Here is a 144,179-nt window from a genome sequence, read left to right as displayed (position 1 = left end):
ACAGAGACAATTTCAACCGAGAAGATGGATTCTATCTTAGCAATCATTGGAAAGATTTGATAAACCATTTCAGGTCTTAATTGATTGTTCACGCTTACAGTGGCTTTCAGACAGCATACATTATTAAAAAAAAAAAATTTCGTCTCCCCCCCTCCTCTTTTCAGAATATATATGGACTAGTCCTGGGTAAACTGCGAAATCGCTGCGCGTGGCGCTAACGTTTTTTTTTATAAATAAATAAATGCGCCGTTTAAAAATAAATTTATGCGAACCAACACACCTGAAGACGATCGTTTGAGTTATGGTCGAAACCTCGTGAGAATTTTTTATTGTTTTATATATATTTTATTATTTTGTTGTTTCTCTTCAACGTGACTTTACCGAAAAAACTAAGAATATCTCCAAAATCCTGAATAAACACAAGATCCAGGTCCGATTCAACACAGTACATAAAATGCGTGATCTGGTTCCATCTGTAAAAGATGCTGTTCCAGACATACAGTACCCGGGCGTTTACAAACTAAAGTGCCTCTGTGGTAGTAGCTACATTGGAGAAACCAAACGACATATCTCGGACCGCATCCGCGAACATAAAGCAGACTTGAAACACGTTAGAACGAACTCCTCTGCCGTGGCAGATCATTGTTACAATTCAGTGGGCTCACATGACATTGACTTCTCCAAGACGGAGGTTCTTTGCAAACCAACCGGCTACCATGAGAGATTCGTTGATGAGACCATTCACATATACAAGCACAGAGAAAATTTCAACCGAGAAGATGGATTCTGGCTTAGTAGCCATTGGAAAGATGTTTTAAACCATTTCCGTTCTTAATTAATTGTATTTTACGATGACCTGCATACCGCAGCTCTTTCGCTGGCATTGACTCTTAATACCTCTCACACCACGGTTAATGGTATGCTTTACAACATGGAGTATAACAGCGCCTCGCAGGTGTCTCTCTCCCCCTCCTCTGTTCCGACCATGGATGAACTCGTCCGTCTGAACGTGGCCCGTAGCTATCCGTGTTGCTAAAGTTGAGGGTAATAATCCACCCATTTTTTTTCCGCCATATAGCATTGTGATATTTAACGACTTATTGTTGGTAGCTTAGCTGATTGGAGAATATATAGAGTTTATTGATAAAATTGAGGTAATTTATATTTTAGTTTTTTATTGGTTCACTATGTAGTATTCATTATATATTGTAGTGTATACCCAGTTACTGTGAATAGCTCAGATGTGTAGGCCTTGACTTTCAACATAGCCATTTCTGTGACCAGTCACAAGCTAGTCACTCAGTTATTTCAATGCTAAATTCGCCTAGTTATTTAAATGCTAAATTATCCTGTTTGATTTGTACTAGGTGCCTCTGTGAATGTGTATGCTCTGACTTTAACATAGCTATTTCTGCGACCAGTTACAAGCTAATCAGTCAGCTATTTCAATGCTAAATTCTATGCTAATTCCTTTGTCAAGGGATGACTCTGCGGATGTGTATGCTTTAACTTAGCTATGTCAATGCTCAATTCTATGCTAATTCCTTTGTCAAGGGGTGCCTCTGCGGATGTGTATGCTTTAACTTTAACATAGCCATTTCTGTGACCAGTCACAAGCTAATCACTCAGCCATTTCAATACTAAATTCTCTGCTAATTTCTTTGTCAAGGCACTTTGTTTCTTCTCACACAGCTTAAGGGTCGCGATCTGAGCGTGGCTTTGTTCGCTCCAGCGCTGTCCTCCAGACAGTCTCGTCCCTTCACCTGATGAAGGCCGCTTGTGTTGTGGCCGAAACGTCGTGACAATTTTATTGTGTTATTTTATTTTATCAATTTATTATTTTATTCTCATTCTACGTGACTTTACCGAAAGAACCAAAGAAGATCTGCAAAGAGTGTAAAAAAGCCTAGAAAGGCAGAAGTAAACTACCTCCCCCCCTCACCTGGCAGGAGAGGATGAAGAGAGTCAAGAACAAGAGAGGATTCAGTTGCTTACTGAAGTAAAGAAAAGGGACAACCAAGTGATAAAATAAATGTCCAAAACATTTGCACACAGAAGAAATTAAATCGTCAATCGAACGCCCAGCATAGATGACATCAAAGCCAGATGGCCAGCTCTATTTGAAGCATCTCACGTGAGTTACAAGTGCATGCTAATTAGAAAAATATTTCTAGTTCATATTTAAGACTTCATAGCTGATTTCCTTATTTGTTTTCAGATCCAGGATGAGTTTCAGAGAAGCACAATAGTACACCTTGAATAAAAAAGGTATGAAATAATTGCATACCTTTTTTGTGCTGTCTCAGGTACCAGTCTAATGAAACACTTCCTGTCATTAATGAGACAGGAAGAATCAGCTGCGACTCCAGGAAGTCATTGGTCCCAGCCAAGCTATAGTGCATAGCACAAACTCCAATAACACCACAACATTTTACAGCTTGCTTTTTGTATGGATTAAACAAACATAGACGTAACATGTTAATCAGTGAGCCTTATATGTGCTGGTAATCAAATCATCTTTCCTTTGGAGCAGACTAGCTATTTTTTTCCGTTTACAGTTTCATTATAAGCTGTGTTGCTAATTTTAGCTTCATATTCATAGTTTATTTTTGTCATTTCAAGCTCCAAGCAATCTTAGCATCAACATGACCAGATATGTTGTCATTCGGTGTTTGATGGTGTACCTTGGGGAATCTACAGATCAACTCTTAAAAGAGTATGTTGTAAGTGGAAGTGCATGTTAATATCCCACTCTTCTTTCTCCCATGTCTTGGGAAGGTCAAATCACAAAATGAAGTAGTAACTATTTCTCCCAGGAAATGTAATTATTGGGAAGCTAGAGTTTTATAGTTTTGTGAAGTCATGTAAGTATCATGGTCCTCTGTAAGTATGTGAAGTTTTTTTTTTCATTCGCGAATTTAAATACAACGGCAAAAATACGTATTACTAAATGCTCACCATCTCAATCTGATTTCACCAACGGGTAGGGGCTGTGGGGTGTTCTACGATCCCACAGAGCCCCGGCCCTCGGCTGAGAAGCGTATATAAGGCGGACCTCTGGAGAGGTTCGTGGCAGTTGAAGACCGAAGCCTGAAGACCTGCTAGAGTAGGACCTTGGACCCCTAACCCCGCTGTCTTTGTAAGGGCCAGGTCTGAGAAGCCAGTGGCTGGACCTGTACCTTGGCTGGGTCAGGTCAGACAGCCTCCCGTAGGATATCATAGCCGGAGGACCTGGAGCGCAGCCGGGGTAGGCACGCTACGTCGGCGGCGTATGATAGGCAGTGTGGAAGAAATACGTGAGATAGGCTGTACGAGTAGTTAGTGTACAGTAGTTAGTGGGGTGTGTGTAATAAATACGTGGCCTCTACAAGTGTCTCCGGAACTCACTACACAAGTACATTATCTCAGATTTTTCAAAAACACTGATGTGAATGGGGTGCAATATGTGCAATAGCTATGATAGCCCCAGTTTTTCATGTCCAAAGGGTTGGAAGCCATTTGGGAGATGTTACATTTTGACCTTCTCCTTTGGCTGTACAGTCTGAACTAAACATTGTTCTGCTATTTCAGGGTGCTGATGAAGACTGCGTCGCAGGTCCTAGCTGTACAAAAGATGAAGATCTACAACATCAAGACTAATACTACAGAAGGTACCGAAGACAGTGTAGTGGTAGAGGGCATGAAAGTTCTGATTGCTCTGGGTAACTTTCCAAGGGCTTCCTTCATGCTCGTTGGGTTGGCTTATGCATTGAATCTTGCCTATCCCAAGGAGCTCAGGTACACATTGGATGTCTTCCAGAAACTCCTCCTCGAGCTGGATTGTTCAAAGCTGTCCCCAAAGTGAACAGTCTCAACAATAAGCTGTTAGCTTAAGAAAAGATACCCTTGCGAAATGAAAGGGAATTGTTAAGTCACTGTTCTAACTGTTCAGGTACTTTTTTATGGGCCTATTCAAGCAAAGGAGCGAGAGGTCAGTGCAGTGGTAGACAGCGCTTAAAAGCTTGTTATGCAGAGGTAGCTTATAGTTTCTAATAACTGAGTCTGACTGTCAAAGTTCTGCGTTATAGGCCTATACATCTGATAGGCTATCAGAGAATGCACCGATTTGTCATTGAAAGCCATCTTTATTTTTGTTGAATGTTTGCTTTTATTTTTTGGCAATGTTTCTTGGGTGTTCTAACATTGTGCTTTCTTCTGATGTGACGCTGACCGAGGCCATTGCAAGTGTTTGTTCGAAAGGAATAGATGTAAGATGCATGGAACATCTGTAGGCCGTGCTAGTTTACTTGTTAGTAAGCCATGCTTGTAATTGTGCATGTTAAAAAAGATAGGTCCACCTGGATTGTGGATTATGGCTACTAGTATAAGTACATAGAATGCAAGTCAATTCACGTGCTGTTTCAATCTCTTTTAGCTGTTTAAAAAACATATTGGCCCTTAGGATTTCAATTTGCGCACAAAAGAAAGAAATATTATGAAAGTATCTTTACAGATTTTTTTAAAACATTGTCGTAATTTAAATGCACTAACAAGACTAAAACCTTGAATCACATCCAAAAAAGTAATCTGTCCCTGTAATGCCCACAAATTATTAATAGACTTCAGGTATTGTATCCCTATTGTACAGATACGTGGTTTCTGTCTTTGTTTTCTTCTAGCCCCTCTTTATTTTGTACTTGTTATATGTTGGATAAACATGTTGAGACAAAATTGCACAAATAATTGATAACCTGCTGTTCCTTTTCCTAGTTATTATCTTTTTCATGGTGCTCGGTTGACTTAACGTAAGTGAATTGTGGCACCATGAAGGCATATTGGGTGGATTAGAAATAGAAATGTTATGGCAACAGACATTCAATATAAGTATTTCATTTAGTAAATCCAAATCATTGATCCAGATATTTAGTAAGCTTCTATCAATTTCACCCAGACAATTAGTACATGTAAATCAATTTCACCCAGATCATTAATAAATATTAATCAGATTCCACCAGATATTTAGTAAATCTGAATTACCATTGCTCAGATATTTAGTAAATATAAGTCACTTTTCCTTGTAAAATCCATTTGTATTTACACTATTTTTCAGGCTAAATAACTCATCATTTGGCATTCTATTACTAAATCCAACACATTTTAACTGTTGCTTTTATTCAAGGGCGCCGTAAAGGGGTGGAAGTTAGGACGATTCTAAGGGCCCAGGCAGATTTAGGGCCCAGAAGAGCAGACCCCCTTTTTCTTTTCTTATTTATTTTCTCTTTTTTATACATACATTTAATGTGCTAGGGCCCCTCATGCACTAAATGTGTATTTTGTCCGTTTTGACCATAGATTTAATATTTAAAAAACAAATAATGTATTTACTGTTTCAGTCACACCCCTCCCCCTCACAATGTTTCATTCCACCTGCGCTGTCCGAGCAACGATCGCTAGTGTAGCGTCTCTTGCTTATTGCACTTGCTATGATGCAGTGCAGACAGTGACACACGCAGGCATGTCACATCAAAAGTCAGGGCATCAAAAACGGAAAGAAAATAATTAAAGAGAAGACAGAGAACGCCGAAGTCGCCAGTATGTCACACAGTATTTCAAAAAGAAAGGTAGCTTGCCCTATTCCTGAATTCCAAAACTTTCAGAGTTACTTATTTTTGTTGCTACATGACCTGCTTTTATCTAGCTAGCTTAGTAAAATAATTACTGAATTATGATTGACATCCAACAATAATAACATCTCTGCTGTCTCCGGGGTTATCATGTCTCGTAGACACAGATTCAGCGGCTGCTGCACACCCACAACCTCCTTCCCCCACGTCCCCCGTCCCCGTCTCAGCCGAACAAGGTGAGCCTGAGCGCGAAACTTCACGAAGATTGAAGCCTCTAAACACGTCTAATCTACTGTGTTCGCCACATGATGATAACTTTACAAAACAAAAAGTAATCTACACACATCAAAATTTACAAAATCAGTTTGCCGTGTGTGTCGTTTGTTCTGTGAATTGACAGTGCTGCTGCTATGATCGATGCTGTCAAACTTGACGTTCTTAATGTGAATAAAATGCCCCAGAAAAAATAATATAAAATTGAAAAAAACATGTGTCTGTAGTAACCATTGGATATAATTAGTTTACAAAATAGATATTTTAATATTTTATATTAAGAAAACTAAATAGGCCAATAAAAATAATATGGTTATTATTACGTGTGTGTGTGTGTTTGACTTATACAGATGCAGAGTCAGCTTTATTGTCTGCACCTCGTTCTCCTACTAATGACCCAGTCCTCTCAGTGTCAGGTAAGGTGAACATGGTCAGCTACCAAGGTAGTAAAACACTAATTAAGTTTTGGATTGTCTAATATTTTCTTGTGTTGTATAGTTATATGTTTCATATAATATTATTCAACAATGCAGTTAAGAAAATATTAATTCTAAGCTGTAACTTGTTGTTGACTGGGGAACAAAAATGATTTTGCTATCCTAACCCCACAGAAACAAGAGAGAGACAGAGTTTTGCCAGGAAAGAGTGTGGAAGTTGAGGAAGTGGTGAGAATAGTGGAATATGAGCACAGAGGGAGCCCTAAGTGTAAAGGAAGATAACAGAAGAGTGGAAGATGAGAGAACAGGGGAAGCCATGAGAGCAGAGGAAGATGAGAGACCAGGGGAAGCCATGAGAGCAGACTCAGAGGAAGATGAAGAAGAGACTTGTGTCAAATGATCCTGGTTTGTGGCCAGCAAAAAATAGCAATGCAGACAGAGAAAAAAATGTGGAAAAAATAGCTTCTTCTAAAGATAAAGAACAAGAAATGCCACATGATTCAAAAGGTAAAGCCTTCCCCGAATACCTCAAGTACACAAAGTCAGGAAATTGCAGGGAAAAGATTAAGAGAGACTGGATCATTTACAGCCAAAGCACAAATGCACTATTTTGTATTCCTTGTGTATTATTTGGTCATGAGCTAAAGAAACCTTGTATTAGCGCACTAAGCAGTCAACATGGTTATAAAATCAAAGACATAACATGGCGTCGAATGTATGATAAATTCCCTAACCACGAAAGCAGCAAAGCAAACAGGGAGTGCTACTTAAAATGGAAAACCTTACAACAGTCTGTAATGGCAGCTGTCCCTGGGGGAATAGACAGCAAGCTGAAGAAGCTCATACAAACAGAAATAGACAAAAATAGAGCTATTCTGAAGAGGATACTAGATGTAACCTTGTTCTTGGCCTCTCGAAATTTACCCTTTAGGGGTAAAACAAAAGACTTGGGGGACATTCATAATGGCAACTTCATGGGCACCCTTGAGCTCCTGTCCCATTATGACCCACTACTCAACGGACATCTACAAAAAGTCAGAGACAAAAAAACAGGAACAAGATTAACACACTATTTAAGCTCAGATATTCAGAACGAATTTATTGAGTCATGTGGAAAACGAGTGTTAAGTAGTATTCTTAAGGAAAGGGAGGAATCAGTCTATTATTCAGTCATTTGCGATGCTACTCCTGATATTTCACATACAGAGCAAAATGTATTACTCTTACGATATGTAGGTTTTGATAAAGAAAACAAGATATGGGAGGTTGTTGAAAGGTTTTTGGAGTTTAAAGATTTTCACAAAAAAACAGGAAGTGTGATTGCAGACATGATTATAAATGTGCTTAACAGTCATGGCATAGATCTGAATGACTGCAGGGGCCAAGGCTATGATAATGGGGCAAACATGTCTGGAAAAATCAAGGGGGTTCAAGCCCAATTATTAAAAAAATAAACTGGCTACTTTTGTCCCTTGTGCGTCTCATACTCTGAACCTTGTTGGTGTGCATGCAGCTCAATCAAGTCCAGAGGTTACCAACTTTTTGGCTTTGTCAATCGCCTTTATGCACTTGTTAGTGCCAGCCCAGAGCGATGGGCCATCTATAAGGCAAAAACGGGTTGCACTTTACATCGTCTGTCAGACACTCGGTGGAGTGCAAGGGTTAAGGCTGTTCAACCTATAGCCAAGCACCTGCCCAGTGTCCTAGAAGCTCTTGATGCCATCCTCTCAACCTGCAGTCTGACACCAGAGGCTCGGTCTGAAGCCAGTGGCCTAAAAAATATTTTGAAACTTATGATACTGTTTTCTGTTGACTGTTTGGGTCAAAGTTCTGCAAGCCATTGACAAAAGGCATATTATTCTCCAGTCAGGGAAATTAACTCTTGAGACAGAAGCAGAAAATATCAGAGCATTGCAGGAGGAGAAGCAACATCTGAGGGATGAATGGGAGAGTTTCTTTTCTGAAGCATCACTTGTTGCCCAACAGATGAGCATTAACCCTCTGTTCAGGTCAGGATTCAGCCGCCAGAGGAAAAGAAAACGGTTTCACGATGAGACAGAGGTAGAGGGAGCAAGGGAGCACAGTGCAGACACCATATTCAAAAACACTGTGTTTCTTCCCATGATGGACCACATAATCAATGACTTAAGTACCAGGTTTGCCACAACAGCTGAGATCTTGGATCAGTTTTCTGTAGTTGTAAAAATTGGTCAGTTACGTGATGATCAAATCCATTCTGTATGCAAGCCATTGATATCAAAATACAATACTGATCTGACTTGTGAATTTGAAGATGAAGTCAGACACCTCAACTTTGTATATAGGGCCACTTTCCCAGGGTGTCTGTCACCAATTTATCTGCTTAACAGCATTTACAAGATGCAGCTGCAGAGTATTTTTGGGCAGGTCTGCATAGTTTTGCGAATATTTTGCACACTGCCTGTGACCGTTGCTGGTGGCGAGAGAGCATTCAATAAGCTGAAACTGATAAAAAATTATCTGAGGTCTGCTATGTTGCAGGATAGACTTTGTCACCTTGCCATACTATCCATTGAAAGCAAACTGGCAAGAAAGCTGAACTTTGATTATTTGATACGTGATTTTGCCAGCAGAAAGACATGCCGCTGGGCCATTATAAAGTGATGTTGAACATAACTTTGTTAGACCTGGATAACAAACAGTTGATGTCTGGTTCAGTACTTGTTTAGTCCTGGACTGGTTTAGGCCTGGCATTACTTCTGGTGTGTCTTCATTTTGAGCCCTTTTGGCCTAGCTAGTTTTATTCCTGGACTGATTTAATTATGGGTTAGTTCTAGCTGATGTTTCCTGATTGAGCAGTTTGACCCAGCTAAAGCTTGTTCATGTAAAGTATGTCAAAATGTGTACATTATGTTCTGTTGTGCTTGCAATTGCAATTGAGATAATAAATGTTCTCCCTTTTATGTAAACAAGTACATATTTCTATATTTGTTTCTTGTTTTTGTAGGCTTTGTACTCATCTTTAGACATTTTAACTATGCAATGTGCTTAGCATATTCTTGAAAGTATACTGGGCATGTTTATTGGGTTAAATTTTATCTGTAAAAAATGTAGGGGGCCCAGAAATTTTGGTTTCCATAGGGCCCAGAATTTCTGGCGGCACCTCTGGCTACGACGACCAAGAAAACAAATACATCCCTCTTATGCTCACAGAGACACCCACAGAGACCCAGAGAGACACCCATACAGATCTACAGAGATACCCATAGACTCACAAAGGCACCAATCGAGACCCACAGCTACATCCCAGTGAGACGCACAGACACAGAGACACCCACAGAGACCCACAACTATATCCCTGTGAGACTCGCACAGACAGTCACACACAGGACCAGCACCAATACCGCTTCGAGGTGCAAGAGAAAATTGGCGAGGGAGGGCAGGGAGTGGTGCTGCGGTGCGTGGAGCACAATATGGGATTCCTGGTGGCTGTCAAGATGCTGGCACTGCCCATCAAGTGGGTTGGGGCAGGGGTGATGGGGTTGGTGGTGGTGGTGGTGTGGGTGGGTGCTGGTGGTATTGTTGGTGGTGGTCGTAACACAGCGGCCACAGTCATAATTAGAAATGAATACAATAATAGATAATACATGGAAGTAAATACAACATGGTTACAAAATAATGAGTATAATAGTAAACAATAATGATAATAACCTCCGTAAAACTCTCTAACTATAAACTGAAACTATCTCACTAAGATAATTACCGCTGTAAAACTACTATGACCCACAGACACACAGATTCATAGACACCCATAGACACCCATAGATACACACAGAGACCCACAGACTTGCTGTGTGCACGCAGCCATACCAAGATGGAGATGCAGAGGATGGAGCTGAAGGTGATCACAGAGCTGCAGGGGGAGGGCAGTGCTGAGCTGCACGGCGTCATCCGCGTCCTGCTCTCGTTCCACTTCCACGGACACAACTGTATCGTGCTGGAGCTGTTGAAGAATGCATCATCACCATTGTTATTATCGTCATCATTATCATCATTATCACCATCGTCATCATTATCGTCATTATCATCGTCATCATCATCATCATTGTCATCATCATCTTCATTATCGTCATCATCGTTATCGCCGTCGTTGCTGCTGCTGCCGCCGCCGGGATAGCCTCTACGACTTGAGCAAGCGAGCGGTGATCTGGCGCATCGACGACGCCGCGTTGAGGTCATACACCTGGGGCATCGTCCGCTTCCTGGCCCACACCAAGTCCCGCGGCATCGTCCACGCGGTCATCCAAGCCGGTGAGAGCGGAGGGCACTCTGGGGGCGCGCACGCTCCCCACGACGCTCTCACGCTCGCTCCTTGTGTAGCGGTGGTGTGTAGTAAACATCGCCCAATGGGGGAGACAAAGGCGGCCGGGCGTGGTACTGGCCACCCACCCCCTCTGTGTGTGCAACAGTGACAGCCTTCATAGGCAGTCCCTGCTACTCGCTACTATTAACAGCACTTGGCCCTACAGCCTGCTAGCGGCTGCACGAGGGGACCTTTGTCGTTGTTCGTGGTCGTGCTGTGGTTCGATCCACTGCTGGCTGACCGCTCTCAGGGCAACCTCTGAGCGTGACCTCCCCTCGCCTCCCTGTGTGCGTCCAGGACAACGTGATGCTCTCTCAGGCCGGCCACATGAGAGTCACCGATTTTGGTTGCAGCTTCTATGTGGACAATCAATATGAGTGGCCTGACGTGTCTGTGTGTGTGTGGGTGCCTGTCTGGCAAAACAACCCCTACCTCCTCACGGTGCCGGACGGGCAACTCTATAGTGGACAGTGCTGTGGGGGGAGGGCTAATTCCGAATGGCTCCTCCCCTCATGGCGTTTGTGACCACAGGGGTTAAACGAGGGCTCTGGACGGGTGCGAGGGGCTGGTAACCCCTCCACCTTCAAAAGATTACCACGAAACTACGACTTAAATATGTAACTAATAAGCTTGTGCTGGAGGCCCCGGGGGGACAGGCGTCTATGACGTCTCCTGGCCAAACCCCAATTGGCGGAGCCAGGAGATTGAATCTCTACCCTCGGGGCTCCTCCAGAAACAACGAAAAGCCACTTCGTTTGGCCATGTCGAATGTTCGAACGCTCACCGCGGAGGAGGGGCTCCTCTGTCAGGAGCTGGACCGGTACCGCCTGAATATCTCTGGCATTCAGGAGGTCCGGTGGACCAGTTCTGGCTCCTGTCACCATGAGGGGTGGACAGTCCTCTACTCGGGGCAGCAGACTGCCAAACAACAGGGTGTGGCTCTTCTTTTGACAGAAGAATGAAGGGGGCGTGGGAGCGTGGCGGTGAGGTGTGGGGAAGCTGTAAGCCCCAGGCTACTTTGGGCTCGCCTTCCCATCAATCGGAGGCGAGGATTGGTGGTCGTGGTTACTTATGCCCCCACCGAAGACGAACATCCGTGGAGGGATACAGGCAAAGCCGATGAGTCAGATGCCTTCTATTACCTCCTGTCACAAGTGCTAGCTAAAGTGGCCCCTCGGGATAGTATAATGTTGTTGGGTGACTTCAATGCCCGAGTTGGTCATGATGCTGGCACCTGGTCTGGACTGATTGGAGGGCATGGGCCAGATCAGCTAAATAACGCTAGGAGGCTGCTAGAATTTTGTGCAGCCAATGGGCTTGCAATTACCTACACGTTGTTCTGGCATTGGCGCATCCACACAACATCATGGATGCATGCCGGGTCCAGGCAAGAACATCTGCTGGACTACATAGTGACGGACCAGTGGATGCCCATGTACTTGACACCAGGACCTACCGTGGAGCTGATCTGCCCTCTGACCATCGACTAGTCATCTGTAAGATGCACCTGCCATTCTTCCACTCCGGTGGTGGGTGTACACTCAGGACCCCATTCCAACCTAAAGTGGCCTGGTCTCAGCTGATGAAAGTTGCAAGTGAGAATTTCATCACCGCGTGCGGCTGGGGTTGGCATCGTCCCCTACTCCTCCTGATGTCGAGGGTAAATCGGCGAGGTTTAGGACTGTGACTCATGCAGCTGCAATGGCTGCTTTGGGTACGCGGTCCAGACCTCCCCAGAGACCCTGGCTGACAAAAGAGGTGTTCAGGATGGTTGAGAAAAAGCGACAGGCCCACTCTCATCGGCTACAGCATTCCACGTCAGAGAATGATGAGGCTTACCGCTTTCGCTCGGAGGTTCGGAGAGCCGTGAGGCGCTGCAAGGATGGGTGGTGGTCGCGGGTTGCTACGGAGATGGAGTCTGCCTCAGTGGCCCGCGATCACAACTCCCTATTTAACTCCATCAAAAAAGTAACCTGCAGCGCCACACCAATTACCATCATTAGGGGAAGAAATGGTGATCCAATCTCCGACCCCCAGGAACAGGTTTGCAGATTTGCTGAGCATTTCTGTGAGGCCCCCCCACGCATCAACGGGGTTTTCACCTGTTTTCTTATGTATGGCCGTGACAACGAACCCCCTGTTGAGGCCCAATTGGGCTTGGTCCCCTCCAAAGATGCTAATAGAATCGAGGAATCGCTCTGGTTCAACCTCGATAGGCTCCGGGAAGCACGGGAGGCTGCATTGACGAACACGACCAAGAGGCAGCTCGCCAATGAATGATTGACGGGCCGACATACCTCCAACCACAAATGGACCGTGGGTCACAAGGCATGGCTCCACTGTGGGCTGCGGCTGCACATGCCTACAACGACAGGCAACCCAGAAGCGGGGGGGGGGGGGGGGGCTGTGGGGTGGTTCTAGAATCCCCCGCAGCCCCTCTCAACGGGTGGGGGCTGTGGGGTGTTCTACAATCCCACAGAGCCCTGCCCCTCGGCTGAGAAGCGTATATAAGGCGGACCTCTGCAGAGGTTCGTGGCAGTTGAAGACCGAAGCCTGAAGACCTGCTAGAGTAGGACCTTGGACCCCTAACCCCGCTGTCCTTGAAAGAGCCGGGGCTCTGTGAGGCCAGTGGTGGACCCTGGGACTCTCTTACCTGATGTCCTTGTAAGGGCCAGGTCTGAGGAGCCAGTGGTTGGACCTGTACCTTGGCTGGGTCAGGTTAGACAGCCTCCCGTAAGGTATCATAGCCGGAGGACCTGGAGCGTAGTCGGGGTAGGCATGCTACGTAGGCGGCATATGATAGGCTGTGTGGAAGAAATACGTGAGATAGGCTGTACGAGTAGTTAGTGTACAGTAGTTAGTGGGGTGTGTGTAATAATTACGTAGAGTCTACAAGTGTCTCCGGAACTCACTACACAAGTACATTATCTCAGATTTTTCAAAAACACTGATGTGAATGGGGTGCAATATGTGCAATAGCTATGAGAGCCCCAGTTTTTCATGTCCAAAGGGGTGGAAGCCATTTGGAGGATGTTACATTTTGACCTTCTCCTTTGGCTGTACAGTCTGAACTAAACATTGTTATTGCTATTTCAGGATGCTGATGAAGACTGTGTCGCAGGACCTTGCTCTACAAAGGATGAAAATCTACAACATCAAGACTAATACTTCAGAAGGTCCCGAAGACATCGGTATCGTGGTAGAGGGCATGAAAGTTCTGACTGCTCTGGGTAACTTTCCAAGGACTTGCTTCATGCTCGTTGGGTTGGCTTATGCATTGAATCTTGCCTATCACAAGGAGCTCAGCTACACATTGGAAGTCTTCCAGAAACTCCTCCTCGAGCTGGATTGTTCAAAGCTGTCCCCAAAAGTGAACAGCCTCAAGAATAAACTACTAGCTTTAGAAAAGCGACCCTTGCAAAATGAAAGGGAATTGTTAAGTCACTGTTCTAACTGTTCAGGTCGCTGTTTTTACGGGCTTATTCAAGCAAATGAGCGAGAGGTCAGTGCAGTAGTAGACAGCGCTTAAAAGCTTGTTATGCAGAGGTAGCTTATAGTTTCTAATAACCGAGTCTGACTGTCAAAGTTTTGCGTTATAGGCCTATACATCTGATAGGCTATCAGAGAATGCACCGATTTGTCATTTAAAGCCATCTTTATTTTTGTTCAATGTTTGCTTTAATTTTTTTGGATGTTTCTTTGGTGTTCTAACATTGTGCTTTCTTCTGATGTGACGCTGACCTAGGCCATTGCAAGTGTTTGTTCGAAAGGAATAGATGTAAGATGCAAGGAACATCTGTAGGCTGTGCTAGTTTACTTGTTAGGAAGCCATGCTTGTAATTGTGCATGTTAAAAAAGATAGGTCCACCTGGATTGGGGATCAATTCACGTGATGTTTTAATCTCTTTTAGCTGTTTTATAAACACATTGGCCCTTAGGATTTCAATTTGCGCACATAAGAAAGAAATATTATAAAAGTATCTTTACAGATTTTTTTTAAAGATTGTCATAATTTAAGTGCACTAACAAGACTAAAACCTTGAATCACATCCAAAAAAGTAATGTGCCTGTAATGCCCACAAATCATTAATAGACTTCAGGTATTGTATCCCTATTGTACAGATACATGATTTGTCTGTTTTTTCATAGCCCCTCTTTATTTTGTACTTATAATATGTTGGATAACATGTTGAGACACAATTGCACAAATTAATGTTAACCTGCTGTTCCTTTTCATAGTTCTTATCTTTTTCATGGTGCTCGGTTGACTTAACGTAAGTGAATTGTGGCACCATGAAGGCATGCTAATGGGTGGATTAGAAATATAAATGTTATGGCAACAGACATTAAGTATTTTATTTAATAAATCCAAATCATTGATCCAGATATTTAGTAAGCTTATATCAATTTCACCCAGACAATTAGTACATGTAAATCAATTTCACCCAGATCATTAATAAATATTAATCAGATTCCACCAAATATTTAGTAAATCTAAATTACCATTGCTCAGATATTTAGTAAATATAAATCACTTTTCCTTGTAAAATCTATTTGTATTTACCATATTTTTCAGGCTATATAACTCATCATTTGGCATGCCATTACTAAATCCAACACATTTTAACTGTTGCTTTTATTACCATGTGTCACTTCGTTGCCACATTTTTTTAAAGTAACAATGGGTCACATTATAGACACCCAGAGAGACCTACAGATTTGCACGGTTGGCTACGTACGGCGCTAAAGAGGTTCAACATACAGGTTGGTGCTGATGAATTCTGACTAACCAATAAGTTGTATTTGTATTCTTGGGTCTTTCAGTAAAGTCACCACGTAGATAGGTTCAAAGAAAGTAGCAAAAAATAACAAAAAACTACGACGTTTCGATCGCAACAAAAGCGGTCGTCAAAGACTTTTAAAACGGCCTGCATCAGCAGCTTTCCCCCTCCTTGTTTCCTCCTGATGACGATTGCTTGTGTTGCGATCGAAACGTCGTAGTTTTTTGTTATTTTTTCTTTACCTATCTACGTGACTTTACCAAAAGCCCCAAGAATATTAATTCCTGCAGTCACGAAAGCTTCAAGTAAAGATTTAAGTTGTGTGTAGAGACAGTCCCCCGGGGCTATGGAAGGGTGAGGAGGTGCCCCAGATCCATAACCCTGATGAGAGACGCAGACTCCAAATATACAGCAGCAGGCGTCAGGGTCGGCATCGCACCTACGACCTCCTGGATACCAGGCGAGGTAGTTAACATCTCATAGACGAGGTGAGGTGATGGGTGAGGAGAGACGAGGTGAGGTGATGGGTGAGGTGGGAGACGAGGTGAGGTGATGGGTGAGGTGATGGGTGAGGTGGGAGACGAGGTGAGGTGATGGGTGAGGAGAGACAAGGCGAGGTGATGCGTGAGGTGGGAGACGAGGCGATGGGTGAGGAGAGAGACGAGGTGAGGTGATGGGTGAGGAGAGACGAGGTGAGGCGATGGGTGAGGTGAGACGAGGTGATGGCTGAGGAGACAGACGAGGTGATGGGTGAGGAGAGACGAGGTGAGGTGATGGGTGAGGAGAGACGAGTTGAGGTGATGGGTGAGGAGAGATGAGGTGAGGTGATGGGTGAGGTGAGACGAGGTGAGGTGATGGGTGAGGAGAGACGAGGTGGGGTGATGGGTGAGGTGGGAGATGAGGTGAGGTGATGGGTCAGGAGAGACGAGGTGAGGTGATGGGTGAGGAGAGACGAGGTGAGGTGATGGGTGATGTGAGACTCGGTGAGGTGATGGGTGAGGAGAGACGAGGTGAGGTGATGGGTGAGGAGAGACGAGGTGGGGTGATGGGTGAGGAGAGACGAGGTGAGGTGCTGCGTTAGGAGAGACGAGTTGAGGTGATGGGTGAGGAGACAGACGAGGTGATGGGTGAGGAGAGACGAGGTGGGGTGATGGGTGAGGATAGACGAGGTGGGGTGATGGGTGAGGAGAGACGAGGTGGGGTGATGGGTGAGGAGAGACGAGGTGAGGTGATGGGTGAGGAGAGACGAGGTGGGGTGATGGGTGAGGTGAGACGAGGTGAGGTGATGGGTGAGGAGAGACGAGGTGGGGTGATGGGTGAGGAGAGATGAGTTGAGGTGATGGGTGAGGAGAGACGAGGTGAGGTGATGGGTGAGGAGAGACGAGGTGAGGTGATGGGTGAGGTGAGACTCGGTGAGGTGATGGGTGAGGAGAGACGAGGTGAGGTGATGGGTGAGGAGAGACGAGGTGAGGTGATGTGTGAGAGAAGAGGTGAGGTGCTGCGTGAGGAGAGACGAGGTGATGGGTGAGGTGGGAGACGAGGTGAGGTGGAGGTTGACGAGGTGGTGAGGAGCAGCGAGACGCGCAGATCCCCCTCACCGATGTCGATCCGCGTTTCCCCCGCGGTGCCCGAGGCGCCATCGCGGGAGGAGGAGGCCGCGAGGACGACTCAGAGACAGCCGCCATTGCTGGGGCGAGACGGGGGTGGGGGGTTTCCCGCGCTTTTGAAGACGCGTGACGTCACCCCTTGCCCCCCCCTCACCCCCTCCCCTCCACTCGTCACGAAGCGACGGTGACATCACCACGCGCGTGCTGTGCCGGGCGAGGTGCAGCAGGTCACGTGACAGACCCAGCAGGTGCCATGGGTTGACTGCTACTGCTGTTGCAGGCTAGGTGCATAAGGAGGAGGTCACGGGACAGACCCAGCAGGTGACATGGGTTGACTGCTGCTGCTGCTGTGCCAGGCTAGGTGCAGGAGGAGGAGGTCACGGGACAGACCCAGCAGGTGCCATGGGTTGACTGCTGCTGTGCCAGGCTAGGTGCACGAGGAGGTCACAGGACAGACCCAGCAGGTGCCATTGGCTGACTGCTGCTGTGCCAGCCTAGGTGCATGAGGAGGAGGTCACGGGACAGGCCCAGCAGGTGTCATGGGTTGACTGCTGCTGTGCCAGGCTAGGTGCATGAGGAGGAGGTCACGGGACAGACACAGCAGGTGCCATGGGTTGACTGCTGCTGCTGTGCCAGGCTAGGTGCCGGTGCCGCTGTTGGTGGCCTCCTTCCCTAGGTCGGCCTCAAATGAGCCACCCGGTGCCGTGATGCATAGCGGTGGACGTCGTCGCTAAGGGGAGAGAGACAAAGGCGGCCGTGGCGCGGTGGTGGTGACGACCACCCTCACCCCCCTCGTGTGCTCACAGTGGCGGCCTTCATAGTAAGCGCTGCTCGCTACTGACAGCACTTTCCCCGACAGTCTGTGCAGGCTGTCCCGTGGGAACCTTTGTCTTTGGGTGGGTGAGTGAATGAGTGGGTGGGTGAGTGAATGAGTGGATGGCTGAATGAGTGAGTGGGTGGGTGAATGAGTAGTTAGGTAAGTGAATGAGTGGGTGGGTGAATGAGTGAGTGGATGAGTGGTTGGGTAAGTGAATGGGTGGGTGGATGAGTTAATGAGTAGATGTGATGGTGAATGAGTAGATGGGTGTGTGAGTGAAAGGGTGGGTGAGTGAATGGGTGGGTGAGTGAATGAGTGGATTGGGTGGGTTAGTGAACAGAAGGATAGTTGTGTGAATGAGTGGATGGGTTGTTGAATAAGTGAGTGGGTGGGTGAGTGAATGAGTGGGTGGGTGAGTTAATGATTAATGGGTGAGTGAACGAGTTGGTGGGTGAGTGGATGAGTGGTGGGTGAGTGAAATAGTAGGTGGGTAAGTTGATGAGTGTATGGGTGAGTGAATGAGTGAGTGGGTGGGTGAGGGAATGAGTGGGTGGGTGAGTTAATGAGTGGGTGAGTGAGTGAATGAGTGCGTGGGCGAGTGAATGAGTGGGTCTGTAAGTTGATGAGTGTATGGGTGAGTGAATGAGTGGGTGTGTACGTTGATGAGTGCATGGGCGAGTGAATGAGTGCGTGGGTGAGTGAATGAGGGGGTGGGTGAGTAAATGAGTGGGTGCGTGAGTGACTGAGTGCGTGGGCGAGTGAATGAGTCTAATTGCGGTTTGGGGAGGCGCCTGAAATCTAGGTGGGGGTTGGTGGATCACCACACACAAGATGAGTGGATCAGTTGGTGAGTGACCACACCCTACCTGGCCATTATATACTCATTCTACCGGGCAATTATGAACCCAACCTTTCATTATCACCAGCACCAATAATAATAATCATCATCATCACCAGCACCAGCACCAATCATCATCACCAGCACCAATAATCATCACCAGCACCAGCACGAACCATTATCATCATAACCAGCACCAATAATCATCATCATGGCCAGCACCAATCATCATCATCATCCCCAGCACCAGGACCAATCATCATCATCACCATGACCAGCACGAACCATCATCATCATGACCAGCACCAATAATCATCATCACCAGCACCAATCATGATCATCTTCACCAGCACCAATCATGATCATCTTCACCAGCACGAATCATCATCATCATCATCAGAACCAGCACCAGCACTCATCATCATGCTCATCATCATCACCAATCATCATCACCAGCACCAATCATCATCACCAGCATCAGCAATAATCATAATTGTCATCACCAATCATCAGTCGTCATCACCAGCACCAATCATCATCATTATCACCAGCACGAATCATCAGCGTTATGACCTGCACCAGCACCAATCATCATCATCATCACCAGCACCAATCATCATCATCACCAGCAGCAATCATCATCATCACCAGCACCAATCATCATTATCATCAACAGCACCAATTATAAATCATCATCACCAACCACCCACCACCACCCACCACCACCCACCACCACCCACCACCACCCACCTCCACCATCCACCACCCACCACCCACCACCACCCACCACCAACCACGAGCCACGACAACCCACTACCAACCACGCACCTCCACCGCCACCCGCCACCCACCACCCACCACCACCAACCACCACCCACGACCACCCACCACCAACCACCCACCACCACCCACCACCCACCACTACCCACCACCATCAACCACCACCTAGCACCACGCACCACCCACCACCACCCACCACCACCCATAACCCACCATCACCCACCACCCACCATCACCCACCACCCATCTCCACCAACCACCCACCACCCACCACCACCAAACCACCTACCACCCACATCCACGAACCACCCACCACCACCCACTACCACCCACCAACCACTACCATCCACCAACCACCACCCACAAACCACCACCACCACCACCACCCTCCAACCACCTCCATCACCCACCAACCACCACCACCACCACCCACTACCATCCACCAACCACCACCCACAAACCACCATAACCACCACTACCCACAAACACCCACCAACTACCACCTACCACCAACCACCACCACCAAACACTACCACCACCACCCACCACCACCCACCACCACCCATCCCCACCCACCAACCACCACCACCACCACCCACCACCACCCATCCCCACCACCACCCACCCCCACCCACCACCCACAACCAATCACCACCAACCACCACCATCCACAACCAACGACCAACTCATCCAACCACAACCACCAGCAACTACAACCACCACCAACCACAACCACCACCTCCCCTCATCATCACATAATCATCATCCATCATCATCCATCATCATCGCCACCCAACATCACCGTCACACATCACCACCCATCATGACCACCATCCTTCATCACAACCACCCATCACCTATCATCACCACCACCACAGACCCATCATCACCACCACCCATCATGATCAATCACCCAATATCACCAACCACCACCATCCACCAACCACCACCACCACCCACCACCACCCACCACCACCCACAACCACCCATCCACCCACACCCACCCACCCACCACCACCCTCCAACCACCACCACCCACCACCACCCCCAAGCAACCACAACCGCCACCCAAGAACCACCAATCACCACTAATCGCCAAATACCACAAATTACCAATCACCGTTAATCACCAATCACAACCAATAACCACCAACTGCCAAACACCAATCACCACCAATCACTGTTAATCACCAATCACCACCAAACAACACCAATCTCCAAACACTAATAACAACCATTCACCACGAATCACCAATCACCAACAATCACCAATCACCACCAATCACCATGAATCACCAATAACCATCAATCACCACCAAACACCATCCATAACCACCAATCTCCAATCACCTTTCACCACCAATCACCAATCACCACCAATCTCCAATCACCCCCAATCTCCAATCACCACCAATCTCCAATCACCACCAATCTCCAATCACCACCAATCACCACCAATCATCATCATCACCCATCATCACCACCCATCATGATCACCACCCTTCATCACTACCACCCTTCATCACTTCCAACTATCAAAACCACCACCAATCAACCATCATTATCACCATGACCAATCATCAGCACCACCCATCATCACTTTTACCTATCATAACCACCACCCATCAACCATGATCATCACCATGACTAATCATCACCACCACCCATTATCACGGACCACCATCATCATCATTGCCACCAACCACCCAACATCACCATCACCCATCATTATCCTCACCACAAATCAGCATCATCACCCATCATAATCCCCACCCATCGTGATCACCACCTTACATCATTAACACCAATTATCAGCATGAACACTCACCATCATCACCAACCATCATTATCACCATCTATCACAATCATCACCACCGATCATCATCAACCACCTATCAACACCACCACCACCGACCATCATCAACACACATCATCACCCATCAACCATCATCATCAACAGCCATCAGCACCCATCATAATCACCACCCATCTATAACCATCATCACCACCCACCATCATCAACCACCAGCACCCATCATCATCACTAATCATCATCACCACCCACGGCCACCACCCGCACTGCACCACGTGGTGCGGCAGCTGTGCGCGTGGGGGCGGAGCCTAAGCGGAAGTGACGTCATTTCTGGTACGTCTTAGCCACGCCTCCACCGCCAGTCGAGAGGAATGCGCACGACGGAGCAGCTGCAGACGACGTTGGAGAGCGAATCCTCAACGAGGTGAGCGTCCCTGTTGACGATGAGTGTTGTTTATTTTTATTTTGACCGCAAACTAAAGCCTCATTATTGTTGATATGTTGGTATTTGTATTTTGTGCAATCAAATTAGGACTGCTAGATAGGTTACTTGGCATGCCCTGATATGTTGCTTTTACTGTCACTGTTTAGACATAAGCGAGTCAGCATTTTAAAATTAATGACTAACTTGTTTAAATCTCAGAGTATGAATAACATGTCTACAATTATTGTTTTCTGATTGCTGGCACAATTGTGCCCTACAATTTATGCATTGAATGTTATTCAACATTGGGAAGGAGTCTACCTTCATGTTCAGACCCCAGCTGCTGCCATAGTTGTCTCTAATCTGTGATGTCACAGCCACATGGGTGGTGTCTCTGACATCACGTGACCCACGACGTCATGCTCGGGTTATAACAAATAATTCAAGTAAGGTCATATGACCCTTATGACCTACAAGGCATAGGGTTTTTTTGTTTATCAAGAATTCGATTAATGCAAATGGGCTGTACATTAACATGTATGTGTGGATGAAATATCATTAAGTTTGGCGATTATGTTTAATGTAATAGGCTGGTGGAATAAACATGTTTGTGTGGATCGATGAGTGAGTGATCAGAAGCACGTATGAGTGGCAAACAAGTGCGGGCGTTGGCTTGAAAGCAACAGGCATGGAAGTGATGGGATTGGTGCAGTGAGTGGCCAAATATGAAATATTTGAGATGAGTGATTCAAATTGTTGCTAAATCTTAGCGTTGTTCCAAACTCCACAGGCCATCCAACTTCACGCAGAATCTACTCTTTCCCAACAACATGGATAGCCAAATCAAGTGGGCTGCGATCGTGGATGACTATGAGGGTAAGTCCCAGATACCTGCATCACGTGGCTTATATACAGAGGAGGCTCCTTTATTAATTACTTTGAGAAGACATGGCTTGGTGGTGATGGGAAGACGTAATGATCGAGTGTTCCAAAAACGATGGGTTTATATCTGAATTTCAGCCATTTTTGTTTAAACTGGGGTCTCAAGCTTATGGAATTAATGGTCTCAGCATGCCCACAAAAACATGACTTGGAAAGTTTTACTGCCATGTGATGAATATTTCTCAATAGCAGCTCATGTTGTGTAGAAAGAGCTAATTACAGGGATCTTAAAATTCGTTCTGTGAAACTCCATGTTCTTCGTTCTCTAATTCATTACTCGTCCTTTGAATTACCTGTCTGCTCTTCGCAGGCCGGGAATCGTCGCGCCAGTCGACCACCTGGGGTGACATTATGGATAAAGTGGACCCTTTCCCAGGCCAAGGTTACAAGCATCGCTCCCCAAAGGTGTGTATGGGGTCTGTGGGGGTCAAATACACAACATTCTCTACAAAACTAGCACACCATCTCTCCACATCACCTTTCTCACCACACCACCACCAATTAAATAGACCATCATAGAGCCTTATCATGAATCTATAACATCACAAGACACCATCTCTCTGGAACATTCCTCTGCTTCACCTCTCTGTATATCAAAACCAGCTCCAGACACCATCAGCCAATCTCTCCACCATCCCACTCATGCATTGGTCATTTATTACCAATGAGGACAGAATGATATAAATCAGTCACATTAATTACGTCTGCTAGTTCAGTTGATTGGAAGTAGCCATTCCAGTTGCCCACTATGGGCACTGCGTGAAATTTGTCGAGATTATGGGCTACCAGATCTTTATAATGTAACATTCTGTGGAAACTATTGCCAGTGATGATTGTTGCTAACAATTGCTATGAAATATTCCCAGTCGATCACAGACTTAAGTGCATGTATGGGGTGTGTGAGGATATTTGAGGATGTAACATGTATTTTGATTATGTGGGGGTTGGCAGCATTAAGGGTTAGGGCTACACGTACAATGTGATAAAAGTATTGATGGATAAGGTGTTATGTTATCAGGATTATTTTATATATTCAATCTTGATTTGAAATTTTCTTGACTGTGTATATTCATGCGAGTGTTAAAAGCGAGTTTGAATGAGTGAACGTGGATGTCTGCATCTGTACAAAGATGTGTGAGTATGCATTTGTGTTGGGTTTATGTGTACGTTTATGTTTGCGTGCATGTGGGCATTAATTTTTGTTTGCATGTGCATGTCTGAATATTAATGTGGTGATCTTTGCTTGAACAGAGGATAATTGGGGAGTTGAAAGACTTCAGCGGGGTGAAGCGTCTCCAGGAGAAGGACCTTCGGACGGTGAAACGCCTCATGGTAGAGGAGCGCCTCTTTGAGGTGCAGCGCCTGGCAAGGGTGAAGTGCCGCACAGAGGAGACGTGCTTCAGAGACGATCTACTCAAGAAGGGACTCGTTAAAGTGAAGTGTTTCACGGATGAGAAGCGACTTCGTGAAATGAAGCTTTTTGATGAGAACTGTCTGGAGGAGGATGAGGAGAAGCACCTCATGGAGGAGAAGTACCTTGAGGAGGAGCAGTGCCCCGTCAGGACTGCTACCATCACCACCACTGCCAGCAACGCTGCCACCACCACCACCGCCACCACTGCCACCCCCGCCACGACCGCCACCACCGCCGCCGGCACCGCCACCGCCACCACCGCGGCAACCACCACCTCTGCCACCACCACCACAACTTACTCCACCGACAACGCCACCACCACCGCTGTCACCTCAGCCACCGCCAGCACCACCACCACTGCTGCCACCGACACCACCGACACCCTTGACGCTACCGCCACCACCTCCACCACCGCCATGGCAACCACCACCAACGCAACCAACACCACCACTACCGCCACCACCGACACCACCGCCACCACCTCTGCCACCTCTGAGGACGAGGAGGTTGCGGAGGATGAGGAGGAGAGAACGGAGAAAACAGAGAAGGGGGAGAAGATGGTGGTGGAGGATGAAGATGAAATGGAGGAGGACGAGACAAAGGAGCAGGAGATGGAGGAGGTGCAGGTGGTGGAGGAGGTGATGCAGGGAAAGAAGAGGAAGCGAGGGGGCCTCGCTCACGTGGCAAGAGCGATCGCCTCATTTCTCCGCCGCATGCTGCTTTGTGGTGGCATGTCCACCACTCAGTAGGGGTGATGGTGGTGGTCGTGGATTGGTGCCAACCATGACCACTATCACCATACTACCCACCCACCCCGTGATACATGCCACACACTTACCACACGGTTCCCCAAAGAGACGTTGCCACTTGGACCACAGCTGTTGAAGTGGAGAACGATTGCTACCAAGACACCACACACACCACACACGGGACTAGCCCAAAAGCATAGCTGGCCCCACCCTGGGCCCCTTCCATGCTGGTTTTTATCCAGGCAGTCCTCATGGGATGACCTTGCCATGGTTTCCAGGACATGGAAGGGGCAGCTGACCCAGGGTGAGAGAGCTGGAGGGGTCTGGATCGGACATTGGACGACACCTGCCACATGGCAAGCCCCAGGGCCACCCTGCAAATAATACGGTTAAATACCATTGTTCTTATTGGTACTATAAACTCTTTGAAATAAACCCATGATGACACAAAATATATTTGAATTGCTTGCAAGTGCTGCCTGAGTTGGTTAAATGTGCCTTGGCTCGGGTGTGCGGTTTTCCAGCTGTGTGTGGAGGTACAAGGACAAATATAGAATGATCGCCGTTTTGAGAGATGGTCCTTCTTTAGAGCACATACAAATGTCGGTGGGAAAAGATATTCAGGTGATTCGCCTCCTTCACAACACTGCCACTCTACTCCACTGCCCCACTGATCCACTGCTCCACTGCCCCACTGTCCCACTGCTCAAATGATCCATTGCCCCTCTGCCCAACTGTCCCTTTGCTCCACTACTCCACTGCCCTACTACCCATTTGGCCCACTGCTCTTCTGCTCCGCTGTCCCACTGCCCATCTGCTCAATTGCCCTACTGCTCCACTACTCCAATGCTCCACTGCCCTTCTACTCCACTGCCCCTCTACCTCCCTGCTCCACTGCCCATCTGTTCCCCTTCTGTAACAGCAGTTGAAACAAACGTTTGAGTTTCTTAACCACCCCTGCCTCTGTCCACCAATCAGTAGAAATGGGTACGCCACAATCGAGCAGCAAGGTGCATGTGGTGTGTTAAAGTGTGGGTACTCCTTCATCTTCTAAAATATCTGCTCAGTGTGGAAGAGTAGAACAAAACATCGTGTAAAGGGGCTCTCTAGAACTCGGTCTTGTAGAAATTATTCCTGCAACCAGAGGTATGATAAAGCAATTGCGAAATTGTGTCAACACTCCACAATTCAAATTGTTTTGGCAGAGTATTCAAAGAATGCTGCTGCTCACGATACAGGTTGCAACTTATGTATTTAACATGGGGGGTGTTTAGAGGCGGCCCAGTGACCGAGAGGTCAGAGCACTGAAGTGGGACCACGGAGTAACTGGGTTTGAATCCAGGCACCCGCCTGTGATCAAAGTGGGTTGTCAAGTCTAGCGAGTTCATGATCTCAGCCTGGTCGTCAATGACTGCGAAACATAAACCATCACATGGCAGTAATGTGGTTCACTACTTAAATTGCGTGAGGAGGCCCTCGTAAAACCATGTTTTTAGAAGGAGGTCTGCATTGTGCACACAGAATCGCCCCTTGGATATGGAGAATCGGAGCGACCGCCCAGGTCCGCGGGCATTGGGGGGGCCCTGCGCTTCAATGTCACGGGGGTGTCAGATGTAATACTTGCGGTGGAATTTGAAGGCGTCGGAGGCCCACATGCTGGGATTTTCCTCTGGCCTAGCACCCCTATGGACGGTCCTGTGTGTACATTGTTCAAAGTCTCGCACAGGCTTTTGCCAAACTCAATTAGGGCAATAATAATAAAACGCATTACAGGACTGTGAAGGACATGGCATGTGAGCCCTGTAGCTCTCCCAAGTGCTTGTGGGTTGAACCGCGTGTTGTTCAGCAGGAATTCAGTGTTCTTGAAGGGAGGTGAGACAGTGAGACCCAGGTTAGTGTGGGTAGAGCGGTGAGTGTGACAGTAAGACAGACCCAAGTGAGTGAGTGTAGGAAGACAAATGAGTGAGACAGTGAAACAGACTCAGGTGAGTGTGTGTGGGTAGAGGTGAGTGTGACATTGAGACAGACCAATGTAAGTGTCTGTGGAATGTGGTGTTAAAGTAAGACAGACCCAGGTGAGTGTGGTAGAGAGGTGAGTGTGACAGTGAGACAGACCCAGATGAGTGAGTGTACGAATAGAGGTGAGTGTGACAGTGAGACAGACCAAGGTGAGCCCGGTTGTCCTTGACAGCACAAAAAAGTAAGAACATTGTTACGACCAACGTTACAGGAGGGAGGATCCTGCTCTTTATTACGTGGATGAGAGGGCACTTGAATGGTACTCAGAAGTAGCTCCGTGATTACAGCTTCAGTGGGCCATTCTCTAACACAAGGCTTGCAATCTTCTGCTCGAGACACGAATGATTCGTTGTTTCCACGGCAGGATGGCAACATCCAACCCAGGTTAAAATTTGGGTAAAATTAGAAAATGCAGGTTTACTAATAAAAGACGTTGCAGTTTGGTTACCAAAGCAGTGGCTTGTCGGCATGTAGCATGGAGGTAGGGTAGATGTGAAGTTTAACGTCATTGAGTAAAAACTCAGAGTGAGCGTACATCCATTGTCGTTATGATCCACGTCTAGCGATACACGCAGAGACACGAGGAGCAGGAGGTACTCTATTTATTATAGCCTTCACAGGGTACAAGGGGTCACTACACTTTCAGTCAAGAGAGCTAACAGACTGCCTGTCTGACACCGCCGAGAAGATGCAGATGGTGACGATGACTCCAGCAGCCCGACGGGATTCCACTCCAAGCAACAGCCCCAAACCTTTGGCCGGGGTCCCCTTTTATCCTCCTAGCGAGGCCTCGCTAGGAGGATAATGCAAATCAAATTATAACATTTTTGACATGTTTTTCTGGATGTTTTTGTTGTTATTCTGCCTCTCACTGTTCAAATAAACCTACCATTAAAATTATAGACTGATCATTTCTTTGTCAGTGGGCAAATGTACAAAATCAGCAGGGGATCAAATGATTTTTTCCCTCACTGTACTTGATATGTACAGGACCGGACAACATCACCTTAACAAATTCATATGCCACAGATTGCACATTAGATCAGAGCACAATTATTTGTGTTGTCATAGTTCTGAATGTCTCAACTGGGACCAAAAAAGTTAAACAAAGTTAATGTAATAAACAGTGCTTGTTAATATTTGTCTGTTGTTTAAAAGAAATAAGTTTCTGTTCCCAAAACTTATTTTCAATAAATTGTACCATAGTTGTACACTTGAATAGTGTGCTGATCTTTAAAGGTGTATTGAATATTTTTTTATATACTGCGACCATTAATCCTGCTGTTATGGAGTGACTCATACAGCCAGCTATGGCTGCAAAGTTTGGTCGTACATGTTATGTATATATCGTTTATTGTTAAATTTGAATCACAGTTCCTATGATCACTGTTACATTGTTTTTTTAGCTTTATTTTGGCGATTTTGAAAACGTTTTGGTTGAGCCATGTTTGTTTTTTGTAGTACAGAGTTAGCCTGATAACTTTAATCTAAATTGTCTTATGATTGTTATTATTCGACTTGCATCCCACCGGGATTTTTGCACACAGTGTTGATATACGGTGCTTTTCTGGAAGACTTTGCTGTCTTTTCCTGGATTTTTCTGTTGCGTGTAGTCGCTTTAAGATGTTCCTTGATCATGTTTTTGTTTGTTGCGGTTGCATCCGAGTCAAGAGCAACATAGCTCACAGGATTATACCAAATAAATGAATCTGAAAAACTTGAATGAATTTCTGCTTGCATGTCTGAATATTCATGTGATTATCTTTGCTTGAACAGAGGATAATTGGGGAGTTGAAGGATCTCAGCGGGGTGAAGCATCTCCAGGAGGAGAAGGACCATGCGACAGAGAAACGCCACATGGTAGAGGAGCACCTCTTTGAGGTGCAGCGCCTTGCCAGGGTGAAGCGCCGCACAGAGGAGAACTGCTTCAGAGACTTTCCTCAAGAAGCGCCTCGTTAAAGTGAAGTGCTTCACGGAAGAGAAGCGTCTGGAGGAGGAGAAGTGTCTCGCCAACGTGAAGAGCGTCGAGGAGGAGAAGCGCTTCATGGAGGAGGAGCGGTGCCTCGCCAGGACTACTACCATCACCACCACCAACGCTGCCACCTCCGCCCCACCACCGCTGGCGCCACCGCCATTACCGCCGCCGCCACCTCCGCTGCCACCATCACCACCATTGCCACCGCCACCACGGCCCTCACCTCCAGCAACTCCGCTGCCACCACCGATGCCACCTCGGAGGTTGAGGAGCATGAAGAGAGAATGGAGAAAACAGAGGAGGGGGAGAAGATGGTGGTGGAGGATTAAGAGGAGGTGGAGGAGGATGAGACAAAGGAGGAGATGGAGGTGGTGATGCAGGGAATGAAGAGGATGCGAGAGGGCCTCGCTCGTGAGGCGAGAGCGGTCACCTCACTCCTCTGCCGCATGCTGCTTTGTGGTGGCATGTCCACCACTCAGTAGGGGTGATGGAGGTCGTGGATCGGTGCCTACCATGACCACTATCACGATACTACCCACCCACCCCGTGATACATGCCACACCCACACCACATGGGTCCCCGGAGAGACCGCGCCACTGGAACCACAGCTGTGGAATGAAGCTGAGCAGCAGATGCCAGGACTACAGTGGAGAACGATTGCTACGAAGACACCGCACACCACACACAAACGGGACTAGCCCAAAAGCATAGCCGGTCCCACCCTGGGCCCCTTTCATGCTGGTTTTCATCCAGGCAGTCCTCATGGGATGACCTTGCCATGGTTTCCAGGACATGGAAGGGGCAGCTGACCCAGGGTGAGAGAGCTGGAGGGGTCTGGTACGGACAATGGACGACACCTGCCACGTGGCAAGCCCCAGGGCCACCCCGTAAAGAAAAAGGTTCAATACCATTGCTGTTAAATTTCGATTTAAAGCTATCGTGGCTGCAAGGATTCATCTTCTTTGGTTCTTTCGGTAAAGTCACGTAGAATGAGAATAAAATAATACATTGATCAAATAAAATAACACAATAAAATTCTCACGACGTTTTGGCCACAACACAAGCGGCCTTCATCAGGTGAAGGGACGAGACTGTCTGGAGGAAAGCGCTGGAGCGAACACAGCCAAGCTCAGACCGCGACCTTTAAGCTGTGTGAGAAGAAACAGAGCGCCTTGACAAACGAATTAGCATAGAATTTAGCATTGAAATAGCTGAGTGATTAGCTTGTGACTGGTCACAGAAATGGCTATGTTAAAGTCAAAGCCTACACATCCACAGAGGCACCTAGTACAAATCAAACAGGATAATTTAGCATTGAAATAGCTGAGTGATTAGCTTGTGACTGGTCACAGAAATGGCTATGTTAAAGTCAAAGCTTGCAAGCAGAAATATCCCTGTGAAACTCGCACAGACAGACACACACACACACGCATGTGCGCACACAAACAGGCACACAGGCGCACACAGACACTACTGCTACTAACTACTACTCAGTACTACCACTGCTGCTCCTACCACTAAGCGTTAAACATTCCCATCGTGATTGTGACTCCAACTGGCCGTGGCGGCGCTGCTGCTGCTGCTGCTTCTTAGATACCCCAGGAGCAGCTTCAATGCCGCTTCGAGGTGCGAGAGAAGATTGGCGAGGGAGGGCAGGGAGTGGTGCTGCGGTGCGTGGACCACAAGACGGGATTCCTGGTGGCTGCCAAGATGCTGGCACTGCCCATCAAGTAGGTTGGGGCAGGGGTGATGGGGTTGGTGGTGGTGGTGGTGTGGGTGGGTGCTGGTGGTCTTAACACAGCGGCCATGGTCATAATTATAAATGAATACAATAATTGATAATAAATGGAAGTAAATACAACATGGTTACAAAATAATGAGTACAATAGTAAACAACAATGATAATAACCTCTGCAAAACTATCTCTAACTATAAACTGAAACTATCTCACTAAAAAATTAACCGTCGTAAAACTACTATGAACTAGAGACCCACAGAGATCCACAGAGACCCACAGAGACCCACAGAGACCCACAGAAACCCACAGAAACCCACAGACTTGCTGTGTGCACACAGCCCTACCAAAATGGAGATGCAGAGGATGGAGTTGAAGGTGATCACAGAGCTGCAGGGGGAGGGCAGTGCTGAGCTGCACGGCGTCATCCGCGTCCTGCACTCGTTCCACTTCGCGGACACAACTGTCTCGTGCTGGAGCTGTTGAAGTACGCATCATCACCATTGTTATTATCGTCATCATTATCATTATCACCATCGTCATCATTATCACCATCGTCATCATTATCGTCATTATCACTATCGTCATTAAAATTGATTAACACAGAAGTGTTGTGTTCTTTCGTGACATTTATGCATAAGAACTGTATTCTGTGCTGAGATCTGAACTTGGAGACCTGGCTGAACACACTAACACATACACAGTAAATGTTAAAGCGAGAATAATTGTATTATACCGATCGATAGTACAAAGTTAAACAACACAGCCGAGTTTAATCTGACATGCTCACAGTACCTGCATAACTGCATATGATTAATTGCATTATCCCGATTGATAACCGACCCTCGTCAACGAGGCGGGGCCTAATTATCATAACGGCTCGCAGTAGCATAATCACACATACACAAGCATAAATTAATACGATTATCTCTTGCATTCGCATAGTTTATGCGCATAAATTACACCAAATTAACATATTTTCGGATAATTATGCAAATTTAAAATTTCATTTAATTTTAATTATTTTCATCAAATTTTCATAACCTACATATACAACAGACCGCACCCTCACCCCAACCGTGACGCGTGTCGGAGAGCCCTCATGTCGTTGTTGTTGACTCCGTAGTACAGGTTTTGTTTGGGTTAGATCGCGTGAATATATAAATGTTGTGTGGTTAAACCCGCCACCACCCGACACGGCCATCACCACAGAGACCCATAGACATCGTCACCACACAGAGACCCACAGACTCACCACACTGGCAACCACAGACTCAGCCCCTTTACCGTATTAACCTGATTAAGAGAATCAGTTTTTTATGTTCTTGTTACAACAAAGTTTGGTTTGCATCCTATAATCCGGTAGTAGGAGAGATTGGATTTATTTAACTCACCCGTTTTGGCGTGCGTCTTAATTTACCCACTAAGCCATTCATTGTTGTTGTGTTATATTTTAAATACAAAACGTTTACGTTTGTGGGATCTCTTTGGCCCAGAATTACAATTACAGAATAAGGGATACGGCGTTTACACCTTGTGGAAATAAAAAAAACTTCATCAGCAAAAAGAAAAAAGAGGAGGGAGACACAGGGAAGAGGGAGACGGGGGAAGGAGGAGGGACGCACGGGGAGGAGGAAGGAGACCGGGGGAGGAGGGACACACAGGGAGTTGGAGGGAGACAGAGGAGAAGGAGGAGTCCGAGGAGGGGGAGGAGGAAGATGATGAGGTGGAGGAGGAAGACGAGGGGGAGGAAGAGAAGGAGGCGCTGCAGCTGCTGACCGTCTTGCCAGCGAATCTGATCGCCGGCTTCATGGCTCACCTAGCGACACAGACGGAGTGGCTGCAGGTGCAGGAGCAGCTGCAGAAGGTGCAGAAGGTTCAGCAGCTGCAGGAGGTTCAGCCAACGCAGCTGGTGCAGGAGGTGGTCAACTGCCTGGGAGACCTGTCCCTCGCGCGGTTCAGAGACTCCGTTCTGGACTTGGTGAGCCACACGGAGGAGCGGGTGGAGCACCGAGGGCACCGCCGGCTGCTCGTGGACGTGGCCTGGGAAGACATCCGCAATGGCTCCGCGAGCTGGGGCCGCGTGGTGGTCCTGGTGGTGGTCTGCTCGCTCCTCCCTCGCGAAGAGGCTGGTGGACTGCGTACGTCTGAGCGACGCGGAGGAGACGGCGGCCGTGACGGACGCGGTGGCCGCCCTGCTGGTGAACGCGTGCGGGGCCTGGCTCGTCGAGCAGGGAGGCTGGGAGGGCTTCCGGCGAGAATTCGGGCTGGGGACACCCACCTAGGAGAGCGGCCGCGGATGCCGAGCTCCAACGATTGGCGACGGTGGAGACAAAAAGAGAGGAGAGAGCGAGAACGTCGCAGTTGGGAAAGGAAGAAACAATCCGTACAGAGGAGACGGCGCGACCGCACCCTCACCCCAACCGAGACGCGCGTCGGAGAGCCCTCATGTCGTTGTTGTTGACTCCGTAGTACAGGTTTTGTTTGGGTTAGATCGCGTGAATATATAATTGTTGTGTGGTTAAACCCGCCACCACCCGACACGGCCATCACCACACAGAGACCCACAGACTCACCACACTGGCACCCACAGACTCAGCCCCTTTACCGTATTCACCTGATTAAGATACTCAGTTTTATTCAATGTTCTTGTTACAACAAAGTTTGGTTTGCGTCCTATAATCCGGTAGTAGGAGAGATTGGATTTATTTAACTCACCCGTTTTGGCGTGCGTCTTACTTTACCCACTAAGCCATTCATTGTTGTTGTTTGTGTTATATTTTAAATACAACACGTTCACGTTTATGGGACCTCTTTGGCCCAGAATTAAAAAGACAGAATAGGGACACCCTGCAAGCCTCCCAGAGTGCCCTGCTAATGTGGAAGAGGCATGCGGTAGCATTCCACCTGCCACGGCCCCTGGGGGAGGCCACATGGAGCCAACCATGGGCACCCGACTCTTGGCCCCCACATGCAGGGCATGGAAGCAAGAAGGGGGACTCGGATGATGACCTCCGTGTGGGTAGCGAAACCAGCCAGGTCTCAAAGATGTCATCTTCGCGGGCACCCATCTTCTGTCAGGAAGACCTGTGGAGATTCTTCGAAGAGACCCACAGGAAACCAAACAAGGTGATGGAGGCCTTGACAAGATGGCGAGCCAGACGCCATAGAGGTCTCCCTCTGACGCATCCTCACAGCGCTCCAGCAGGAAGGAAAACAATCGAGAGACCTGGAGAGGTCCAGGGTAAGGAGCCTCCTCAGCAAGGTGACTCATTGGAACAGGCGGGCGACTCACTCACAATGACGCTGCGCAACGCCTCCCTGGACATGAATGGGTGCAGAGGGGCGCTGAGAATATACTACGTAGCGTACCTTGCAAAGCAGCAGAAGGTCTCCGTGCTGTTCGTGCAGGAGACCCATCTCGCCATGGACAATGACGTTGCATGGAGGACGGAGTGGAGAGCGAAGCCCTTCATCAGCCACTTCAGCAACACCTCCTCAGGAGTAGCAACCGTGCTGTCACCAAACTTTTCCCCCGACACCGTCAGCCAGGTGGAGGTGATCAAGGGGAGGGTCCTGAACCTCACGGTGCAGGTCGGCGACACCGCCATCCACCTCGTCAACGTGTACGCTCCCAGCACTGACAGTTAGTGACCCGGGTTCCTGCAACTTCTGAGGAAACACCTCGGTGGCATTCCAGGGGACGAGTTTGTGGTCACGGGAGGTGACTACAACTGCACGCTGGATGCTCTGCACCGTACAGGGAAGGGGCACTGCAACGCCAAGCTCCGGGGAGAGCTCCAAGCCCTTCTGGACGCCTCCGATCTGGTGGACGTGTGGCGGCTTCACCAACCTAGGCGGCGAAGCTTCACCTTCACGCGGACACGGGGCAATGAACCAGCTATCCAGTCCAGGATGGACCGCTTCTACATCTCCAGAAGTCTTGTCTCGAGCATTCTGACTGCTGACATCAGGGGCTGCACCACTAACAGACCACAGCCTGATCCTGCTGGACCTCAGGCTGCGTGGAACACCAAGTGGTGAGGCCTACTGGCACTTCAACAACGCCCTGCTGGAGGACGGTACTCTCACCGAGCTCTTTAGGAAATTCTGGGCAGGCATAGACGTTTTATCAGGAAAGAAGAGGTCACTATAAAATCCCCGGGTTATTGATATTATGTCCTCACTCTTTGTTTTGAGAGTGGAGGAGGAGGGGGAGGAGGAGGATGAGGGGGAAGAGGACGAGGGGGAGGAGGAGGAAGGTGAGGAAAAGAAGGAGGCGCTGCAGCTGTTGAGCGTCTTGACAGCGAATCTGATCGCCGGCTACATGGCTCACCTGGCGACACAGACGGAGAAGCTGTAGGTGCAGGAGTAACTGCAGGTGCAGGAGCAGCTGCAGCTCCAGCAGCTGTAGAAGGTTCAGCCAGGACAGCTGGCGCAGGAGGTGGTCAACTGCCTGGGAGACCTGTTCCTCGCGCAGTTCAGAAACTCCGTTCTGGTGAGCCACGCGGAGGAGCGGGTGGAGCACCGAAGGCCCCGCCGGCTGCTCGTGGACGTGGCCTGGGAAGTCCTCCACGACGGCTCCGCGAGCCGCGGCCGCGTGGTGGTCCTGGTGGTGCTCTGCTCGCTCCTCCCTCGCAAAGAGGCTGGTGGACTGCGTACGTCTGAGCGACGCGGAGAAGACGGCGGCCGTGATGGACGCGGTGGCCGCCCTGCTGGTGAACGCGTGCGGGGCCTGGCTCGTCGAGCAGGGAGGCTGGGAGGGCTTCCTGCGAGCATTCGGGCTGGGGACGCCCACTTAGGAGAGGGGCCGCGGATGCGGTGTGTTAAAGTGTGGGTACTCCTTCCTCTTCTGAAACATCTGCCCAGTGTGGAAGAGTAGACCAAAACATCGAGTAAAGGGGTTCTCTAGAACTCCGTCTTGTAGAAATTCTTCCTGTCACCAGAGGTATGAGAAAGCAATTGCGGAATTGTGCTACCACTCCACAATAAAACATTTTTGGCAGAGTATTCAAAGAATGCTGCTGCCCACGATACAAGTTGCTGCTTATGTATTTGACATGGGGGGTGTTTGGAGGCGGCTCAGTGACCCAGAGGTCATAGCACTGACCAGGCACCACGGAGTACTTGGGTTTGAATCCACACCGCCTGTGATCAAAGCAGGTTCTCAAGTCTAGCGAGCTAATGATCTCAGCCCAGTCGTCATTGACAGCACAAAATAAACCATCACATGGCTGAAATGTGGTTCTGCACTTAATTTGGATAAATTTCATCGAAAAGAACGTTGTTATGACCAACGTTACTCCTACTTAAAGGACAGGTGGGAGGGTGCTGCTCTTTACTGTGGACCGGAGGGGCACTTCAAGGGTAATTAGAAGTAGCTCTGTGATATCAGCTTCAGTGAGCCATTCTCTAACACAAGGCCTGCAATGGTCTGCTAGAGACACGAATTAATAATTGGTTCCAGGGCAGGATGGCGACAGCCCAACCCAGGTTAAAATTTGGGAAAAATAAGAAAATGCAGGTTGATGAATAAAATGCGTTGCAGTTTTATTACCACTGCAGTGGCTTTTCGGCATGGAGCACGGAGGTAGGGTAGATGTAAAGTTTCACGTCATTGTGTACCCCATGCTGTTTAACGACACAGTAAAGACTCGGAGTGAATTCACATCCACTGTCGTTACTATCCATGTACAAATACAGAACACATACAGTGCATGGAATTGTCCATGTCTCTGACAAACTCGCAGGAATATTCTCCTGAAGCCGGTGCCTCGGATGCTTCCACTGCTGCAGTCGGTCGGTGCCGAGAGCGACACATTCACTGTGGAGCAGGTATTCCACTACATGGAACAGTACATCAAGCGGAGGCGACTTTACGATGAAGAGAGGCAGTACCTGGTGAGGTGTGGCAGGGACCCCTTGGAGGAGGTGTTTGGTGTGGAGGGATTCTCACTCAGAGATCTCACACTCGGTGGCAGCGCTGCTCATGAAGTTATTCTCCGTAGTGACGGCCGACAACAGGCGAGCCGGTGCCAGCGTCAACACCACCTCCGCCACTGCCTCTCCTTCTTACACTCCAGCCGGTAGCGGTGGTGGTGGTGTGGGTGGTGGTGATGGTGTTGGTGGTGGTGTTGTGGGTGGGTGCGTGGTCTGGGTGGTGGTGGTGTGGGTTGTGGTGATGTAGGTAGTGGTGGCATGGGTGGTGGTGGCCTGGGTGGTGGTGCTGGTTTTGTGGTTGGTGGTGTTGGTGGTGCGGGTGGCGTTGGTGTGGGTGGTGGTGTGGGTGGTGGTGGTGTTGTGGGTGGTGGTGTTGTGGTGGGTGGTGCTGGTGGTGTGGGTGGTTTTGGTGTGGGTGGTGGTATAGGTGGTGGTGGCATGGGTGGTGGTGCTGGTAGTGTGGTTGGTGGTGTTGGTGGTGTGGGTGATGTTGGTGTGGCTGATGGTGGTGGTCTTGTGGGTGGGTGCGTGGTGTTGTGGGTGGTGATGGTGTTGTGGATGGTGGTTGTGGTGTGGGTGGTGGTGGTGTTGTGGGTGGGTGCGTAGTGTGCCGGTGTGAGCCACGTAGCTGCACGTTGGTTCACGGCGACAGCGGCCACCTTGCCACGTGCCGCCACTGCGTCTTCGAGTTGCAGCGGCGCGGCATGGCTTGTCCACTGTACCGCAGGGAGATTCACTGTGGTGCACACATTCCTGGCCTGCTTGAATATACACACACACAACAACCGCCATTCGCCACTAAGTGGCGGTGACATCATAACGACGCTTGTGCCAGGCTATGTGCACTTTTAAGCCAAGTGAAGTGTCGAACGCCACTGGCAGGAGGTCACGGGGCAGACCCAACAGGTGCCACGGGTCGACCGACTGAGACGAGTGGCTGATGCACCACCTGTGCCCCCTACTGTGCCAATTTAGTGGGCTTGTTGGTGTGTAAGAAACTCTTTGGTTCTGTCGGTAAAGAAAAAAACCCATAGTTGTTGTCACGTGTGCAGTGATCCTGGCACTCTTCCTGCCTCGCCTGACCGAGCGACAGGAGGAGGAGCTGGACGACGTCTGTGAAGTTTGTTTTGTCTCTATGGACGAGGGCAAATCCCGCGGTTGCATCAACAACGATGGCTACGACAACCAAGAAAACAAATATATCCCTGTGAGGTTCACAAAGACAGACACTCATAGACACACCCATTGTGACACCCATTGAGACACCCATAGATACACCCATAACGACCCACAACTACATCCCTGTGAGGCTCACAGAGACCCAGAGAGACACCCATACAGACACCCATAGAGATCTACAGATACCCATTTAGACTCAACGAGGCACCAATAGAGACCCACAGCTACATCCCAGTGAAACGCACAGACACAGAGACACCCACAGAGACCCACAACTATATCCCTGTGAGACTCGCACATACAGACACACACACAGACACTACTGCTACTACTAACCACTACTACCACTGCTGCTCCTAGCACTAAGCGTTAAACATTCACATCGTGATTGTGACTGACTGGCTTGTGGCGGCGCTGCTGCCACATCTGCTCCATTTTATATTCCCCAGGAGCAGCTCCAATACCACTTCGAGGTGCGAGAGAATAATTTGGCGAGGAAGGGCAGGGAGTAGTGCTGCGGTGTGTGTGGACCACAAGATGGGATTCGTGGTGGCTGTGAAGATGCTGGCACTGCCCATCAAGTGGGTTGTTGCAGGGGTGATGGGGATGGTGGTGGTGGTGTGTGTGGGTGGTGGTGTTTTGGTGTGGTTGGAAATGGTGTGGGTGGTGGTGGTCTTAACAAAGCGGCTGCAGTCGTAATAATTATAATTGAATAAAATAATAGATAATGGAAGTAAATACATGGTTACAAAATAATGAGTAAAATAGTAAACAATAATAATAACCTCCGTAAAACTATTATGACCCCCAAACACCCATAGCAATCCATAGACACCCGTAGACACCCAGAGAGACCCAGAGACCCACAGACTTGCTGTGTGCACGCAGTCCTACCAAGATGGAGATGCAGAGGATGGAGTTGAAGGTGATCACGGAGCTGCAGGGGAGGGCAGTGCTGAGCTGCACGGCGTCATCCGCGTCCTGCACTCGTTCCACTTCTGCGGACACAACTGTCTCGTGCTGCAGCTGTTGAAGTACGCATCATCACCATTGTTATTATCGTCATCATTATCGTCATTATCACTATCGTCATCATCACCATCGTCATCGTGATTATCACCATCGTCATTGTCATCATTATCGTCATTATCATCATCGTCATCATCATCTTCATTACCGTCATTATCGCTATCGTCGTCGTTGCTGCTGCTGCCGCCGCCGGGATTGCCTCTACGACTTGAGCAAGCGAGCGGTGATCTGGCGCATCAACGACGCCGCGTTGAGGTCATACACCAGGGGCATCGTCCGCTTCCTGGCCCACGCCAAGTCCCGCGGCATCGTCCACGCGGTCATCCAAGCCGGTGAGAGCGGAGGGCACTCTGGGGGCGCGCACGCTCCCCACGACGCACTCGCGCTCGCTCCTGTTGTAGCGGTGGTGTGTAGTAAATATCGCCCAATGGGGGAGACAAAGGCGGCCGGGCGTGGTCCTGGCCACCCACTCCCTCTGTGTGTGCCACAGGGTCAGCTTTCATAGGCAGTGCTGCTACTAGCTACTTCTAACAACACTTGGCCCTATAGCCTGCTAGCGGCTACACGAGGGGACCTTTGTCATTGTCGTTGTTCGTGGGTCGATCCACTGCTGGCTGACCGCTCACAGGGCAGCCTCTGAGCGTGACCTCCCCTTGCCTCCCCGTGTGCGTCCAGGACAACGTGATGCTCTCTCAGGCCGGCCACATGAGAGTCACCGATATTGGTTGCAGCTTCTATGTGGACAATCAATGTGAGTGGCCACCCACCCACGGACCCACCCACCGACCGACCCACCCACCGACCAACCGACCGACCGACTCACCCAACCACCCACCCACCAACCGACTGAACCACCGACCCACCCACCGACTGACCCACCCATCCACCCACCAACCGACCCACCGACCAACCCACCCACCGACCCAAACCGACCCACCCACCCACACCGACCCACCCATCCACCCACTGACCCAAACCGACCCACCCACCCACACCGACCCACCCACCCACCCACCGACCCAAACCGACCCACACACCCACCCACCGACCCATGCCGCCCTGACTGCACGACACGCGATGCTGCTTGCGCGCAATGCCCGGCGACGGCACCACGGGCACGCGCTGCGCCACTCCGCCCAGCACGGCGCCCGCGGCGCTCCGAACGGCGCCGGTGACGTGGTCCGGCAACCTGCACCGGCTCCCGTGACGCAGGGAGCTGCTGTCGCGACTGCGGCCCTGACTGCGCGGTAGGTCTCTCCAGATTTCATCTTGGGCAGGCATAGACGTTTATCAGGAGAGAAGAATTCTGGCCAAAGCGCTATTCTCCAAGATGAAGACTGTATTGGCTCAGGTGGTGGGCAGTGACCAGGCCCACACGGTCCAAGTGAGAACAATTCATGATGGCGTCTTCCTTGTCAGAGACCTCATCACCCTCTTCGAGAGAAAGGGGGCTCCCACTCGCGCTTCTATCCCTCGACCAAGAGAAGGCGTTTGACCACGGGTACCTAATGGGAACACCGAGGGCGTTTGGTTTTGGGACCAGCTTCCTGGGACTGAACCGCCTGCTCTACACTGAAGTCCAGTGTCTAATCAAAGTCAACGGTACGCTCACTGCCCCTGTCAGCTTCAGAAGAGGTGTACGACAGGGTCGTCCCATGTCAGAGCAGCTGTATACCCTCGTTGTGGGGAAACATACTAATTAACTGATTACTAACATAGTATATAATTACAATAATACACATTACAACCAATTACTAATCTACAACTTATTACTGATCATAACATTTGACTGATTACTAATCTATCATATAATTACAATACCCCCCACTCCGCCTCAAACCACTGCACCTGAATGAGTTAAATGATGTCACCCTGCTGCTCTATTTAAGACCTGGAGTGAGTGAGGGCTTCACCATTCTGGCGAATTGCCCGATGATGCTGGATGTAATTACCAGCGAAACGTCATACTAAAAAATTGTAAATGTTGTGGATTCACTCTTCAACACACCAGTGGGCTAAAGTAGTGAACTATTTTGTCATTTACGACACATTTATTAATAACGCGATCTAACCCAAACACGTTTATTATTAATAATATTGGTCGCGAAAGCCTACGTGTTAAACTGACTAACCTCTATGGGGAGGATACTTTTCTTAAAACCAGAAAGTTGGAGAAGCTCCGCATCAAGCGGATGGAATTGATATCTTCACTGGCGTTCCTCAAAAGGTGCAGAGATTCGAAGTTAATACCAAACGCAGTTAAAATAACACATCACAAAGTCTGCTAAAGCTAACCAAATACTACACAAAGCTAGCAAATTATTATTAATAGAGAGAATACAGCACAACAGGAGCGAATTATCTTACATTTCAGAATCTCTAAGGCAGTTGCACTTAGATATAAGCAAGTAGATCCATGCATTATTGGAATATAATCGAGACCATAACACAACAATCGGCTGATAATGTGTTTAATCTAACAAAAACTAGCCAAATGAATAAATTATCTAGACTTCATAATAAACAAATGCCCACTAAAAACGAACAATTTAAAAACAAACCCGTAATGAACTTGACTAACACTGTTTTAACCAGTGACATGATCTCTGTCCTTTCTAAAGGCCTTAACTTTGCCGTTACCCCACGCACAATTCCAGTGGATGAGATAATTGCTGAGGAAGAATCAGCGGTAAGACTCCTTCCACATAATGAGGCAAAAATGACTAGACACGAGGTTGCCAAAATAAATGAAAATAGCAAAGTACCAAAAATAAATATTATCTCGAACGAAGCAAAAGCCTTAAGAGAGATTCATTTAAATAAAGATTTTAAAATCCTGGCAGCTGATGAAGGCCGCACTACTGTGGTGATGCCACGAGCCAATTATGATAATAAAATTAAAGATTTACTAGCGAAAAGTACTTACATTAAAATTAAACGAGATCCTATTAATACTTTAGAACGTCAGACTACTGCAATAATTGCAAATTCATTAATACCTAAGAATGAGCAATACCGAATTATGCCAAGGGCCTCAAAACCATCTAGACTGTATGGGCTACCAAAGATTCATGAAATCGGCATCCCATTACAACCCATAGTCAGTACAATTCGCTCTGCCACATATAAATGAGCAAAACATATAACTAAACAAATACAGCCCTACATCGGGAGGACATCTTCATACATAAGAAATTCAGAACATCTTGTGAATGTGAATAAAGATATTAAACTTTACCCTAATGATATTCTGGTGAGTTTTGATGTGATTTCTCTATTCACTAAGGTTCCAGTGAACGAGTCACTTAAATTACTTGACACACTAGTAAAGAATACAGGTTTACCAAAATATATTCTGAAACTGGCTCATCATTGTTTAAATAACACTTACTTCTTATGGAGGTGATTTCTTTAAACAAAAGGAAGGAGCAGCAATGGGCTCTCCTTTATCTCCGGCTATAGCAAATCTGCACATGGAAAACTCTGAAACAAGAGCACTTGTCTCGAGCACATTGAAACCATCTTTTTGGTTTAGATATGTGGATGACACTTTGGTTGCCTGGCCACATGGTAAAGATACACTTAATGATTTTCTAAATCATCTCAATGCACAAAACCCGGCCATCCAGTTCACCATGGAAATGGAGGTGAATAACACACTCCCGTTCCTAGATATTTTGCTTGGACATGGCCTAAATGGTAAAATACCACACAGCGTTTACAGAAAGCGAACGCACACACTGATGCTATCTGAATGCAAAATCACATCATCACCCAGCTCAGACATCCTCTCTTATCAAGACGCTGATATATGAGGCTAAAGCAGTGTCAGATGGTGAAAGTCTCGTGAGAGAGATTAAACACGTTAAAGAAGCACTACGACAGAATGGCTACAATAATGCTCAAATTAACAGAGCATTGAATGCCAAATCACGATGGCAAAAGCAACAATGCTGAAATCGATAAGATTGTTATAAAACAATTAAAATACCATATATCTCGGGAGTAACTGACAAATTAGTACGTGTTTTGCAAAAGCAAAACATTACAGTAGGAGGGAGACACAGGGAGGTGGAGGGAGACAGGGGGAGGGAGTGGGACACGGGGAGGAGGAATGAGACACGGGGAGGAGGAGGAAGAAGATGAGGGGGAGGAAAAGGAGGTGCTGCAGCTGCTGACCGTCTTGACAGCGAATCTGATCGTCGGCTACATGGCTCACCTGGTGACACAGACGGAGAAGCTGCAGGTGCAGGAGCAGCTGCAGGTCCAGCAGCTGCAGGAGGTTCAGCCAGCACAGCTGGAGCAGGAGGTGGTCAACTGCCTGGGGGACCTGTTCCTCACACGGAGTGGGTGGAGCACCGAGGGCACCGCCGGCTGCTCGTGGACGTGGCCTGGGAAGACATCCGCAATGGCTCTGCGAGCTGGGGCCGCGTGGTGGTCCTGGTGGTGCTCTGCTCGCTCCTCCCTCGCGAAGAGGCTGGTGGACTGCGTACGTCTGAGCGACGCCGAGAAGGCGGCCGTGACGGACATGGTGGCCGCCCTGCTGGTGAACGCGTGCGGGGCCTGGCTCGTCAAGCAGGGATGCTGGGAGGGCTTCCTGCGAGCATTCGGGCTGGGGACGCCCACTTAGAAGAGGGGCCGTGGATGCGGTGCGCTAAATTGTGGGTACTCCTTCCTCTACTGAAACATCTGCCCAGTGTGGAAGAGTAGACCAAAACATCGCATAAAGGGGTTCTCTAGAACTCGGTCTTGTAGAAATTTTTCCTATCACCAGAGATATGATAAAGCTATTGCGGAATTGTGCCACCACTCCACAATTCAAATTGTTTTGGCAGAGTATTCAAATAATGCTAATGCTCACGATACAGGTTCCTGCTTATGTATTTGACATGGGGGGTGTTTTGCAGCGGCTCAGTGACCCAGAGGTTGTGGTGCCACGGCAGCAGAGCCGCTCCATCGGGGCCGTGCCCACCGCCGTGACGCCGCCACCGGGGAGTGACGGCGCCGACGCGGCGCGCCCCTCACACGAATGCACGCACATCCCACGTAGAGCCGGGAGGGAAGGTCACCTGGCAAACAGGTTTTTATCCAGAAGACCCTAATGGGATCAAGCTTCATGGTTTCCTGCAGCCGGGAAATTGGGCGACCTACCCCCGAGGCTGAAGAGCACCGCGGTGCCGTGACCTGGGATTGTAATGGCATGGTCACGGCAGGGGCTGTTTAGCCACCGCGAGTGGAACCACACACACACACAAACACGAGTCAGTGGGCGGATAGCGGGAAGAACGGAAAGCGGACGTCCAATAAACCACTGCGGTGACGTCACCAGAGCGGTGATCCGAGGGCGGGAAAATCCAGACCTCTGATTGGACAGGGGGGCACGGGGTGCGGTAACATCACCGTTCCACAGCTTCTGCAGCATCAGATTGGGAGTAAGGTGAGTGCGGGCTAATTGATCAGAGGGAAGAAAGCGGAGAGGCAGGCAGGATAAGTTGAGCCCAGGATCCCCGAGGGAGAAGCTAAAGTCTGCTGACCCACACAATCACGAGTAGTTTAGCGGGTTACTCGCGGTGAATAAAATAGCTAGTAGGGGGATAAACTGTGTCGTGTGGTCTTTGTGAGTGTGAAGAGGAAGGCGGAGTGCTTAGCGTTCGCGTGCCCGTGCGGCTGTTTACGGGAGTGCTTAGCGTTCGCGTACCTGTGCGACTGTTTACGGGAGTGCTTAGCGTTCGCATACCTGGGCGACTATTTACCGGAGTGTCTTGCAGTCGCGTGCATGCGCGGTTGTTTCTAGCGAAGCAGAGAGCTAAGCGCCTGGTGTGCGCGTACACGCGCGGCTGTTTAAACGGCCCTTTAAAATCGGAGCGGAGTGACTCCCTCCAATAAGCGGCGCGCGCACGGCAGACACCCCTGCCCTCTCACCCCCGACCCCAACTCCCTCGCGTGTGATTGGTGTATGGGGCTGGGCAGGTAGCGGCGTTGGGTTTGTTATTGCCTGGGCGCGTAGAGCGTGTGTGTGAGGGAGTCACGCGTCGGCGCACCGTACAGATTTGTTTACGTACGGGAGTCACGCATCGGTGCGCCGTACCCATTTGTTTACGTACGGGACAGAGTCTTGCTTCGCGAGCGCGCTCACCGCAGCACGCCGCCACTGAACCCGCGTAGCGCGCCGCAAGCGTAAAGCGTACAAGCCCACTAATTGAGCCATGCCTACGCGGTCGGTAACAAAGTCAGGGGCCCCGGGGGGCGAGGAGTTGGAGGTCGCTAACCCGAACCCTACAGAACTGCCAGGTGGTAGTAGTACAAATGTAATGGGGGAGTCAGGGGGCAACGGCCCCGACAATTCAGTGATGGCGGGGGACGGCAGCCCCCACAGTTTGGCGTCAGAAGCGGTACGAACCCCCGCGTTACCCCACGCAAAAATATGGCATATATTTACCAGCCGGGGGGCCCCTTCGTGGAAGGCATTCGCCCGCAACGTCATAGGGGCTAAAGAGATTAATGGGTGGATGGACGCGCAGGCGTTACGCCAACTTATTATGAACCTGGATGGGTGGGCAGCCAATTTTGTTGAAGCCCTACCCACAAGCGTGCAGACACAGCTAGAGGAACTGATGCGCCGACTTGATCTGCGTTTCGGTACGCGTGATGAGGAGTAGGCAAAAGCAGCCTTAGAGGCACGCTACCGCCAACCCGGCGAGGACCTGCGTGATTATGCCGAGGATGTGCGCGAGCTAACAAAGATCGCACACCTGGGATACACGACAGAGGTGATTGAGGAGCTTGCCGCTGAGAAGATCCAGCGATACTTGGCTCGCACGTCGTGGTGGCAGCCAGACATGAGCTATACACGTCTCCCCTTTAATGCCCTTGTCGAGCGCGCGCGTAAATGTGAAGGAATTTCCAGCGAACGTGCGCAGCTCCGGGGGCTGGGAAGAGAGCGCACCATCGCAAGCCTGTCGTTAGAGTAGGAGGAGGAGGAACAGGAGCTCGCCACGACGGTAAGGGGTCGGGAAAGGGAGCCCCCAGTTGCCCGCGAGACAACCCCGGGATGGGTAGCAGGGCTACAGACCGGCATGGGAGATATAGTCGGCCAGGTGACCCAAGTTGGTGGCCATATCACCAAACTACAGTCCACAGTGGAGACCATTCAGTCGGAAATGGGGGAAATGCGCTCCACGGTAGGGGGGCTAGCCGGGAGGGTGGCCCGACTAGAGGCAGAGTCTGGGCAGCGGCGTACGGGAGGGGAAAGAGGGAGTGGGCGGGGAAGCTCCTACGGGGCCACCGCCCTTCCCCGAGCGTGTTACCTGTGCGACCGCCGCGGGAACCTCGTGAGAGACTGTCCTCAAATCGCCCGCACTAGACAGGCGCCAGGGTTAAACGCCAACGCCCCCTAGAGAGTGGACCACCTAAGGGTACAATCGACGAGGTCCCAAAACAAAACAACGATAGTAATAATGGTGAGCGAGTGACCCCCGCACAGATTCCGACCACAACACCCAAGGACGCGGTGAGGACAGGTGACTGGCTATGGGAGCTGGTGGCGGCGATCACGGGGGCCACATCACTGGTAGGACAGGTGAACGGGCAGCGCACCCGGATCCTACTCGACATGGGGGCAGTGGCTTCACTCGTGAGCGCCACACACTGCAGCGTGCTCGGGGTTGACGTGAGCCGCCTGCAGGCACACAGCGAGCAGAGCCGGGATGGGGTTGCTGGGAAGGATCTCCCTCGAGGTCCGTCTTGGACACCAGGCGTGTACACAGGAATTCTACGTCTCGAGTGTGTTGTGCCATGAGTGTATTGCGGGTACGGACCTCCTGGAGAAACTGGGGCTCAACGACTAGCCCCGCCAGCGATGCGCCACCGTGGAGGACAGCCGGGAGAGGATCCCGTTCCTGGGACAAGAACGGAATCGCCCTCACTTCACACCCATGACCGCCACCCTGGTGTCGGCCGTCACCATCGGCCCGCTTGCCGAGATGCTGGTGCCCGTAGCAACACCCTCCGCCGACCCCACACACCGACCATCGGGCGAGGTAATGCTAACTCCTCACCCGGAGCTGGCGGCACGGTACGGAGTTGTGGGGTCAGCCACGCTGGTAAACGCAGATGGGGGCCAATTGTTTATGCGGGTATTTAACCCACACAGTACCCCGGCAATGCTACGACGACGCACCACGGTAGCCACCATACACCCCCTGCACGCGCGTCATTCTAACGACTCGGTGTTTGCACTCTGGGCGGAAGACCCTGGCTGCCCCGAGGACAACCAGGATCTGGCCTGGCGAGTCGGCCCGACCCCCCGAGCCGAGATCGTTCCCTTGCATGATGTGTTACATGTGCCTTGGGCAGATTTACCTAAGTGGGAGGCCGATCATCTGTGCGGATTGTTGCAGGAGTACGCCGACGTGTTTAGTGAGCACGATTCAGATATGGGCCGGACAGACCTTTTATAAGCACCAAATTAACACAGGTGCAGCCCGACCCATCAAACTCCCCGCATGCCGAGTGGGCGCGCCTGATCGGACCCAGATCAAAGAGGCAGTCGCGGATATGCTACGTGATAACATAATCCAGCCCTCGGCGAGCCCCTGGTCTGCCCCGGTAGTGCTAGTGACGAAAAAGGATGGGTCGACCCGATTCTGTGTTGATTACCGAAAGTTGAACGCAGTCACCCTCGGCGACGCCTTCCCCATACCGTGCATCGACGACACCTCTGACAGCCTCGCAATAGCACAGTAGTTTTCCACCCTCGATCTGGGGTCCGGGTACTGGCAGGTGGAGATGGCAGAGGAGGATCGGCCAAAAACCGCATTCACCACCTTGATTGGACTGTTCGAGTTTCGAGTGCTTCCGTTCGGACTCACTAACGCGCTCGCAACGTTCCAGCGATTGATGGAGTTGGTGATGCGGGGCTTGCAGTGGGAACAGTGCCTGATTTACCTGGACGAGGTGATAGTGTTCAGTAGATCTGTCGGAACACTGGTTCAGGCTGCGAGAGGTGTTCCAGCGATTGTGAGCAGCCCATCTCAAGCTCAAGCCACGTAAGTGCTACATTGCGCAGTGCGAAGTGGCGTACCTTGGACACCGAGTCAGCGAGGCGGGGTGTGCACCGATCCGGAGAAGGTACGCGCCGTAGTGGAATGGCCACGGCCAAGGAACCTGACGGAGATCAGGTCATTCTTGGGGCTCGCCACCTATTATCGTCGATCTGTAAAGGGATTCAGCGAGATTGCACGCCCCCTCACCCAACTCACCTCCCCTAAGAACCCCTATCAGTGGACGGAGGCCTGCCAGACGGCCTTCACCACCCTCAAAGACCACCTCGCCCACACCCCCACCCTAGCTTTCCCCAATTTCACCACTAATTTTATTTTAGACACTGATGCCTTCAGCAGTGGGCTGGGCGCGGTGCTGTCGCAGGTGCAGGGTGGGACAGAGCGGGTCATCGCATACGCCAGTCGGACCCTGAGTGGGGCTGAGCTGAACTATTGCGTGACCCTTAAAGAACTGTATGCCGTGATCTTCGCGTGTAAACAGTTCTGACCGTATTTGTATGGCAGGAAATGTCGGGTGCGCACCGACCATCATGCCCTGCAGTTCCTCCTTACGTTCAAGGAACCACGGGGGCAGATGGCCCGATGGTTGGCGGAGTTGCAGGAGTACAAATTGCAAATTGAGTACAGAGCTGGGCGTACACATGCAAACGCGGACGCCTTGTCGAGGCGACCCGCGGTGTGCGCCGAGACAAGGGCGGAGGAAGTCTGCCCGTGCTTCACGGGGGGACGCTGCCGGCAAGCAGCGGACCACCGAGGGCGCGCCGAAACTAAAACCCCCCCTCGCGGGGGAGAGTGCAATATGTGCCACAGAAACCCCGGCAGGGGGAACCAGGGAACCGGGGGACCACCCGGCGGACGCGGAGCCCACGCCCCGGGGCCCAACGGGTCGCTTAACCCCACCCAATCGGATCCAGGAGAACATCGGCTGCACCTTCCCAGGCCTGGACGACGAGGAGCTGAGACGGACCCAGCTGCGGGGATCCAGATCTGGCGGCGGTGGAAGCGGCCCTACGGGAGAAGAGAGACACCCTACCAGGAGCCTGGAGTGGTTTGTACACCCGGTTGTGCATGCAGAACGGGGTGGTAAGGGAGCTCACTGAAGCCGGCCAGCCTGGGTGCATCTGTGTTCCCGCCCAGGTGCGACCCCAGCTGCTAAGACTGGTGCATGACCACCTGCTCGGGGGCCACGATGGGGAGACCCTGCGTCGCCAATATCTCTGGCCCAAGTGAGCACAAGACGTGGCCGCCTGGGTGCAGGGCTGCCGCGCGTGTCAGCAATGCGGGCCCAAACCAGCGCGATATCAGGTCCCCCTGAGACCGTTCCGCGTCAGTCGGACGAATCAGCTGGTTGGGATCGACCTGCAGGGGCCATTCCGGCGATCCCACCGGGGCAACCGATATATTCTTGTAGCGGTGTTGTACTTCACACGCTATTCCGTAGCGGTGGCCATCCGCGATACGACAACCCTCGTAGTGGCCCGAACATTCGTGGAACACTACGTACTTAAGCACGGGATCCCCGAACGAGTCATTACTGACCAGGGTAGTGAGTTCGACCCTATGAGGAGCTAGGGTCCGGGCCTACCTGCAAGGCGAGGCCGCACACCAGCGGCAGGAGCAGGGTGCCCGACCCCGGATGGAGCCCCCTTCTACTCGGCGGGCTCCAAGGTGTGGCTGCACACCCCTCGCGTCGGGGCCGGACAGGTGGGGAAGCTAACCACCTACTGGCGGGGACCCTGGACCGTGGGGCGACAGATCTCCCCCTGGACGGTACTGATTCAAGGGGGGGAGAGAGGCCGGGAGATGGTGGTCAATGTCCGGCGACTAAAACCATGGAGGGCGGCCCCAGCGAGGGAGAACCCCGCGGTTCGAGGACCCCGATACCCCGGGGTCCCCACACCCCCCCATACCCGGGGGCCTTGCACAGTATATGGGCCCCACGGAGCCCCGGGCCCCAGGGGGTCCCGACCCGAGCCAGGAGAGACGGGTACGACGGCCCCACCACCCTACCGCTACCGAGTTTGTCTCCCAGCTCGCACGTACCCAGGACCGGAGAGAACCACTGGAGTGGAGGAGGAGACCGCCGCCGGAACCGCGAGAGGTGGAGCCACCACCGCCAAGGCCAGCCACGAGAGCCGGATGAGTCCCGCGGACCCCGCGGCGCTACCTTGTAGGGGAAACCCAGGCGAGGTGCTCCAGTCAACCCGGGACGAGGACTGACACCTCGGGGGGCTGTGTGGTGCTGCCACAGCTGAGCCACTCCGTCGGGGCCATACCCACCGCCGTGACGCCGCCACCGGTGCCTCGGATTTCCCGCCACTCTCCCGAGGCCGGTGCTCTCGCAGACGTCCGCTGTTTACCCTCTACACAGTTGTGGTGCTCCCGCAGCGGAGCCTCTCCATCGGGGCCGTGCCCACCGCCGTGACGCCGCCACCTGGGAGTGACGGCGCCGACGCGGCGCCCCCCTCGCATGAATGCACGCACACCCCACGTAGAGCCGGGAGGGAAGGTCACCTGGACATTGTTGCCGTCAATGATAAGTGTGATTTGTAGAGTGTCTTGTCTAACTGATCTAGTTCGGTGCGTATAAGTCTGATTTTCTCTGAGATAAGAGCTAAGCTAGTTTTGAAAAGAATTCGTTTCGCATTAGAAGAAGTTACAGCAGCAGAGGTCAGTGTAAATGCGATTGGAATTACCCCAGAGTCGCGGCATCTCTTCAGAAAGGTGAGAGACTCGATCAGCTGAGCCTTCTTATCCCCGAGTTTGTTGAAGGATCTTAAAGTGACGTGGAAACCCTCCCCGTAGAGGCGGTAAAATTTTCATTTAAAGCTTTCGTGACTGCAGTAATTCATATTCTTAGCTCTTTCGGTAAAGTCACGTTGAAGGGAAACACTAAAATAATAAAATATATAAAACAATAAAAATTCTCACGACGTTTCGAAAGGAAGAGATGTAAGATGCATGGAATATCTGAAGGCTGTGCTAGTTTACTTGTTAGGAAGCCATGCTTGTAATTGTGCATGTTAAAAAAGTTAGGTCCACCTGGATTGTGGATCAATTCACGTGATGTTTTAATCTCTTTTAGCTGTTTTATGAACATATTGGCCCTTAGGATTTCAATTTGCGCACATAAGAAATAAATATTATGAAAGTATCTTTACAGATTTTTTTAAACATTGTCGTAATTTAAATGCACTAACAAGACTAAAACCTTGAATCACATCCAAAAAAGTAATCTGTGCCTGTAATGCCCACAAATTATTAATAGACTTCAGGTATTGTATCCCTATTGTACAGATACGTGGTTTCTGTCTTTGTTTTCTCCTAGCCCCTCTTTATTTTGTACTTGTTATATGTTGGATAAACATGTTGAGACAAAATTGCACGAATAATTGTTAACCTGCTGTTCCTTTTCATAGTTCTTATCTTTTTCATGGTGCTTGGTTGACTTAACGTAATTGAATTGTGGCACCATGAAGGCATATTGGGTGGATTAGAAATAGAAATGTTATGGCAACAGACATTCAATATAAGTATTTCATTTAGTAAATCCAAATCATTGATCCAGATATTTAGTAAGCTTCTATCAATTTCATCCAGACAATTAGTACATGTAAATCAATTTCACCCAGATCATTAATAAATATTAATCAGATTCCACCAAATATTTAGTAAATCGAAATTACCATTGCTCAGATATTTAGTAAATATGCCACTTTTCCTTGTAAAATCTATTTGTATTTACACTATTTTTCAGGCTATATCACTCATCATTTGGCATGCTATTACTAAATCCAACACATTTTAACTGTTGCTTTTATTCAAGGGCGCCGTAAAGGGGTGGAAGTTAGGACGATTCTAAGGGCCCAGGCAGATTTAGGGCCCAGAAGAGCAGACCCCCTTTTTCTTTTCTTATTTATTTTCTCTTTTTTATACATACATTTAATGTGCTAGGGCCCCTCATGCACTAAATGTGTATTTTGTCCGTTTTGACCATAGATTTAATATTTAAAAAACAAATAATGTATTTACTGTTTCAGTCACACCCCTCCCCCTCACAATGTTTCATTCCACCTGCGCTGTCCGAGCAACGATCGCTAGTGTAGCGTCTCTTGCTTATTGCACTTGCTATGATGCAGTGCAGACAGTGACACACGCAGGCATGTCACATCAAAAGTCAGGGCATCAAAAACGGAAAGAAAATAATTAAAGAGAAGACAGAGAACGCCGAAGTCGCCAGTATGTCACACAGTATTTCAAAAAGAAAGGTAGCTTGCCCTATTCCTGAATTCCAAAACTTTCAGAGTTACTTATTTTTGTTGCTACATGACCTGCTTTTATCTAGCTAGCTTAGTAAAATAATTACTGAATTATGATTGACATCCAACAATAATAACATCTCTGCTGTCTCCGGGGTTATCATGTCTCGTAGACACAGATTCAGCGGCTGCTGCACACCCACAACCTCCTTCCCCCACGTCCCCCGTCCCCGTCTCAGCCGAACAAGGTGAGCCTGAGCGCGAAACTTCACGAAGATTGAAGCCTCTAAACACGTCTAATCTACTGTGTTCGCCACATGATGATAACTTTACAAAACAAAAAGTAATCTACACGCATCAAAATTTACAAAATCAGTTTTCCGTGTGTGAGTCGTTTGTTCTGTGAATTGACAGTGCTGCTGCTACGATCGATGCTGTCAAACTTGACGTTCTTAATGTGAATAAAATGCCCCAGAAAAAATAATATAAAATTGAAAAAAACATGTGTCTGTAGTAACCATTGGATATAATTAGTTTACAAAATAGATATTTTAATATTTTATATTAAGAAAACTAAATAGGCCAATAAAAATAATATGGTTATTATTACGTGTGTGTGTGTTTGACTTATACAGATGCAGAGTCAGCTTTATTGTCTGCACCTCGTTCTCCTACTAATGACCCAGTCCTCTCAGTGTCAGGTAAGGTGAACATGGTCAGCTACCAAGGTAGTAAAAAACTAATTAAGTTTTGGATTGTCTAATATTTTCTTGTGTTGTATAGTTATATGTTTCATATAATATTATTCAACAATGCAGTTAAGAAAATATTAATTCTAAGCTGTAACTTGTTGTTGACTGGGGAACAAAAATGATTTTGCTATCCTAACCCCACAGAAACAAGAGAGAGACAGAGTTTTGCCAGGAAAGAGTGTGGAAGTTGAGGAAGTGGTGAGAATAGTGGAATATGAGCACAGAGGGAGCCCTAAGTGTAAAGGAAGATAACAGAAGAGTGGAAGATGAGAGAACAGAGGAAGCCATGAGAGCAGACTCAGAGGAAGATGAGAGAACAGGGGAAGCCATGAGAGCAGACTCAGAGGAAGATGAAGAAGAGACTTGTGTCAAATGATCCTGGTTTGTGGCCAGCAAAAATTAGCAATGCAGACTGAGAAAAAATTGTGGAAAAAATAGCTTCTTCTAAAGATAAAGAACAAGAAATGCCACATGATTCAAAAGGTAAAGCCTTCCCCGAATACCTCAAGTACACAAAGTCAGGAAATTGCAGGGAAAAGATTAAGAGAGACTGGATCATTTACAGCCAAAGCACAAATGCACTATTTTGTATTCCTTGTGTATTATTTGGTCATGAGCTAAAGAAACCTTGTATTAGCGCACTAAGCAGTCAACATGGTTATAAAATCAAAGACATAACATGGCGTCGAATGTATGATAAATTCCCTAACCACGAAAGCAGCAAAGCAAACAGGGAGTGCTACTTAAAATGGAAAACCTTACAACAGTCTGTAATGGCAGCTGTCCCTGGGGGAATAGACAGCAAGCTGAAGAAGCTCATACAAACAGAAATAGACAAAAATAGAGCTATTCTGAAGAGGATACTAGATGTAACCTTGTTCTTGGCCTCTCGAAATTTACCCTTTAGGGGTAAAACAAAAGACTTGGGGGACATTCATAATGGCAACTTCATGGGCACCCTTGAGCTCCTGTCCCATTATGACCCACTACTCAACGGACATCTACAAAAAGTCAGAGACAAAAAAACAGGAACAAGATTAACACACTATTTAAGCTCAGATATTCAGAACGAATTTATTGAGTCATGTGGAAAACGAGTGTTAAGTAGTATTCTTAAGCAAAGGGAGGAATCAGTCTATTATTCAGTCATTTGCGATGCTACTCCTGATATTTCACATACAGAGCAAAATGTATTACTCTTACGATATGTAGGTTTTGATAAAGAAAACAAGATATGGGAGGTTGTTGAAAGGTTTTTGAAGTTTAAAGATTTTCACAAAAAAACAGGAAGTGTGACTGCAGACATGATTATAAATGTGCTTAACAGTCATGGCATAGATCTGAATGACTGCAGGGGCCAAGGCTATGATAATGGGGCAAACATGTCTGGAAAAATCAAGGGGGTTCAAGCCCAATTATTAAAAAAATAAACTGGCTACTTTTGTCCCTTGTGCGTCTCATACTCTGAACCTTGTTGGTGTGCATGCAGCTCAATCAAGTCCAGAGGTTACCAACTTTTTGGCTTTGTCAATCGCCTTTATGCACTTGTTAGTGCCAGCCCAGAGCGATGGGCCATCTATAAGGCAAAAACGGGTTGCACTTTACATCGTCTGTCAGACACTCGGTGGAGTGCAAGGGTTAAGGCTGTTCAACCTATAGCCAAGCACCTGCCCAGTGTCCTAGAAGCTCTTGATGCCATCCTCTCAACCTGCAGTCTGACACCAGAGGCTCGGTCTGAAGCCAGTGGCCTAAAAAATATTTTGAAACTTATGATACTGTTTTCTGTTGACTGTTTGGGTCAAAGGTCTGCAAGCCATTGACAAAAGGCATATTATTCTCCAGTCAGGGAAATTAACTCTTGAGACAGAAGCAGAAAATATCAGAGCATTGCAGGAGGAGAAGCAACATCTGAGGGATGAATGGGAGAGTTTCTTTTCTGAAGCATCACTTGTTGCCCAACAGATGAGCATTAACCCTCTGTTCAGGTCAGGATTCAGCCGCCAGAGGAAAAGAAAACGGTTTCACGATGAGACAGAGGTAGAGGGAGCAAGGGAGCACAGTGCAGACACCATATTCAAAAACACTGTGTTTCTTCCCATGATGGACCACATAATCAATGACTTAAGTACCAGGTTTGCCACAACAGCTGAGATCTTGGATCAGTTTTCTGTAGTTGTAAAAATTGGTCAGTTACGTGATGATCAAATCCATTCTGTATGCAAGCCATTGATATCAAAATACAATACTGATCTGACTTGTGAATTTGAAGATGAAGTCAGACACCTCAACTTTGTATATAGGGCCACTTTCCCAGGGTGTCTGTCACCAATTTATCTGCTTAACAGCATTTACAAGATGCAGCTGCAGAGTATTTTTGGGCAGGTCTGCATAGTTTTGCGAATATTTTGCACACTGCCTGTGACCGTTGCTGGTGGCGAGAGAGCATTCAATAAGCTGAAACTGATAAAAAATTATCTGAGGTCTGCTATGTTGCAGGATAGACTTTGTCACCTTGCCATACTATCCATTGAAAGCAAACTGGCAAGAAAGCTGAACTTTGATTATTTGATACGTGATTTTGCCAGCAGAAAGACATGCCGCTGGGCCATTATAAAGTGATGTTGAACATAACTTTGTTAGACCTGGATAACAAACAGTTGATGTCTGGTTCAGTACTTGTTTAGTCCTGGACTGGTTTAGGCCTGGCATTACTCCTGGTGTGTCTTCATTTTGAGCCCTTTTGGCCTAGCTAGTTTTATTCCTGGACTGATTTAATTATGGGTTAGTTCTAGCTGATGTTTCCTGATTGAGCAGTTTGACCCAGCTAAAGCTTGTTCATGTAAAGTATGTCAAAATGTGTACATTATGTTCTGTTGTGCTTGCAATTGCAATTGAGATAATAAATGTTCTCCCTTTTATGTAAACAAGTACATATTTCTATATTTGTTTCTTGTTTTTGTAGGCTTTGTACTCATCTTTAGACATTTTAACTATGTAATGTGCTAAGCATATTCTTGAAAGTATACTGGGCATGTTTATTGGGTTAAATTTTATCTGTAAAAAATGTAGGGGGCCCAGACATTTTGGTTTCCATAGGGCCCAGAATTTCTGGCGGCACCTCTGGCTACGACAACCAAGAAAACAAATACATCCCTCTTATGCTCACAGAGACACCCACAGAGACCCAGAGAGACACCCATACAGATCTACAGAGATACCCATAGACTCACAAAGGCACCAATCGAGACCCACAGCTACATCCCAGTGAGACGCACAGACACAGAGACACCCACAGAGACCCACAACTATATCCCTGTGAGACTCGCACAGACAATCACACACACACACACACAGGGACACATACATACAGGCACACAGACACACAGGCGCACACACACAGGCACGCAGACAAACAGACACTACTGCTACTACCCACTACTACCACTGCTGCTCCTACCAATAAGCGTTAAACCTTCCCATCGTGATTGTGACTGATTGGCCGTGGAGGCGCTGCTGCCGCTTCTGCTGCTGCTGCTTTTTAGATACCCCAGGACCAGCACCAATACCGCTTCGAGGTGCAAGAGAAAATTGGCGAGGGAGGGCAGGGAGTGGTGCTGCGGTGCGTGGAGCACAATATGGGATTCCTGGTGGCTGTCAAGATGCTGGCACTGCCCATCAAGTGGGTTGGGGCAGGGGTGATGGGGTTGGTGGTGGTGGTGTGGGTGGGTGCTGGTGGTGTTGTTGGTGGTGGTCGTAACACAGCGGCCACAGTCATAATTAGAAATGAATACAATAATAGATAATACATGGAAGTAAATACAACATGGTTACAAAATAATGAGTATAATAGTAAACAATAATGATAATAACCTCCGTAAAACTCTCTAACTATAAACTGAAACTATCTCACTAAGATAATTACCGCTGTAAAACTACTATGACCCACAGACACACAGATTCATAGACACCCATAGACACCCATAGATACCCACAGAGACCCACAGACTTGCTGTGTGCACGCAGCCCTACCAAGATGGAGATGCAGAGGATGGAGCTGAAGGTGATCACAGAGCTGCAGGGGGAGGGCAGTGCTGGGCTGCACGGCGTCATCCACTTCCTGCTCTCGTTCCACTTCCGCGGACACAACTGTCTCGTGCTGCAGCTGTTGAAGTACGCATCATCACCATTGTTATTATCGTCATCATTATCGTCATTATCACTATCGTCATCATCACCATCGTCATCGTGATTATCACCATCGTCATTGTCATCATTATCGTCATTATCATCATCGTCATCATCATCTTCATTACCGTCATTATCGCTATCGTCGTCGTTGCTGCTGCTGCCGTCGCCGGGATTGCCTCTACGACTTGAGCAAGCGAGCGGTGATCTGGCGCATCAACGACGCCGCGTTGAGGTCATACACCAGGGGCATCGTCCGCTTACTGGCCCACACCAAGTCCCGCGGCATCGTCCACGCGGTCATCCAAGCCGGTGAGAGCGGAGGGCACTCTGGGGGCGCGCACGCTCCCCACGACGCTCTCACGCTCGCTCCTGTTGTAGCGGTGGTGTGTAGTAAACATCGCCCAATGGGGGAGACAAAGGCGGCCGGGCGTGGTCCTGGCCACCCACTCCCTCTGTGTGTGCCACAGGGTCAGCTTTCATAGGCAGTGCTGCTACTAGCTACTTCTAACAACACTTGGCCCTATAGCCTGCTAGCGGCTACACGAGGGGACCTTTGTCATTGTCGTTGTTCGTGGGTCGATCCACTGCTGGCTGACCGCTCTCAGGGCAACCTCTGAGCGTGACCTCCCCTTGCCTCCCGTGTGCGTCCAGGACAACGTGATGCTCTCTCAGGCCGGCCACATGAGAGTCACCGATATTGGTTGCAGCTTCTATGTGGACAATCAATGTGAGTGGCCACCCACCCACGGACCCACCCACCGACCGACCCACCCACCGACCAACCGACCGACCGACTCACCCAACCACCCACCCACCAACCGACTGAACCACCGACCCACCCACCGACTGACCCACCCATCCACCCACCAACCGACCCACCGACCAACCCACCCACCGACCCAAACCGACCCACCCACCCACACCGACCCACCCATCCACCCACTGACCCAAACCGACCCACCCACCCAAACCGACCCACCCACCCAAACCGACCCACCCACCCAAACCGACCCACACACCCACCCACCGACCCATGCCGCCCTGACTGCACGGCACGTGATGCTGCTTGCACGCAATGCCCGGCGACGGCACCACGGGCACGCGCTGCGCCACTCCGCCCGACACGGCGCCCGCGGCGCTCCGAACGGCGCCGGTGACGCGGTCCGGCAACCTGCACCGGCTCCCGGGACGCAGGGAGCTGCTGTCGCGACTGCGGCCCTGACTGCGCGGTAGGTCTCTCCAGATTTCATCTTGGGCAGGCATAGACGTTTATCAGGAGAGAAGAATTCTGGCCAAAGCGCTATTCTCCAAGATGAAGACTGTATTGGCTCAGGTGGTGGGCAGTGACCAGGCCCACACGGTCCAAGTGAGAACAATTCATGATGGCGTCTTCCTCGTCAGAGACCTCATCACCCTCTCCGAGAGGAAGGGGGCTCCCACTCGCGCTTCTCTCCCTCGACCAAGAGAAGGCGTTTGACCATGGGTACCTAATGGGAACACCGAGGGCGTTTGGTTTTGGGACCAGCTTCCTGGGACTGAACCGCCTGCTCTACACTGAAGTCCAGTGTCTAATCAAAGTCAACGGTACGCTCACTGCCCCTGTCAGCTTCAGAAGAGGTGTACGACAGGGTCGTCCCATGTCAGAGCAGCTGTATACCCTCGTTGTGGGGAAACATACTAATTAACTGATTACTAACGTAGTATATAATTACAATAATACACATTACAACCAATTACTAATCTACAACTTATTACTGATCATAACATTTGACTGATTACTAATCTATCATATAATTACAATACCCCCCACTCCGCCTCAAACCACTGCACCTGAATGAGTTAAATGATGTCACCCTGCTGCTCTATTTAAGACCGGGAGTGAGTGAGGGCTTCACCATTCTGGCGAATTGCCCGATGATGCTGGATGTAATTACCAGCGAAACGTCATACTAAAAAATTGTAAATGTTGTGGATTCACTCTTCAACACACCAGTGGGCTAAAGTAGTGAACTATTTTGTCATTTACGACACATTTATTAATAACGCGATCTAACCCAAACACGTTTATTATTAATAATATTGGTCGCGAAAGCCTACGTGTTAAACTGACTAACCTCTATGGGGAGGATACTTTTCTTAAAACCAGAAAGTTGGAGAAGCTCCGCATCAAGCGGATGGAATTGATATCTTCACTGGCGTTCCTCAAAAGGTGCAGAGATTCGAAGTTAATACCAAACGCAGTTAAAATAACACATCACAAAGTCTGCTAAAGCTAACCAAATACTACACAAAGCTAGCAAATTATTATTAATAGAGAGAATACAGCACAACAGGAGCGAATTATCTTACATTTCAGAATCTCTAAGGCAGTTGCACTTAGATATAAGCAAGTAGATCCATGCATTATTGGAATATAATCGAGACCATAACACAACAATCGGCTGATAATGTGTTTAATCTAACAAAAACTAGCCAAATGAATAAATTATCTAGACTTCATAATAAACAAATGCCCACTAAAAACGAACAATTTAAAAACAAACCCGTAATGAACTTGACTAACACTGTTTTAACCAGTGACATGATCTCTGTCCTTTCTAAAGGCCTTAACTTTGCCGTTACCCCACGCACAATTCCAGTGGATGAGATAATTGCTGAGGAAGAATCAGCGGTAAGACTCCTTCCACATAATGAGGCAAAAATGACTAGACACGAGGTTGCCAAAATAAATGAAAATAGCAAAGTACCAAAAATAAATATTATCTCGAACGAAGCAAAAGCCTTAAGAGAGATTCATTTAAATAAAGATTTTAAAATCCTGGCAGCTGATGAAGGCCGCACTACTGTGGTGATGCCACGAGCCAATTATGATAATAAAATTAAAGATTTACTAGCGAAAAGTACTTACATTAAAATTAAACGAGATCCTATTAATACTTTAGAACGTCAGACTACTGCAATAATTGCAAATTCATTAATACCTAAGAATGAGCAATACCGAATTATGCCAAGGGCCTCAAAACCATCTAGACTGTATGGGCTACCAAAGATTCATGAAATCGGCATCCCATTACAACCCATAGTCAGTACAATTCGCTCTGCCACATATAAATGAGCAAAACATATAACTAAACAAATACAGCCCTACATCGGGAGGACATCTTCATACATAAGAAATTCAGAACATCTTGTGAATGTGAATAAAGATATTAAACTTTACCCTAATGATATTCTGGTGAGTTTTGATGTGATTTCTCTATTCACTAAGGTTCCAGTGAACGAGTCACTTAAATTACTTGACACACTAGTAAAGAATACAGGTTTACCAAAATATATTCTGAAACTGGCTCATCATTGTTTAAATAACACTTACTTCTTATGGAGGTGATTTCTTTAAACAAAAGGAAGGAGCAGCAATGGGCTCTCCTTTATCTCCGGCTATAGCAAATCTGCACATGGAAAACTCTGAAACAAGAGCACTTGTCTCGAGCACATTGAAACCATCTTTTTGGTTTAGATATGTGGATGACACTTTGGTTGCCTGGCCACATGGTAAAGATACACTTAATGATTTTCTAAATCATCTCAATGCACAAAACCCGGCCATCCAGTTCACCATGGAAATGGAGGTGAATAACACACTCCCGTTCCTAGATATTTTGCTTGGACATGGCCTAAATGGTAAAATACCACACAGCGTTTACAGAAAGCGAACGCACACACTGATGCTATCTGAATGCAAAATCACATCATCACCCAGCTCAGACATCCTCTCTTATCAAGACGCTGATATATGAGGCTAAAGCAGTGTCAGATGGTGAAAGTCTCGTGAGAGAGATTAAACACGTTAAAGAAGCACTACGACAGAATGGCTACAATAATGCTCAAATTAACAGAGCATTGAATGCCAAATCACGATGGCAAAAGCAACAATGCTGAAATCGATAAGATTGTTATAAAACAATTAAAATACCATATATCTCGGGAGTAACTGACAAATTAGTACGTGTTTTGCAAAAGCAAAACATTACAGTAGGAGGGAGACACAGGGAGGTGGAGGGAGACAGGGGGAGGGAGTGGGACACGGGGAGGAGGAATGAGACACGGGGAGGAGGAGGAAGAAGATGAGGGGGAGGAAAAGGAGGTGCTGCAGCTGCTGACCGTCTTGACAGCGAATCTGATCGTCGGCTACATGGCTCACCTGGTGACACAGACGGAGAAGCTGCAGGCGCAGGAGCAGCTGCAGGTCCAGCAGCTGCAGGAGGTTCAGCCAGCACAGCTGGAGCAGGAGGTGGTCAACTGCCTGGGGGACCTGTTCCTCACACGGAGTGGGTGGAGCACCGAGGGCACCGCCGGCTGCTCGTGGACGTGGCCTGGGAAGACATCCGCAATGGCTCTGCGAGCTGGGGCCGCGTGGTGGTCCTGGTGGTGCTCTGCTCGCTCCTCCCTCGCGAAGAGGCTGGTGGACTGCGTACGTCTGAGCGACGCCGAGAAGGCGGCCGTGACGGACATGGTGGCCGCCCTGCTGGTGAACGTGTGCGGGGCCTGGCTCGTCAAGCAGGGATGCTGGGAGGGCTTCCTGCGAGCATTCGGGCTGGGGACGCCCACTTAGAAGAGGGGCCGTGGATGCGGTGCGCTAAATTGTGGGTACTCCTTCCTCTACTGAAACATCTGCCCAGTGTGGAAGAGTAGACCAAAACATCGCGTAAAGGGGTTCTCTAGAACTCGGTCTTGTAGAAATTTTTCCTATCACCAGAGATATGATAAAGCTATTGCGGAATTGTGCCACCACTCCACAATTCAAATTGTTTTGGCAGAGTATTCAAATAATGCTAATGCTCACGATACAGGTTCCTGCTTATGTATTTGACATGGGGGGTGTTTTGAAGCGGCTCAGTGACCCAGAGGTTGTGGTGCCACGGCAGCAGAGCCGCTCCATCGGGGCCGTGCCCACCGCCGTGACGCCGCCACCGGGGAGTGACGGCGCCGACGCGGCGCGCCCCTCACACGAATGCACGCACACCCCACGTAGAGCCGGGAGGGAAGGTCACCTGGCAAACAGGTTTTTATCCAGAAGCCCCTAATGGGATCAAGCTTCATGGTTTCCTGCAGCCGGGAAATTGGGCGACCTACCCCCGAGGCTGAAGAGCACCACGGTGTCGTGACCTGGGATTGTAATGGCATGGTCACGGCAGGGGCTGTTTAGCCACCGCGAGTGGAACCACACACACACAAACACGAGTCAGTGGGCGGATAGCGGGAAGAACGGAAAGCGGACGTCCACTAAACCACTGCGGTGACGTCACCAGAGCGGTGATCCGAGGGCGGGAAAATCCAGACGTCTGATTGGACAGGGGGGCACGGGGTGCGGTAACATCACCGTTCCACAGCTTCTGCAGCATCAGATTGGGAGTAAGTTGAGTGCGGGCTAATTGATCAGAGGGAAGAAAGCGGAGAGGCAGGCAGGATAAGTTGAGCCCAGGATCCCCGAGGGAGAAGCTAAAGTCTGCTGACCCACACAATCACGAGTAGTTTAGCGGGTTACTCGCGGTGAATAAAATAGCTAGTAGGGGGATAAACTGTGTCGTGTGGTCTTTGTGAGTGTGAAGAGGAAGGCGGAGTGCTTAGCGTTCGCATACCTGGGCGACTATTTACCGGAGTGTCTTGCGGTCGCGTGCATGCGCGGTTGTTTCTAGCGAAGCAGAGAGCTAAGCGCCTGGTGTGTGCGTACACGCGCGGCTGTTTAAACGGCCCTTTAAAATCGGAGCGGAGTGACTCCCTCCAATAAGCGGCGCGCGCACGGCAGACACCCCTGCCCTCTCACCCCCGACCCCAAATCCCTCGCGTGTGATTGGTGTATGGGGCTGGGCAGGTAGCGGCGTTGGGTTTGTTATTGCCTGGGCGCGTAGAGCGTGTGCGTGAGGGAGTCACGCGTCGGCGCACCGTATAGATTTGTTTACGTACGGGAGTCACGCATCGGTGCGCCGTACCCATTTGTTTACGTACGGGACAGAGTCTTGCTTCGCGAGCGCGCTCACCGCAGCACGCCGCCACTGAACCCGCGTAGCGCGCCGCAAGCGTAAAGCGTACAAGCCCACTAATTGAGCCATGCCTACGCGGTCGGTAACAAAGTCAGGGGCCCCGGGGGGCGAGGAGTTGGAGGTCGCTAACCCGAACCCTACAGAACTGCCAGGTGGTAGTAGTACAAATGTAATGGGGGAGTCAGGGGGCAACGGCCCCGACAATTCAGTGATGGCGGGGGACGGCAGCCCCCACAGTTTGGCGTCAAAAGCGGTACGAACCCCCGCGTTACCCCACGCAAAAATATGGCATATATTTACCAGCCGGGGGGCCCCTTCGTGGAAGGCATTCGCCCGCAACGTCATAGGGGCTAAAGAGATTAATGGGTGGATGGACGCGCAGGCGTTACGCCAACTTATTATGAACCTGGATGGGTGGGCAGCCAATTTTGTTGAAGCCCTACCCACAAGCGTGCAGACACAGCTAGAGGAACTGATGCGCCGACTTGATCTGCGTTTCGGTACGCGTGATGAGGAGTAGGCAAAAGCAGCCTTAGAGGCACGCTACCGCCAACCCGGCGAGGACCTGCGTGATTATGCCGAGGATGTGCGCGAGCTAACAAAGATCGCACACCTGGGATACACGACAGAGGTGATTGAGGAGCTTGCCGCTGAGAAGATCCAGCGATACTTGGCTCGCACGTCGTGGTGGCAGCCAGACATGAGCTATACACGTCTCCCCTTTAATGCCCTTGTCGAGCGCGCGCGTAAATGTGAAGGAATTTCCAGCGAACGCGCGCAGCTCCGGGGGCTGGGAAGAGAGCGCACCATCGCAAGCCTGTCGTTAGAGTAGGAGGAGGAGGAACAGGAGCTCGCCACGACGGTAAGGGGTCGGGAAAGGGAGCCCCCAGTTGCCCACGAGACAACCCCGGGATGGGTAGCAGGGCTACAGACCGGCATGGGAGATATAGTCGGCCAGGTGACCCAAGTTGGTGGCCATATCACCAAACTACAGTCCACAGTGGAGACCATTCAGTCGGAAATGGGGGAAATGCGCTCCACGGTAGGGGGGCTAGCCGGGAGGGTGGCCCGACTAGAGGCAGAGTCTGGGCAGCGGCGTACGGGAGGGGAAAGAGGGAGTGGGCGGGGAAGCTCCTACGGGGCCACCGCCCTTCCCCGAGCGTGTTACCTGTGCGACCGCCGCGGGAACCTCGTGAGAGACTGTCCTCAAATCGCCCGCACTAGACAGGCGCCAGGGTTAAACGCCAACGCCCCCTAGAGAGTGGACCACCTAAGGGTACAATCGACGAGGTCCCAAAACAAAACAACGATAGTAATAATGGTGAGCGAGTGACCCCCGCACAGATTCCGACCACAACACCCAAGGACGCGGTGAGGACAGGTGACTGGCTATGGGAGCTGGTGGCGGCGATCACGGGGGCCACATCACTGGTAGGACAGGTGAACGGGCAGCGCACCCGGATCCTACTCGACACGGGGGCAGTGGCTTCACTCGTGAGCGCCACACACTGCAGCGTGCTCGGGGTTGACGTGAGCCGCCTGCAGGCACACAGCGAGCAGAGCCGGGATGGGGTTGCTGGGAAGGATCTCCCTCGAGGTCCGTCTTGGACACCAGGCGTGTACACAGGAATTCTACGTCTCGAGTGTGTTGTGCCATGAGTGTATTGCGGGTACGGACCTCCTGGAGAAACTGGGGCTCAACGACTAGCCCCGCCAGCGATGCGCCACCGTGGAGGACAGCCGGGAGAGGATCCCGTTCCTGGGACAAGAACGGAATCGCCCTCACTTCACACCCATGACCGCCACCCTGGTGTCGGCCGTCACCATCGGCCCGCTTGCCGAGATGCTGGTGCCCGTAGCAACACCCTCCGCCGACCCCACACACCGACCATCGGGCGAGGTAATGCTAACTCCTCACCCGGAGCTGGCGGCACGGTACGGAGTTGTGGGGTCAGCCACACTGGTAAACGCAGATGAGGGCCAATTGTTTATGCGGGTGTTTAACCCACACAGTACCCCGGCAATGCTACGACGACGCACCACGGTAGCCACCATACACCCCCTGCACGCGCGCCATTCTAACGACTCGGTGTTTGCACTCTGGGCGGAAGACCCTGGCTGCCCCGAGGACAACCAGGATCTGGCCTGGCGAGTCGGCCCGACCCCCCGAGCCGAGATCGTTCCCTTGCATGATGCGTTATATGTGCCTTGGGCAGATTTACCTAAGTGGGAGGCCGATCATCTGTGCGAATTGTTGCAGGAGTACGCCGACGTGTTTAGTGAGCACGATTCAGATATGGGCCGGACAGACCTTTTATAAGCACCAAATTAACACAGGTGCAGCCCGACCCATCAAACTCCCCGCATGCCGAGTGGGCGCGCCTGATCGGACCCAGATCAAAGAGGCAGTCGCGGATATGCTACGTGATAACATAATCCAGCCCTCGGCGAGCCCCTGGTCTGCCCCGGTAGTGCTAGTGACGAAAAAGGATGGGTCGACCCGATTCTGTGTTGATTACCGAAAGTTGAACGCAGTCACCCTCGGCGACGCCTTCCCCATACCGTGCATCGACGACACCTCTGACAGCCTCGCAATAGCACAGTAGTTTTCCACCCTCGATCTGGGGTCCGGGTACTGGCAGGTGGAGATGGCAGAGGAGGATCGGCCAAAAACCGCATTCACCACCTTGATTGGACTGTTCGAGTTTCGAGTGCTTCCGTTCGGACTCACTAACGCGCTCGCAACGTTCCAGCGATTGATGGAGTTGGTGATGCGGGGCTTGCAGTGGGAACAGTGCCTGATTTACCTGGACGAGGTGATAGTGTTCAGTAGATCTGTCGGAACACTGGTTCAGGCTGCGAGAGGTGTTCCAGCGATTGCGAGCAGCCCATCTCAAGCTCAAGCCACGTAAGTGCTACATTGCGCAGTGCGAAGTGGCGTACCTCGGACACCGAGTCAGCGAGGCGGGGTGTGCACCGATCCGGAGAAGGTACGCGCCGTAGTGGAATGGCCACGGCCAAGGAACCTGACGGAGATCAGATCATTCTTGGGGCTCGCCACCTATTATCGTCGATCTGTAAAGGGATTCAGCGAGATTGCACGCCCCCTCACCCAACTCACCTCCCCTAAGAACCCCTATCAGTGGACGGAGGCCTGCCAGACGGCCTTCACCACCCTCAAAGACCACCTCGCCCACACCCCCACCCTAGCTTTCCCCAATTTCACCACTAATTTTATTTTAGACACTGATGCCTGCAGCAGTGGGCTGGGCGCGGTGCTGTCGCAGGTGCAGGGTGGGACAGAGCGGGTCATCGCATACGCCAGTCGGACCCTGAGTGGGGCCGAGCTGAATTATTGCGTGACCCTTAAAGAACTGTATGCCGTGATCTTCGCGTGTAAACAGTTCTGACCGTATTTGTATGGCAGGAAATGTCGGGTGCGCACCGACCATCATGCCCTGCAGTTCCTCCTTACGTTCAAGGAACCACGGGGGCAGATGGCCCGATGGTTGGCGGAGTTGCAGGAGTACAAATTGCAAATTGAGTACAGAGCTGGGCGTACACATGCAAACGCGGACGCCTTGTCGAGGCGACCCGCGGTGTGCGCCGAGACAAGGGCGGAGGAAGTCTGCCCGTGCTTCACGGGGGGACGCTGCCGGCAAGCAGCGGACCACCGAGGGCGCGCCGAAACTAAAACCCCCCCTCGCGGGGGAGAGTGCAATATGTGCCACAGAAACCCCGGCAGGGGGAACCAGGGAACCGGGGGACCACCCGGCGGACGCGGAGCCCACGCCCCGGGGCCCAACGGGTCGCTTAACCCCACCCAATCGGATCCAGGAGAACATCGGCTGCGCCTTCCCAGGCCTGGACGACGAGGAGCTGAGACGGACCCAGCTGCGGGGATCCAGATCTGGCGGCGGTGGAAGCGGCCCTACGGGAGAAGAGAGACACCCTACCAGGAGCCTGGAGTGGTTTGTACACCCGGTTGTGCATGCAGAACGGGGTGGTAAGGGAGCTCACTGAAGCCGGCCAGCCTGGGTGCATCTGTGTTCCCGCCCAGGTGCGACCCCAGCTGCTAAGACTGGTGCATGACCACCTGCTCGGGGGCCACGATGGGGAGACCCTGCGTCGCCAATATCTCTGGCCCAAGTGAGCACAAAACGTGGCCGCCTGGGTGCAGGGCTGCCGCGCGTGTCAGCAATGCGGGCCCAAACCAGCGCGATATCAGGTCCCCCTGAGACCGTTCCGCGTCAGTCGGACGAATCAGCTGGTTGGGATCGACCTGCAGGGGCCATTCCGGCGATCCCACCGGGGCAACCGATATATTCTTGTAGCGGTGTTGTACTTCACACGCTATTCCGTAGCGGTGGCCATCCGCGATACGACAACCCTCGTAGTGGCCCGAACATTCGTGGAACACTACGTACTTAAGCACGGGATCCCCGAATGAGTCATTACTGACCAGGGTAGTGAGTTCGACCCTATGAGGAGCTAGGGTCCGGGCCTACCTGCAAGGCGAGGCCGCACACCAGCGGCAGGAGCAGGGTGCCCGACCCCGGATGGAGCCCCCTTCTACTCGGCGGGCTCCAAGGTGTGGCTGCACACCCCTCGCGTCGGGGCCGGACAGGTGGGGAAGCTAACCACCTACTGGCGGGGACCCTGGACCGTGGGGCGACAGATCTCCCCCTGGACGGTACTGATTCAAGGGGGGGAGAGAGGCCGGGAGATGGTGGTCAATGTCCGGCGACTAAAACTATGGAGGGCGGCCCCAGCGAGGGAGAACCCCGCGGTTCGAGGACCCCGATACCCCGGGGTCCCCACACCCCCCCATACCCGGGGGCCTTGCACAGTATATGGGCCCCACGGAGCCCCGGGCCCCAGGGGGTCCCGACCCGAGCCAGGAGAGACGGGTACGACGGCCCCACCACCCTACCGCTACCGAGTTTGTCTCCCAGCTCGCACGTACCCAGGACCAGAGAGAACCACTGGAGTGGAGGAGGAGACCGCCGCCGAAACCGCGAGAGGTGGAGCCACCACCGCCAAGGCCAGCCACGAGAGCCGGATGAGTCCCGCGGATCCCGCGGCGCTACCTTGTAGGGGAAACCCAGGCGAGGTGCTCCAGTCAACCCGGGACGAGGACTGACACCTCGGGGGGCTGTGTGGTGCTGCCACAGCTGAGCCACTCCGTCGGGGCCATACCCACCGCCGTGACGCCGCCACCGGTGCCTCGGATTTCCCGCCACTCTCCCGAGGCCGGTGCTCTCGCAGACGTCCGCTGTTTACCCTCTACACAGTTGTGGTGCTCCCGCAGCGGAGCCTCTCCATCGGGGCCGTGCCCACCGCCGTGACGCCGCCACCTGGGAGTGACGGCGCCGACGCGGCGCCCCCCTCGCATGAATGCACGCACACCCCACGTAGAGCCGGGAGGGAAGGTCACCTGGACATTGTTGCCGTCAATGATAAGTGTGATTTGTAGAGTGTCTTGTCTAACTGATCTAGTTCGGTGCGTATAAGTCTGATTTTCTCTGAGATAAGAGCTAAGCTAGTTTTGAAAAGAATTCGTTTCGCATTAGAAGAAGTTACAGCAGCAGAGGTCAGTGTAAATGCGATTGGAATTACCCCAGAGTCGCGGCATCTCTTCAGAAAGGTGAGAGACTCGATCAGCTGAGCCTTCTTATCCCCGAGTTTGTTGAAGGATCTTAAAGTGACGTGGAAACCCTCCCCGTAGAGGCGGTAAAATTTTCATTTAAAGCTTTCGTGACTGCAGTAATTCATATTCTTAGCTCTTTCGGTAAAGTCACGTTGAAGGGAAACACTAAAATAATAAAATATATAAAACAATAAAAATTCTCACGACGTTTCGAAAGGAAGAGATGTAAGATGCATGGAATATCTGAAGGCTGTGCTAGTTTACTTGTTAGGAAGCCATGCTTGTAATTGTGCATGTTAAAAAAGTTAGGTCCACCTGGATTGTGGATCAATTCACGTGATGTTTTAATCTCTTTTAGCTGTTTTATGAACATATTGGCCCTTAGGATTTCAATTTGCGCACATAAGAAATAAATATTATGAAAGTATCTTTACAGATTTTTTTAAACATTGTCGTAATTTAAATGCACTAACAAGACTAAAACCTTGAATCACATCCAAAAAAGTAATCTGTGCCTGTAATGCCCACAAATTATTAATAGACTTCAGGTATTGTATCCCTATTGTACAGATACGTGGTTTCTGTCTTTGTTTTCTCCTAGCCCCTCTTTATTTTGTACTTGTTATATGTTGGATAAACATGTTGAGACAAAATTGCACGAATAATTGTTAACCTGCTGTTCCTTTTCATAGTTCTTATCTTTTTCATGGTGCTTGGTTGACTTAACGTAATTGAATTGTGGCACCATGAAGGCATATTGGGTGGATTAGAAATAGAAATGTTATGGCAACAGACATTCAATATAAGTATTTCATTTAGTAAATCCAAATCATTGATCCAGATATTTAGTAAGCTTCTATCAATTTCATCCAGACAATTAGTACATGTAAATCAATTTCACCCAGATCATTAATAAATATTAATCAGATTCCACCAAATATTTAGTAAATCGAAATTACCATTGCTCAGATATTTAGTAAATATGCCACTTTTCCTTGTAAAATCTATTTGTATTTACACTATTTTTCAGGCTATATCACTCATCATTTGGCATGCTATTACTAAATCCAACACATTTTAACTGTTGCTTTTATTCAAGGGCGCCGTAAAGGGGTGGAAGTTAGGACGATTCTAAGGGCCCAGGCAGATTTAGGGCCCAGAAGAGCAGACCCCCTTTTTCTTTTCTTATTTATTTTCTCTTTTTTATACATACATTTAATGTGCTAGGGCCCCTCATGCACTAAATGTGTATTTTGTCCGTTTTGACCATAGATTTAATATTTAAAAAACAAATAATGTATTTACTGTTTCAGTCACACCCCTCCCCCTCACAATGTTTCATTCCACCTGCGCTGTCCGAGCAACGATCGCTAGTGTAGCGTCTCTTGCTTATTGCACTTGCTATGATGCAGTGCAGACAGTGACACACGCAGGCATGTCACATCAAAAGTCAGGGCATCAAAAACGGAAAGAAAATAATTAAAGAGAAGACAGAGAACGCCGAAGTCGCCAGTATGTCACACAGTATTTCAAAAAGAAAGGTAGCTTGCCCTATTCCTGAATTCCAAAACTTTCAGAGTTACTTATTTTTGTTGCTACATGACCTGCTTTTATCTAGCTAGCTTAGTAAAATAATTACTGAATTATGATTGACATCCAACAATAATAACATCTCTGCTGTCTCCGGGGTTATCATGTCTCGTAGACACAGATTCAGCGGCTGCTGCACACCCACAACCTCCTTCCCCCACGTCCCCCGTCCCCGTCTCAGCCGAACAAGGTGAGCCTGAGCGCGAAACTTCACGAAGATTGAAGCCTCTAAACACGTCTAATCTACTGTGTTCGCCACATGATGATAACTTTACAAAACAAAAAGTAATCTACACGCATCAAAATTTACAAAATCAGTTTTCCGTGTGTGAGTCGTTTGTTCTGTGAATTGACAGTGCTGCTGCTACGATCGATGCTGTCAAACTTGACGTTCTTAATGTGAATAAAATGCCCCAGAAAAAAATAATATAAAATTGAAAAAAACATGTGTCTGTAGTAACCATTGGATATAATTAGTTTACAAAATAGATATTTTAATATTTTATATTAAGAAAACTAAATAGGCCAATAAAAATAATATGGTTATTATTACGTGTGTGTGTTTTTGACTTATACAGATGCAGAGTCAGCTTTATTGTCTGCACCTCGTTCTCCTACTAATGACCCAGTCCTCTCAGTGTCAGGTAAGGTGAACATGGTCAGCTACCAAGGTAGTAAAAAACTAATTAAGTTTTGGATTGTCTAATATTTTCTTGTGTTGTATAGTTATATGTTTCATATAATATTATTCAACAATGCAGTTAAGAAAATATTAATTCTAAGCTGTAACTTGTTGTTGACTGGGGAACAAAAATGATTTTGCTATCCTAACCCCACAGAAACAAGAGAGAGACAGAGTTTTGCCAGGAAAGAGTGTGGAAGTTGAGGAAGTGGTGAGAATAGTGGAATATGAGCACAGAGGGAGCCCTAAGTGTAAAGGAAGATAACAGAAGAGTGGAAGATGAGAGAACAGAGGAAGCCATGAGAGCAGACTCAGAGGAAGATGAGAGAACAGGGGAAGCCATGAGAGCAGACTCAGAGGAAGATGAAGAAGAGACTTGTGTCAAATGATCCTGGTTTGTGGCCAGCAAAAATTAGCAATGCAGACTGAGAAAAAATTGTGGAAAAAATAGCTTCTTCTAAAGATAAAGAACAAGAAATGCCACATGATTCAAAAGGTAAAGCCTTCCCCGAATACCTCAAGTACACAAAGTCAGGAAATTGCAGGGAAAAGATTAAGAGAGACTGGATCATTTACAGCCAAAGCACAAATGCACTATTTTGTATTCCTTGTGTATTATTTGGTCATGAGCTAAAGAAACCTTGTATTAGCGCACTAAGCAGTCAACATGGTTATAAAATCAAAGACATAACATGGCGTCGAATGTATGATAAATTCCCTAACCACGAAAGCAGCAAAGCAAACAGGGAGTGCTACTTAAAATGGAAAACCTTACAACAGTCTGTAATGGCAGCTGTCCCTGGGGGAATAGACAGCAAGCTGAAGAAGCTCATACAAACAGAAATAGACAAAAATAGAGCTATTCTGAAGAGGATACTAGATGTAACCTTGTTCTTGGCCTCTTGAAATTTACCCTTTAGGGGTAAAACAAAAGACTTGGGGGACATTCATAATGGCAACTTCATGGGCACCCTTGAGCTCCTGTCCCATTATGACCCACTACTCAACGGACATCTACAAAAAGTCAGAGACAAAAAAACAGGAACAAGATTAACACACTATTTAAGCTCAGATATTCAGAACGAATTTATTGAGTCATGTGGAAAACGAGTGTTAAGTAGTATTCTTAAGGAAAGGGAGGAATCAGTCTATTATTCAGTCATATGCGATGCTACTCCTGATATTTCACATACAGAGCAAAATGTATTACTCTTACGATATGTAGGTTTTGATAAAGAAAACAAGATATGGGAGGTTGTTGAAAGGTTTTTGGAGTTTAAAGATTTTCACAAAAAAACAGGAAGTGTGATTGCAGACATGATTATAAATGTGCTTAACAGGGGCCAAGGCTATGATAATGGGGCAAACATGTCTGGAAAAATCAAGGGGGTTCAAGCCCAATTATTAAAAAAATAAACTGGCTACTTTTGTCCCTTGTGCGTCTCATACTCTGAACCTTGTTGGTGTGCATGCAGCTCAATCAAGTCCAGAGGTTACCAACTTTTTGGCTTTGTCAATCGCCTTTATGCACTTGTTAGTGCCAGCCCAGAGCGATGGGCCATCTATAAGGCAAAAACGGGTTGCACTTTACATCGTCTGTCAGACACTCGGTGGAGTGCAAGGGTTAAGGCTGTTCAACCTATAGCCAAGCACCTGCCCAGTGTCCTAGAAGCTCTTGATGCCATCCTCTCAACCTGCAGTCTGACACCAGAGGCTCGGTCTGAAGCCAGTGGCCTAAAAAATATTTTGAAACTTATGATACTGTTTTCTGTTGACTGTTTGGGTCAAAGTTCTGCAAGCCATTGACAAAAGGCATATTATTCTCCAGTCAGGGAAATTAACTCTTGAGACAGAAGCAGAAAATATCAGAGCATTGCAGGAGAGAAGCAACATCTGAGGGATGAATGGGAGAGTTTCTTTTCTGAAGCATCACTTGTTGCCCAACAGATGAGCATTAACCCTCTGTTCAGGTCAGGATTCAGCCGCCAGAGGAAAAGAAAACGGTTTCACGATGAGACAGAGGTAGAGGGAGCAAGGGAGCACAGTGCAGACACCATATTCAAAAACACTGTGTTTCTTCCCATGATGGACCACATAATCAATGACTTAAGTACCAGGTTTGCCACAACAGCTGAGATCTTGGATCAGTTTTCTGTAGTTGTAAAAATTGGTCAGTTACGTGATGATCAAATCCATTCTGTATGCAAGCCATTGATATCAAAATACAATACTGATCTGACTTGTGAATTTGAAGATGAAGTCAGACACCTCAACTTTGTATATAGGGCCACTTTCCCAGGGTGTCTGTCACCAATTTATCTGCTTAACAGCATTTACAAGATGCAACTGCAGAGTATTTTTGGGCAGGTCTGCATAGTTTTGCGAATATTTTGCACACTGCCTGTGACCGTTGCTGGTGGCGAGAGAGCATTCAATAAGCTGAAACTTATAAAAAATTATCTGAGGTCTGCTATATTGCAGGATAGACTTTGTCACCTTGCCATACTATCCATTGAAAGCAAACTGGCAAGAAAGCTGAACTTTGATTATTTGATACGTGATTTTGCCAGCAGAAAGACATGCCGCTGGGCCATTATAAAGTGATGTTGAACATAACTTTGTTAGACCTGGATAACAAACAGTTGATGTCTGGTTCAGTACTTGTTTAGTCCTGGACTGGTTTAGGCCTGGCATTACTCCTGGTGTGTCTTCATTTTGAGCCCTTTTGGCCTAGCTAGTTTTATTCCTGGACTGATTTAATTATGGGTTAGTTCTAGCTGATGTTTCCTGATTGAGCAGTTTGACCCAGCTAAAGCTTGTTCATGTAAAGTATGTCAAAATGTGTACATTATGTTCTGTTGTGCTTGCAATTGCAATTGAGATAATAAATGTTCTCCCTTTTATGTAAACAAGTACATATTTCTATATTTGTTTCTTGTTTTTGTAGGCTTTGTACTCATCTTTAGACATTTTAACTATGCAATGTGCTAAGCATATTCTTGAAAGTATACTGGGCATGTTTATTGGGTTAAATTTTATCTGTAAAAAATGTAGGGGGCCCAGAAATTTTGGTTTCCATAGGGCCCAGAATTTCTGGCGGCACCTCTGGCTACGACGACCAAGAAAACAAATACATCCCGCTTATGCTCACAGAGACACCCACAGAGACCCAGAGAGACACCCATACAGATCTACAGAGATACCCATAGACTCACAAAGGCACCAATCGAGACCCACAGCTACATCCCAGTGAGACGCACAGACACAGAGACACCCACAGAGACCCACAACTATATCCCTGTGAGACTCGCACAGACAGTCACACACACACACACAGGCATGCAGATGCGCACACACACACAGGGACACATACATACAGGCACACAGACACACAGGCGCACACACACAGGCACGCAGACAAACAGACACTACTACTACTACCCACTACTACCACTGCTGCTCCTACCACTAAGCGTTAAACATTCCCATCGTGATTGTGACTGACTGGCCGTGGTGGCGCTGCTGCCGCTTCTGCTGCTGCTGCTGCTTTTTAGATACCCCAGGACCAGCACCAATACCGCTTCGAGGTGCAAGAGAAAATTGGCGAGGGAGGGCAGGGAGTGGTGCTGCGGTGCGTGGAGCACAATATGGGATTCCTGGTGGCTGTCAAGATGCTGGCACTGCCCATCAAGTGGGTTGGGGCAGGGGTGATGGGGTTGGTGGTGGTGGTGTGGGTGGGTGCTGGTGGTGTTGTTGGTGGTGGTCGTAACACAGCGGCCACAGTCATAATTAGAAATGAATACAATAATAGATAATACATGGAAGTAAATACAACATGGTTACAAAATAATGAGTATAATAGTAAACAATAATGATAATAACCTCCGTAAAACTCTCTAACTATAAACTGAAACTATCTCACTAAGATAATTACCGCTGTAAAACTACTATGACCCACAGACACACATAGAGATTCATAGACACCCATAGACACCCATAGATACCCACAGAGACCCACAGACTTGCTGTGTGCACGCAGCCCTACCAAGATGGAGATGCAGAGGATGGAGCTGAAGGTGATCACAGAGCTGCAGGGGGAGGGCAGTGCTGGGCTGCACGGCGTCATCTGCGTCCTGCTCTCGTTCCACTTCCGCGGACACAACTGTATCGTGCTGGAGCTGTTGAAGAATGCATCATCACCATTGTTATTATCGTCATCATTATCGTCATTATCATCGTCATTGTCATCGTCATTGTCATCGTCATTGTCATCGTCATTGTCATCGTCATCGTCATTGTCATCGTCATTGTCATCATCATTGTCATCATCATCTTCATTATCGTCATCATCGTTATCGTCGTCATTGCTGCTGCCGCTGCCGGGATAGCCTCTACGACTTGAGCAAGCGAGCGGTGATCTGGCGCATCGACGACGCCGCGTTGAGGTCGTACACCAGGGGCATCGTCCACTTCCTGGCCCACGCCAAGTCCCACGGCATCGTCCACGCGGTCATCCAAGCCGGTGAGAGCGGAGGGCACTCTGGGGGCGCGCACGCTCCCCACGACGCTCTCACGCTCGCTCCTGGTGTAGCGGTGGTGTGTAGTAAACATCGCCCAATGGGGGAGACAAAAGCGGCCGGGCGTGGTACTGGCCACCCACCCCCTCTGTGTGTGCAACAGTGACAGCCTTCATAGGCAGTTCTGCTACTCGCTACTATTAACAGCACTTGGCCCTACAGCCTGCTAGCGGCTGCACGAGGGCACCTTTGCCTTTGTCGTTGTTCGTGGTCGTGCTGTGGTTCGATCCACTGCTGGCTGACTGCTCTCAGGGCAACCTCTGAGCGTGACCTCCCCTCGCCTCCCTGTGTGCGTCCAGGACAACGTGATGCTTTCTCAGGCCGGCCACATGAGAGTCACCGATTTTGGTTGCAGCTTCTATGTGGACAATCAATGTGAGTGGCCTGACGTGTGTGTGTGTGTGTGGGTGCCTGTCCGGCAAAACAACCCCTACCTCCTCACGGTGCCGAACGGGCAACTCTATCGTGGACAGTGCTTTGGGCGGAGGGCTAATTCCGAATGGCTCCTCCCCTCATGGCGTCTGTGACCACCACAGGGGTTAAACGGGGGCTCTGGACGGGTGCGAGGGGCTGGTAACCCCTCCACCTTCAAAAGATTACCACGAAACTACGACTTAAATATGTAACTAATAAGCTTGTGCTGGAGGCCCCGGGGGGACAGGCGTCTATGACGTCTCCTGGCCAAACCCCAATTGGCGGAGCGAGGAGATTGAATCTCGGGGTTCCTCCAGAAACAATGAAAAGCCACTTCGTTTGGCCACGTGGAATGTTCGAACGCTCACTGCGGAGGAGGGGCTGCCACTCCTCTGTTGGGAGCTGGACCGGTACCGCCTGAATATCTGTGGCATTCAGGAGGTCCGGTGGACCAGTTCTGGCTCCTGTCACCATGAGGGGTGGAGAGTCCTCTACTCGGGGCAGCAGACTGCCAAACAACAGGGCGTGGCTCTTCTTTTTGAACAGAAGAATGAAGGGGGCGTGGGAGCGTGGCGGTGAGGTGTGGGGAAGCTGTAAGCCCCAGGCTACTTTGGGCTCGCCTTCCCATCAATCAGAGGCGAGGATTGGTGGTCGTGGTTACTTATGCCCCCACCGAAGACGAACATCCGTGGAGGGATACAGGCAAAGCCGATGAGTCAGATGCCTTCTATTACCTCCTGTCACAGGTGCTAGCTAAAGTGGCCCCTCGGGATAGAGTCATCTTGTTGGGTGACTTCAATGCCCGAGTTGGTCATGATGCTGGCACCTGGTCTGGAGTGATTGGAGGGCATGAGCCAGATCAGCTAAATAACGCTAGGAGGCTGCTAGATTTTTGTGCAGCCCATGGGCTTGTAATTACCTACACATTGTTCTGGCATTGGCGCATCCACACAACATCATGGATGCATGCCGGGTCCAGGCAAGAACATCTGCTGGACTACATAGCGACGGACCAGTGGATGCCCATGTACTTGACACCAGGACCTACCGTGGAGCTGATCTGCCCTCTGACCATCGACTAGTCATCTGTAAGATGCACCTGCCATTCTTCCACTCCGGTGGTGGGTGTACACCCAGGACCCCATTCCAACCTAAAGTGGCCTGGTCTCAGCTGATGAAAGTTGCAAGTGAGAATTTCATCACCGCGTGCGGCTGGGGTTGGCATCGTCCCCTACTCCTCCTGATGTCGAGGGTAAATCGGCGAGGTTTAGGACTGTGACTCATGCAGCTGCAATGGCTGCTTTGGGTACGCGGTCCAGACCTCCCCAGAGACCCTGGCTGACAAAAGAGGTGTTCAGGATGGTTGAGAAAAAGCGACAGGCCCACTCTCATCGGCTATAGCATTCCACGTCAGAGAATGATGAGGCTTACCGCTTTCGCTCGGAGGTTCGGAGAGCCGTGAGGCGCTGCAAGGATGGGTGGTGGTCGCGGGTTGCTACGGAGATGGAGTCTGCCTCAGTGGCCCGCGATCACAACTCCCTATTTAACTCCATCAAAAAAGTAACCTGCAGCGCCACACCAATTACCATCATTAGGGGAAGAAATGGTGATCCAATCTCCGACCCCCAGGAAAAGGTTTTCAGATTTGCTGAGCATTTCTGTGAGGCCCCCCCACGCATCAACGGGGTTTTCACCTGTTTTCCTATGTATGGCCGTGACAACGAACCCCCTGTTGAGGCCCAATTGGGCTTGGTCCCCTCCAAAGATGCTAATAGAATCGAGGAATCGCTCTGGTTCAACCTCGATAGGCTCCGGGAAGCACGGGAGGCTGCATTGACGAACACGACCAAGAGGCAGCTCGCCAATGAACGATTGACAGGCCGACATACCTCCAACCACAAATGGACCGTGGGTCACAAGGCATGGCTCCACTGTGGGCTGCGGCTGCACTTGCCTACAACGACAGGCAACCCAGAAGCGGGTGGGGGCTGTGGGGTGGTTCTAGAATCCCCCGCAGCCCCTCTCAACGGGTGGGGGCTGTGGGGTGTTCTACGATCCCACAGAGCCCCGCCCCTCGGCTGAGAACCGTATATAAGGCGGACCTCTGCAGAGGTTCGTGGTAGATGAAGACCGAAGCCTGAAGACCTGCTAGAGTAGGACTTTGGACCCCTAACCCCGCTGTCCTTGTAAGAGCCGGGGCTCTGTGAGGCCAGTGGTGGACCCTGGGACTCTCTTACCTGATGTCCTTGTAAGGGCCAGGTCTGAGGAGCCAGTGGTTGGACCTGTACCTTGGCTGGGTCAGGTCAGACAGCCTCCCGTAAGGTATCATAGCCGGAGGACCTGGAGCGTAGTCGGGGTAGGCATGCTACGTCGGCGGCATATGATAGGCTGTGTGGAAGAAATACGTGAGAGAGGCTGTACGAGTAGTTAGTGTACAGTAGTTAGTGGGGTGTGTGTAATAAATACGTGGCCTCTACAAGTGTCTCCGGAACTCACTACACAAGTACATTATCTCAGATTTTTCAAAAACACTGATGTGAATGGGGTGCAATATGTGCAATAGCTATGAGAGCCCCAGTTTTTCATGTCCAAAGGGTTGGAAGCCATTTGGGGGATGTTACATTTTGACCTTCTCCTTTGGCTGTACAGTCTGAACTAAACATTGTTCTTGCTATTTCAGGATGCTGGTGAAGACTGTGTCGCAGGACCTTGCTCTACAAAGGATAAAAATCTACAACATCAAGACTAATACTTCAGAAGGTCCCGAAGACATCGGTATCGTGGTAGAGGGCATGAAAGTTCTGACTGCTCTGGGTAACTTTCCAAGGACTTGCTTCATGCTCGTTGGGTTGGCTTATGCATTGAATCTTGCCTATCCCAAGGAGCTCAGCTACACATTGGAAGTCTTCCAGAAACTCCCCCTCGAGCTGGATTGTTCGAAGCTGTCCCCAAAAGTGAACAGCCTCAAGAATAAACTACTAGCTTTAGAAAAGCGACCCTTGCAAAATGAAAGGGAATTGTTAAGTCACTGTTCTAACTGTTCAGGTCCCTGTTTTTACAGGCCTATTCAAGCAAAGGAGCGAGAGGTCAGTGCAGTAGTAGACAGCGCTTAAAAGCTTGTTATGCAGAGGTAGCTTATAGTTTCTAATAACTGAGTCTGACTGTCAAAGTTCTGCGTTATAGGCCTATACATCTGATAGGCTATCAGAGAATGCACCGATTTGTCATTTAAAGCCATCTTTATTTTTGTTTAATGTTTGCTTTAATTTTTTTGGCTGTTTCTTTGGTGTTCTAACATTGTGATTTCTTCTGATGTGACGCTGACCTAGGCCATTGCAAGTGTTTGTTCGACAGGAATAGATGTAAGATGCAAGGAACATCTGTAGGCTGTGCTAGTTTACTTGTTAGGAAGCCATGCTTTGAATTGTGCATGTTAAAAAAGATAGGTCCACCTGGATTGGGGATCAATTCACGTGATGTTTTAATCTCTTTTAGCTGTTTTATAAACACATTGGCCCTTAGGATTTCAATTTGCGCACATAAGAAAGAAATATTATGAAAGTATCTTTACAGATTTTTTTTTAAAGATTGTCGTAATTTAAATGCACTAATAAGACTAAAACCTTGAATCACATCCAAAAAAGTAATCTGTGCCTGTAATGCCCACAAATCATTAATAGACTTCAGGTATTGTATCCCTATTGTACAGATACATGATTTCTGTCTTTGTTTTTTCATAGCCCCTCATTCTTTTGTACTTGTAATATGTTGGATAAACATGTTGAGACAAAATTGCACAAATAAATGTTAACCTGCTGTTCCTTTTCATAGTTCTTATCTTTTTCATGGTGCTCGGTTGACTTAACATAAGTGAATTGTGGCACCATGAAGGCATGCTATTGGGTGGATTAGAAATATAAATGTTATGGCAACAGACATTAAGTATTTTATTTAATAAATCCAAATCATTGATTAAGATATTTAGTAAGCTTATATCAATTTCACCCAGACAATTAGTACATGTAAATCAATTTCACCCAGATCATTAATAAATATTAATCAGATTCCACCAAATATTTAGTAAATCTAAATTACCATTGCTCAGATATTTGGTAAATATAAATCACTTTTCCTTGTAAAATCTATTTGTATTTACCCTATTTTTCAGGCTATATAACTCATCATTTGGCATGCCATTACTAAATCCAACACATTTTAACTGTTGGTTTTATTACCATGTGTCACTTCGTTGCCACAATTTTTTTAGTAACAATGGGTCACATTATAGACACCCAGAGAGACCTACAGATTTGCACGGTTGGCTACGTACGGCGCTAAAGAGGTTCAACATACAGGTTGGTGCTGATGAATTCTGACTACCCAATAAGTTGTATTTGTATTCTTGGGTCTTTCGATAAAGTCACCACGTAGATAGGTTCAAAGAAAGTAGCAAAAAATAACAAAAAACTACGACGTTTCGATCGCAACAAAAGCGGTCGTCAAAGACTTTTAAAACGGCCTGCATCAGCAGCTTTCCCCCTCCTTGTTTCCTCCTGATGACGATTGCTTGTGTTGCGATCGAAACGTCGTAGTTTTTTTGTTATTTTTTCTTTACCTATCTACGTGACTTTACCAAAAGCCCCAAGAATATTAATTCCTGCAGTCACGAAAGCTTCAAGTAAAGATTTAAGTTGTGTGTAGAGACAGTCCCCCGGGCTACGGAAGGGTGAGGAGGTGCCCCAGATCCGTAACCCTGATGAGAGACGCAGACTCCAAATATACAGCAGCAGGCGTCAGGGTCGCCATCGCACCTACGACCTCCTGGATACCAGGCGAGGTAGTTAACATCTCATAGACGAGGTGAGGTGATGGGTGAGGTGGGAGACGAGGTGAGGTGATGGGTGAGGTGATGGGTGAGGTGATGGTTGAGGTGGGAGACGAGGTGAGGTGATGGGTGAGGAGAGACGAGGTGAGATGATGGGTGAGGTGGGAGACGAGGCGATGGGTGAGGAGAGAGACGAGGTGAGGTGAGGAGAGACGAGGTGAGGTGATGGGTGAGGTGAGACGAGGTGATGGGTGAGGAGACAGACGAGGTGATGGGTGAGGAGAGACTAGGTGAGGTGATGAGTGAGGTGAGACGAGGTGAGGTGATGGGTGAGGAGAGACGAGGTGGGGTGCTGGGTGAGGAGAGATGAGTTAAGGTGATGGGTGAGGAGAGACGAGGTGAGGTGATGGGTGAGGAGAGACGAGGTGAGGTGATGGGTGAGGTGAGATTCGGTGAGGTGATGGGTGAGGAGAGACGATGTGAGTTGATGGGTGAGGAGAGACGAGGTGAGGTGCTGCGTTAGGAGAGACGAGTTGAGGTGATGGGTGAGGAGAGACGAGGTGAGGTGATGGGTGAGGAGAGACGAGGTGGGGTGATGGGTGAGGATAGACGAGGTGGGGTGATGGGTGAGGAGAGACGAGGTGGGGTGATGGGTGAGGAGAGACGAGGTGAGGTGATGGGTAAGGAGAGACGAGGTGAGGTGATGGGTGAGGTGAGACGAGGTGAGGTGATGGGTGAGGAGAGACGAGGTGAGGTGATGTGTGAGAGACGAGGTGAGGTGCTGCGTGAGGAGAGACGAGGTGATGGGTGAAGTGGGAGACGAGGTGAGGTGGAGGTTGACGAGGTGGTGAGGAGCAGCGAGACGCGCACATCCCCCTCACCGATGTCGATCCGCGTGGCCCCGCGGTGCCCGAGGCGCCATCGCGGGCGGAGGAAGCCGCGAGGACGACTCAGAGACAGCCGCCATTGCTGGGGCGAGACGGGGGTGGGGGGTTTCCCGCGCTTTTGAAGACGCGTGACGTCACCCCCTTGCCCCCCCCCTCACCCCCTCCCCTCCACTCGTCACGAAGCGACGGTGACGTCACCACGGCGCGTGCGGTGCCGGGCGAGGTGCAGCAGGTCACGTGACAGACCCAGCAGGTGCCATGGGTTGACTGCTACTGCTGTGCCAGGCTAGGTGCATAAGGAGGAGGTCACGGGACAGACCCAGCAGGTGCCATGGGTTGACTGCTGCTGCTGTGCCAGGCTAGGTGCATAAGGAGGAGGTCACGTGACAGACCCAGCAGGTGACATGGGTTGACTGCTGCTGCTGCTGTGCCAGGCTAGGTGCATGAGGAAGAGGTCACGGGACAGACCCAGCAGGTGCCATGGGTTGACTGCTGCTGTGCCAGGCTAGGTCCACGAGGAGGTCACAGGACAGACCCAGCAGGTGCCATTGGCTGACTGCTGCTGTGCCAGGCTAGGTGCATGAGGAGGAGGTCACGGGACAGGCCCAGCAGGTGTCATTTGTTGACTGCTGCTGTGCCAGGCTAGGTGCATGAGGAGGAGGTCACGGATAGGCCCAGCAGGTGACATGGGTTGTCTGCTGCTGTGCCAGGCTAGGTACCGGTGCCGCTGGTGGTGGCCTCCTTCCCTAGGTCGACTCGGCCTCAAATGAGCCACCAGGTGCCGTGATGCGTAGCGGTGGACGTCGTCGCTAAGGGGAGAGAGACAAAGGCGGCCGTGGCGCGGTGGTGGTGACAACCACCCTCACCCACCTCGTGTGCCCACAGTGGCGGCCTTCATAGGAAGCGCTGCTCGCTACTGACAGCACTTTCCCCGACAGTCTGTGCAGGCTGTCCTGTGGGAACCTTTGTCTTTGGGTGGGTGAGTGAATGAGTGGGTGGGTGAGTGAATGAGTGGATGGCTGAATGAGTGAGTGAGTGGGTGGGTGAATGAGTAGTTAGGTAAGTGAATGAGTGGGTGGGTGAATGAGTGAGTGGATGAGTGGTTGGGTGAGTGAATGGGTGGGTGGGTGAGTTAATGAGTAGATGTGATGGTGAATGAGTAGATGGGTGTGTGAGTGAAAGGGTGGGTGAGTGAATGGGTGGGTGAGTGAATGAGTGGATTGGGTGGGTTAGTGAACAGAAGGATAGTTGTGTGAATGAGTGGATGGGTTGGTGAATAAGTGAGTGGGTGGGTGAGTGAATGAGTGGGTGGGTGAGTGGTTGAGTTAGTGAATGAGTGTGTAGGTGAGTGAATGAATAGTTGGATGAGTGAATGTGTGGGTGGGTGGGTGAGCGAATGAGTGGGGGGGGGGGGGTGAATGAGTGGGTGGGTGAGTTAATGATTAATGGGTGAGTGAACGAGTTGGTGGGTGAGTGGTTGAGTAGTGGGTGAGTGAAATAGTAGGTGGGTAAGTTGATGAGTGTATGGGTGAGTGAATGAGTGAGTGGGTGAGTGAATGAGTGGGTGGGTGAGTTAATGAGTGGGAGAGTGAGTGAATGAGTGCATGGGCGAGTGATTGAGTGGGTCTGTAAGTTAATGAGTGTATGGGTGAGTGAATGAGTGGGTGTGTACGTTGATGAGTGCATGGGCGAGTGAATGAGTGCGTGGGTGAGTGAATGAGGGGGTGGGTGAGTAAATGAGTGGGTGCGTGAGTGATTGAGTGCGTGGGCGAGTGAATGAGTCTAATTGCGGTTTGGGGAGGGCGCCTGAAATCTAGACGGGGGTTGGTGGATCACCACACACAAGATGAGTGGATGAGTTGGTGAGTGACCCCACCCTACCTGGCCATTATATACTCATTCTACCGGGCAATTATGAATCCAACCTTTCATTATCACCAGCACCAATAATAATAATAATCATCATCATCATCATCACCATCACCAATCATCACCAGCACCAATAATCATCACCAGCACCAGCACGAACCATTATCATCATAACCAGCACCAATAATCATCATCATGGCAAGCACCAATCATCATCATCATCCCCAGCACCAGGACCAATCATCATCATCACCATGACCAGCACGAACCATCATCATCATCATGACCAGCACCAATAATCATCATCAACAGCAGCAATCATGATCATCTTCACGAGCACGAATCATCATCATCATCATAACCAGCACCAGCACTCATCATCATGCTCATCATTATCCCCAATCATCATCACCAGCACCAATCATCATCACCAGCAACAATCATCATCTTCATTACCAATCATCATCACCAGCACCAATCATCATCACCAGCATCAGCAATAATCATCATTGTCATCACCAATCATCAGTCGTCATCACCAGCACCAATAATCATCATTAGCACCAGCACGAATCATCAGCGTTATGACCAGCACCAATCATCATCATCACCAGCACCAATCATCATCATCACCAGCAGCAATCATCATCATCACCAGCACCAATCATCATTATCATCAACAGCAATCATCATCATCACCAGCACCAATCATCATTATCATCAACAGCACCAATTATAAATCATCATCACCAACCACCCACCACCACCCACCACCACCCACCACCACCCACCACCACTCACCTCCACCATCCACCACTCACCACCAACCACCACCACCACCACCCACCACCACCAACCACCACCCACGACCACCCACCACCCACCACTACCCACCACCATCCACCACCACCTAGCACCACGCAACACCCACCACCACCCACCACCAGCCATCACCACCCACCACCACCACCCACCATCACCCACCACGCATCTCCACCAACCACCAACCACCTACCATCCACATCCAACAACCACCCACCACCACCCACTACCACCTCCACCACCCACCAACCACCACCACCACCCACCAACCACTACCATCCACCAACCACCACCCACCAACCACCATAACCACCACTACCCACAAACACCCACCAACTACCACCTACCACCAACCACCACCACCAAACACTACCACCACCACCCACAAACCACCACCACCACCCATCCCCACCCACCAACCACCACCACCCACCACCACCCACCACCACCCATCCCCACCACCACCCACCCCCACCCACCACCCACAACCAATCACCACCAACCACCACCATCCACAACCAACGACCAACTCATCCAACCACAACCACCAACAACTACAACCACCACCAACCACAACCACCACATCCGCTCATCATCACATAATCATCATCCATCATCATCATCCATCATCATCGCCACCCAACATCACCGTCACACATCACCACCCATCATGACCACCATCCTTCATCACAACCACCCATCACCTATCATCACCACCACAGACCCATCATCACCACCACCCATCATGATCAATCACCCAATATCACCAACCACCACCATCCACCAACCACCACCACCAACCACCACCACCCACAACCACCCACCCACAACCACCCACCCACAACCACCCACCCACCACCACCCTCCAACCACCACCACCCACCACCACCCCCAAGCAACCACAACTGCCACCCAAGAACCACCAATCACCACTAATCGCCAAATACCACAAATTACCAATCACCGTTAATCACCAATCACAACCAATAACCACCAACCGCCAAACACCAATCACCACCAATCACTGTTAATCACCAATCACCACCAAACAACACCAATCTCCAAACACCAATAACAACCATTCACCACGAATCACCAATCACCAACAATCACCAATCACCACCACTCACCATGAATCACCAATCACTATCAATCACCACCAATCACCATGAATCACCATGAATCACCAATCACCACCAAACACCATCCATAACCACCAATCTCCAATCACCTTTCACCACCAATCACCAATCACCACCAATCACAAATCACCACCAATCACCAATCATCACCAATCACCACCAATCACAACAATCACCAATCACCACTAATCACCACCAATCTCCAATCACCACCAATCTCCAATCACCACCAATCATCATCATCACCCATCATCACCACCCATCATGATCACCACCCTTCATCACTACCACCCTTCATCACTTCCAACTATCAAAACCACCACCAATCAACCATCATTATCACCATGACCAATCATCAGCACCACCCATCATCACTTTTACCTATCATAACCACCACCCATCAACCATGATTATCACTATGACTAATCATCACCACCACCCATTATCAGGGACCACCATCATCATCATTGCCACCAACCACCCAACATCACCATCACCCATCATTATCCTCACCACAAATCAGCATCATCACCCATCATAATCACCACCCATCGTGATCACCACCTTACATCATTAACACCAATTATCAGCATGAACACCCACCATCATCACCAACCATCATTATCACCATCTATCACAATCATCACCACCGATCATCATCAACCACCTATCAACACCACCACCACCGACCATCATCAACACACATCATCACCCATCAACCATCATCATCAACAGCCATCAGCACCCATCATAATCACCACCCATCACCATCTATAACCATCATCACCACCCACCATCATCAACCACCACCACCCATCATCATCACCCATCATCATCACCACCCACGGCCACCAACCGCACTGCACCACGTGGTGCGGCAGCTGTGCGCGTGGGGGCGGAGCCTCGCGGAAGTGACGTCATTTATTGTACGTCATAGCCACGCCTCCACCGCCAGTCGAGAGGAATGCGCACGAGGGAGCAGCTGCAGACGACGTTGGAGAGCGAATCCTCAACGAGGTGAGCGTCCCTGTTGACGATGAGTGTTGTTTATCTTTATTTTACATTTTGACCGCAAACTAAAGCCTCATTATTGTTGATATGTTGGTATTTGTATTTTGTGCAATCAAATTAGGACTGCTAGATAGGTTACTTGGCATGCCCTGATATGTTGCTTTTACTGTCACTGTTTAGACATAAGCGAGTCAGCATTTTAAAATTAATGACTAACTTTTTAAATCTCAGAGTAAGAATAACATATCTACAATTATTTTTTTCTGATTGCTGGCACAATTGTGCCCTACATTTTATGCATTGAATGTTATTCAGCATTGGGGAGGAGTCTGCCTTCATGTTCAGACCCCAGCTGCTGCCATAGTTGTCTCTAATCTGTGATGTCACAGCCACATGGGTGGTGTCTCTGACATCACGTGACCCACGACGTCATGCTCGGGTTATAACAAATAATTCAAGTAAGGTCATATGACCCTTATGACCTACAAGGCATAGGGTTTTTTTTGTTTATCAAGAATTCGATTAATGCAAATGGGCTGTACATTAACATGTATGTGTGGATTAAATATCATTAAGTTTGGCGATTATGTTTAATGTAATAGGCTGGTGGAATAAACATGTTTGTGTGGATCGATGAGTGAGTGATCAGAAGCACGTATGAGTGGCAAACAAGTGCGGGCGTTGGCTTGAAAGCAACAGGCATGGAAGTGATGGGATTGGTGCAGTGAGTGGCCAAATATGAAATATTTGAGATGAGTGATTCAAATTGTTGCTAAATCTTAGCGTTGTTCCAAACTCCACAGGCCATCCAACTTCACGCAGAATCTACTCTTTCCCAACAACATGGATAGCCAAATCAAGTGGGCTGCGATCGTGGATGACTATGAGGGTAAGTCCCAGATACCTGCATCACGTGGCTTATATACAGAGGAGGCTCCTTTATTAATTACTTTGAGAAGACATGGCTTGGTGGTGATGGGAAGACGTAATGATCGAGTGTTCCAAAAACGATGGGTTTATATCTGAATTTCAGCCATTTTTGTTTAAACTGGGGTCTCAAGCTTATGGAATGAATGGTCTCAGCATGCCCACAAAAACATGACTTGGAAAGTTTTACTGCCATGTGATGAATATTTCTCAATAGCAGCTCCTGTTGTGTAGAAAGAGCTAATTACAGGGATCTTAAAATTCGTTCTGTGAAACTCCATGTTCTTCGTTCTCTAATTCATTACTCGTCCTTTGAATTACCTGTCTGCTCTTCGCAGGCCGGGAATCGTCGCGCCAGTCGACCACCTGGGGTGACATTATGGATAAAGTGGACCCTTTCCCAGGCCAAGGTTACAAGCATCGCTCCCCAAAGGTGTGTATGGGGTCTGTGGGGGTCAAATACACAACATTCTCTACAAAACTAGCACACCATCTCTCCACATCACCTTTCTCACCACACCACCACCAATTAAATAGACCATCATAGAGCCTTATCATGAATCTATAACATCACAAGACACCATCTCTCTGGAACATTCCTCTGCTTCACCTCTCTGTATATCAAAACCAGCTCCAGACACCATCAGCCAATCTCTCCACCATCCCACTCATGCATTGGTCATTTATTACCAATGAGGACAGAATGATATAAATCAGTCACATTAATTACGTCTGCTAGTTCAGTTGATTGGAAATAGCCATTCCAGTTGCCCACTATGGGCACTGCGTGAAATTTGTCGAGATTATGGGCTACCAGATCTTTATAATGTAACATTCTGTGGAAACTATTGCCAGTGATGATTGTTGCTAACAATTGCTATGAAATATTCCCAGTCGATCACAGACTTAAGTGCATGTATGGGGTGTGTGAGGATATTTGAGGATGTAACATGTATTTTGATTATGTGGGGGTTGGCATAATTAAGGGTTAGGGCTACACGTACAATGTGATAAAAGTATTGATGGATAAGGTGTTATGTTATCAGGATTATTTTATATATTCAATCTTGATTTGAAATTTTCTTGACTGTGTATATTCATGCGAGTGTTAAAAGCGAGTTTGAATGAGTGAACGTGGATGTCTGCATCTGTACAAAGATGTGTGAGTATGCATTTGTGTTGGGTTTATGTGTACGTTTATGTTTGCGTGCATGTGGGCATTAATTTTTGTTTGCATGTGCATGTCTGAATATTAATGTGGTGATCTTTGCTTGAACAGAGGATAATTGGGGAGTTGAAAGACTTCAGCGGGGTGAAGCGTCTCCAGGAGGACCTTCGGACGGTGAAACGCCTCATGGTAGAGGAGCGCCTCTTTGAGGTGCAGCGCCTGGCAAGGGTGAAGTGCCGCACAGAGGAGACGTGCTTCAGAGACGATCTACTCAAGAAGGGACTCGTTAAAGTGAAGTGTTTCACGGAGGAGAAACGACTTCGTGAAATGAAGCTTTTTGATGAGAACTGTCTGGAGGAGGATGAGGAGAAGCACCTCATGGAGGAGAAGTACCTTGAGGAGGAGCAGTACTCCGTCAGGAGTGCTACCATCACCACCACTGCCAGCAACGCTGCCACCACCACCGCCACCGCCACCACCGCCACTGCCACCCCCGCCAGTGACACCAACGCCACTGCCACCGCCACCACCGCGGCAACCACCACCTCTGCCACCACCACCACAACTTACTCCACCGACAACGCCACCACCACCGCTGTCACCTCAGCCACCGCCAGCACCACCACCACTGCTGCCACCGACACCGACACCCTTGACGCTACCGCCACCACCTCCACCACCGCCATGGCAACCACCACCAACGCAACCAACACCACCACTACCGCCACCACCGACACCACCGCCACCACCTCTGCCACCTCTGAGGACGAGGAGGTTGCGGAGGATGAGGAGGAGAGAACGGAGAAAACAGAGAAGGGGGAGAAGATGGTGGTGGAGGATGAAGATGAAATGGAGGAGGACGAGACAAAGGAGCAGGAGATGGAGGAGGTGCAGGTGGTGGAGGAGGTGATGCAGGGAAAGAAGAGGAAGCGAGGGGGCCTCGCTCACGTGGCAAGAGCGATCGCCTCATTCCTCCGCCGCATGCTGCTTTGTGGTGGCATGTCCACCACTCAGTAGGGGTGATGGTGGTGGTCGTGGATTGGTGCCAACCATGACCACTATCACCATACTACCCACCCACCCCGTGATACATGCCACACACTTACCACACGGTTCCCCAAAGAGACGTTGCCACTTGGACCACAGCTGTTGAAGTGGAGAACGATTGCTACCAAGACACCACACACACCACACACGGGACTAGCCCAAAAGCATAGCTGGCCCCACCCTGGGCCCCTTCCATGCTGGTTTTTATCCAGGCAGTCCTCATGGGATGACCTTGCCATGGTTTCCAGGACATGGAAGGGGCAGCTGACCCAGGGTGAGAGAGCTGGAGGGGTCTGGATCGGACAATGGACGACACCTGCCACATGGCAAGCCCCAGGGCACCCTGTAAATAATACGGTTAAATACCATTGTTGTTGTTTGAACTAGAAACTCTGTAAAATAAACCCATGATGACAAAATCTCGTTGAATTGCTTGCAAGCGCTGCCTGCGTTGGTTAAATGTGCCTTGGCTCGGGTGTGCGGTTTTCCAGCTGTGTGGAGGTACAAGGACAAATATATAATGAGAGCCGTTTTGAGAGATGGTCCTTCTTTAGAGCACATACAAATGTCGGTGGGAAAAGATATATAGGTGATTCGCCTCCTTCATAACACTGCCACTCTACTCCACTGCCCCACTGATCCACTGCTCCACTGCCCCACTGCCCCACTGCTCAATTGATCCATTGCCCCTCTGCCCAACTGTCCCAATGCTCCACTACCCCACTGCCCTACTACCCATTTGGCCCACTGCTCTTCTGCTCCGCTGTCCCACTGCCCCACTGCCCATCTGCTCAATTGCCCTACTGCTCCACTGCTCCCCAGCTCCAATGCTCCACTGCCCTTCTGCTCCACTGCACCTCTGCTCCTCTGCCCCTCTACCTCCCTGCCCCACTGCCCATCCGTTCCCCTCCTGCCACAGCAGTTGAAACAAATGTTTGAGTTTCTTAAACCCCCTGCCTCTGTCCACCAATCAGTAGAAATGGGTATGCCACAATCAAGCAGCAAGGTGCGTGTGGTGTGTTAAAGTGTGGGTACTCCATCTTCTAAAATATCTGCCCAATGTGGAAGAGTAAAACAAAACATCCTATAAAGGGGCTCTCTAGAACTCGGTCTTGTAGAAATTATTCCTGCAACCAGAGGTATGATAAAGCAATTGCGAAATTGTGCCAACACTCCACAATTCAAATTGTTTTGGCAGAGTATTCAAAGAATGCTGCTGCTCACGATACAGGTTGCTACTTATGTATTTAACATGGGGGGTGTTTAGAGGCGGCCCAGTGACCGAGAGGTCAGAGCACTGAAGTGGGACCACGGAGTAACTGGGTTTGAATCCAGGCACCCGCCTGTGATCAAAGTGGGTTCTCAAGTCTAGCGAGTTCATGATCTCAGCCTGGTCGTCAATGACTGCGAAAAATAAACCATCACATGGCAGTAATGTGGTTCTGTACTTAAATTGCATGAGGCCATCATAAAACCATGTTTTTACAAGGTCTGCATTGTGCACACAGAATCGCCCCTTGGATACGGAGAATCGGAGCGACCGCCCAGGGCCGCGAGCATTGGGAGGCCCTGCGCTTCAATGTCACGGGGGTGTCAGATGTAATACTTGCGGTGGAATTTGAAGGCGTCGGAGGCCCACATGCTGGGATTTTCCCCTGGCATAGCACCCCTATGGACGGTCCTGTGTGTACATTGTTCAAAGTCTCGCACAGGCTTTTGCCAAACTCAATTAGGGCAATAATAATAAAACGCATTACAGGACTGTGAAGGACATGGCATGTGAGCCCTGTAGCTCTCCCAAGTGCTTGTGGGTTGAACCGCGTGTTGTTCAGCAGGAATTCAGTGTTTTTGAAGGGAGGTGAGACAGTGAGACCCAGGTTAGTGTGGGTAGAGCGGTGAGTGTGACAGTAAGACAGACCCAAGTGAGTGAGTGTAGGAAGACAAATGAGTGAGAGTGAAACAGACTCAGGTGAGTGTGTGTGGGTAGAGATGAGTGTGACATTGAGACAGACCAATGTAAGTGTCTGTGGAATGTGGTGTTAAAGTAAGACAGACCCAGGTGAGTGTGGTAGAGAGGTGAGTGTAACAGTGAGACAGACCCAGATGAGTGAGTGTACGAATAGAGGTGAGTGTGACAGTGAGACAGACCCAGGTGAGCCCGGTCGTCCTTGACAACACAAAGAAGTAAGAACATTGTTACGACCAACGTTACAGGAGGGAGGATCCTGCTCTTTATTACGTGGATGAGAGGGCACTTGAATGGTACTCAGAAGTAGCTCCGTGATTACAGCTTCAGTGGGCCATTCTCTAACACAAGGCTTGCAATCTTCTGCTCGAGACACGAATGAGTAATTGTTTCCACGGCAGGATGGCAACATCCAACCCAGGTTAAAATTTGGGCAAAATTAGAAAATGCGGGTTTATTAATAAAAGACGTTGCAGTTTAGTTAGCAAAGCAGTGGTTTTTCGGCATGTAGCATGGAGGAAGGGTAGATGTGAAGTTTAACGTCATTGTGTAAAAATTCAGAATGAGCGTACATCCACTGTCATTACGATCCACGTGTAGTGATACACTCAGAGACACTAGGAGCAGGAGGCACTCTATTTATTATAGCCTTCAGAGGGTACAAGGGTTCATCTTCTTTGGTTCTTTCAGTAAAGTCACGTAGAATGAGAATAAAATAATAAATTAATCAAATAAAATAACACGATAAAATTCTCACGACGTTTCGGCCACAACACAAATAGCCTTCTTCAGGTGAAAGGAACAGACCTGTCGGGACGACAGAGCTTCAATGAACGTTGTTAAGATTTTTAGCGTCTTTTAAGCTGGTTTAGAGAAGTGAGGCATCTTGACAAAGGGGTTTACATATCAAACAGGAGAATTTAGCATTGAAATAGCTGAGTGATTAGCTTGTGACTGGTCTTAGAAATAGCTATGTTAAAGTCAAAGCTTACACATCCACAGAGACACCTAGTACAACTCAAACAGGATAATTTAGCATTGAAATAGCTGAGTGATTAGCTTGTGACTGGTCACAGAAATGGCTATGTTAAAGTCAAAGACTACACATCCACAGAGGCACCTAGTATAAATTAAACAGGAGAACTTTGCATTGAAATAACTGAGTGATTAGCTTGTGACTGGTCATAGAAATAGCTGTATTAAAGTCAAAGCCTACACATCTACAGAGGCACCTAGTACATGGACGCCAAAGGGGCTGCAACAACTCGACTATCATATAGTTAACCGATGTGAAAAACCTAAGTTTAAATTACATCAATATAATAAATGTACTCAATATATTCTTCAATAAGCTGAGCTATTAACACTAACTGGGTATACACTGCACTATATAATGAATACCACATAGTAAACCAATAAAACAAATTAAATAAAAAACTACCTCAATGTTATCAATTTACTCTATATATTCTCCAATCAGCTAAGCTACCAACAATAAGTCGTTATATATGAATGCTATATGGGGTAAAAATGGGTGGATTCTTACCTTCAACTTCCGCACCACAGATAGCTACGAGCCCCGTTCAGACGGACGAGTTCATCCATGGTCGGAATGGAGGAGGGGGAGAGAGACAGCTGCGAGGCGCTGTTATACTCCATGTTGTAAACCATACCATTATCCGTGGTGTGAGAGGTGTTGAGAGTCAATGCCAGCGAAAGAGCTGAGGTCTGATGGTCATCGTAAAATACAATTAATTAAGAACAGAAATGGTTTAAAACATCTTTCCAATGGTTACCAAGCCAGAATCCATCTTCTCGGTGGAAATTGTCTCTGTGCTTGTATATGTAAATGGCCTCATGAACGAATCTCTCATGGTAGCCGGTTGATTTGCAAAGAACCTCCGTCTTGGAGAAGTCAATGTCATGTGAGCCCACTGAATTATAACAGTGATCTGCTACGGCAGAGGAGTTAGTTCTACCGTATTTCAAGTCTGCTTTATGTTCGCGGATGCGGTCCGAGATATGTCGCTTGGTTTCTCCAATGTAGCTACTACCACAGAGGCACTTTAGTTTGTAAACTCTCGGGTCCTGTATGTCTGGAACAGCATCTTTTACAGATGGAACCAGATCACGGATTTTATGTACTGTGTTGAATCGGACCTGGATCTTGTGTTTATTCAGGATTTTGGATATCTTTTTAGTGACCCCTGCAATGTAGGGTAAGGTGATGGTTTTGAGTGGCTCCACAAGAGGATCCTTCTTCATGACTTGAGTGATGGCTTTGCAGATTGTGTAGTCAGAGTAACCATTAGTCCTGAGAGCCTGGTGTACGTGCTTGAGTTCACTGGTAATTTGTTCCTGGTCGGAAATGCATTGGGCATTATGGTATAGAGTCTTGATGAGGGAGTTCTTCTGGGATGGATGGTGGTGGAAATCCGGTTTCAAGTAAGCAACTGTATGGGTAGCTTTCCTGTAGACAGAGTGGCTCATTGAACCATCATGTCTCCTTTTAATTAAGACATCCAAAAAGGGTAGTTTGCCATCTTTTTTGACCTCCATGGTAAATCTGATGGCTGGGTGTATGGAATTGATGTGGTCGCGGAATTGGTCTAGAGCAGGCTGGCCATGTGGCCAGATGACAAAAGTGTCATACACGTACCTCTTCCACAAGGTCGGGCGTAGAGTGGCAGTCTGGATGGGGTCAGTTTCAAATTGTTCCATGAATACGTTGGCTACCACCGAGATAGGGGGGAGCCCATTGGGGTGCCCTCAGTTTGTTTGTAGAAAGTTCCAATCCAGGTGAAGTATGTGTTCGTTAAGCAATGTCTCACCAGGGGGGGTACATCAGTATGCAGTTCCTGATGAACCAGGTCTTTGGTGAACAAGGACACCACATCAAAGCTGACAAGCAGGTCGTCTGGGGACAGGGAAATTCCCTTGATTGTCGATACCAGGTGAGTAGAATTTAGTACCACAGAGGTGTTTTTTTCCAGTGAAAGGTCGCAGTATATCAGCAAGAAAACATGCCATTTTATAGGTGGGGGAGTTGATAGTAGAGACGATGGGACAAAGGGGTGTATCTTCTTTGCGTATCTTTGGAAGGCCATATAATCTTGGTGGTCTGGCAGCAGAGGGTTTCAACGAGAACTGTTTGGTCTGATCAATTAATGCTGTTGAATCAGAGATGATTTCGTACGTTTTGGTAACCAGCCTGTTGGTGGGATCTATTTTTATTTTTGTAAAGCTGCCATCGTTGAGTAGTTCTTGAATTTTGTTGTTATATTCTGTTTTGTCCATGATGACAGTGGCATTGCCCTTGTCGGCTGAGAGGACGACAATATCATCTCTCTTTTTTAATTGAGATCATTCAAAGCGTTCATCTTTGCTGATGTTGCTAGGTGGCAACATAGCGTTTTTGAGGGTTGCAGCGATTTCAGATCTTGCTACGTCTGCAGAGATGTGACTCAAGCCCCTGAGTGCAACGTCGACATGGGCAATGATATCATTAACCGGTATGTGTCTCGGTGTGACAGCAAAGTTTAGACCTTTAGCTAAAACGGATTTCAGACCATCAGAAATGGAACTGTTACTGCCATTAATTACGACTTTGTTGACATCTATCTTTTCGGTATGTGGATCCGATTTTTTGTTGGAGAGGTGATTGAATTTGGAAATCAAATTGTCCCTACATTTGGTCGACATAGTTGCAGCCGAAGAGGTAGTCATATTGTCTACATGTTTACATGTTCCCAATCCGACGTAGACATTGTTGCTGTTAATGTTAAGTGTGATTTGTAGAGTGTCGTGTCTAACTGATCGAGTTCGGTGCGTGTAAGTCTGATTTTTTCCGAGATTAGAGCGAAACTAGTTCTAGCTAGAATTCGTTTTGCAATGAGAGAAGTTGCAGCAGCAGAGGTTAGTGTAAATGCGGTTGGTATTACCTTAGAGTCGCGACATCTCTTCAGAAAGGTAAGAGACTCGATTAGTTGAGACTTCTTATCCCGGAGTCTGTTGAATGATCTTAAGGTTGTGTGGAATCCCTCCCCGTAGAGGCGGTTAAATTTCGATTTAAAGCTTTCATGACTGCAAGGATTCATCTTCTTTGGTTCTTTCGTAAAGTCACGTAAAATGAGAATAAAATAATAAATTAATAAAATAAAATAACCCAATAAAATACTCACGACGTTTAACATAGCTATTTCTATGACCAGTCACAAGCTAATCACTCAGCTATTTCAATGCTAAATTATCCTGTTTTATTTGTACTAGGTGCCTCTGTGGATGTGTAGGCTTTGACTTTAACATAGCTATTTCTATGACCAGTCACAAGCCAATCACTAGTAATTTCAATGGTAAATTCTCCTGTTTGATTTGGACTAGGTGCCTCTGTGGATGTGTAAGCTTTGACTTTAACATAGCTATTTCTAGGACCAGTCACAAGCTAATCACTCAGCTATTTCAATGCTAAATTCTCCTGTTTGGTATGTAAACCCCTTTGACAAGGTGCCTCACTTCTCTAAACCAGCTTAAAAGATGCTACAAATCTTAACAACATTCATTGAAGCTCTGTCGTCCCGACAGATCTGTTCCTTTCACCTGAAGAAGGCCACTTGCGTTGTGGCCGAAACGTCGTGAGAATTTTAGTGTTATTTTATTAATTTATTGTTTTATTCTCATTCTACGTGACTTTACCGAAAGAACCAAAGAAGATGAATCCTTGCAGTCACGAAAGCTTTAAATCGAAATTTAACCGCCTCTACGGGGAGGGATTCCACACAACCTTAAGATCATTCAACAGACTCCGGGATAAGAAGGCTCAACTAATTGAGTCTCTCACCTTTCTGAAGAGATGCCACGACTCTAAGGTAATACCAACCGCATTTACACTAACCTCTGCTGCTGTAACTTCTCTCAATGCAAAACGAATTCTAGCTAGAACTAGCTTCGCTCTTATCTCGGAAAAAATCAGACTTACACGCACCGAACTCGATCAGTTAGACAAGACACTCTACAAATTACACTTAACATTGACAGCAACAATGTCTACATCGGATTGGGAACATGTATACAATATGACTACCTCTTCGGCTGCCACTATGTCGACCAAATGTAGGGACAATTTGATTTCCAAATTCAATCACCTCTCCAACAAAAAATCGGATCCACACACAGAAAAGGTAGACGTCAACAAAGTCGTAATTAATCGCAGTAACAGTTCCATTTCTCATGGTCTGAAATCCGTTTTAGCTAAAGATCTAAACTTTGCTGTCACACCAAGACACATACCGGTTAATGATATCATTGCCCATGTCGACGTTGCACTCAGGGGCTTGAGTCACATCTCTGCAGACGTAGCAAGATCTGAAATCGCTGCAACCCTCAAAAACGCTATGTTGCCACCTAGCAACATCAGCAAAGATGAACGCTTTGAATGATCTCAATTAAAAAAGAGAGATGATATTGTCGTCCTCTCAGCCGACAAGGGCAATGCCACTGTCATCATGGACAAAACAGAATATAACAACAAAATTCAAGAACTACTCAATGATGGCAGCTATACAAAAATAAAAGGAGATCCCACCAACAGCCTGATTACCAAAACGAACAAAATCATCTCTAATTCAACAGCATTAATTGATCAGACCAAACAGTTTTCGTTGAAACCCTCTGCTGCCAGACCAGCAAGATTATATGTCCTTCCAAAGATTCAAAAAGAAGATATACTCCTTCGTCCCATCGTCTCTACTATCAACTCCCCCACCTATTAACTGGCATGTTTTCTTGCTGATATACTGCGACCTTTCACTGGAAAAACCATCTCTGCGGTACTAAATTCTACTCACCTGGTATTGACAATCAAGGGTATTTTCCGGTCCCCAGACGACCTGCTTGTCAGTTTTGATGTGGTGTCCTTGTTCACCAAAGTCCCGGTACCTGACACCATCGCTATCATTGAAGACCTGGTTCATCAGGGACTGCATACTGATGTACCCCCCCTGGTGAGACATTGCTTAACCAACACATACTTCACCTGGAATGGAACTTTCCACAAACAAACTGAGGGCACCCCAATGGGCTCCCCCCTATCTCCGGTTGTAGCCAACGTATTCATGGAAAAATTTGAAACTGACGCCATCCAGACTGCCACTCTACGCCAGACCTTGTGGAAGAGGTACGTGGATGACACTTTTGTCATCTGGCCACATGGCCAGCCTGCTCTAGACCAATTCCGCGACCACATCAATTCCATACACCCAGCCATCAGATTTACCATGGAGGTCGAAAAAGATGGCAAACTACCCATTTTGGATGTCTTAATTAAAAGGAGACATGATGGTTCAATGAGCCACTCTGTCTACAGGAAAGCTACCCATACAGTTGCTTACTTGAAACCGGATTTCCACCACCATCCATCCAAGAAGAACTCCCTCATCAAGACTCTATACCATAATGCCCAATGCATTTACGACCAGGAACACATTACCAGTGAACTCAAGCACGTACACCAGGTTCTCAGGGCTAATGGTTACTCCGACTTCACAATCCGCAAAGCCATCACTCCACTCATGAAGAAGGATCCTCTTGTGGAGCCACTCAAAACCATCACCTTACCCTACATTGCAGGGGTCACTAAAAAGATCTCCAAAATCTTGAATAAACACAAGATCCAGGTCCGTTTCAACACATTACATAAAATCCGTGATCTGGTTCCGTCTGTAAAAGATGTGATTCCGGACATACAATACCCTGGTGTCTACAAACTAAGTTGCCTCTGTGGTAGTAGTTACATTGGAGAAACCAAACGCCATGTCTCGGACCGCATTCGTGAACACAAAGCAGGCCATAATCACGGTAGGACCAACATCTCGGCCGTGGCAGATCATTGTTCTAATTCAGTAGGCTCACATGCAATTGACTTTTCCAAGACAGAGGTTCTTTGTAAGCCATCTGGCTTCCATGAGAGATTCGTTCATGAGGCTATCCACATATACAAGCACAGAGACAATTTCAACCGAGAAGATGGATTCTATCTTAGAAATCATTGGAAAGATTTGATAAACCATTTCAGGTCTTAATTGATTGTTCACGCTTAGTGGCTTTCAGACAGCATACATTATATATATAAAAAAAAAATTCGTCTCCCCCCTCCTCTTTTCAGAATATATATGGACTAGTCCTGGGTAAACTGCCAAATCGCTGCGCGTGGCGCTAACGTTTTTTTTTTCATAAATAAATAAATGCGCCGTTTAAAAATAAATTTATGCGAACCAACACACCTGAAGACGACCGTTTGAGTTATGGTCGAAACGTCGTGAGAATTTTTTTATTGTTTTATATATATTTTATTATTTTGTTGTTTCTCTTCAACGTGACTTTACCGAAAAAACTAAGAATATCTCCAAAATCCTGAATAAACACAAGATCCAGGTCCAATTCAACACAGTACATAAAATCCGTGATCTGGTTCCATCTGTAAAAGATGCTGTTCCAGACATACAGTACCCGGGCGTTTACAAACTAAAGTGCCTCTGTGGTAGTAGCTACATTGGAGAAACCAAACGACATATCTCGGACCGCATCCGCGAACATAAAGCAGACTTGAAACACGTTAGAACGAACTCCTCTGCCGTGGCAGATCATTGTTAGAATTCAGTGGGCTCACATGACATTGACTTCTCCAAGACGGAGGTTCTTTGCAGACCAACCGGCTACCATGAGAGATTCGTTGATGAGACCATTCACATATACAAGCACAGAGAAAATTTCAACCGAGAAGATGGATTCTGGCTTAGTAGCCATTGGAAAGATGTTTTAAACCATTTCCGTTCTTAATTAATTGTATTTTACGATGACCATCAGACCTCAGCTCTTTCGCTGGCATTGACTCTTAATACCTCTCACACCACGGTTAATGGTATGCTTTACAACATGGAGTATAACAGCGCCTCGCAGCTGTCTCTCTCCCCCTCCTCTGTTCCGACCATGGATGAACTCGTCCGTCTGAACGTGGCCCGTAGCTATCCGTGTTGCTAAAGTTGAGGGTAATAATCCACCCATTTTTTTTCCGCCATATAGCATTGTGATATTTAACGACTTATTGTTGGTAGCTTAGCTGATTGGAGAATATATAGAGTTTATTGATAAAATTGAGGTAATTTATATTTTAGTTTTTTATTGGTTCACTATGTAGTATTCATTATATATTGTAGTGTATACCCAGTTACTGTGAATAGCTCAGATGTGTAGGCCTTGACTTTCAACATAGCCATTTCTGTGACCAGTCACAAGCTAGTCACTCAGTTATTTCAATGCTAAATTCGCATAGTTATTTCAATGCTAAATTATCCTGTTTGATTTGTACTAGGTGCCTCTGTGAATGTGTATGCTCTGACTTTAACATAGCTATTTCTGTGACCAGTTACAAGCTAATCAGTCAGCTATTTCAATGCTAAATTCTATGCTAATTCCTTTGTCAAGGGATGACTCTGCGGATGTGTATGCTTTAACTTAGCTATGTCAATGCTCAATTCTATGCTAATTCCTTTGTCAAGGGGTGCCTCTGCGGATGTGTATGCTTTAACTTTAACATAGCCATTTCTGTGACCAGTCACAAGCTAATCACTCAGCCATTTCAATACTAAATTCTCTGCTAATTTTTTTGTCAAGGCACTTTGTTTCTTCTCACACAGCTTAAGGGTCGCGATCTGAGCGTGGCTTTGTTCGCTCCAGCGCTGTCCTCCAGACAGTCTCGTCCCTTCACCTGATGAAGGCCGCTTGTGTTGTGGCCGAAACGTCGTGACAATTTTATTGTGTTATTTTATTTTATCAATTTATTATTTTATTCTCATTCTACGTGACTTTACCGAAAGAACCAAAGAAGATCTGCAAAGAGTGTAAAAAAGCCTAGAAAGGCAGAAGTAAACTACCTCCCCCCCTCACCCGGCAGGAGAGGATGAAGAGAGTCAAGAACAAGAGAGGATTCAGTTGCTTACTGAAGTAAAGAAAAGGGACAACCAAGTGATAAAATAAATGTCCAAAACATTTGCACACAGAAGAAATTAAATCGTCAATCGAACGCCCAGCATAGATGACATCAAAGCCAGATGGCCAGCTCTATTTGAAGCATCTCACGTGAGTTACAAGTGCATGCTAATTAGAAAAATATTTCTAGTTCATATTTAAGACTTCATAGCTGATTTCCTTATTTGTTTTCAGATCCAGGATGAGTTTCAGAGAAGCACAATAGTACACCTTGAATAAAAAAGGTATGAAATAATTGCATACCTTTTTTGTGCTGTCTCAGGTACCAGTCTAATGAAACACTTCCTGTCATTAATGAGACAGGAAGAATCAGCTGCGACTCCAGGAAGTCATTGGTCCCAGCCAAGCTATAGTGCATAGCACAAACTCCAATAACACCACAACATTTTACAGCTTGCTTTTTGTATGGATTAAACAAACATAGACGTAACATGTTAATCAGTGAGCCTTATATGTGCTGGTAATCAAATCATCTTTCCTTTGGAGCAGACTAGCTATTTTTTTCCGTTTACAGTTTCATTATAAGCTGTGTTGCTAATTTTAGCTTCATATTCATAGTTTATTTTTGTCATTTCAAGCTCCAAGCAATCTTAGCATCAACATGACCAGATATGTTGTCATTCGGTGTTTGATGGTGTACCTTGGGGAATCTACAGATCAACTCTTAAAAGAGTATGCTGTAAGTGGAAGTGCATGTTAATATCCCACTCTTCTTTCTCCCATGTCTTGGGAAGGTCAAATCACAAAATGAAGTAGTAACTATTTCTCCCAGGAAATGTAATTATTGGGAAGCTAGAGTTTTATAAAGTCATGTAAGTATCATGGTCCTCTGTAAGTATGTGAAGTTTTTTTTTCATTCGCGAATTTAAATACAACGGCAAAAATACGTATTACTAAATGCTTACCATCTCAATCTGATTTCACCAACGGGTAGGGGCTGTGGGGTGTTCTACGATCCCACAGAGCCCCGGCCCTCGGCTGAGAAGAGTATATGAGGCTGACCTCTGGAGAGGTTCGTGGCAGTTGAAGACCGAAGCCTGAAGACCTGCTAGAGTAGGACCTTGGACCCCTAACCCCGCTGTCCTTGTAAGGGCCAGGTCTGAGAAGCCAGTGGCTGGACCTGTACCTTGGCTGGGTCAGGTCAGACAGCCTCCCGTAGGATATCATAGCCGGAGGACCTGGAGCGCAGCCGGGGTAGGCACGCTACGTCGGCGGCGTATGATAGGCAGTGTGGAAGAAATACGTGAGATAGGCTGTACGAGTAGTTAGTGTACAGTAGTTAGTGGGGTGTGTGTAATAAATACGTGGCCTCTACAAGTGTCTCCGGAACTCACTACACAAGTACATTATCTCAGATTTTTCAAAAACACTGATGTGAATGGGGTGCAATATGTGCAATAGCTATGAGAGCCCCAGTTTTTCATGTCCAAAGGGTTGGAAGCCATTTGGGAGATGTTACATTTTGACCTTCTCCTTTGGCTGTACAGTCTGAACTAAACATTGTTCTGCTATTTCAGGGTGCTGATGAAGACTGTGTCGCAGGTCCTAGCTGTACAAAAGATGAAGATCTACAACATCAAGACTAATACTACAGAAGGTACCGAAGACAGTGTAGTGGTAGAGGGCATGAAAGTTCTGACTGCTCTGGGTAACTTTCCAAGGGCTTGCTTCATGCTCGTTGGGTTGGCTTATGCATTGAATCTTGCCTATCCCAAGGAGCTCAGGTACACATTGGATGTCTTCCAGAAACTCCTCCTCGAGCTGGATTGTTCAAAGCTGTCCCCAAAAGTGAACAGTCTCAACAATAAGCTGTTAGCTTAAGAAAAGATACCCTTGCGAAATGAAAGGGAATTGTTAAGTCACTGTTCTAACTGTTCAGGTCCTTTTTTATGGGCCTATTCAAGCAAAGGAGCGAGAGGTCAGTGCAGTGGTAGACAGCGCTTAAAAGCTTGTTATGCAGAGGTTGTATGACTGTCAAAGTTCTGCGTTATAGGCCTATACATCTGATAGGCTATCAGAGAATGCACCGATTTGTCATTGAAAGCCATCTTTATTTTTGTTGAATGTTTGCTTTTATTTTTTGGCAATGTTTCTTGGGTGTTCTAACATTGTGCTTTCTTCTGATGTGACGCTGACCGAGGCCATTGCAAGTGTTTGTTCGAAAGGAATAGATGTAAGATGCATGGAACATCTGTAGGCCGTGCTAGTTTACTTGTTAGTAAGCCATGCTTGTAATTGTGCATGTTAAAAAAGATAGGTCCACCTGGATTGTGGATTATGGCTACTAGTATAAGTACATAGAATGCAAGTCAATTCACGTGCTGTTTCAATCTCTTTTAGCTGTTTAAAAAACATATTGGCCCTTAGGATTTCAATTTGCGCACAAAAGAAAGAAATATTATGAAAGTATCTTTACAGATTTTTTTAAAACATTGTCGTAATTTAAATGCACTAACAAGACTAAAACCTTGAATCACATCCAAAAAAGTAATCTGTCCCTGTAATGCCCACAAATTATTAATAGACTTCAGGTATTGTATCCCTATTGTACAGATACGTGGTTTCTGTCTTTGTTTTCTTCTAGCCCCTCTTTATTTTGTACTTGTTATATGTTGGATAAACATGTTGAGACAAAATTGCACAAATAATTGATAACCTGCTGTTCCTTTTCCTAGTTATTATCTTTTTCATGGTGCTCGGTTGACTTAACGTAAGTGAATTGTGGCACCATGAAGGCATATTGGGTGGATTAGAAATAGAAATGTTATGGCAACAGACATTCAATATAAGTATTTCATTTAGTAAATCCAAATCATTGATCCAGATATTTAGTAAGCTTCTATCAATTTCACCCAGACAATTAGTACATGTAAATCAATTTCACCCAGATCATTAATAAATATTAATCAGATTCCACCAGATATTTAGTAAATCTGAATTACCATTGCTCAGATATTTAGTAAATATAAGTCACTTTTCCTTGTAAAATCCATTTGTATTTACACTATTTTTCAGGCTAAATAACTCATCATTTGGCATTCTATTACTAAATCCAACACATTTTAACTGTTGCTTTTATTCAAGGGCGCCGTAAAGGGGTGGAAGGTTAGGACGATTCTAAGGGCCCAGGCTGATTTAGGGCCCAGAAGAGCAGACCCCCTTTTTCTTTTCTTATTTCTTTTCTCTTTTTTATACATACATTAAATGTGCTAGGGCCCCTCATGCACTAAATGTGTATTTTGTTCGTTTTGACCATAGATTTAATATTTAAAAAACAAATAATGTATTTGCTGTTTCAGTCACACCCCTCCCCCTCACAATGTTTCATTCCACCTGCGCTGTCCGAGCTACGATCGCTAGTGTAGTGTCTCTTGCTTATTGCACTTGCTATGATGCAGTGCAGTCAGTGACACACGCAGGCATGTCACATCAAAAGTCAGGGCATCAAAAACGGAAAGAAAAGAATTAAAGAGAAGACAGAGAACGCCGAAGTCGCCAGTATGTCACACAGTATTTCAAAAAGAAAGGTAGCTTGCCCTATTCCTGTATTCCAAAACTTTCAGAGTTACTTATTTTTGTTGCTACATGACCTGCTTTTATCTAGCTAGCTTAGTAAAATAATTACTGAATTATGATTTACATCCAACAATAATAACATCTCTGCTGTCTCCGGGGTTATGTCTCGTAGACACAGATTCAGCGGCTGCTGCACACCCACGTACTCCTTCCCCCACGTCCCCCGTCCCCGTCTCAGCCGAACAAGGTGAGCCTGAGCGCGAAACTTCACGAAGATTGAAGCCTCTAAACACGTCTAATCTACTGTGTTCGCCACATGATGATAACTTTACAAAACAAAAAGTAATCTACACGCTTCAAAATTTACAAAATCAGTTTTCCGTGTGTGAGTCGTTTGTTCTGTGAAGTGACAGTGCTGCTGCTACGATCGATGCTGTCAAACTTGACGTTCTTAATGTGAATAAAATGCCCCAGAAAAAATAATATAAAATTGAATAAAACATGTGTCTGTAGTAACCATTGGATATAATTAGTTTACAAAATAGTATTTTTAATATTTTATATTAAGAAAACTAAATAGGCCAATAAAAATAATATGGTTATTATTACGTGTGTGTGTGTGTGTTTGACTTATACAGATGCAGAGTCAGCTTTATTGTCTGCACCTCGTTCTCCTACTAATGACCCAGTCCTCTCAGTGTCAGGTAAGGTGAACATGGTCAGCTACCAAGGTAGTAAAAAACTAATTAAGTTTTGGATTGTCTAATATTTTCTTGTGTTGTATAGTTATATGTTTCATATAATATTATTCAACAATGCAGTTAAGAAAATGTTAATTCTAAGCTGTAACTTGTTGTTGACTGGGGAACAAAAATGATTTTGCTATCCTAACCCCACAGAAACAAGAGAGAGACAGAGTTTTGCCAGGAAAGAGTGTGGAAGTTGAGGAAGTGGTGAGAATAGTGGAATATGAGCACAGAGGGAGCCCTAAGTGTAAAGGAAGATAACAGAAGAGTGGAAGATGAGAGAACAGAGGAAGCCATGAGAGCAGACTCAGAGGAAGATGAGAGAACAGGGGAAGCCATGAGAGCAGACTTAGAGGAAGATGAAGAAGAGACTTGTGTCAAATGATCCTGGTTTGTGGCCAGCAAAAATTAGCAATGCAGACTGAGAAAAAATTGTGGAAAAAATAGCTTCTTCTAAAGATAAAGAACAAGAAATGCCACATGATTCAAAAGGTAAAGCCTTCCCCGAATACCTCAAGTACACAAAGTCAGGAAATTGCAGGGAAAAGATTAAGAGAGACTGGATCATTTACAGCCAAAGCACAAATGCACTATTTTGTATTCCTTGTGTATTATTTGGTCATGAGCTAAAGAAACCTTGTATGAGCACACTAAGCAGTCAACATGGTTATAAAATGAAAGACATAACATGGCGTCGAATGTATGATAAATTCCCTAACCACGAAAGCAGCAAAGCAAACAGGGAGTGCTACTTAAAATGGAAAACCTTACAACAGTCTGTAATGGCAGCTGTCCCTGGGGGAATAGACAGCAAGCTGAAGAAGCTCATACAAACAGAAATAGACAAAAATAGAGCTATTCTGAAGAGGATACTAGATGTAACCTTGTTCTTGGCCTCTCGAAATTTACCCTTTAGGGGTAAAACAAAAGACTTGGGGGACATTCATAATGGCAACTTCATGGGCACCCTTGAGCTCCTGTCCCATTATGACCCACTACTCAACGAACATCTACAAAAAGTCAGAGACAAAAAACAGGAACAAGATTAACACACTATTTAAGCTCAGATATTCAGAAGGAATTTATTGAGTCATGTGGAAAACGAGTGTTAAGTAGTATTCTTTAGGAAAGGGAGGAATCAGTCTATTATTCAGTCATTTGCGATGCTACCCCTGATATTTCACATACAGAGCAACATTTATTACTCTTAAGATATGTAGGTTTTGATAAAGAAAACAAGAAATGGGAGGTTGTTGAAAGGTTTTTGGAGTTTAAAGATTTTCACAAAAAAACAGGAAGTGAGATTGCAGACATGATTGTAAATGTGCTTAACAGTCATGGCATAGATCTGAATGACTGCAGGGGCCAAGGCTATGATAATGGGGCAAACATGTCTGGAAAAATCAAGGGGGTTCAAGCCCAATTATTAAAAAAATAAGCTGGCTACTTTTTCTCCTTGTGCGTCTCATACTCTGAACCTTGTTGGTGTGTATGCAGCTCAATCAAGTCCAGAGGTTACCAACTTTTTGGCTTTGTCAATCGCCTTTATGCACTTGTTAGTGCCAGCCCAGAGCGATGGGCCATCTATAAGGCAAAAACGGGTTGCACTTTACATTGTCTGTCAGACACTCGGTGGAGTGCAAGGGTTAAGGCTGTTCAACCTATAGCCAAGCACCTGCCCAGTGTCCTAGAAGCTCTTGATGCCATCCTCTCAACCTGCAGTCTGACACCAGAGGCTCGGTCTGAAGCCAGCGGCCTAAACAAATATTTTGAAACTTTTGATACTGTTTTCTGTTGACTGTTTGGGTCAAAGTTCTGCAAGCCATTGACAAAAGGAATATTATTCTCCAGTCAGGGAAATTAACTCTTGAGACAGAAGCAGAAAATATCAGAGCATTGCAGGAGGAGAAGCAACATCTGAGGGATGAATGGGAGAGTTTCTTTTCTGAAGCATCACTTGTTGCCCACCAGATGAGCATTAACCCTCTGTTCAGGTCAGGATTCAGCCGCCAGAGGAAAAGAAAACGGTTTCACGATGAGACAGAGGTAGAGGGAGCAAGGGAGCACAGTGCAGACACCATATTCAAAAACACTGTGTTTCTTCCCATGATGGACCACATAATCAATGACTTAAGTACCAGGTTTGCCACAACAGCTGAGATCTTAGATCAGTTTTCTGTAGTTGTAAAAATTGGTCAGTTACGTGATGATCAAATCCATTCTGTATGCAAGCCATTGATTTCAAAATACAACACTGATCTGACTTGTGAATTTGAAGATGAAGTCAGACACCTCAACTCTGTATATAGGGCCACTTTCCCAGGGTGTCTGTCACCAATTTATCTGCTTAACAGCATTTACAAGATGCAGCTACAGAGTATTTTTGGGCAGGTCTGCATAGTTTTGCGAATATTTTGCACACTGCCTGTGACCGTTGCTGGTGGCGAGAGAGCATTCAATAAGCTGAAACTGATTTAAAAAAAAAATCTGAGGTCTGCTATGTTGCAGGATAGACTTTGTCACCTTGCCATACTATCCATTGAGAGCAAACTGGCAAGAAAGCTGAACTTTGATGATTTGATACGTGATTTTGCCAGCAGAAAGGCACGCCGCTGGGCCATTATAAAGTGATGTTGAACGTAACTTTGTTAGACCTGGATAACAAACAGTTGATGTCTGGTTCAGTACTTGTTTAGTCCTGGACTGGTTTAGGCCTGGCATTACTTCTGGTGTGTCTTCATTTTGTGCCCTTTTGGCCTAGCTAGTTTTATTCCTGGACTGATTTAATTATGGGTTAGTTCTAGCTGATGTTTCCTGATTGAGCAGTTTGACCCAGCTAAAGCTTGTTCATGTAAAGTATATGTCAATATGTGTACATTATGTTCTGTTGTGCTTGCAATTGCAATTGAGATCATAAATATTCTCCCTTTTATGTAAACAAGTACATATTTCTATATATTTTTTCTTGTTTTTGTAGGCTTTGTACTCATCTTTAGACATTTTAACTATGCAATGTGCTAAGTATCTTATTTAAAGTATACTGGGCATTATGAGACCTCCTTTGCAAGAAGCAAGATATAGGAATAGGTTTTACCCTTTTAGCTGGCACAAAAACTGACACCTTTAGTCAAGGCATCATGTTTGCAATGAACACCACACAAGCAGTCAAAATGCAAACAAAAAAGACAACTCTGATAATAATATGCACTGTCCTTGAATTTGATTGGTCTCCACCCGAGACAGCTTTTCTTAGAGCCTAGTCTCCATTGGTGTTGGACCAGAAGATGCCAAAAGGCGTACAACTCAAAAACAGCTCACTATCAGAGTATTGAGGGCTCGGGGTGAGCATTAACATTATGAGACCTCCTTTGCCAGAAACAAGATATAGGAATAGGTTTACCCTTTTAACTGGCACAAAAACTGACACCTTTATTCAAGGCATCATGTTTGCAATGACCACAACACAAGCAGTCAAAATGCAAACAAAAAAGACAACTCTGATAATAATATGCACTGTCCTTGAATTTGATTGGTCTCCACCCGAGACAGCTTTTCTTAGAGCCTAGTCTCCATTGGTGTTGGACCAGAAGACGCCAAAAGGTGTACAACTCAAAAACAGCGCACTATCAGAGTATTGAGGGCTCGGGGTGAGCATTAACATTATGAGACCTCCTTTGCCAGAAACAAGATATAGGAATAAGTTTTACCCTTTTAACTGGCACAAAAACTGACACCTTTATTCAAGGCATCATGTTTGCAATGACCACAACACAAGCGTCAAAATGCAAACAAAAAAGACAACTGATAATAATATGCACTGTCCTTGAATTTGATTGGTCTCCACCCAAGACAGCTTTTACTTAGAGCCTAGTCTCCATTGGTGTTGGACCAGAAGACGCCAAAAGGCGTACAACTCAAAAAGAGCGCACTATCAGAGTATTGAGGGCTCGGGGTGAGCATTAACATTATGAGACCTCCTTTGCCAGAAACAAGATAGAGGAATAGGTTTTACCCTTTTAACTGGCACAAAAACTGATACCTTTATTCAAGGCATCATGTTTGCAATGACCACAACACAAGCAGTCAAAATGCAAACAAAAAAGACAACTATGATAATAATATGCACTGTCCTTGAATTTGATTGGTCTCCACCCGAGACAGCTTTTCTTAGAGCCTAGTCTCCATTGGTGTTGGACCAGAAGACGCCAAAAGGCGTACAACTCAAAAAGAGCGCACTATCAGAGTATTGAGGGCTCGGGGTGAGCATTAACATTATGAGACCTCCTTTGCCAGAAACAAGATAGAGGAATAGGTTTTACCCTTTTAACTGGCACAAAAATTGACACCTTTATTCAAGGCATCATGTTTGCAATGACCACAACACAAGCAGTCAAAATGCAAACAAAAAAGACAACTCTGATAATAATATGCACTGTCCTTGAATTTGATTGGTCTCCACCCGAGACAGCTTTTCTTAGAGCCTAGTCTCCATTGGTGTTGGACCAGAAGACGCCAAAAGGCGTACAACTCAAAAACAGCGCACTATCAGAGTATTGAGGGCTCGTGGTGAGCATTGACATTATGAGACCTCCTTTGCCAGAAACAAGATATAGGAATAGGTTTTACCCTTTTAACTAGCACAAAAACTGACACCTTTATTCAAGGCATCATGTTTGCAATGACCACAACACAAGCAGTCAAAATGCAAACAAAAAAGACAACTCTGATAATAATATGCACTGTCCTTGAATTTGATTGGTCTCCACCCGAGACAGCTTTTCTTAGAGCCTAGTCTCCATTGGTGTTGGACCAGAAGACGCCAAAAGGCGTACAACTCAAAAACAGCGCACTATCCGAGTATTGAGGGCTCCAGGTGAGCATTAACATTATGAGACCTCCTTTGCCAGAAACAAGATATAGGAATAGGTTTTACCCTTTTAACTGGCACAAAAACTGACACCTTTATTCAAGGCATCATGTTTGCAATGACCACAACACAAGCAGTCAAAATGCAAACAAAAAAGACAACTCTGATAATAATATGCACTGTCAGTTTTTGTGCCAGTTAAAAGGGTAAAACCTATTCCTATATCTTGTTTCTGGCAAAGGAGGTCTCATAATGTTAATGCTCACCCCGAGCCCTCAATACTCTGATAGTGCGCTGTTTTTGAGTTGTCCGCCTTTTGGCGTCTTCTGGTCCAACACCAATGGAGACTAGGCTCTAAGAAAAGCTGTCTCGGGTGGAGACCAATCAAATTCAAGGACAGTGCATATTATTATCAGAGTTGTCTTTTTTGTTTGCATTTTGACTGCTTGTGTTGTGGTCATTGCAAACATGATGCCTTGAATAAAGGTGTCAGTTTTTGTGCCAGTTAAAAGGGTAAAACCTATTCCTATATCTTGTTTCTGGCAAAGGAGGTCTCATAATGTCAATGCTCACCACGAGCCCTCAATACTCTGATAGTGCGCTGTTTTTGAGTTGTACGCCTTTTGGCGTCTTCTGGTCCAACACCAATGGAGACTAGGCTCTAAGAAAAGCTGTCTCGGGTGGAGACCAATCAAATTCAAGGACAGTGCATATTATTATCAGAGTTGTCTTTTTTGTTTGCATTTTGACTGCTTGTGTTGTGGTCATTGCAAACATGATGCCTTGAATAAAGGTGTCAGTTTTTGTGCCAGTTAAAAGGGTAAAACCTATTCCTATATCTTGTTTCTGGCAAAGGAGGTCTCATAATGTTAATGCTCACCCCGAGCCCTCAATACTCTGATAGTGTGCTGTTTTTGAGTTGTACGCCTTTTGGCGTCTTCTGGTCCAACACCAATGGAGACTAGGCTCTAAGAAAAGCTGTCTCGGGTGGAGACCAATCAAATTCAAGGACAGTGCATATTATTATCAGAGTTGTCTTTTTTGTTTGCATTTTGACTGCGTGTGTTGTGGTCATTGCAAACATGATGCCTTGAATAGAGGTGTCAGTTTTTGTGCCAGTTAAAAGGGTAAAACCTATTCCTATATCTTGTTTCTGGCAAAGGAGGTCTCATAATGTTAATGCTCACCCCGAGCCCTCAATACTCTGATAGTGCACTGTTTTCGAGTTGTATGCCTTTTGGGGTCTTCTGGTCCAACACCAATGGAGACTAGGCTCTAAGAAAAGCTGTCTCGGGTGGAGACCAATCAAATTCAATGACAGTGCATATTATTATCAGAGTTGTCTTTTTTGTTTGCATTTTGACTGCTTGTGTTGTGGTCATTGCAAACATGATGCCTTGAATAGAGGTGTCAGTTTTTGTGCCAGTTAAAAGGGTAAAACCTTTTCCTATATCTTGTTTCTGGCAAAGGAGGTCTCATAATGTTAATGCTCACCCCGAGCCCTCAATACTCTGATAGTGCACTGTTTTCGAGTTGTACGCCTTTTGGGGTCTTCTGGTCCAACACCAATGGAGACTAGGCTCTAAGAAAAGCTGTCTCGGGTGGAGACCAATCAAATTCAATGACAGTGCATATTATTATCAGAGTTGTCTTTTTTGTTTGCATTTTGACTGCTTGTGTTGTGGTCATTGCAAACATGATGCCTGGAATAAAGGTGTCAGTTTTTGTGCCAGTTAAAAGGGTAAAACCTTTTCCTATATCTTGTTTCTGGCAAAGGAGGTCTCATAATGTTAATGCTCACCCCGAGCCCTCAATACTCTGATAGTGCGCTGTTTTTGAGTTGTCCGCCTTTTGGCGTCTTCTGGTCCAACACCAATGGAGACTAGGCTCTAAGAAAAGCTGTCTCGGGTGGAGACCAATCAAATTCAATGACAGTGCATATTATTATCAGAGTTGTCTTTTTTGTTTGCATTTTGACTGCTTGTGTTGTGGTCATTGCAAACATGATGCCTTGAATAGAGGTGTCAGTTTTTGTGCCAGTTAAAAGGGTAAAACCTATTCCTATATCTTGTTTCTGGCAAAGGAGGTCTCATAATGTTAATGCTCACCCCGAGCCCTCAATACTCTGATAGTGCGCTGTTTTTGAGTTGTACGCCTTTTGGCGTCTTCTGGTTCAACACCAATGGAGACTAGGCTCTAAGAAAAGCTGTCTCGGGTGGAGACCAATCAAATTCAAGGACAGTGCAAATTATTATCAGAGTTGTCTTTTTTGCTTGCATTTTGACTGCTTGTGTTGTGGTCATTGCAAACATGATGCCTTGAATAGAGGTGTCAGTTTTTGTGCCAGTTAAAAGGGTAAAACCTATTCCTATATCTTGTTTCTGGCAAAGGAGGTCTCATAATGTTAATGCTCACCCCGAGCCCTCAATACTCTGATAGTGCGCTGTTTTTGAGTTGTACGCCTTTTGGCGTCTTCTGGTCCAACACCAATGGAGACTAGGCTCTAAGAAAAGCTGTCTCGGGTGGAGACCAATCAAATTCAAGGACAGTGCAAATTATTATCAGAGTTGTCTTTTTTGCTTGCATTTTGACTGCTTGTGTTGTGGTCATTGCAAACATGATGCCTTGAGTAGAGGTGTCAGTTTTTGTGCCAGTTAAAAGGGTAAAACCTATTCCTATATCTTGTTTCTGGCAAAGGAGGTCTCATAATGTTAATGCTCACCCCGAGCCCTCAATACTCTGATAGTGCGCTGTTTTTGAGTTGTACGCCTTTTGGCGTCTTCTGGTCCAACACCAATGGAGACTAGGCTCTAAGAAAAGCTGTCTCCAGTGGAGACCAATCAAATTCAAGGACAGTGCATATTATTATCAGAGTTGTCTTTTTTGTTTGCAGTTTGACTGCTTGTGTTGTGGTCATTGCAAACATGATGCCTTGAATAAAGGTGTCAGTTTTTGTGCCAGTTAAAAGGGTAAAACCTATTTAAATATCTTGTTTCTGGCAAAGGAGGTCTCATAATGTTAATGCTCACCCCGAGCCCTCAATACTCTGATAGTGCGCTGTTTTTGAGTTGTACGCCTTTTGGCGTCTTCTGGTCCAACACCAATGGAGACAAGGCTCTAAGAAAAGCTGTCTCGGGTGGAGACCAATCAAATTCAATGACAGTGCATATTATTATCAGAGTTGTCTTTTTTGTTTGCATTTTGACTGCGTGTGTTGTGGTCATTGCAAACATGATGCCTTGAATAGAGGTGTCAGTTTTTGTGCCAGTTAAAAGGGTAAAACCTATTCCTATATCTTGTTTCTGGCAAAGGAGGTCTCATAATGTTAATGCTTACCCCGAGCCCTCAATACTCTGATAGTGCACTGTTTTCGAGTTGTACGCCTTTTGGGGTCTTCTGGTCCAACACCAATGGAGACTAGGCTCTAAGAAAAGCTGTCTCGGGTGGAGACCAATCAAATTCAATGACAGTGCATATTATTATCAGAGTTGTCTTTTTTGTTTGCATTTTGACTGCTTGTGTTGTGGTCATTGCAAACATGATGCCTTGAATAGAGGTGTCAGTTTTTGTGCCAGTTAAAAGGGTAAAACCTTTTCCTATATCTTGTTTCTGGCAAAGGAGGTCTCATAATGTTAATGCTCACCCCGAGCCCTCAATACTCTGATAGTGCACTGTTTTTGAGTTGTACGCCTTTTGGGGTCTTCTGGTCCAACACCAATGGAGACTAGGCTCTAAGAAAAGCTGTCTCGGGTGGAGACCAATCAAATTAAATGACAGTGCATATTATTATCAGAGTTGTCTTTTTTGTTTGCATTTTGACTGCTTGTGTTGTGGTCATTGCAAACATGATGCCTGGAATAAAGGTGTCAGTTTTTGTGCCAGTTAAAAGGGTAAAACCTTTTCCTATATCTTGTTTCTGGCAAAGGAGGTCTCATAATGTTAATGCTCACCCCGAGCCCTCAATACTCTGATAGTGCGCTGTTTTTGAGTTGTCCGCCTTTTGGCGTCTTCTGGTCCAACACCAATGGAGACTAGGCTCTAAGAAAAGCTGTCTCGGGTGGAGACCAATCAAATTCAAGGACAGTGCATATTATTATCAGAGTTGTCTTTTTTGTTTGCATTTTGACTGCTTGTGTTGTGGTCATTGCAAACATGATGCCTTGAATAAAGGTGTCAGTTTTTGTGCCAGTTAAAAGGGTAAAACCTATTCCTATATCTTGTTTCTGGCAAAGGAGGTCTCATAATGTCAATGCTCACCACGAGCCCTCAATACTCTGATAGTGCGCTGTTTTTGAGTTGTACGCCTTTTGGCGTCTTCTGGTCCAACACCAATGGAGACTAGGCTCTAAGAAAAGCTGTCTCGGGTGGAGACCAATCAAATTCAAGGACAGTGCATATTATTATCAGAGTTGTCTTTTTTGTTTGCATTTTGACTGCTTGTGTTGTGGTCATTGCAAACATGATGCCTTGAATAAAGGTGTCAGTTTTTGTGCCAGTTAAAAGGGTAAAACCTATTCCTATATCTTGTTTCTGGCAAAGGAGGTCTCATAATGTTAATGCTCACCCCGAGCCCTCAATACTCTGATAGTGTGCTGTTTTTGAGTTGTACGCCTTTTGGCGTCTTCTGGTCCAACACCAATGGAGACTAGGCTCTAAGAAAAGCTGTCTCGGGTGGAGACCAATCAAATTCAAGGACAGTGCATATTATTATCAGAGTTGTCTTTTTTGTTTGCATTTTGACTGCGTGTGTTGTGGTCATTGCAAACATGATGCCTTGAATAGAGGTGTCAGTTTTTGTGCCAGTTAAAAGGGTAAAACCTATTCCTATATCTTGTTTCTGGCAAAGGAGGTCTCATAATGTTAATGCTCACCCCGAGCCCTCAATACTCTGATAGTGCACTGTTTTCGAGTTGTATGCCTTTTGGGGTCTTCTGGTCCAACACCAATGGAGACTAGGCTCTAAGAAAAGCTGTCTCGGGTGGAGACCAATCAAATTCAATGACAGTGCATATTATTATCAGAGTTGTCTTTTTTGTTTGCATTTTGACTGCTTGTGTTGTGGTCATTGCAAACATGATGCCTTGAATAGAGGTGTCAGTTTTTGTGCCAGTTAAAAGGGTAAAACCTTTTCCTATATCTTGTTTCTGGCAAAGGAGGTCTCATAATGTTAATGCTCACCCCGAGCCCTCAATACTCTGATAGTGCACTGTTTTCGAGTTGTACGCCTTTTGGGGTCTTCTGGTCCAACACCAATGGAGACTAGGCTCTAAGAAAAGCTGTCTCGGGTGGAGACCAATCAAATTCAATGACAGTGCATATTATTATCAGAGTTGTCTTTTTTGTTTGCATTTTGACTGCTTGTGTTGTGGTCATTGCAAACATGATGCCTGGAATAAAGGTGTCAGTTTTTGTGCCAGTTAAAAGGGTAAAACCTTTTCCTATATCTTGTTTCTGGCAAAGGAGGTCTCATAATGTTAATGCTCACCCCGAGCCCTCAATACTCTGATAGTGCGCTGTTTTTGAGTTGTCCGCCTTTTGGCGTCTTCTGGTCCAACACCAATGGAGACTAGGCTCTAAGAAAAGCTGTCTCGGGTGGAGACCAATCAAATTCAAGGACAGTGCATATTATTATCAGAGTTGTCTTTTTTGTTTGCATTTTGACTGCGTGTGTTGTGGTCATTGCAAACATGATGCCTTGAATAGAGGTGTCAGTTTTTGTGCCAGTTAAAAGGGTAAAACCTATTCCTATATCTTGTTTCTGGCAAAGGAGGTCTCATAATGTTAATGCTCACCCCGAGCCCTCAATACTCTGATAGTGCACTGTTTTCGAGTTGTATGCCTTTTGGGGTCTTCTGGTCCAACACCAATGGAGACTAGGCTCTAAGAAAAGCTGTCTCGGGTGGAGACCAATCAAATTCAATGACAGTGCATATTATTATCAGAGTTGTCTTTTTTGTTTGCATTTTGACTGCTTGTGTTGTGGTCATTGCAAACATGATGCCTTGAATAGAGGTGTCAGTTTTTGTGCCAGTTAAAAGGGTAAAACCTTTTCCTATATCTTGTTTCTGGCAAAGGAGGTCTCATAATGTTAATGCTCACCCCGAGCCCTCAATACTCTGATAGTGCACTGTTTTCGAGTTGTACGCCTTTTGGGGTCTTCTGGTCCAACACCAATGGAGACTAGGCTCTAAGAAAAGCTGTCTCGGGTGGAGACCAATCAAATTCAATGACAGTGCATATTATTATCAGAGTTGTCTTTTTTGTTTGCATTTTGACTGCTTGTGTTGTGGTCATTGCAAACATGATGCCTGGAATAAAGGTGTCAGTTTTTGTGCCAGTTAAAAGGGTAAAACCTTTTCCTATATCTTGTTTCTGGCAAAGGAGGTCTCATAATGTTAATGCTCACCCCGAGCCCTCAATACTCTGATAGTGCGCTGTTTTTGAGTTGTCCGCCTTTTGGCGTCTTCTGGTCCAACACCAATGGAGACTAGGCTCTAAGAAAAGCTGTCTCGGGTGGAGACCAATCAAATTCAAGGACAGTGCATATTATTATCAGAGTTGTCTTTTTTGTTTGCATTTTGACTGCTTGTGTTGTGGTCATTGCAAACATGATGCCTTGAATAAAGGTGTCAGTTTTTGTGCCAGTTAAAAGGGTAAAACCTATTCCTATATCTTGTTTCTGGCAAAGGAGGTCTCATAATGTCAATGCTCACCACGAGCCCTCAATACTCTGATAGTGCGCTGTTTTTGAGTTGTACGCCTTTTGGCGTCTTCTGGTCCAACACCAATGGAGACTAGGCTCTAAGAAAAGCTGTCTCGGGTGGAGACCAATCAAATTCAAGGACAGTGCATATTATTATCAGAGTTGTCTTTTTTGTTTGCATTTTGACTGCTTGTGTTGTGGTCATTGCAAACATGATGCCTTGAATAAAGGTGTCAGTTTTTGTGCCAGTTAAAAGGGTAAAACCTATTCCTATATCTTGTTTCTGGCAAAGGAGGTCTCATAATGTTAATGCTCACCCCCGAGCCCTCAATACTCTGATAGTGCGCTGTTTTTGAGTTGTACGCCTTTTGGGGTCTTCTGGTCCAACACCAATGGAGACTAGGCTCTAAGAAAAGCTGTCTCGGGTGGAGACCAATCAAATTCAATGACAGTGCATATTATTATTATCAGAGTTGTCTTTTTGTTTGCATTTTGACTGCTTGTGTTGTGGTCATTGCAAACATGATGCCTTGAATAAAGGTGTCAGTTTTTGTGCCAGTTAAAAGGGTAAAACCTATTCCTATATCTTGTTTCTGGCAAAGGAGGTCTAATAATGTTAATGCTCACCCCGAGCCCTCAATACTCTGATAGTGCGCTGTTTTTGAGTTGTACGCCTTTTGGCGTCTTCTGGTCCAACACCAATGGAGACTAGGCTCTAAGAAAAGCTGTCTCGGGTGGAGACCAATCAAATTCAAGGACAGTGCAAATTATTATCAGAGTTGTCTTTTTTGCTTGCATTTTGACTGCTTGTGTTGTGGTCATTGCAAACATGATGCCTTGAATAGAGGTGTCAGTTTTTGTGCCAGTTAAAAGGGTAAAACCTATTCCTATATCTTGTTTCTGGCAAAGGAGGTCTCATAATGTTAATGCTCACCCCGAGCCCTCAATACTCTGATAGTGCGCTGTTTTTGAGTTGTACGCCTTTTGGCGTCTTCTGGTCCAACACCAATGGAGACTAGGCTCTAAGAAAAGCTGTCTCCAGTGGAGACCAATCAAATTCAAGGACAGTGCATATTATTATCAGAGTTGTCTTTTTTGTTTGCATTTTGACTGCTTGTGTTGTGGTCATTGCAAACATGATGCCTTGAATAAAGGTGTCAGTTTTTGTGCCAGTTAAAAGGGTAAAACCTATTTATATATCTTGTTTCTGGCAAAGGAGGTCTCATAATGTTAATGCTCACCCCGAGCCCTCAATACTCTGATAGTGCGCTGTTTTTGAGTTGTACGCCTTTTGGCGTCTTCTGGTCCAACACCAATGGAGACAAGGCTCTAAGAAAAGCTGTCTCGGGTGGAGACCAATCAAATTCAATGACAGTGCATATTATTATCAGAGTTGTCTTTTTTGTTTGCATTTTGACTGCGTGTGTTGTGGTCATTGCAAACATGATGCCTTGAATAGAGGTGTCAGTTTTTGTGCCAGTTAAAAGGGTAAAACCTATTCCTATATCTTGTTTCTGGCAAAGGAGGTCTCATAATGTTAATGCTCACCCCGAGCCCTCAATACTCTGATAGTGCACTGTTTTCGAGTTGTACGCCTTTTGGGGTCTTCTGGTCCAACACCAATGGAGACTAGGCTCTAAGAAAAGCTGTCTCGGGTGGAGACCAATCAAATTCAATGACAGTGCATATTATTATCAGAGTTGTCTTTTTTGTTTGCATTTTGACTGCTTGTGTTGTGGTCATTGCAAACATGATGCCTTGAATAGAGGTGTCAGTTTTTGTGCCAGTTAAAAGGGTAAAACCTTTTCCTATATCTTGTTTCTGGCAAAGGAGGTCTCATAATGTTAATGCTCACCCCGAGCCCTCAATACTCTGATAGTGCACTGTTTTTGAGTTGTACGCCTTTTGGGGTCTTCTGGTCCAACACCAATGGAGACTAGGCTCTAAGAAAAGCTGTCTCGGGTGGAGACCAATCAAATTAAATGACAGTGCATATTATTATCAGAGTTGTCTTTTTTGTTTGCATTTTGACTGCTTGTGTTGTGGTCATTGCAAACATGATGCCTGGAATAAAGGTGTCAGTTTTTGTGCCAGTTAAAAGGGTAAAACCTTTTCCTATATCTTGTTTCTGGCAAAGGAGGTCTCATAATGTTAATGCTCACCCCGAGCCCTCAATACTCTGATAGTGCGCTGTTTTTGAGTTGTCCGCCTTTTGGCGTCTTCTGGTCCAACACCAATGGAGACTAGGCTCTAAGAAAAGCTGTCTCGGGTGGAGACCAATCAAATTCAAGGACAGTGCATATTATTATCAGAGTTGTCTTTTTTGTTTGCATTTTGACTGCTTGTGTTGTGGTCATTGCAAACATGATGCCTTGAATAAAGGTGTCAGTTTTTGTGCCAGTTAAAAGGGTAAAACCTATTCCTATATCTTGTTTCTGGCAAAGGAGGTCTCATAATGTCAATGCTCACCACGAGCCCTCAATACTCTGATAGTGCGCTGTTTTTGAGTTGTACGCCTTTTGGCGTCTTCTGGTCCAACACCAATGGAGACTAGGCTCTAAGAAAAGCTGTCTCGGGTGGAGACCAATCAAATTCAAGGACAGTGCATATTATTATCAGAGTTGTCTTTTTTGTTTGCATTTTGACTGCTTGTGTTGTGGTCATTGCAAACATGATGCCTTGAATAAAGGTGTCAGTTTTTGTGCCAGTTAAAAGGGTAAAACCTATTCCTATATCTTGTTTCTGGCAAAGGAGGTCTCATAATGTTAATGCTCACCCCGAGCCCTCAATACTCTGATAGTGTGCTGTTTTTGAGTTGTACGCCTTTTGGCGTCTTCTGGTCCAACACCAATGGAGACTAGGCTCTAAGAAAAGCTGTCTCGGGTGGAGACCAATCAAATTCAAGGACAGTGCATATTATTATCAGAGTTGTCTTTTTTGTTTGCATTTTGACTGCGTGTGTTGTGGTCATTGCAAACATGATGCCTTGAATAGAGGTGTCAGTTTTTGTGCCAGTTAAAAGGGTAAAACCTATTCCTATATCTTGTTTCTGGCAAAGGAGGTCTCATAATGTTAATGCTCACCCCGAGCCCTCAATACTCTGATAGTGCACTGTTTTCGAGTTGTATGCCTTTTGGGGTCTTCTGGTCCAACACCAATGGAGACTAGGCTCTAAGAAAAGCTGTCTCGGGTGGAGACCAATCAAATTCAATGACAGTGCATATTATTATCAGAGTTGTCTTTTTTGTTTGCATTTTGACTGCTTGTGTTGTGGTCATTGCAAACATGATGCCTTGAATAGAGGTGTCAGTTTTTGTGCCAGTTAAAAGGGTAAAACCTTTTCCTATATCTTGTTTCTGGCAAAGGAGGTCTCATAATGTTAATGCTCACCCCGAGCCCTCAATACTCTGATAGTGCACTGTTTTCGAGTTGTACGCCTTTTGGGGTCTTCTGGTCCAACACCAATGGAGACTAGGCTCTAAGAAAAGCTGTCTCGGGTGGAGACCAATCAAATTCAATGACAGTGCATATTATTATCAGAGTTGTCTTTTTTGTTTGCATTTTGACTGCTTGTGTTGTGGTCATTGCAAACATGATGCCTGGAATAAAGGTGTCAGTTTTTGTGCCAGTTAAAAGGGTAAAACCTTTTCCTATATCTTGTTTCTGGCAAAGGAGGTCTCATAATGTTAATGCTCACCCCGAGCCCTCAATACTCTGATAGTGCGCTGTTTTTGAGTTGTCCGCCTTTTGGCGTCTTCTGGTCCAACACCAATGGAGACTAGGCTCTAAGAAAAGCTGTCTCGGGTGGAGACCAATCAAATTCAAGGACAGTGCATATTATTATCAGAGTTGTCTTTTTTGTTTGCATTTTGACTGCGTGTGTTGTGGTCATTGCAAACATGATGCCTTGAATAGAGGTGTCAGTTTTTGTGCCAGTTAAAAGGGTAAAACCTATTCCTATATCTTGTTTCTGGCAAAGGAGGTCTCATAATGTTAATGCTCACCCCGAGCCCTCAATACTCTGATAGTGCACTGTTTTCGAGTTGTATGCCTTTTGGGGTCTTCTGGTCCAACACCAATGGAGACTAGGCTCTAAGAAAAGCTGTCTCGGGTGGAGACCAATCAAATTCAATGACAGTGCATATTATTATCAGAGTTGTCTTTTTTGTTTGCATTTTGACTGCTTGTGTTGTGGTCATTGCAAACATGATGCCTTGAATAGAGGTGTCAGTTTTTGTGCCAGTTAAAAGGGTAAAACCTTTTCCTATATCTTGTTTCTGGCAAAGGAGGTCTCATAATGTTAATGCTCACCCCGAGCCCTCAATACTCTGATAGTGCACTGTTTTCGAGTTGTACGCCTTTTGGGGTCTTCTGGTCCAACACCAATGGAGACTAGGCTCTAAGAAAAGCTGTCTCGGGTGGAGACCAATCAAATTCAATGACAGTGCATATTATTATCAGAGTTGTCTTTTTTGTTTGCATTTTGACTGCTTGTGTTGTGGTCATTGCAAACATGATGCCTGGAATAAAGGTGTCAGTTTTTGTGCCAGTTAAAAGGGTAAAACCTTTTCCTATATCTTGTTTCTGGCAAAGGAGGTCTCATAATGTTAATGCTCACCCCGAGCCCTCAATACTCTGATAGTGCGCTGTTTTTGAGTTGTCCGCCTTTTGGCGTCTTCTGGTCCAACACCAATGGAGACTAGGCTCTAAGAAAAGCTGTCTCGGGTGGAGACCAATCAAATTCAAGGACAGTGCATATTATTATCAGAGTTGTCTTTTTTGTTTGCATTTTGACTGCTTGTGTTGTGGTCATTGCAAACATGATGCCTTGAATAAAGGTGTCAGTTTTTGTGCCAGTTAAAAGGGTAAAACCTATTCCTATATCTTGTTTCTGGCAAAGGAGGTCTCATAATGTCAATGCTCACCACGAGCCCTCAATACTCTGATAGTGCGCTGTTTTTGAGTTGTACGCCTTTTGGCGTCTTCTGGTCCAACACCAATGGAGACTAGGCTCTAAGAAAAGCTGTCTCGGGTGGAGACCAATCAAATTCAAGGACAGTGCATATTATTATCAGTTGTCTTTTTTGTTTGCATTTTGACTGCTTGTGTTGTGGTCATTGCAAACATGATGCCTTGAATAAAGGTGTCAGTTTTTGTGCCAGTTAAAAGGGTAAAACCTATTCCTATATCTTGTTTCTGGCAAAGGAGGTCTCATAATGTTAATGCTCACCCCCGAGCCCTCAATACTCTGATAGTGCGCTGTTTTTGAGTTGTACGCCTTTTGGGGTCTTCTGGTCCAACACCAATGGAGACTAGGCTCTAAGAAAAGCTGTCTCGGGTGGAGACCAATCAAATTCAATGACAGTGCATATTATTATTATCAGAGTTGTCTTTTTGTTTGCATTTTGACTGCTTGTGTTGTGGTCATTGCAAACATGATGCCTTGAATAAAGGTGTCAGTTTTTGTGCCAGTTAAAAGGGTAAAACCTATTCCTATATCTTGTTTCTGGCAAAGGAGGTCTAATAATGTTAATGCTCACCCCGAGCCCTCAATACTCTGATAGTGCGCTGTTTTTGAGTTGTACGCCTTTTGGCGTCTTCTGGTCCAACACCAATGGAGACTAGGCTCTAAGAAAAGCTGTCTCGGGTGGAGACCAATCAAATTCAAGGACAGTGCAAATTATTATCAGAGTTGTCTTTTTTGCTTGCATTTTGACTGCTTGTGTTGTAGTCATTGCAAACATGATGCCTTGAATAGAGGTGTCAGTTTTTGTGCCAGTTAAAAGGGTAAAACCTATTCCTATATCTTGTTTCTGGCAAAGAAGGTCTCATAATGTTAATGCTCACCCCGAGCCCTCAATACTCTGATAGTGCGCTGTTTTTGAGTTGTACGCCTTTTGGCGTCTTCTGGTCCAACACCAATGGAGACTAGGCTCTAAGAAAAGCTGTCTCGGGTGGAGACCAATCAAATTCAATGACAGTGCATATTATTATCAGAGTTGTCTTTTTTGTTTGCATTTTGACTGCTTGTGTTGTGGTCATTGCAAACATGATGCCTTGAATAAAGGTGTCAGTTTTTGTGCCAGTTAAAAGGGTAAAACCTATTCCTATATCTTGTTTCTGGCAAAGGAGGTCTCATAATGTTAATGCTCACCCCGAGCCCTCAATACTCTGATAGTGCGCTGTTTTTGAGTTGTACGCCTTTTGGCGTCTTCTGGTCCAACACCAATGGAGACTAGGCTCTAAGAAAAGCTGTCTCGGGTGGAGACCAATCAAATTCAAGGACAGTGCATATTATTATCAGAGTTGTCTTTTTTGTTTGCATTTTGACTGCTTGTGTTGTGGTCATTGCAAACATGATGCCTTGAATAAAGGTGTCAGTTTTTGTGCCAGTTAAAAGGGTAAAACCTATTCCTATATACTGGGCATGTTTATTGGGTTAAATTTTATCTGTAAAAAATGTAGGGGGCCCAGAAATGTTGGTTTCCATAGGGCCCAGAATTTCTGGCAGCACCTCTGGCTACGACGACCAAGAAAACAAATACATCCCGCTTATGCTCACAGAGACACCCACAGAGACCCAGAGAGACACCCATACAGATCTACAGAGATACCCATAGACTCACAAAGGCACCAATCGAGACCCACAGCTACATCCCAGTGAGACGCACAGACACAGAGACACCCACAGAGACCCACAACTATATCCCTGTGAGACTCGCACAGACAGTCACACATAGGACCAGCACCAATACCGCTTCGAGGTGCAAGAGAAGATTGGCGAGGGAGGGCAGGGAGTGGTGCTGCGGTGCGTGGAGCACAATACGGGATTCCTGGTGGCTGTCAAGATGCTGGCACTGCCCATCAAGTGGGTTGGGGCAGGGGTGATGGGGTTGGTGGTGGTGGTGTGGGTGGGTGCTGGTGGTGTTGTTGGTGATGGTCTTAACACAGCGGCCACAGTCATAATTAGAAATGAATACAATAATATATAATAAATGGAAGTAAATACATGGTTACAAAATAATGAGTATAATAGTAAACAATAATGATAATTACCTCCGTAAAACTCTCTCTAACTATAAACTGAAACTATCTCACTAAGATAATTTCCGCTGTAAAACTACTATGACCCACAGACACACATAGAGATTCATAGACACCCATAGACACCCATAGATACACACAGAGACCCACAGACTTGCTGTGTGCACGCAGGCCTACCAAGATGGAGATGCAGAGGATGGAGCTGAAGGTGATCACGGAGCTGCAGGGGGAGGGCAGTGCTGAGCTGCATGGCGTCATCCGCGTCCTGCTCTCGTTCCACTTCCGCGGACACAACTGTATCGTGCTAGAGCTGTTGAAGAATGCATCATCACCATTGTTATTATCGTCATCATTATCGTCATTATCATCATCATTGTCATCGTCATTGTCATCGTCATTGTCATCGTCATTGTCATCGTCATCGTCATTGTCATCATCATTGTCATCATCATCTTCATTATCGTCATCATCGTTGTCATTGCTGCTGCTGCCGCTGCCGGGATAGCCTCTACGACTTGAGCAAGCGAGCGGTGATCTGGCGCATCGACGACGCCGCGTTGAGGTCGTACACCAGGGGCATCGTCCGCTTCCTGGCCCACGCCAAGTCCCGCGGCATCGTCCACGCGGTCATCCAAGCCGGTGAGAGCGGAGGGCACTCTGGGGGTGCGCACGCTCCCCACGACGCTCTCACGCTCGCTCTTGGTGTAGCGGTGGTGTGTAGTAAACATCGCCCAATGGGGGAGACAAAAGCGGCCGGGCGTGGTACTGGCCACCCACCCCCTCTGTGTGTGCAACAGTGACAGCCTTCATAGGCAGTTCTGCTACTCGCTACTACTAACAGCACTTGACCCTACAGCCTGTTAGCGGCTGCACGAGGGGACCTTTGCCTTTGTCGTTGTTCGTGGTCGTGCTGTGGTTCGATCCACTGCTGGCTGACTGCTCTCAGGGCAACCTCTGAGCGTGACCTCCCCTCGCCTCCCTGTGTGCGTCCAGGACAACGTGATGCTTTCTCAGGCTGGCCACATGAGAGTCACCGATTTTGGTTGCAGCTTCTATGTGGACAATCAATGTGAGTGGCCTGACGTGTGTGTGTGTGGGTGCCTGTCCGGCAAAACAACCCCTACCTCCTCACGGTGCCGAACGGGCAACTCTATCGTGGACAGTGCTTTGGGCGGAGGGCTAATTCCGAATGGCTCCTCCCCTCATGGCGTCTGTGACCACCACAGGGGTTAAACGGGGGCTCTGGACGGGTGCGAGGGGCTGGTAACCCCTCCACCTTCAAAAGATTACCACGAAACTACGACTTAAATATGTAACTAATAAGCTTGTGCTGGAGGCCCCGGGGGGACAGGCGTCTATGACGTCTCCTGGCCAAACCCCAATTGGCGGAGCGAGGAGATTGAATCTCGGGGTTCCTCCAGAAACAATGAAAAGCCACTTCGTTTGGCCACGTGGAATGTTCGAACGCTCACTGCGGAGGAGGGGCTGCCACTCCTCTGTCGGGAGCTGGACCGGTACCGCCTGAATATCTGTGGCATTCAGGAGGTCCGGTGGACCAGTTCTGGCTCCTGTCACCATGAGGGGTGGAGAGTCCTCTACTCGGGGCAGCAGACTGCCAAACAACAGGGCGTGGCTCTTCTTTTTGAACAGAAGAATGAAGGGGGCGTGGGAGCGTGGCGGTGAGGTGTGGGGAAGCTGTAAGCCCCAGGCTACTTTGGGCTCGCCTTCCCATCAATCAGAGGCGAGGATTGGTGGTCGTGGTTACTTATGCCCCCACCGAAGACGAACATCCGTGGAGGGATACAGGCAAAGCCGATGAGTCAGATGCCTTCTATTACCTCCTGTCACAGGTGCTAGCTAAAGTGGCCCCTCGGGATAGAGTCATCTTTTTGGGTGACTTCAATGCCCGAGTTGGTCATGATGCTGGCACCTGGTCTGGAGTGATTGGAGGGCATGAGCCATATCAGCTAAATAACGCTAGGAGGCTGCTAGATTTTTGTGCAGCCCATGGGCTTGTAATTACCTACACATTGTTCTGGCATTGGCGCATCCACACAACATCATGGATGCATGCCGGGTCCAGGCAAGAACATCTGCTGGACTACATAGTGACGGACCAGTGGATGCCCATGTACTTGACACCAGGACCTACCGTGGAGCTGATCTGCCCTCTGACCACCGACTAGTCATCTGTAAGATGCACCTGCCATTCTTCCACTCCGGTGGTGGGTGTACACCCAGGACCCCATTCCAACCTAAAGTGGCCTGGTCTCAGCTGATGAAAGTTGCAAGTGAGAATTTCATCACCGCGTGCGGCTGGGGTTGGCATCGTCCCCTACTCCTCCTGATGTCGAGGGTAAATCGGCGAGGTTTAGGACTGTGACTCATGCAGCTGCAATGGCTGCTTTGGGTACGCGGTCCAGACCTCCCCAGAGACCCTGGCTGACAAAAGAGGTGTTCAGGATGGTTGAGAAAAAGCGACAGGCCCACTCTCATCGGCTATAGCATTCCACGTCAGAGAATGATGAGGCTTACCGCTTTCGCTCGGAGGTTCGGAGAGCCGTGAGGCGCTGCAAGGATGGGTGGTGGTCGCGGGTTGCTACGGAGATGGAGTCTGCCTCAGTGGCCCGCGATCACAACTCCCTATTTAACTCCATCAAAAAAGTAACCTGCAGCGCCACACCAATTACCATCATTAGGGGAAGAAATGGTGATCCAATCTCCGACCCCCAGGAAAAGGTTTTCAGATTTGCTGAGCATTTCTGTGAGGCCCCCCCACGCATCAACGGGGTTTTCACCTGTTTTCTTATGTATGGCCGTGACAACGAACCCCCTGTTGAGGCCCAATTGGGCTTGGTCCCCTCCAAAGATGCTAATAGAATCGAGGAATCGCTCTGGTTCAACCTCGATAGGCTCCGGGAAGCACGGGAGGCTGCATTGACGAACACGACCAAGAGGCAGCTCGCCAATGAATGATTGACGGGCCGACATACCTCCAACCACAAATGGACCGTGGGTCACAAGGCATGGCTCCACTGTGGGCTGCGGCTGCACTTGCCTACAACGACAGGCAACCCAGAAGCGGGTGGGGGCTCTGGGGTGGTTCTAGAATCCCCCGCAGCCCCTCCCAATGGGTGGGGGCTGTGGGGTGTTCTACAATCCCACAGAGCCCTGCCCCTCGGCTGAGAACCGTATATAAGGCGGACCTCTGCAGAGGTTCGTGGCAGTTGAAGACCGAAGCCTGAAGACCTGCTAGAGTAGGACCTTAGACCCCTAACCCCGCTGTCCTTGTAAAAGCCGGGGCTCTGTGAGGCCAGTGGTGGACCCTGGGACTCTCTTACCTGATGTCCTTGTAAGGGCCAGGTCTGAGGAGCCAGTGGTTGGACCTGTACCTTGGCTGGGTCAGGTCAGACAGCCTCCCGTAAGGTATCATAGCCGGAGGACCTGGAGCGTAGTCGGGGTAGGAATGCTACGTAGGCGGCATATGATAGGCTGTGTGGAAGAAATACGTGAGATAGGCTGTACGAGTAGTTAGTGTACAGTAGTTAGTGGGGTGTGTGTAATAAATACGTGGCGTCTACAAGTGTCTCCGGAACTCACTACACAAGTACATTATCTCAGATTTTTCAAAAACAATGATGTGAATGGGGTTGAATATGTGCAATAGCTATGAGAGCCCCAGTTTTTCATGTCCAAAGGGTTGGAAGCCATTTTCGGGATGTTACCTTTTGACCTTCTCCTTTGGCTGTACAGTCTGAACTAAACATTGTTCTTGCTATTTCAGGATGCTGATGAAGACTGTGTCACAGGACCTTGCTCTACAAAGGATGAAAATCTACAACATCAAGACTAATACTTCAGAAGGTCCCGAAAACATCGGTATCGTGGTAGAGGGCATGAAAGTTCTGACTGCTCTGGGTAACTTTCCAAGGACTTGCTTCATGCTCGTTGGGTTGGCTTATGCATTGAACCTTGCCTATCCCAAGGAGCTCAGCTACACATTGGAAGTCTTCCAGAAACTCTTCCTCGAGCTGTATTGTTCAAAGCTGTCCCCAAATGTGAACAGCCTCAAGAATAAACTACTAGCTTTAGAAAAGCGACCCTTGCAAAATGAAAGGGAATTGTTAAGTCACTGTTCTAACTGTTCAGGTCCCTGTTTTTACGGGCCTATTCAAGCAAATAAGCGACAGGTCAGTGCAGTAGTAGACAGCGCTTAAAAGCTTGTTATGCAGAGGTAGCTTATAGTTTCTAATAACTGAGTCTGACTGTCAAAGTTCTGCGTTATAGGCCTATACATCTGATAGGCTATCAGAGAATGCACCGATTTGTCATTTAAAGCCATCTTTATTTTTGTTTAATGTTTGCTTTAATTTTTTTGGCTGTTTCTTTGGTGTTCTAACATTGTGCTTTCTTCTGATGTGACGCTGACCTAGGCCATTGCATGTGTTTGTTCGACAGGAATAGATGTAAGATGCAAGGAACATCTGTAGGCTGTGCTAGTTTACTTGTTAGGAAGCCATGCTTGTAATTGTGCATGTTAAAAAAGATAGGTCCACCTGGATTGTGGATCAATTCACGTGATGTTTTAATCTCTTTTAGCTGTTTTATAAACACATTGGCCCTTAGGATTTCAATTTGCGCACATAAGAAAGAAATATTATGAAAGTATCTTTACAGATTTTTTTTTAAATATTGTCGTAATTTAAATGCACTAACAAGACTAAAACCTTGAATCACATCCAAAAAAGTAATCTGTGCCTGTAATGCCCACAAATCATTAATAGACTTCAGGTATTGTATCCCTATTGTACAGATACATGATTTCTGTCTTTGTTTTTTCATAGCCCCTCTTTATTTTGTACTTGTAATATGTTGGATAAACATGTTGAGACAAAATTGCACAAATAAATGTTAACCTGCTGTTCCTTTTCATAGTTCTTATCTTTTTCATGGTGCTCGGTTGACTTAACATAAGTGAATTGTGGCACCATGAAGGCATGCTATTGGGTGGATTAGAAATATAAATGTTATGGCAACAGACATTAAGTATTTTATTTAATAAATCCAAATCATTGATCCAGATATTTAGTAAGCTTATATCAATTTCACCCAGACAATTAGTACATGTAAATCAATTTCACCCAGATCATTAATAAATATTAATCAGATTCCACCAAATATTTAGTAAATCTAAATTACCATTGCTCAGATATTTAGTAAATATAAATCACTTTTCCTTGTAAAATCTATTTGTATTTACCCTATTTTTCAGGCTATATAACTCATCATTTGGCATGCCATTACTAAATCCAACACATTTTAACTGTTGCTTTTATTACCATGTGTCACTTCGTTGCCACAATTTATTTAAGTAACAATGGGTCACAATATAGACACCCAGAGAGACCTACAGATTTGCACGGTTGGCTACGTACGGCGCTAAAGAGGTTCAACATACAGGTTGGTGCTGATGAATTCTGACTACCCAATAACTTGTATTTGTATTCTTGGGTCTTTCGGTAAAGTCACCACGTAGATAGGTTCAAAGAAAGTAGCAAAAAAACAAAAAACTACGACGTTTCGATCGCAACAAAAGCGGTCGTCAAAGACTTTTAAAACGGCCTGCATCAGCACCTTTCCCCCTCCTTGTTTCCTCCTGATGACGATTGCTTGTGTTACGATCGAAACGTCGTAGTTTTTTTGTTATTTTTCTTCACCTATCTACGTGACTTTACCAAAAGCCCCAAGAATATTAATTCCTGCAGTCACGAAAGCTTCAAGTAAAGATTTAAGTTGTGTGTAGAGACAGTCCCCCGGGCTACGGAAGGGTGAGGAGGTGCCCCAGATCCGTAACCCTGATGAGAGACCCAGACTCCAAATATACAGCAGCAGGCGTCAGGGTCGGCATCGCACCTACGGCCTCCTGGATACCAAGCGAGGTAGTTAACATCTCATAGACGAGGTGAGGTGATGGGTGAGGTGAGACGAGGTGAGGTGATGGGTGAGGTGATGGGTGAGGAGAGACGAGGTGAGGTGATGGGTGAGGTGGGAGACGAGGCGATGGGTGAGGAGAGACGAGGTGAGGTGATGGGTGAGGTGAGACGAGGTGATGGGTGAGGAGAGAGACGAGGTGAGGTGAGGAGAGACGAGGTGAGGTGATGGGTGAGGTGAGACGAGGTGATGGGTGAGGAGAGACGAGGTGGGGTGATGGGTGAGGATAGACGAGGTGGGGTGATGGGTGAGGAGAGACGAGGTGAGGTGATGGGTGAGGAGAGACGAGGTGGGGTGATGGGTGAGGAGAGACGAGTTGAGGTGATGGGTGAGGAGAGACGAGGTAAGGTGATGGGTGAGGAGAGACGATGTGAGGTGATGGGTGAGGAGAGACGAGGTGATGGGTGAGGAGACAGACGAGGTGATGGGTGAGGAGAGACGAGGTGAGGTGATGGGTGAGGTGAGACGAGGTGATGGGTGAGGAGACAGACGAGGTGATGGGTGAGGAGAGACGAGGTGAGGTGATGGGTGAGGAGAGACGAGGTGGGGTGATGCGTGAGGATAGACGAGGTGGGGTGATGGGTGAGGAGAGACGAGGTGAGGTGATGGGTGAGGAGAGACGAGTTGAGGTGATGGGTGAGGAGAGACGAGGTGGGGTGATGGGTAAGGAGAGACGAGGTGAGGTGATGGGTGAGGAGAGACGAGGTGAGGTGATGGGTGAGGAGAGACGAGGTGAGGTGATGGGTGAGGAGAGACGAGGTGGGGTGATGGGTGAGGATAGACGAGGTGGGGTGATGGGTGAGGAGACAGACGAGGTGATGGGTGAGGAGAGACGAGGTGAGGTGATGGGTGAGGAGAGACGAGGTGGGGTGATGGGTGAGGATAGACGAGGTGGGGTGATGGGTGAGGAGAGACGAGGTGGGGTGATGGGTGAGGAGAGACGAGGTGAGGTGATGGGTAAGGAGAGACGAGGTGGGGTGATGGGTGAGGAGAGACGAGTTGAGGTGATGGGTGAGGAGAGACGAGGTGAGGTGATGGTTGAGGTGAGACTCGATGAGGTGATGGGTGAGGAGAGACGAGGTGAGGTGATGGGTGAGGAGAGACGAGGTGATGTGATGTGTGAGGAGAGACGAGGTGAGGTGATGGGTGAGGAGAGACGAGGTGAGGTGATGGGTGAGGTGAGACGAGGTGATGGGTGGGGAGACAGACGAGGTGATGGGTGAGGAGAGACGAGGTGAGGTGATGGGTGAGGTGAGACGAGGTGATGGGTGAGGAGACAGACGAGGTGATGGGTGAGGAGAGACGAGGTGAGGTGATGGGTGAGGAGAGACGAGGTGGGGTGATGCGTGAGGATAGACGAGGTGGGGTGATGGGTAAGGAGAGACGAGGTGAGGTGATGGGTGCGGAGAGACGAGTTGAGGTGATGGGTGAGGAGAGACGAGGTGGGGTGATGGGTGAGGAGAGACGAGGTGAGGTGATGGGTGAGGAGAGACTAGGTGAGGTGATGGGTGAGGAGAGACGAGGTGAGGTGATGGGTGAGGAGAGACGAGGTGGGGTGATGGGTGAGGATAGACGAGGTGGGGTGATGTGTGAGGAGACAGACGAGGTGATGGGTGAGGAGAGACGAGGTGAGGTGATGGGTGAAGAGAGACGAGGTGGGGTGATGGGTGAGGAGAGACGAGGTGGGGTGATGGGTGAGGAGAGACGAGGTGAGGTGATGGGTGAGGAGAGACGAGGTGAGGTGATGGGTGAGGAGAGACGAGGTGAGGTGATGGGTGAGGAGAGACGAGGTGGGGTGATGGGTGAGGATAGACGAGGTGGGGTGATGGGTGAGGAGACAGACGAGGTGATGGGTGAGGAGAGACGAGGTGAGGTGATGGGTGAGGAGAGACGAGGTGGGGTGATGGGTGAGGATAGACGAGGTGGGGTGATGGGTGAGGAGAGACGAGGTGGGGTGATGGGTGAGGAGAGACGAGGTGAGGTGATGGGTAAGGAGAGACGAGGTGGGGTGATGGGTGAGGAGAGACGAGTTGAGGTGATGGGTGAGGAGAGACGAGGTGAGGTGATGGTTGAGGTGAGACTCGATGAGGTGATGGGTGAGGAGAGACGATGTGAGGTGATGGGTGAGGAGAGACGAGGTGATGTGATGTGTGAGGAGAGACGAGGTGAGGTGATGGGTGAGGAGAGACGAGGTGAGGTGATGGGTGAGGTGAGACGAGGTGATGGGTGGGGAGACAGACGAGGTGATGGGTGAGGAGAGACGAGGTGAGGTGATGGGTGAGGTGAGACGAGGTGATGGGTGAGGAGACAGACGAGGTGATGGGTGAGGAGAGACGAGGTGAGGTGATGGGTGAGGAGAGACGAGGTGGGGTGATGCGTGAGGATAGACGAGGTGGGGTGATGGGTGAGGAGAGACGAGGTGAGGTGATGGGTGCGGAGAGACGAGTTGAGGTGATGGGTGAGGAGAGACGAGGTGGGGTGATGGGTGAGGAGAGACGAGGTGAGGTGATGGGTGAGGAGAGACGAGGTGAGGTGATGGGTGAGGAGAGACGAGGTGGGGTGATGGGTGAGGATAGACGAGGTGGGGTGATGTGTGAGGAGACAGACGAGGTGATGGGTGAGGAGAGACGAGGTGAGGTGATGGGTGAAGAGAGACGAGGTGGGGTGATGGGTGAGGATAGACGAGGTGGGGTGATGGGTGAGGAGAGACGAGGTGGGGTGATGGGTGAGGAGAGACGAGGTGGGGTGATGGGTGAGGATAGACGAGGTGGGGTGATGTGTGAGGAGACAGACGAGGTGATGGGTGAGGAGAGACGAGGTGAGGTGATGGGTGAAGAGAGACGAGGTGGGGTGATGGGTGAGGATAGACGAGGTGGGGTGATGGGTGAGGAGAGACGAGGTGGGGTGATGGGTGAGGAGAGACGAGGTGAGGTGATGGGTGAGGTGAGACTCGATGAGGTGATGGGTGAGGAGAGACGAGGTGAGGTGATGGGTGAGGAGAGACGAGGTGATGTGATGGGTGAGGAGAGACGAGGTGAGGTGATGGGTGAGGAGAGACGAGGTGAGGTGATGTGTGAGGTGGGAGACGAGGTGAGGTGGAGGTTGACGAGGTAGTGAGGAGCAGCGAGACGCGCAGATCCCCCTCACCGATGTCGATCCGCGTGGCCCCCGCGGTGCCCGAGGCGCCATCGCGGGCGGAGGAGGCCGTGAGGACGACTCAGAGACAGCCGCCATTGCTGGGGCGAGACGGGGGTGGGGGGTTTCCCGCGCTTTTGAAGACGCGTGACGTCACCCCCCTTGCCCCCCCCCTCACCCCCTCCCCTCCACTCGTCACGAAGCCACGGTGACGTCACCACGGCGCGTGCTGTGCCGGGCGAGGTGCAGCAGGTCACGTGACAGACCCAGCAGGTGACATGGGTTGACTGCTGCTGTGCCAGGCTAAGTGCACGAGGTCACGGGACAGACCCAGCAGGTGACATGGGTTGACTGCTGCTGTGCCAGGCTAGGTGCCGGTGCCTTATCTACAACATAGCCGTGTAAGAATGCGTCCATAATGGATGCAGCCGATTGATCTGGTAAAGGCCATGTGACCAGCCACCAGGACAGGTACTCCACCCCGTCGAGCAAAACTTTGTTACCCCTCGGAGTGGTGGGAAATGGACCGAGAATGTTGAGAGCAACGAGCTCGTTCATACGGGATACCTCGATGGATTGCAATATTGCGCTGGGCCTGCCTCAGCGGGGGATTTTGGCGAGCGCACTTAACACAATCCTCAAGCATGTTGTGTACATCCTGTGACAGAAGTCGCGCTTCAAGGTGAATAAGGTTTTCCGCACCCCAAGGTGCACGATCCTCACATAGACAGCCCGCGTAACTCTACCTCACTGAGCAGTTAGCACGACGATGCAGTAACGCTGCACCTCCTCATCCCACCTCATCAGTAGCCCATCACGAAGGACCATAAGGGACATTCCCACTGGCCCCTTTCTACCACCCTTCGTTGCGACGCGGTGCCACAATTTTAACAGGGAGGCGTCTTCCACCTGGAGGTGTCCCCATTCCGCGTGCGGGAGACCAATCGTGTTGTAGCAGGGAACATTTGCTGCGGGTGGTGAAACGTCAACCGACGCTACGACAGTGCACTGCAATCCTGCAACCACAGGTTAACATCGGCCGGCACTCAACAAACATGCACATTGACTCCTCCGCGCCAATAGGGACAAAGCGTCCACATTACAGTGACGTGTAATTTTTCTGTAGGTGACCGTGAAGGAATCATCTTGAAAAAATTTCCAACCAGTGGGAGAGCTGGCTCGACGGATGGTCACCCCGCAGCACATATGCAAGAGCTGCGTGATCCGTGCGTACGACAAACTGTCTACCGAAAAGGTACGGACGGTAATGTTGTACGAAATTTACAATAGACAATCATTCGTGGTGCATCACACAATAACGCTGCTCTGCCGGGGACAGTACATGGCTCCCATGAGCTACAACCCTCTCTACCCTGTTCACCACCTGTGATATCACAATGCCGATTGCGGTGTCACTGGCGTCCGTGTCCAGCACAAATGGTAAAGAAAAATCGGGGTACCCAAGGGGAGGTGCGTTAATGAGGCCATCGCACAGTGCGACAAACACGGCCTCCTCCACCAGCTTTACACTTCTAGCCCTGCCTACTTCCACCCCCCCCCCACAGCCTCACTTACTCTTCCCCTAGCACTCACGCAGCCCACCTCCTTCCCCTACCCCCCCCCCTCTCTCTCCTCCCTTGCTCCTCCCTCCTTTCTTACCCATGTAACCTTTTGCCACATTAACCCTCTCGCCCACTTCAGCATTTTTTCTTGCTGTGATGATGATTGCTTGTGTTGCGACAATACTTGTGGACAGAATGCAAAAAAAAACATACTCTGATTATATATGCATTGTCTTTGAATCTGATTAGTCCACACCATAGACAGCTTTCTTTTGAGCCTCGTCTCAAACGGTGTTATACCAGAGGATGCCAAAAAAGCATAGTTGACCGTAAGTATTGTGGTTAATGCAGACATGATTCCTTGTGAAAGGTTGTTTTGTTTCCAGAACAAAGGGGAAAGATCCTATTCTCATATTTTGATACTGGCAAAAGAGGTCCCATGACGTGCAATGACAGTAGGGTCAACCTGCGGTGTGAGTAGACTAGTGGCCACGGGAGGTAATGACAGAGGAGTCAGCCTGCAGTGTGAGTGGGCTAGTGGCCACGGGAGGTAGTGACAGGGTAGTCAGTCTGCAGTGTGAGTGGGCTAGTGGCCACGGGAGGTAATGACAGAGGAGTCAGTCTGCAGTGTGAGTGGACTAGTGGCCACGGGAGGTAATGACAGGGGAGTCAGCCTGCAGTGGGAGTGGACTGGTGGCCACGGGAGGTAATGACAGGGGAGTCAGCCTGCAGTACCAGTGGACTAGTGGCCACGAGAGGTAATGACAGGGGAGTCAGCCTGCAGTGTGAATGGTGGCTACAGGAACGATCGACAATTGGAGCGTGGCCAGATAACGTAAGAGGACAGTGAAATCTAGTCTTAAACCAGCAAGAAGGTTTGGGAATGGGGGATTGGCTTTGGACCGTATATAAGAGAGATGCGAGGGAGACTCGGGGCATTGCACTGGGGTCTCCGCCTGTCCGAGTGTGAGCACTGGCTCCTTAATAAAGAAAACCTTCCCAGGACAAGTGCATCGAAGTCGTCATTACATATGCATATATTTATGTATACATATATAGCATTTAGTATGTATACAAATATTCATATATTTACATGTGTATATATATAATTATTGCCCATAGCTCTGTCACTGGACGAAGTTCACGCGTGGTGGTTGTTGTGGTGGTGGTGGTGGTAGTCGTGGTGGTGATGTTTGTTGCTGCTGCTCTACCGCCTTCTCCTGGCGAGCACCAGGGCCACGTGGTGCCTCATTGACTCGCCCTCGTGGGGAGTTCACAGCAGCGTCAGTGCGTGATCCACCAACCCCTCCCCCCCCCCTGCCCCACAGTGCTGGGTCACAGCGAGGCTGCAGGTTGCCCCTCAGTGTCTCTGTTTTGTTGTCGCCAATGAGGGACTCCCCCAGTGGCGGGAATCCAGAATGTCAGAATCTGTGTTTGTAGTGCAAGAGGAATCCGATGAGCTGTGAAGCTCTTTGTCACAGATGGTGCAGTGGTGAGGGGCGGGCGTGGAGGGAGCGCATGGGGGGAGGGGGGGGAGATGGGGAGCAGTGACGTCACCGCGTTGGGGGAGAGTGAGTGGTGACGTCACCACGTCCATGACGCAGCAGCAGCAGATGACTAAAACAACTGGGACATTGTTGGGGCCTTTTGTGTGTTGGCATCATCTCTTTGTTTGTTTATTAATTTGTAGATTTAATTTGCTTGGCAGTGGCTGTGTAGAGGATTTGGTCCTCGTGTTTAATTAATAAACAGCGTTGTAGGATCCAATGAGCACAAATGACGCTGTAGACAACTACATTGTTGTTGTTTGTGCTCTATATTTTATTGTAGAATCGACGATCCAAGCGTTACAACGCCACTGTCGTACGTGTACATTTATATATATATTTTTTAAAATTAACATTATTGTTGTTGTAGAAACACATTGCGGTGCCGCCGCAGCGGAGCCGCTCCGTCGGGGCTGTACCCACCGCCGCGACGCCGCCACCGGTGCCTCGGATTCCCCGCCACTCTCCCGAGGCCGGTGCTCTCTCAGACGTCCGCTTGTGGTGCCGCCGCCGCTTGTGGTGCCGCTCCATCGGGGCCGCACCCACCACAGTGACGACGCTGCGCGCCCTCGCCGCCACCCACCCACATGAATGCACGCACATCCCACGTAGAACCGGAAGGGAAGGTCACCTGGCCGACAGGTTTTTATCCAGAAGCCCCTAATGGGATCAAGCTTCATGGTTCCTGCGGCCGGGAAATTGGGCCATCTACCCCCGAGGCTGACATACACCGCGGCACCGTGACCTGATATTAAAGTTACATGGTCACGGCGGAGGCCGTAGAGCCACCGCGAGTGAAAACCGCACACACACAAACATGAGTCAGTGGGCCGATAGCGAGAAGAATGGAGAGCGAACGTTCGAGAAACCACCACGGTGACATCACCAGAGCATGATCAAAGTACCGGAGAAGGCGGGAAAAGCCGGGCCTCCGATTGGGCAGGAGGCCAAGGGGCGTACGGAACTGAATGCCTGCTGTTAGAGATAGCATTAGGAACTGAATGCCTTTTGTTATAGGTGAGATTACGGATCCAAATAAAAACGGGACAGGAACATTCAGACATCTGAATGGACAGGGCGGCATGACTGCGGAAGCAACTGAATGCCTTTTGTTATAGGTGAGATTACGGATCCCAAATGTCAGAGGAACAGAAATCTCTCAGCCTCAGATTGGACAGAGGGGCACGAGTGCAGTATCAACTGAATGCCTTTTGTTATCGGTGGGATTAGGGATCTGAATGTCAAAGGGACAGAAATATCTCAGCCTCCGATTGGACAAAAGGGCACGGGTGAGCAAGTGCAGGGTCCGCGGAATGCCTTTTGTGATAGGTAGGATAAAAGGCAGGTGATTGAGACAGTAAAGACTAAGTTCTCCCAGTCATCAAAGTCCACGGAGCATCGGAGCCGGCCGTTCGGATCGTCCGTGTGACGAGTTTCAGCACAGCCAGGCACCACCTTCTACGGAGACGACCCATAGCATCGTCCTTCTACAACTTCCAGCGCATCAGAGTGGAAGTAAGCGTGAGTAAGAGAGAGAGGTGAGTGTGGGGCTATTTAATCGAGGGTAGAAAGTGGAGCGATTGGCAGGATAAATTGAGCCGTGGATTCCCGAAGGATAGGCTAGGAGGGCCTGCTGACTCACACAGACACACTTAGTTTAGCGGGATATTCGCGGGGAATAAAACCGCTAATAGAGGATAAAACTGTTATTATGAAGGATAAAACTGTCTCATGATCGCTGTGAGTATGAAGAGGGAGGCGGAGTGTTTTGTGCTCGCGCGCATACGCGGCTGTTTGCGGCGAATAAGGGAGTGTAGCGTCTGGTGATCGCGTGCACGCACGGTTGTTTACAACGAGGCGGAGTACTTAGTGTGCGCATGCCTACGCGGCTGTTTACGGGAGTGCTTGGCGTTTGCGTATCCGTGCGACTGTTTACGGGAGGGTCTTGCGGTCGCGTGCACGCGCGGTTGTTTGTAGCGAAGCAGAGAGCTAAGCGCCTGGTGTGCGCGTATACGCACGGCTGTTTAAACGGCCCTTTAAATCGGAGCGGAGTGGCTCCCTCCAATCAGCGGCGCGTGCACGGCAAAACGCCCTTTCCCTCTCACCCCCGACCCCAACTCCCTCGAGTGTGATTGGTGTACGGGGCTGGGCAGGTAGCGGCGTCGGGTTTGTTATTGCCTGGGCGCGTAGAGCGTGTGTGTGAGGGAATCACGCGTCGGCACACCGCACCCATTTGTTTGCGTACGGGAGTCACGCATCGGTATGCCGTGCCCGTTTGTTCACGCGCGGGACGGAGTCCTGCTTCACGAACACGCTCATCGCAGCACGCCGCCACTGAACCCGCATAGCGTGCCGCAAGCGTAAAGCGTCCAAGCCCACTAATTGAGCCATGCCTACGCGGTCGACAACAAAGTCAGGGGTACAGGGGGGCGAGGAGTCGGGGGTCGGTAACCCGAACCCTACAGAACTGCCAGAGGGTAGTAGTATGAATGTAATGGGGGAGTCGGGGGACAGCGGCCCCGACAATTCGGTGATGGCGGGGGACGGTAGCCCCCACAACATCCCAGTTCACCATTGCTAATCACTGATACCCCTACACTACAGCTACACTCCTCTGACAGGGTGAATATATCCACTTTGGCTTCAAACACAGAGCAGTACTTATTTTATCACCCCCTTAGAAAAGTTGCGAGGATTGTTTACGCTCAGCCCCCCATTGTGATGGAGAGCCACACAGCCCCTCGCCACCGACAGCCACCAGCCAGTCACAGGCGTGGCACTGTGCGTGATGGTGATGAGGCTGACGAGCACCGTGCGTCGTGGTGTCTGTCCTCTACGCTGTTCACGTTCACCGCTCTCAGGACGCACCACTCAGATCGACAATCCTCACTGAGTCACCAAATTTACCCCACCCAACCAAAAGCCCAGGATGTAGGGGCTGAGCAAAGGTTTGGTGAAACGAGTGCAACGGCGCCATGGAGTCGGCGCTGTAAAACGACAGCAGCCCCGCGTCCCAGTCGAGATGGACCCCGACTCTCCCTTGAGGCTCCGGCACTGACAGTGACGTCACTACCCCGCCATGATGCACTGAGAAAGCTGTCGCCATGTTTCTGCAGACACCAGGAGACGTCATTCCCTCCCAGGAGGCACTCATCACCACTCCCTCTCCGTGGGATCGTGCCGTACGCGACTCCAACTCGACACAGCAACGCGCTCCCCACGTCCACCTCCCAGTAGTGCTGACCCGACGAGAAGCTCTCAGAGCACAGGGCTTGTCCCCAGACATCAAAGCGGTGTGGGTGATGGGGGCGACTCTGGGGGGACACCGCTCACCATCACCGTCCTGAGATCCGAGGAAATCTGGAGGCGGTTGCCGGCTGAGTTTGTGTCCAGAGTCGGTGAGCGTCCACCTGTGGTGAGGACAGCGACGACGCTCGCACAGCGGTCACGGCCACGTGGGCGCAGTAGCGGCACGAGCAGTGCAGGTGGCGTGTACACACACACAGACACGTGGCGTGTACACACACACAGACACGTGGCGTGTACACACACACAGACACGTGGCGTGTACACACACACAGACACGTGGTGTGTACACACACACAGACACGTGGTGTGTACACACACACAGACACGTGGCGTGTACACACACACAGACACGTGGTGTGTACACACACACAGACACGTGGCGTGTACACACACACAGTGCACGTGGCGTGTACACACACACAGACACGTGGCGTGTACACACACACAGACACGTGGTGTGTACACACACACACAGACACGTGGTGTGTACACACACACAGACACGTGGCGTGTACACACACACAGACACGTGGCGTGTACACACACACACAGACACGTGGCGTGTACACACACACAGACACGTGGCGTGTACACACACACAGACACGTGGCGTGTACACACACACAGACACGTGGCGTGTACACACACACAGACACGTGGCGTGTACACACACACAGACACGTGGCGTGTACACACACACAGACACGTGGCGTGTGCACACACACAGACACGTGGCGTGTACACACACACAGACACGTGGTGTGCACACACACACAGACACGTGGTGTGTACACACACACACAGACACGTGGCGTGTACACACACACAGACACGTGGTGTGTACACACACACACAGACACGTGGCGTGTACACACACACAGACACGTGGCGTGTACACACACACAGACACGTGGTGTGTACACACACACAGACACGTGGCGTGTACATACACACAGACACGTGGCGTGTACATACACACAGACACGTGGCGTGTACACACATACACAAACACGTGGCATGTACACACATACACAGACACGTGGCGTGTACACACACACACAGACACGTGGCGTGTACACACATACACAAACACGTGGCATGTACACACATACACAGACACGTGGCGTGTACACACACACAGACACGTGGTGTGTGCACACACACAGACACGTGGCGTGTGCACACACACAGACACGTGGCGTGTACACACACACAGACACGTGGCGTGTACACACACACAGACACGTGGCGTGTACACACACACAGTGCACGTGGTGTGTACACACACACAGACACGTGGTGTGTACACACACACACAGACACGTGGCGCGTACACACACACACAGACACGTGGCGCGTACACACACACACAGACACGTGGCGCGTACACACACACACAGACACGTGGCGTGTACTTCACACACAAACACGTGGCGTGTACACACACACACAGACACGTGGCGTGTACACACACAGACACGTGGCGTGTACACACACACAAACACGTGGCGTGTACACACACAGAGACACGTGGTGTGTACACACACAGACACGTGGCGTGTACACACACAGACACGTGGCGTGTACACACACACAGACACGTGGCGTGTACACACACACAGACACGTGGCGTGTACACACACACAGACACGTGGCGTCTACACACACACAGACACGTGGCGTGTACACACACACAGACACGTGGCGTGTACACACACACAGACACGTGGCGTGTACACCCACACACAGACACGTGGCGTGTACACCCACACACAGACACGTGGCGTGTACACACACACAGACACGTGGCGTGTACACACACACAGACACGTGGCGTGTACACACACACAGACACGTGGCGTGTACACACACACAGACACGTGGCGTGTACACACACACAGACACGTGGCGTGTACACACACACAGACACGTGGCGTGTACACACAAACAGACACGTGGCGTGTACACACACACAGACACGTGGCGTGTACACACACACAGACACGTGGCGTGTACACACACACACAGACACGTGGCGTGTACACACACACAGACACGTGGCGTGTACACACACACAAACACGTGGCGTGTACACACACAGAGACACGTGGCGTGTACACACACAGAGACACGTGGCGTGTACACACACACAGACACGTGGCGTGTACACACACACAGACACGTGGCGTGTACACACACACAGACACGTGGCGTGTACACACACACAGACACGTGGTGTGTACACACACAGACACGTGGCGTGTACACACACACAGACACGTGGCGTGTACACACACACAGACACGTGGCGTGTACACACACACAGACACGTGGCGTGTACACACACACAGACACGTGGCGTGTACACACACACACAGACACGTGGCGTGTACACACACACACACAGACACGTGGCGTGTACACCCACACACAGACACGTGGCGTGTACACCCACACACAGACACGTGGCGTGTACACACACACAGACACGTGGCGTGTACACAAAAACAGACACGTGGCGTGTACACACACACAGACACGTGGCGTGTACACACACACAGACACGTGGCGTGTACACACACACAGACACGTGGCGAGTACACACACACAGACACGTGGCGTGTACACACACACAGACACGTGGCGTGTACACACACACACAGACACGTGGCGTGTACACACACACACACAGACACGTGGCGTGTACACACACACAGACACGTGGCGTGTACACACACACAGACACGTGGCGTGTACACACACACAGACACGTGGCGTGTACACACACACACAGACACGTGGCGTGTACACACACACAGACACGTGGCGTGTACACACACACACAGACACGTGGCGTGTACACACACACACAGACACGTGGCGTGTACACACACACAGACACGTGGCGTGTACACACACACACAGACACGTGGCGTGTACACACACACAGACACGTGGCGTGTACACACACACAGACACGTGGCGTCTACACACACACAGACACGTGGCGTGTACACACACACAGACACGTGGCGTGTACACACACACAGACACGTGGCGTGTACACACACACACAGACACGTGGCGTGTACACCCACACACAGACACGTGGCGTGTACACCCACACACAGACACGTGGCGTGTACACCCACACACAGACACGTGGCGTGTACACCCACACACAGACACGTGGCGTGTACACCCACACACAGACACGTGGCGTGTACACACACACAGACACGTGGCGTGTACACACACACAGACACGTGGCGTGTACACACACACACAGACACGTGGCGTGTACACACACACAGACACGTGGCGTGTACACACACACACAGACACGTGGCGTGTACACACACACAGACACGTGGCGTGTACACACACACAGACACGTGGCGTGTACACACACAGACACGTGGCGTGTACACACACACAGACACGTGGCGTGTACACACAAACAGACACGTGGCGTGTACACACACACAGACACGTGGCGTGTACACACACACAGACACGTGGCGTGTACACACACACAGACACGTGGTGTGTACACACACACAGACACGTGGCGTGTACACACACACAGACACGTGGCGTGTACACACAAACAGACACGTGGCGTGTACACACACACAGACACGTGGCGTGTACACACACACAGACACGTGGCGTGTACACACACACAGACACGTGGCGTGTACACACACACAGACACGTGGCGTGTACACACACAGACACGTGGCGTGTACACACACACAGACACGTGGCGTGTACACACACACAGACACGTGGCGTGTACACACACACAGACACGTGGCGTGTACACACACACAGACACGTGGCGTGTACACACACACAGACACGTGGCGTGTACACACACACAGACACGTGGCGTGTACACACACACAGACACGTGGTGTGTACACACACAGACACGTGGCGTGTACACACACACAGACACGTGGCGTGTACACACACACAGACACGTGGCGTGTACACACACACACAGACACGTGGCGTGTACACACACACACAGACACGTGGCGTGTACACCCACACACAGACACGTGGCGTGTACACCCACACACAGACACGTGGCGTGTACACACACACAGACACGTGGCGTGTACACACACACAGACACGTGGCGAGTACACACACACAGACACGTGGCGTGTACACACACACAGACACGTGGCGTGTACACACACACACAGACACGTGGCGTGTACACACACACACACAGACACGTGGCGTGTACACACACACAGACACGTGGCGTGTACACACACACAGACACGTGGCGTATACACACAAACAGACACGTGGCGTGTACACACACAGACACGTGGCGTGTACACACACACAGACACGTGGCGTGTACACACACACAGACACGTGGCGTGTACACACACACACAGACACGTGGCGTGTACACACACACAGACACGTGGCGTGTACACACACACAGACACGTGGCGTGTACACACACACAGACACGTGGCGTGTACACACACACAGACACGTGGCGTCTACACACACACAGACACGTGGCGTGTACACACACACAGACACGTGGCGTGTACACACACACAGACACGTGGCGTGTACACACACACAGACACGTGGCGTGTACACACACACAGACACGTGGCGTGTACACACACACACAGACACGTGGCGTGTACACCCACACACAGACACGTGGCGTGTACACCCACACACAGACACGTGGCGTGTACACCCACACACAGACACGTGGCGTGTACACCCACACACAGACACGTGGCGTGTACACCCACACAGACACGTGGCGTGTACACACACACAGACACGTGGTGTGTACACACACAGACACGTGGCGTGTACACACACACAGACACGTGGCGTGTACACACACACACAGACACGTGGCGTGTACACACACACACAGACACGTGGCGTGTACACACACACACAGACACGTGGCGTGTACACCCACACACAGACACGTGGCGTGTACACCCACACACAGACACGTGGCGTGTACACACACACAGACACGTGGCGTGTACACACACACAGACACGTGGTGTGTACACACACACAAACACGTGGCGTGTACACACACACAGACACGTGGCGTGTACACACACAGA

The 144,179-nt window shown here is 48.2% G+C and overlaps 1 long non-coding RNA gene across 1 annotated transcript; it reads right to left on the bottom strand.

The window, feature by feature from the left end:
• Nucleotides 1–71,966: 71,966 nt before the first annotated feature.
• On the bottom strand, nucleotides 71,967–132,743 carry LOC142907323 (uncharacterized). The gene is made up of 2 exons (XR_012930948.1): nucleotides 132,633–132,743; nucleotides 71,967–75,099 (listed from the first exon to the last, which is right to left on the bottom strand). It is a non-coding gene; the product is annotated as an uncharacterized LOC142907323 (long non-coding RNA).
• Nucleotides 132,744–144,179: the final 11,436 nt, after the last annotated feature.

Source organism: Petromyzon marinus, chromosome 77 (assembly GCF_048934315.1).
Source record: "Petromyzon marinus isolate PM22_M1 ecotype Great Lakes invasive population chromosome 77, UKy_Petmar_22M1.pri1.0, whole genome shotgun sequence".
NCBI classification, from domain to species: Eukaryota; Metazoa; Chordata; class Hyperoartia; order Petromyzontiformes; family Petromyzontidae; genus Petromyzon; species Petromyzon marinus.
Note: the sequence above shows the minus strand (reverse complement) of the source record. Positions and strands in the feature narration are given on the sequence as shown.